Raw genomic sequence first — 144179 nt, 5'->3', positions numbered from 1 at the left:
ATGCTGGCCCTTGGCAACTCTCTTCATGGACTGTGATGCACTCTGCTACCTTGTCATATGTCTCCAATGGGGCTATGCTGGCCCTTGGCAAGTCTCTTCATGGACTGTGATGCACTCTGTTACCTTGTCATATGGCTCCAATGGGGCTATGCTGGCCCATGGCAACTCTCTTCATGGACTGTGATGCACTGTTACCTTGTCATATGTCTCCAATGGGGCTATGCTGGCCCTTGGCAAGTCTCTTCATGGACTGTGATGCACTCTGTTACCTTGTCATATGTCTACAATGGGGCTATGCTGGCCCTTGCCAAGTCTCTTCATGGATTGTGATGCACTCTGTTACCTTGTCATATGTCTCCAATGGGGCTATGCTGGCCCTTGGCAACTCTCTTCATGGACTGTGATGCACTGTTACCTTGTCATATGTCTCCAATGGGGCTATGCTGGCCCTTGGCAACTCTCTTCATGGACTGTGATGCACTGTTACCTTGTCATATGGCTCCAATGGGGCTATGCTGGCCCTTGGCAACTCTCTTCATGGACTGTGAGGCACTCTTTTACCTTGTCATATGTCTCCAATGGGGCTATGCTGGCCCTTGCCAAGTCTCTTCATGGACTGTGATGCACTCTGTTACCTTGTCATATGTCTCCAATGGGGCTATGCTGGCCCTTGGCAACTCTCTTCATGGACTGTGATGCACTGTTACCTTGTCATATGTCTCCAATGGGGCTATGCTGGCCCTTGGCAACTCTCTTCATGGACTGTGATGCACTCTGTTACCTTGTCATATGGCTCCAATTTTCCTGATCTTTACCAGATTATTTATAAACGTTGTTGATGTTTTCTGACATACTAATAAAAGACATGTCATTGCACGATTCTTTGTCCTCCTTATTCATGTCATTGCTTGAAATCTCTAGTTTATCTTGTTGATCCTTAAAGGGACCTACCAAAAATAATGGTGTTTCCTGAATCATATATGTAATACAATTGTAAATGACTTTAAGATTAACATCTCCAATGTAATTTTTATTTTTGTCTTTATATTTTTTTCTAAAAGCTTTATCATTGCATGATTATGATTAGCATAGTAATTATTTAATATATGTATATATAGATTGTTATATATGTATATTTCAAATTTCACATCCATGTGTGTATTTATAAACTCTGCATGAATTGATGCACCTTTAACAAATGATCTGAGGATTGATACAATGATATAATCCCTGTAAAGTGTTCATTTTATTGAAATAGTATTGTCTCTGTGTATCCTCTTTTTAAAAATAAAAATCATGTCCCTTTAAGTGATGGTGAGCACAATTGTTAATGAATGTATTTCCATTTCTAAAGCGTTTTTGTCCTTTTTACATGAACAAGGACATATAATCTTATTAATAAACAATCTTATTGTAATGTTGACAGCACATGTATTTCATTTTCTATTCTATCTTATTGTAAAAGTGTAACCAAATCAATCTCTGTGTGTAATGCGCATATTTTAGATGAGGAATATGTTTTTCAAAATATTGTTAAAAAATACTTCTCCTCCCATATATGGCTATAGGTAGTCTGACCATATTTCAACTTGAATAAATGACACGTTTGATCAATACATGTGTCATTATTGTTATTCCCAAACAATCTAAACATATCTTAAAACATCAATGGCATATGTATTTCTCATGTGTATATTTTAAATGTTAAAGATATACACCATAGCTATAGTTAAAGGGACAGTCAAGTCCGAAAAGATGATTCATGATTTTGTGACATTCCTAGATAGCAATCTAGACACATACTAGTTACAAAAATATAAATACGTTTCTAAGTGATATGCCAAGCTGTCAACTCAGTCCTTGTATTGGCTGCGTTTTTTCAGCGATCACGGATGCGCCATGTTGCTTAAGATGTCACCTGCCAGGCTGTCCAATGATTCCTTGTATTGACTGACGTTTTTACGTGATCAAGGATGCACCTTTTATTGGATGGCGTTTTTATGCGATCAAGGATGCGCCTTTTTTTTGTTTGCGTTCTTACGTGATCAAGAATGTGCCTTTTATTGGATTGCGTTCTTACGTGATCAAGGAAGCGCCATGTTAATTAAGACGTCACATGCAAAGGTAAAAAAACGTCTGATTGTATTACGTAGTCCCGCAATATTTGTTTGTGCACGTTAAACACGTTTGTGAATGAGAAGACAAGTTTAAAAACATTGCGAATATGGATTGTTTGCATCATGTTACATTGTTGACCCATAGCTGATAAAGACCACCACATTCTCTTTTGCTGGATGTCTGGTTGAATAAACGAACGAAAGCAAAATGTTTTCATGCATATGATATTTCGAGGCAAGTGCAAATCTTTATAGTCCATGTTGTTTAATATGTTTGTCAACAATATGTTCCTTTTTCTGAAAAATGACTGTTGTGTTTAATGTTAAAGATATCTAATTCATAAATATGCACTATTGTGTTAGAATAAAGTAATCAATATGCATTTATCTTTATCATATGCTAAATATATGATGCCGACTTCTTCTAAATGTAATTTCGTCGTATATTTTATTAAAGGTTCATTAGACATTCACATTATAAAATCAAAATATTTTATCTCTAGTTAGATAGTCCATTGTTTAACAAATACACATTTCATTTTGCTTCTGTTCAAATAAAATGTAAGTAATTTTCAGACTGCTCGCCAAGCCTCTAAGTTTCATGTGAGTACCATCTCCAGCTTTCTCCTGTTTGTGTAAAGGGTCTTTTCATATGTTAATGATGGGGTATTGTCTTGTTTTACGGTTGTAATGGGGGTTCATCTATATTTTCAAGAGAGCTAACCCGATTTTCTTTGAAAGTGTTTAAAGCTTTGTAATATTGATATCATTATATGTTAATCTTGTTGTTTCTAGTAGTGTCTATTACATACAGTTCTGTTAAAATATAGTATACTGTCCCTTTAATGCAAATGTTTATTTTTGTATCATGTATGAGTTCCACATTGGTTAATCTCCAAATATATGATTGTTAGCATATTTTCACCCCCCACTCCTAAAAGGACTTTAAACCATATTCATTGTTAAAACAAATGTCTTTATAAAAAAAAATTAACACAATAATGTCTCTTTAAGAAAATAGACTTTATTTAACACGTCAATGTAAATCTGTTTTCAATATTTATTGTTTGAACAAGTACATGTAGATATACCAACAATCTGCAAATATATGTTAGCATATGTAATTTTGTTAAAGGGACAGTTTAGAAAACAAATAATGTTTTGCATTATTATAAAAAGCAATTTTGTAATTTCAATGATATCAAAATTTTCTCACCAATTAATCATTTGTCTGTGTTTATTTTAATTTGCTAGCTAAACGTATGAGGTTCGTGTGCTCATTTCTTAGAGCTTGAAGAGTGCATGTAATCATTATGCAATTTGACCACTAGAGGGCATTTGGATAGCATTTGTATATCTAAAACCTTGTGCTCATACAGCATATTATTTACCATGTATTGATCATTGATGTCTAAAATGTTGTTATGTCAGAACAACAAATAAGTGGTCATTTTTCATAGGCATAGATACAAGGGTAAGCACATAAGTCACACGTATTTCTCCATGTTTTGTTGTTTCCAACTTGATAATGCGTAATACAGTGTTTTCTTTGTAATCAATAATTTTTGACTGTCCCTTTAAGCTGTGTTATTGGCATTCAAACAGTAATATGCCATCATGGATAATTGTAATGGTAATTTTGTTTGCGATTCGGGAAACAGTTTGGACATCACATCACAGAAACCAATCAATATCATGAACAAGGATAGGTATGTGATGTGGTTTTCACACACTTATAACCCACACTCTGCAAACAATCTGCCTCCATGGACCCGGTCCCATAGAAGTAGATTATATACAGAGTGTGGTCCACAAGTGTATGAAAACCACATCATTACATACCTATCCATTACACATTAAATAAAAATAACATTTTTCAACTGCCGACTCCGACGAGTTCTCCTTGGAGATGTTGTGGGAAGAGTGGAAGGAAGAGTACTGGGACGACCAAGGTGAGGAGGAGGAGATGGCCCGGCAGGAGGAGATGGCCCGGCAGGAGAAGATGGCCCGGCAGGAGAAGATGGCCCGGCAGGAGAAGATGGCCCGGCAGGAGAAGATGGCCCGGCAGGAGAAGATGGCCCGGCAGGAGAAGATGGCCCGGCAGGAGAAGATGGCCCAGCAGCAGGAGGCCCAGCAGCAGGAGGCGGACCAGGAGGCAGACCAGCATGCGCCTCCCGGAAAAAATTAAACATCTCTTGGTGTAGATTAAAGATTCTGTTTTGCCCTTATTCTATTCGAGTAAGTATGTTTATTATTTGGTTTTGGCCTTCAATTATTTTGTTTTGTCCTTCAAGAATTCTAGTTCGGCCTTCTATATTTTGTATCCGGGAGTTACGCATCTGGTCTATGTAGTCTAGTAGAACCTGCACCTCTGCTATTTCCTCTTGTTGTGCTTGGCGGGGTACCCGTGCACGGTGGGGTGCCCGTGCACGGCGGGGTGCGGGTCCTTGAGGGGCCTCTGGTTCCACGGCCTCCTCCTCTGCTTCCGGTGCCTCTTCATCTGCTTCTGTGCCCTCTTCGTCACGGGGGGCCTCTTCCCTCCGAGGTGGAAATTCCTCCCCACCACTCTCATCCCGGGGAGAAGGAGGAGGCTGTATTTGCTGTGCTGCCTCCTCCCCAGACTCTGTATATTTGAAAAATAAAGAAATGTATATATTAACATATTTCCAAATCAAGCTTTAAATGACTTAGCTTACGATACAATTACAAATGCAGAATCATTAATCCACTTTGAAATCTAACAATCAATACGATTTCCGCATTTTCTAAACCGTGTTTGTGATATGTCTATTCAATCTGAATGTTTTAGCGTTTGTTTTCAGTCTGTTTAAATGCACACCTAACCTATAGCCTAGATACTGATGTAACCGCAAAGTAATTGTGAATGCGTGTAAACAACGTTATAGCATTAATCTGATCCTTAAAGGGACATGAAACCCAATGTTTTATCTTTCATGATTTAGAAGCATACAATTATAATCAACTTTCTAATGTACTTTTCTTATCTAATTAGCTTCATTCTCTGGATATTCTTTGCTGAAAAGCATATCTAAATATGCTTAGAAGATGCTGATTGGTAGCTGAATATAGCTGCCTCCTGTGATTGGTTCACCGTGTGCATGGCTATTTCTTCATTAAAGTATATCTAAAGAATGAATCAAATTAGGTAATATAAGTAAATTGGAATGTTTTTGTAAATTGTATTCTCTACCTTAATCATGAAAGTAAAGGTTTGCGTATAGTGTCCCTTGAAATACATTCGTATGTGAATTTATTCTTAAATGAGCTTACCGTCAGATGAGAATGGCAGGTTCCTGGTATCAATTCCTCCGATACCGACTACATCCACCTCGGAGATGCTGGGACGCAACATTTCCTCCCATTGGCAGTACTCGATTTCCAGTGCAGGGCCGCCACCGGTTCCTGCGGCATGTCGGGCCTCCAGGCTTAACTTTTTCTTGAGATCCATCTTGCAGTCCCGGTATCGATGTTTTATAGAGTCCATATCTCTATTCCGTCCACCCACGGCATTGACTGCATTCCTTATCTCATGCCAGAGCTTCCTCTTCTCAGTCGGGGTGGTCTTCTGATGCTGCAGCCTCCTATACCTGGCCATATAGGCCTCTACGAGGGCCTCCTTCTCCTCCATCGAAAACCTCGCCTCCCTAGTCGCCTTGGCCTTCCCCTGTGACGATGCCCTCTGTTTCCCGGACTGTGAAGCCCTACTCTGTCCGCCACTGGGCCCAGCCACTTGTTCATCTTGAACCAAGTGGCTGGGTCCACCCACCGCTTCCACCCCCGCTTCCTGCCCCCCTTCCTGCCCTGTTCCTCTCCCCCTCCCTCTCCTCCCCCCTCTACCTCTCCCCTGCCTGCCCTCCATCTATTCCCTAAACTAAACCCCAACTAAGCAAACCAAAAGTGAGTGTGATCAAATGAAAGGGGGTCAAAATAAAGAACTAAAAAGACCAAAAAAAGTGCTGAAAGTGTGAAAGGGATATAAATAAAAGAGGGTAAGGAGTATTTAAATGAACAAAATGAAGAAGAAGACAAAAAGGAGGATATGTAAACTAAATTTAACTAGGGGATGGGTATGGTATGGGGTATGGGATAAGAGTAAATGGGATTACAGGGAATGGGACTACAGGGAATGGGGTATGGAGTGTAGTATGAGAGGGTATGGGGTATGGAGTGTATGTAGTGTTATTGATAAGTGTATGTATGTATTGAATGTGTTTGCATGTAAATGTGTTAAGTGTACAGAAAAAGCACTTGCTCGCTAACTCACACTACTACTAATTCTCACTAACTCACACTACTACTAATTCTCACTAACTCACACTACTACTAATTCTCACTAACTCACACTACTACTAATTCTCACTAACTCACACTACCACTAACTCTCACTAACTCCCACTAACTGACTCTATCACACTACCACTAACTCTCACTAACTCCCACTACCACTAACTGACTCTCTCCCACTACCACTAACTCCCACTCACTAACTCACGATAACACTAACAACTGACTCTGTCACACTAACACTAACTCACTCACAATAATGCACAAACTCTCTAATCTTAAACCTCCAATCTCCAAAGACCCACCAGCAACACAGTCAAAGAAGCCATGCTTATGTGGTGCTTATATACCCTGTGTAAATGTTTAATGATGTACCGATTTGTGTTGTAAATTGTGTTCATGTGTGCTTTATTAGCAATTAGTATTTGTGCAATGTGTATTAGGTGTGTGAATTTGCGCATGCTCATTTTGAGTTAGTATTTGTGGAATGTGTAGAATGCGATGATGTCATAGTGCTCGTTTTCTATAACATTGACCAATAGTATTATGTTTAAATGTGAATTTGCGATGGTGTGGTATTAGTGAAGTGTTGTATATGTATGTTTGTCCTAATATATAGTGATATTGAATGCGATTATTTTGCTAGTGTATGTATTTTTTTTATTTTTCTTGTTGTTATTTTGCGTATTTCCGCATCTTAAAGTATATGCGTATTCCCTGTATTTTATTTCAATAAAATTCCCCCCGCTTGTTAATGTGTAATGCTTCTGTGCTTTGTTTAGTGATTGTTGTTGTGATATTTGCGGCGTGTTATTGTTGTGCATGATGTGGTATGCATCATATGACCGAGCTGTGCGTATTTCTCGCGAGATCGAGTGTTAGATGAAAAAAGCGTGTTTGTTTGCATTTCCATTGATCTCTATGGGAGACTGTCTAATGCGGGCAGGATTCCGCGTGTGAAATACACGCGTTAGGAGTATCGTTAGAAGGTATTTTTTGAACTCTAAATACCGGAGTCAAACAATGCCGTGCATTAGACATAAACCACGCGTAGCGTTAACAACCCATCTACCGCCAAACTCCAAATCTAGCCGTTACTTTTCTTCATTATAATATCGTCTCTAATTTTGGTGATTTTCTTGTCGAGAGTCTCTTTTTTATCTGAAATTTCTTTCGTTTCAATTACCAGACCATCTGGTCCAATCAGGTCATCCTCGTTCTTTTTTAATTCAATATCTACTTGAAGGTGTATGGCTTCTCTATGCTCTATAATAGCTAGCATTAGAGATCTGGATGCATTAATCAATGTGTCAGACCATTTTTTAATGGTCGACTTTGGTAGAATGTTGAGTACTAGCTCTTATATATCACACCTATCCTCCATCTATTTTGGGTAGACATTACAGTTGGAAAAGTTTTTATCTTGGATAGTTTTTATCCTTAATTTATAACCCTGTTTTCTAAATTTGAACAATATTTGTAACATCAACCCCAAATTAGTCCACCTCTGTCTAAAAAATCTGGAACTTATCTATAAACGTACCCATGGGCCCCTAACCCTTATTTTAGACTGCCACATAATAGACCATCCTCTGGAGGATAATCTCTATCGTGAATATATATCAGTCTGAAATTTCTGGATCTTATATTTACAATTTTAAAGACAATCTATTTTAGAAAATTCATTGAATATGGTATCTTTATTTATGTAATGATTTACTATCTTTTTATTATGCCCCTATTTCATTATGTTCCCCCATTGTTGGAATGTTTAATAAATTTTCCCTTTTTAAATTTTATCACATCGGTAATATAATCCTCTATTGTAACATCTAATGCCACTTTTATGACTGTCAAAACAATTTTATCTTTTATTGTACCAATTAATGTAACCCAATATATTTTTTGAATATGTCTCCTATTTAATTCTGGTGGAGACATCCTGAACATGTGAGATGGTTATCCAAAATAACACACAGTTATTTTTCCCACTATATTAATGGGTAATACGCCAAACCGGAAGTTACCAAACAACTTCTGGTCTCACGGTATGATAGGACTTCCGGTTACGAGGAGAACCGAAAGTAAACAAAGCCTTGATCCAGTTGGTAATAGATATGTACACTCCCAACAAATGGTGGCTGTAGTGAACAGGAAGGACAAATAGGATCAAGTCTTGAACTTCATATAAGAAGGTAAATACGTCAAAAACCGGAGGTAGTTATTATAAGCGACTTCCGGTTTTGCAGCTAAAAAGAACTTCCGGTTTCGGGCGAAACCAAAACAAATATAAAGCCCCTTATATGGTTATAAGTTAGACACAATAACTAAATATAAGTGATCATACAAAATGTTAGTCCACATAAAAGGGACAAACAATTAATAACATCTGTCCCAAAAAAAAAGTAATATAGATGGATTTTAAAAAATAACAGAGCACATCCGGTTTCTAAACAATTCCGGGTGAAAGGTTAAATTTTGGCGCAATTTTCGGCCGTTTTTTGGCGCCAATAGCCCATTTATAAGAACACACCAAACATCACCATATTCAGTCTTGAGAAAGGCCCCACAAGTGGGCCGAAACACGTTGGCTTAAATGGTGAGATACTTTTCATTGTTTTAAACTTATCATATGCAATACTACTCTATGTTGTATATCTTTTTTTTCACAGGTTTTTAGGATATTACTATTATTTTTTAATTTTTATTGATTTTTATCGATTCCCTTCAAGGATTGTTTGATTACCCACAAGGTTTTGCACCATTTTAAAGTTTGGAAGCACTATACCACGATAGTGGATTTGTGACTACTTCACTTTTTTCAATATATATTTTTTAATTAACTTTTTGTAATTTTTTTGGAATTGTAATTTTTGGATTTGAACTTTTGATTTTTCCCCTCCAATTTTTCATAATTTTTCACAAATTTTTTCACAATTTTTTCACAATTTGAACTAGGATTTGCTTCACGTCTCACTGGATATCTACACCACTTTACTATTTGACTGTTTGTTTGGGACCAATATGGACTAACGGATATTGACATTATTCATACCCACACAGTACATTTGATTCAAATTTGTTTTGTATTCATTTAATTTGTTTTGAATTTTCTATTTTATTTTATTTTAAAATATTGCATTTGTATTTTTATTGTATCCATTGTTATATCTATTGTAATTTTTTGAGGAATCCCCGATAATCCACTAATTACTAGAAATCAGGACTTGGAGTGTTCTCATTTAACTCTACCTTGTATCTAAGAGTCCAAACCACTTTTAGTCAATATCAAGACATCTCTAGATAACTTTTAGTATTTTATTGTTATTTTTATGTGTACATGTTAATTTTATTGATATTTTTATATGTACTTGTTAACATGGATCCATGTCTTTTCTATCTATCATGTCTAATGTTAAATTTTTAATTCCTTATGTGATTTGAATCTAATATATGTGTAATAAATTTGTATAGACACAATTCTCAGGTAATCCTACCTGTTATTAGGTTTTCATCTACATTTAACTCCTTTAGAATATTCATTACTGGACCCTAGTAACGTTTGAGTCCAACTCAAACCTGACCCAGCCTCCCTTGGTGCTCCTACCATAACCAATTAATTTTAGCACTAACCCCCGACAATCCACTTACAGTTGTTGAAGTCCAGCTTGAAGGATCCATCCAGCTGGTGAAGTCCTCATCAATGCGGCAAGAAGTCTTCATCCAGATGGCCTCTTCTATCTTCTATCTTCATGCAGCTGGCGAAGTTCTCATCCATGCAGCAAGAATTCTTCATCCAGGTGGCCTCTTCGATCTTCATCAATCCGGCGTGGAGCGGTTCCATCCAGAAGACATCCAGCACGGAGCATCCTCTTCATATGGTCTCTGCCGTACACTGAATCTTGAAGAGGATGCTCCACGCCAGATGTCTTCAGGATGGACCTGCTCAGTGCCGGATGGATGAAGACTTCTTGCTGCATGGATGAGGATTTCATTGTTTGGATGAAGACTTCTTGCTGCATGAATGAGGACTTTGCCAGCTGGATGGATCCTTCAAGCAGGACTTCAACTATTGTAAGTGGATCATCAGGGGTTAGTGTTAGGTTTTTTAAGGTTTTTTGGGTGGGTTTTTTTTTAGTTTAGGGTCTGGGCAGTAAAAGAGCTAAATGGTTTTTTTTATTTGGGGGAGTTTGTTGGGTGGTGGGTTTTACTGTTGGGTGGGGGGTGTTTGTATTTTTTTTACAGGTAAAAGAGCTGATATCTTTGGGGCAATGCCCCACAAAAGGCCCTTTTAAGGGCCATTGGTAGTTTATTGTAGGCTAGATTTTTTTTGGGGTGGGCATTCTTATTTTGATTAGATTAGGGCTATTACATTAGGTGTAATTCTTTTTTTATTTTTGATGATTTGTTTGTTATGTTTTGTAATTTAGTGAGGTTTTTTTTGTAATTTAGTTAGTTTTTATTTTTGTAATTAGATACTTTTTGTAATATTCAGAGTAGTGTTATGTTTTTTTTTATTGGTAGTTTAGCTTCATTTATTTGGTAGTTAGTTTAATTTTGGTTTAATAATTATAATAGTTTAATTGTTAGTTTAAAATTATTTTTTTTAATTTGACAGTTTTAATTTAATTTAAGCTAGGGAAATTGTAATTTTAATATAAAGTTAGCTGGTCGTTAGGTTGAGGGGTTACCAGGTTAAATTAGTTTATTTCATTGTGGGGGGTTTTCGGTTTAGGGATTAATAGTTTATTTTAGTATATTTTGTTGTGGGGGGCTTGCGGTTTAGAGGTTAATAAGTTTATTATAGTGGCTGTGTGGGTGGACAGCAGATTAGGGGTTAATAATATTTAAATAGTGTTTTTGATGCAAGAGGGCAGTGGTTTAGGGGTTAATAACTTTAGTATAGTGGTGACGATGTCGGGGAGCGGTGGAATAGGGGTTAATACATTTTTTTAGTGGTGACGATGTCAGGAATGGCAGATTAGTGGTTAATAAATTTATTATAGTGTTTTTGATGTGGGAGGGCCTCGGTTTAGGGATTCATAGGTAGTTTATGGGTGTTAAGTGCACTTTGTAGCAGTTTAATTGTGATTTTTTTGTTACAGATTTGTAGTGTAAAACTCATAACTACTGACTTTAGATGGTGGTACGGATCTTGACGTTTTAGGCTGTTACGCTCACTTTTTAGCCTCACCGCAAAACTCGTAATACTGGCGCTATGGGAATCCCATGAAAAAATTTAAAAATCTAAAAGGTGTGCGGTACACCTATACCGACAACACTTGTAATAGCTGCGGTGCTGTTTTAACGCTGAAAAGGCCATATTTTCAGTGTTACAAGAAGCAAAGCAAAACTTGTAATCTAGCTGAATGTCTACATATTTAAAAAAAAAATGTATTTTGTGGAAATATTTAGTAGGCAACATATTAATAAGGGCTTATAAATAAGGGAATGCTGTCAATCTTAATTTAAAAACATCATATTGCATTTATTATGTTGTAACCTATAGATTTTTAATAGTCCACTTACACTGAAACATTATCTATAATGGCATCTCAACAATCAAACACTAACTTATGTAATTTCTGTACTCAATAGTAATGTTTTATTTGATATTCATTGTTACCGACAACAACCATCAGTAACAATGTATATAGGGTACATCTGAGGTAACATAAGTGGGGATGCTTGCTAGATGTGCAAATTGCATGTGCAATAATTCTATTGCTTATACTGTGTGTGTATATCTATCTATCTATATCTATATATATATATATATATATATATATATATATATATATATATATATATATACAGCAAAAGTAAAGCTCACGATTATTATTTACAGGCACAGATATAATGCATTTCCCATATGCTTATAATATATAGATAAAGTATTAAAAGATTTACTAGAATGCATCAGAGCATATTTTAATAAACAGGCAATTCTAAATAAGTTATGAGAAAAGTTAACCAAATATAAATGTTATTAATACAGAGCTTAGCATCTGCTGCAGTGTTGAGGAAACTCAATTTTCTTTAGTACCTCATGTCAACATATAACATCAGTCATTTAAATCACTGCAGAAGTGTTAACTACGTGTGACTGACAATGTCTTTCTGATAGACTATCTTTGATCCTCTCAGTCTATTTCTAATAAGCTCATTAGAAAGGTGCTGTTGAATGTACTTTTTAGGATACACCAATGAAGTAGAGCAAATTCAGTTCATGTCTGACCACTTAAACTTTTGAGAATCAATCTTTCTTCAATCAAAACTTTGTCAGGTTCCAGTGAATGCCTTTGATGAAGGTTACTGATTTTTCAATAAATGAATCCTGGGAAAAAACAGGTTTTGAAGCTACTAAATTTTACTCTTTTTTACTCTTTATGTAAGATGTTTTGATATTAAAAATATATGAAATAAATCATGTAATTTTAATATTACAGATTTTAAAGCTGTATAGTAACAGAGTGTCAAAACGTCAATTTTTTTTCCCATTTGTCTAGTTTTCCTTAACATATAATAGACTGTCATTTTTTCAATATTAAAAAATATTTCAGACAAATATATACAATAGCAATCTTTAGTAATCTAGAAATATTATAATTTGTTAAATGTCAAAATAAATAAATACCAATCAGACCTGAGTTTTGCTGGAGCCATACATAGAAAAGAGGTAATATTTATGAAGCTAAGTAAATGGGAATTAAGAACCTAACCTATGTGCCCCCCCAAGTCACTGCACAAGTGAAAGTACCTTATCATATTATTGTTCATTGTAGAACTTTTTTTTTTTTTCAATCAGTCCAAACTCAACAGTACTTGCAAACTTTATTTATACCGGACAGTAAAAAAAGGCAATATTTTAGGCAAATGTGCCCTTTCTATGTATTCATAAAAAAGGTACCTTGACATGAAATGCAATCTGTTTATATTGTAAGGTTTAATAGGGTTTAATTTAATTCAGTTCTGTAAAATTTGGACTGTGTATATTGTGTCCTTGTTCTATTGTGCACTGTTTTTCATAGTTAGTTAAAAAAAAAATCTTTTTTTATTTCCAAAAATACCAGTATTTGTTTTGTGATGCATTATGTTGTAACTAGTCAAGAGTAATCACACCAAGACAGTCTTCTATATAAGCATTGTAAACTATTTCTAAAGCTTAGGTAACTGTACATCTATTTATAAACTGATTTCAGAATAATTTCTAATATTTGACTTTTAATGAAAAAAGTATAAACTACCTTGAGAAAATCTCTGAACCTCATTACAGCAGACCAATGCTCTGTCTCTTGTTTTCTATATCTTGACTCTTCTGTAGAATATTCCATGTCATAATGATATTAAATAAAGAGTTAGACATTTGGTTATTCATATTTTAAAAATATTTATTTTTAAACACATTCCACACCAATCCAAAGCAAATGTGTATCATTTAAATCAGCGGTCGCCAACCAGTGGTCCACCAGAAGATGTTGGTGTTCCTTGATACCATCAAGCAGGAATTAATATCCTCTGATGGTGTCACCATTGTCGTGCCGCAACCCCCTACAGTGCCTGGCTGGACATCAGTGAAAACCAACGGAGGAGGAGTTAAATACAATCTCCCTACGCACGCTGTGTAGTGCTGCGCAGCTTGCATAGCTAGATTGTATTTTTAACTCCTCCCACCTGGCACTTGCTCAGAGAAAGATGCTTCCATTCTAAAACCAGCAGAGGTTGGTATAGTCTTAGCTTGAAAATGTGGAATTAAAGTATATAAAAAGAAAATCTTAAAAATAACAATTTCTCGTTTATTTCATTTATTTTCTTCCCTTTACCTATCTCTTTGTAGTAGTTTTCCTAATTCCTCCAGTTGGACTTACATTACTGTTTTTCTTCCTCTCCTCCATCTTCTTTTTTTTTAATTAAATATTAATTATTTTTCATTCTAATAATTGTCCCTTGCACAAAGCCATTCTTTCTGAATTCCAGTAATTGCCATCCAGCAGATCAGCCATATCCCACCAGTATTATAGTAATTGTTAGTAACATCAGTCTTGGTTATCTCACATCCATATTGAGAACTTTCTGATATAAACTTAATTTATTACTCCAATGTCTAACCACGATCATAAGTAGTTTTGAATAATTCCTAACTGGGGAGGTAACTTGGAAGTCTTGTGGTCCTTTTAAACATTCTTTATTTCCCACTTTCTGCCTCTCTGTTTCCAGCTCAAAAGTTGGCACTCTACCTTCATCTGTTATTTGGAAGTATTCTCTCAGCTCTGTCATTCAGTTAGTTAATTCCAAAAAATAATTATTTAAAATGTGTAAGTATATACATAATGTAAACTTTGCTATGGTTATACTAGTTATGTACAGTATGTGTGTGCTGGTGACCCCTGATTTAAATTACTGCATAAAACATTAAATAACATTAGGCAATTTGTATTACTAATAGATAATTGTACTAGTAGATTTTGAAAATGAGGCACAACGTAAAACAAAAAGAATACATGGTCAAAATAAAAGTAAGTCAAAATATTAGTCTGGAATGTATGGAATCTAATCATTCTGTTGTTTAAATTGTGTTACAATGTAATTATTTAATATTATTCAGTTGTTAAATGTTAAATGGATAGTCTAGTCAAAAATAAACTTTCATGATTCAGATAGAGCATACAATTTTAAGCAACTTCTAATTTACTCCTATTATCAATTTTTCTTCATTCTCTTGGTATCTTTATTTAAAAAAGCTGGAAAGTAAGTTTAGGAGCCAGCCCATTTTTGGTTTAGCACCTGGGTAGCGCTTGCTGATTGGATGGCTACATTTAGACACCAATCAGCAAGCGCTACCCAGGTGCTGAACAAAAAATGGGCCGGCTTTTAAGCTTACATTTTAGCTTTTTAAAATAAAGAGAACAAAGAAAAATTGATAAAAGGACTAAATTAGAAAGTTGCTTAAAATTGCATGCTCTTGGTTCCGGTGGAGGAGGAGCATAGTAAGTGCTGCTGAGCTCTAGCTCCTGCCCTACAGCTGCTGGTGGTTACCTTCGCGCCATACCCCAATTACTGGGATAGCTACCTGGTTAGCCTGAGACAACGTTACTGGAACCAATACAGCGTTCTTACATCTCGCTGTAATAGCAAGCCAAGTCAAGACAAGGGATAAGGGGGAAGTAAAAGGAAACTATTTTGCCTGAAAATTCTTTTTCATAATTCCACGTACCCTGTCTGCTAGTAATTGTAAAGTTTTATTTGGAAAACAATTTACTGCTCCGAGCAAACACCACTTATTTGCCGGCAAAGAGAGAAAGCTGGAGAACAGGATAAAATTCGCTCCTTTACCAAAGTAGGAATACCTCCCTGCTCCCCCCATAAGTAAGCAATAAGGTACTGAGAAACCAGGTCTCCGGTTTCCTTTACATCAGCTGCGGCTCCTTTTTTAGGCTCCCACCGGGAGGAACACGGAACTCACCTCTCAATGTTTGTGATGACATAACCATTACCTGCTCAAGATTCTCCTCCTCAGCCCAGATGGAACGGCCTCCTCTACCCCCTCCGGCTGACAGATGCTGTCAGGAGGTGGGGAACAGATCTGCTGACGCGACGGAGTAGAGGACTGCATCTACCAACAGAGGGAAATAGGCCCGCTTCTGGAGGGTCTCTAACTGCAACCGGCACTGCCTGGATGGATCGGGACCTCCCCCCGCTGGATAGCTTCAGAGTTTGCGTGACCCCGGTGTCTCCTGTGAGGTCACTTTGGCAAAGACAAAGGTACTTGCGTGGCCCCACCCTCTCCCACCGGTGCTGCGAGTGAGGGATTGGGGGGCTGTAGACACAAGAGCGGGAGGCACAAATTTTGGAGATCACATTTACAACAGGCAGCAGATTTTCCTCTCTCCCCTCTCTCACCGATGCTGCATGAGAGGAGGAGAGAATTTTAAGGGCTTCAACCAACTCTCCAAAGCACGAATAACTGCACACTTGTAAGAAGAGGTAACGCTCCCCGTAAATGGTTTGCGGCAGATCGCAGTTGAAGCTGAGGTGAGTTTGGATAACCTACAGTCCCTTAACAGAGACATTGTTAAAGTTGAAAAGCTAGTACATAGGGGGGAGCGGTGGTAATGAACACTCTCTCTACACTAAGCACAACACAGGAAAAAATACATTTCCCTCATAAAGGATAAAACAACCTCTTAGAAATATTGAAAAGCCTTGGAAGAATCACTCCCAACTCTCACTGTGAATATTTGCACAAAAATCAGCAACCCTATCTGTACAGGGTTAACAGAGCTCACAACACGAGTTTTCTCTTTCTCTATACATACAGGACTGAAAGGACACTAAAATAAACATTGTAGCTTGCTGGCTAAATTGTTTGATACTAATGCATGTTTTTGTAGAACGATTGTTTAGCTGCTAAGAGCTATAATCTCACTGTAATAGAAAGGGAAGGGGAGCCAGAGAGGGGAGAGGGGAGGGAAATAACTGAGAGGGAGGGTAAAACAAAGGTAAGGGAATTATTTACTTTTAAATAAGAAAATTAATCTACCTCTCATAGAAAAGAGAGAAATTATCTAAGTTGTGAGGGGTTTCTGTGTTTTTTTTTGTTTTGTTTTCTTGTTGTATATTTTGTGCCAAGGTTATAAGAGAACTGTACTGAAAATAGTTATTAAGCAAACTAAAGGGTTTAACTAAGCTTAGTTGGATTAAATAAGAGTTAAAGGTCAGCAGGCGATCACCAAGTGGAAAACCTAAAAAAAAAAAAATTGGACTCAATAAAATTAAAAGTCTGCTTCCCCTCATAGGATCAAAGGAGACAATACGCACATAACCACACAACCTTCACTCACATCTCAAAATCATTGTTCACCATCTTTTCACAATATTATTGAAACAACTGGGTGGTTAACACCCCATATAACACTTTTTTTTTCTTTCTTTTTTTCCCACTGACCCTCTTCCTCAAAATACACGAGATCACTTCACAAAACTTTCCCTCACTCCCTTCACTCTCCCCTTTTCCCCCTCTCTTTTTATTAAGTTCACGTAGCACTTTTTTTTTTTTTTTTTTAAATCAAACCGCACATGGACAAATATCTGCATGGTCATCCCAAAACACCTCCTTTAACTATGACAGGGAGGCAGAGAGAGAAGAAGAATAAACCTCTTCCTGAAACTCTAACAGAGTCACAATCATTAACGGTAAACCCCCCAACTACGTTGGAAACTTTTGATATTCAAACATTGGTTAACAGTATCTCGCTAGCCCTAACCCCTAAATTTGAGTTACTGAAAGATGAAATAAAACAGGATATTGCATCCCTGTCTAATGAAGTCAAACAATTTGCGCATAGAATTGATGAAGCAGAACAAAGAATCTCAGACCTTGAGGACCAGAATATATCTTATACAGGGAGTGCAGAATTATTAGGCAAATGAGTATTTTGACCACATCATCCTCTTTATGCATGTTGTCTTACTCCAAGCTGTATAGGCTCGAAAGCCTACTACCAATTAAGCATATTAGGTGATGTGCATCTCTGTAATGAGAAGGGGTGTGGTCTAATGACATCAACACCCTATATCAGGTGTGCATAATTATTAGGCAACTTCCTTTCCTTTGGCAAAATGGGTCAAAAGAAGGACTTGACAGGCTCAGAAAAGTAAAAAATAGTGAGATATCTTGCAGAGGGATGCAGCACTCTTAAAATTGCAAAGCTTCTGAAGCGTGATCATCGAACAATTAAGCGTTTCATTCAAAATAGTCAACAGGGTCGCAAGAAGCGTGTGGAAAAACCAAGGCGCAAAATAACTGCCCATGAACTGAAAAAAGTCAAGCGTGCAGCTGCAACATCAATGGAGTGCCCAAAAGCACAAGGTGTGCAATACTCAGAGACATGGCCAAGGTAAGAAAGGCTCAAAGACGACCTCCACTGAACAAGACACACAAGCTGAAGCGTCAAGACTGGGCCAAGAAATATCTCAAGACTGATTTTTCTAAGGTTTTATGGACTGATGAAATGAGAGTGAGTCTTGATGGGCCAGATGAATGGGCCCGTGGCTGGATTGGTAAAGGGCAGAGAGCTCCAGTCCGACTCAGACGCCAGCAAGGTGGAGGTGGAGTACTGGTTTGGGCTGGTATCATCAAAGATGAGCTTGCGGGGCCTTTTCGGGTTGAGGATGGAGTCAAGCTCAACTCCCAGTCCTACTGCCAGTTTCTGGAAGACACCTTCTTCAAGCAGTGGTACAGGAAGAAGTCTGCATCCTTCAAGAAAAACATGATTTTCATGCAGGACAATGCTCCATCACACGCGTCCAAGTACTCCACAGCGTGGCTGGCAAGAAAGGGTATAAAAGAAGAAAATCTAATGACATGGCCTCCTTGTTCACCTGATCTGAATCCCATTGAGAACCTGTGGTCCATCATCAAATGTGAGATTTACAAGGAGGGAAAACAGTACACCTCTCTGAACAGTGTCTGGGAAGCTGTGGTTGCAGCTGCACGCAATGTTGATGGTGAACAGATCAAAACACTGACAGAATCCATGTATGGCAGGCTTTTGAGTGTCCTTGCAAAGAAAGGTGGCTATATTGGTCACTGATTTGTTTTTGTTTTGTTTTTGAATGTCAGAAATGTATATTTGTGAATGTTGAGATGTTATATTGGTTTCACTGGTAAAAATAAATAATTGAAATGGGTATATATTTGTTTTTTGTTAAGTTGCCTAATAATTATGCACAGTAATAGTCACCTGCACACACAGATATCCCCCTAAAATAGCTATAACTAAAAACAAACTACAAAACTATTCAGCTTTGATATTAATGAGTTTTTTGGGTTCATTGAGAACATGGTTGTTGTTCAATAATAAAATTAATCCTCAAAAATACAACTTGCCTAATAATTCTGCACTCCCTGTAAATCTATCCTTGATTCTACAAATAGTTTAGTATTAACAATGCAGAGTAAAATCGAAGATTTAGAAGACAGATCAAGAATAAATAACTTAAGGGTTATTGGGGTCCCAGAGGGAAAAAAATATGAGGACTTAGAAAACTTTATGTCAAACATTTTACCCCGGGTACTCCAAATTCCTCAGATAATCTTTGAAAGGGCACATAGAATAGGATCATTTAATTCAAGCAGAATGAATACAAGACCCAGACCAATTATTGCAAAAATTTTAAACTTTCAGCACAAGGTCACACTGCTTCAAGCATACCGCAAACACCAACCCATATTGTTAGACAGTGCAAAAATTATGATATTTCAAGATTACTCTGCAGAAACAGCTGCTAAAAGGAAAGAACTTGCCCAACACTGCACAAAATTCATAAAACAAGGGGCATGGGCTACATTATTATATCCTGCGAAACTAAAAATTGTGATAGAAGGCTATACTCATATCTTTGAATCAGCGCAGGAAGCTGAAAATTTTTACGTTTAAACGTATCCCACAGTACCAAGTTAGAACAGTGGGAAGGATAGACAGGATTGTAAGATATATGTTTTCTTTTTTCGTCTTTTTTTTTTTCCTCTCACTCTCTTTTTTTTATCTTCTTTTCTCACTATTGGATCAATAAAGATGATAAAATTTATAGTGAGGGCTAAAGGAGAAAGGAAGGCAAAACTTCCTTTTACAACTTGCCTTACATGGGTTAACTGGGTAACTGATTTTAAATTTTTGTGTTTTTTTTTTTTTCTCTTCCTTCTTCTCCCTATCTGTCTTTTTCTCCTCCCCTCCTTAATGTTGTTTAGATGGACATAAAGAATACTTTTAAATTGATATCTTGGAATATAGGTGGCCTAACATCCCCTATTAAGCGAAAAACAGTATTATCCCACCTAAAGAAAAATAGTACAGATATTGCCTTTCTTCAAGAAACCCACCTAAAATCTGAAGAAGTGCTTAAACTCAAAACTACATGGGTTAAAGAAGTATTATTCTCATTCACAACTAAGAGGTAAAGTGGGGTAGCAATTCTCTTAGGGAAGAAGCTTGCAAACGAAGTCATATACACAGAGACAGACAGAGAGGGAAGGTACTTGATTGTAAAATTCAAAATAATGAAAACAATGTATACACTTTGCAATGTGTACGCTCCTAATGTTTTTAGTCTCCCGTTTTGGGAAAACTTACAAAACAAACTTATGTTACTCACAGAGGGATACCTGATTTTGGGGGGGGGGGTTATAACATGGCACCCAAATACCCACTCGATAGATTGAGACAGAATCCCACCTCTCGAAAAACGAAGAGAGATAATTTAGAATCAAAACTATTCATTAAACTAACTAATAATTTGAAGGTCTGTGACATTTGGAGGACACAAAATACGGAAGTAAGGGAGTATACATGCCATTCTCGTGCACACAAGACACTTTCTAGAATAGACCTTTTTCTAATTGATGAGAGATTATGTAAATTTAAAGTTATAGCTGGAATTCTTCCAATTACAACATCTGACCATGCCCCTATTTCTCTAGTATTTCAGTCTAACTATCCGGAGGGAGGGAAAATAGGGTTTAAATTTCCACAATATATAACCACTGACAATAAATTTCAAAACTGGCTGATAGAAAAATTTTGTGATTATGCCCAGCTCAACCAGGAACATATCTCACGACCAGCACTATTCTGGGAAACAGCAAAAGCTGTGTTAAGAGGGGAAATACTCACATACACTATAGCCAGGACTAAAAAATATACGAAGAGGGAAGGAGAGCTTCTTAGAGCAGTAACAAACGCATACAACAGGCACATTTACCAGCAAACTGCAGTAACATGGTCCAGATATATTTCTGCGCTAGCACACAGAGATTCTTTCTACCTTCATAAAACATCACAAAAGGACCTTAGATTACAGGCTACGTTATACCATTATGGTAATAAAACAGGCAAACTTCTGGCAAACTTGGTTAAACGTGAGAAAGCATCTCCTCTAATAGAAGTTATATTATCAGAAGGTAGGAAATTCAAAACACCAGTAGAACTTCTTTGAGTGTTTGAGGATTATTACAGAACTCTTTATAATGGTAAGATGTCAAATCTTGCACAGCGTGAAGAATTCTGGAAAAAAATTACGTACCCAGTGCTTTCGCATGAAATAACTGATCGCTTAAACTCTTCTATTACCGAGCAAGAAACTCTTACAGCAATCCATAAACTAGCTTATAATAAAGCTCCAGGACCTGATTCCCTCCCTAATGAATTTTACAAGATACTTTCACCTGAAATAACAAAGCACTTAACTTCTTTATTTAATGATCTTTATCTTAGAGGGAGTACGCCGTCACCAGATTTCGTTGCCTCTAACACAACTCTTATTTTAAAACCAGGGAAGGACCCAGCGAGGAAAGAATCTTATAGACCTATAGCACTTCTGAACACTGATTACAAACTGTTAGCAGCTATTTTGGCAACTAGGATGCAATCCTTTTTCCCCTCCATTATTCATAAAGATCAAGCAGGGTTTATATCGAAATGGAACTCCACAGCTAAAATTAGGGAATTATTCCTTACAATTGAATACTTCAAGATAATAGAGGAGATGCAGACTGGGAGGAGAAAGGAGACCCCTGATATGGCGATCATTTTTATTACGCCTCCACGAAAATCTTAGTAAATGGAGATCTCACTCAGGACATAAAACTAGAGCGGGGAACCAGGCAGGGGTGTCCTCTCTCTCCCCCCTACTATTTGACCTGGCGATCAAACCTCTGGCTATCTCAATTCGCCAACAACTGGAAGGAATTAAGGTAAAAAAAAAAGAGATGCATATGGCACTCTATGCTCATGATGTTCTAATATATTTATCAAACACGGTTATTAATATACCTAAGCTCTTCATGATAATAGGTCAGTTCAGGTCGTTCTCTGGTTATAAGGTAAACACAGCAAAATCAGAGTTACTTTGAATCAAACAGACAAAGGACTCAGCAACAGAAATCCCTTTCAGTATAGTACAAGACTCAGTTAAATACTTAGGTATATGGATATCATATAACCCTGATGACTGGTATTCTTTGAATATACTTCCAGTACTTAAGACTGTCAAAGAAGCCTTTAAAAACTGGCAGAAGCTCCCTCTCTCTATGTCAGGACATATTGCCTTATATAAAATGACTCTTCTGCCGAAAATACTCTATGTTCTTCAGAATACCCCATTGATCCTCAAAAGGAAAGATATTTTATCATTTAATATAGCTCTGCGCTCATTTATATGGCAGAGTAAGAAGCCTAGAATTTCACTAGCTAAATTAACACTACCTTTAAAACTAGGAGGTCTATCTCTTCTTGACTTAAGTAGTTATAATCAAGTATTCCTAGCTCGGATCATAGTAGACTGGTTAACTAACAGGGATTATATCACAAATCTTGAACTTGATGCAGATATTCTTTATCCAATTGAGTTGAGGGCTCCAATACATTGTAATAACAATCTTCATCCTCTTGAACTAAAAAAAATAAGTTTGATCTGTAACCCAATCCAAATGTGGAAGAGGACGTGTAAACAATTATCTATTGAATCTAAGGTATCAAGATATAACACGCTCTTAAACAACCCACAGTTTCCAGCAGGGATGCAATCAACTCTATTCGCACAATGGCAGATTCTAGGTCTAAGCCAGGTTCACCAGTTAATAGACCCCGTAACTAGATGTATCAGAACATTTAACTCTCTAAAAGAGGAATTTGGTATCCCCAATAAAAACTTCTTTGTGAGCATGGTTGGGATTGGTCACTCGGAAGTATTGATAACTGGATTCTTTTAGCAAAGAACGGGCTCACCTCAATTTCCTATATTTATCAAACATTAGTTTCACTTAAAGGCCCAGAGACACTGGAAAAAATTCGGCACAAATGGGCTGATATGTTAAGACAAGATTCTCTCACCCTTACTACACTTACTCATTCAATACAAGAGGTTTCTCGGGTAACCCTGTCCACAACTTGGAGGGAATCGCACATTAAGATCTTGCATATGTCACATTTTACACCAAAAAAAGGTGCTCAGTGTCAGGTCAGTTTTAATAAGTGCCCAAAATGCTCTCTCCCCTCAGCTAGCCTATTGCACATGTTATGGAATTGTCCAAAAACTCGAAATTTTTGGCTCAAGACACAGTACTGGTTAAATACCAGCTTAGGCCTTCCCTCTCTGTCTCTCTCTTCAACAAATGTAGTTTTTCTTGTTCATGATGAGGGTTTATCCCCTAAGGAAGTCAAAATTGTTAACTTGACTATTTTGGCTGGTAGACACAATTTTGAAGAAATGGAAAACAAAAACAATCCCGAGTATAAAGAAATTAAAAACTGTTTAAAGAAACAATCTATTATTGAGCAAGTGGATACTGATATACAAAACGACGAAGATATAAAGAGGTTTTTCTCAAAGTGGTCCATATTTATAAAATCTCTCCCTGACAGTGAAATTGAATATATAATCTACCCGTTTAGAGATTCAGAATTAATTCTACTAGGAATCTGGTAATTAGAGGTAATTGTCCCCCCTCCCCTTTCTTCTTCCCTTCCCCCTCCTTTTTTTTTTTTTTTTTTTTATTATTTTTTTTTTTCAAGGATGTAAGAACAGCTGGTAGCTTAAGACAGAGGGGATAATACTGTAACTATTTTTTTTTTTTTTTAAGTTAATCAATAAGGTGTTAAACTTATTCATTATAGCCTGGGGACTTGTGGATCATAATTGCCAAAATATGGTTTTGCATTAATCCCCAAGCATGTAAATTTAAAGAAATTGTCCCCCTCACCCTGTATCCAAAATAAAATATCAATAAAAAAATAAATAAAAAAAAATAAAAATTGCACGCTCTTTCTGAATCATGAAAGAAAAAATTGGGGTTACATGTCCCTTTAAATATAAAAGTGTGAAGGTTTACTTTCTATAAAGTAATTTAGTAAATTGAAAGTAATGGTAGGTGCAGTGTTTAAACTTAAAGGGACAGTCAAGTCAAAATTAAACTTTCATGATTCAGATAGAGCTCACAATTTTAAACATCTTTCTAATTCACTTCCATTATCTAAATGCACACAGTCTTTTTATATGCACACTTACCGAGGCACCAGCTCCTACTGAGCATGTGCAGCAACATTCCCTGGGTATACTTATATCCATTTTATGATTGGTTGATGGTTGTCACGTGATGCTTTAGGATTGAAAATGTATTTATTTATTTATTTTATTTTATTTATAAAATATTTTACCAGGAAGGATACATTGAGATTTCTCTCGTTTTCAAGTATGTCCTGGGTCCACAAGACATTGCATTGATAACATAGGGTACAATAAAATACAAAAAACAATAATAATACACAATATATGGAAAAAAAAAATTAACATAGAACAGGTATTTAATCAACCATGACAGATGCATTCTGTTTTGAGATATGTAGAGAGGGATCTCTTAAAGGATATTAGGCTTGGGGAAGGTTTGAAAGTGTGCGGGAGGTTGTTCCATAATTGTGGTGCTCTGTAGGAAAAGGAGGATCGAGCTGCTTTCTTTTTGTATTGAGGCAAGCTAAATAATGTGCTGGTATTGGATCGGAGGTTATAGGAGGTGGGAATAGCCGGGGAGAGCATTCTGCTCGGGTAGGGTGGGAGCTTCCCAGAAATGCTCTTAAACATAAGGCAAGAAAGATGGAGGGAGCGTCTGGATTCCAGCGACAGCCAGTTTAGTTCTTTTAGCATGTCACAATGGTGGGTCCTATAGTTACATTGTAGCACAAAGCGGCAGAACGAGTTATATAACGTATTTAGTTTATTAAGGTGAGTTTGCGGTGCAGGTGCATATACTACGTCCCCGTAATCCATGATAGGCATCAGAATTTGCTGTACAATCTTTTCCTTTACTGTAGGGCTGAGGCAAGATTTGTTTCTGTACAGGGCACCTAGTTTTGGATAGAGGCAAGTTTTTCTATGTGGAGGCCAAAAGATAGATTGGGGTCTAACAACATACCCAAGTATTTGAAAGAGTGGACTGCAGTCAGTGTGCAATTGGATTTTGTTTTGATGCGTAGATTGGAATTTTGTAATTTGTGTAATTTAGGCCCTGTTCCAAAGATCATTGTGACAGTTTTGTCAGTGTTTAGGAAGAGTTTGTTTTTTGATATCTACTTTTCTACCTCTGTGAATTGGTCTTGGAGCACTGCTTCAAGCTGCGGCAGATCAGAATTGTTTACATAGATTACCGTGTCGTCTGCGTACATGTGTACAGTTGAGGATTTGCAGACATTAGGCAGATCATTTATAAATAATGTGAATAGCAGGGGGCCGAGAATGGATCCTTGGGGAACACCACACGTGACCGGGAGAGGGAGGGAGTCACTGTCAGAAATGGAGACATATTGTGATCGATCCGATACATATGATCGAAACCAGGTTAGCGGACGATCACCAATACCTGAGTTTTTTAGTTTGAGCAGTAGTATATCGTGGTCTACTGTGTCAAAGGCCTTTGCAAAGTCAAGGAAAATAGCTCCAGTTAGGTCTCCTTGTTCCATGCCAGTTTGGATGTCATTGCAAACTTTTAGGAGGGCAGTTGTAGTGGAGTTATTCGGGCGAAAACCTGATTGATCAGGGGTCAGATAGTTAGATTGTTGGTAATACTCACAAAGTTGCGTATGGACGCATTTTTCTAAATTTTTTGACAATACTGGGAGCAAAGATATGGGACGATAATTAGAAACCAAGGTTAACTCCCCACTTTTATGGATAGGCACTACTCTTGCAGTTTTCCAAAGTTTGGGTATGTATCCAGACACCAAGGATTCGTTAATTAGGGTTGTGATGGGTTTAGCAATTGCCGGCGCATTGATCTTCAACAGCATTGCTGGGATTTGATCAGGTCCAGACTGGTTTTTCATTTTTAGATTATTAAGGTGTTTCTTAATTACATTGATGGGTACAGGTCTAAAATTGAACTTCTGTATATTGGGTCTTTGCTGATTTTGTGGGGCCTGATCCACATTTGTAGTTTCAGGATGCGCGTCATTTATTAGTTTGTCAATCAGGGTGGTGGAGCATCCGACAAAATAACTATTAAAGGCATTTGCTACTTCTAAGGGGAGTTGCAGGGTTTGGTTGTCCACATTGACAGTGCGGGGTTGGGAGTGGATTGGTGGATTTTGTAAGTTGTTTATGAGTTTCCAAAACTTTCTAGGGTTTGATATGTTATTGTTCAGATTTTCACAGAAATATTGGGCCTTGGCCAATTTTGTTTGTTTAGTGCATATATTTCGCCATTGTCTATATACACAGTGATCGTTCATAGAGCCTGTATGCTTGAACTTTGACCACAATGAATCCCGAAACTGGTACATTTGAATGAGGTCAGCTGTGATCCAATTTAAGTGTGCTCCTTTTACTCTCACCTTACACAGTGGGGCATGCATACAGACAGACTGGAAGAATTCTACTGCGGAATCTAGATCTGGGATTAGGTTTAATCTGTGCCAGGGGAGGTTCTTAATGTCATTTAGAAATGATTGAAGATTAAATTTTTTGAAGGACCTGGTGATTTTAACCTTGGGAGAGGATTTAGTTGCCTTTATTTTGCGCACGCAGTACACTAGGCAGTGGTCACTGAAATTGTTAGGGAGAACACCTGCCTCCTGGATTCGGTTGGGAGAAGTGGAGAGAATCCAGTCAAGCAGGGTGTGATTATGGCTTTTGATGTTTATGCGAGTTGGGGAGGAGATTAATTGCGTTAGCTGCAAAGATTTAAACAGTGAGCGACAACTATTATTTTTTAGATTCAGCCAATCAATATTAAAATCTCCAAAAACCAAAATTTCACTTTTTGGGTTTTGAGCTATGGTTTCACTAAGGAGATGTGCTATGTCAGAAAGGGAATGTACAGGGGAGCTAGGTGGGCGGTAGATCCCTGCAACAATTATTGATTTACTGCATGGGATTTCAATTTTGCCAGAAAGGAAATCAAAGGTGGCAGGAGAGTTAGATTTTTGTAAGGGGGTGAACTTTGTGGAATTGTCAACATAAATTACAATGCCGCCTCCTCTCTTTGCTCTATCATTTCTATGGCATGAATATCCATGTATTGCAATGGCAGAGTCAGGTATTTTTGCGGTTAGCCAAGATTCAGAGATCACAATGATTTTGGGTTTGTATTATAAACACCAAGCTTGCAGTGCATCAATTTTCGGCAGTAAGCTGCGGATATTACAATGCACAAAGGAGAGGCCTTTCTTAGCTGGAAGGCTAGGAATGGAATTTGTTAGGAACTTGTCAGAATATGTCAGAACTTATCTCAGCTGTGCCCCTGCTTTGCAAAAAGCCTGATTTTTAAACATATCTACCCAAGCCTTGCAAGAAAATACAGAACTTATCTCAGCTGTGCCCCTGCTTTGCAAAAAGCCTTATTTTTAAACATATCTACCCAAGCCTTGCAAGAAAATACAGAACTTATCTCAGCTGTGCCCCTGCTTTGCAAAAAGCCTGATTTTTAAACATATCTACCCAAGCCTTGCAAGAAAATACAGAACTTATCTCAGCTGTGCCCCTGCTTTGCAAAAAGGTAGATCCTGCAAGATAGTTATATCATTATATTTAACCTACCCTGTTATTTTCTGTCTTTTTTTGTACTTTAATGGTTTTATTCCCCTACATGAATACCTCTGTGTTATCTCTGTAATTTTAACTTTCCCTGTGTTTCTGCTTTTATGACCCTTAGCTCAAATGTTCATAGATATTCCCTCCCCCTTCCTCTAAATGTTTGCAGCCCAATCTGACGCTAATTTATCTCTCTCCTTTAGCCTGATTTTTAAACATATCTACCCAAGCCTTGCAAGAACTTATCTCAGCTGTGCCCCTGCTTTGCAAAAAGGTAGATCCTGCAAGATAGTTTCCCTCCCACCCTGCCCCTCACCCCACCCACCCCAGGCTCATTTCTTCCTTTATAGATAGTCTCCCACACTTCTTTCATTCTCCTTAAATGACAGCTGCAACCACTGATCAGCACATCCTTCCTTCTACTTAACCCTATAGAATAAATACCCTCTCTTCCTGCATATAGCTATATATCACACATCAATAGTGTATATACTTTTCTTTTCTATTTTTTATCTACACACCTCATACCACTAACATTAATCCAAATATATCCATACTGTTATTCATGATAACCCTTTTCTCACTCCAATTTGGTTCACATAATAACCGCCATAAGCACACACCTCAAACTGGAAAACAAATTATCATACATCATGGCCTGCTCTGTTGCTGTAACTTATCTGCTGAGTTCTGGTGGAGGGTTATAAAAAATAACCCTCCTACCCCAACCTCACAAAATTATAAAGTATCACATTTACTATATGGCCAATCAAAAATGATTTCCAAATTCCTATTCCTTATGTTACTTGCCCTTGCAAATGACGTAGAGTCTAACCCTGGTCCCCTAGGATTGAAAATGTAACTGAAATTTGTCAGGAAAAAATCTACTACTCATTTGAAATTCAAAATAAATTCTTTTACATTGTCTCTTTAAAAAAAAAATAAAAAAATTGCATGCTCTTTTTGAATCATGAAAGTTTAATTTCTTTCATGTAATTAGCAAGAGTCCATGAGCTAGTGACGTATGGGATATACATTCCTACCAGGAGGGGCAAAGTTTCCCAAACCTCAAAATGCCTATAAATACACCCCTCACCACACCCACAATTCAGTTTTACAAACTTTGCCTCCCATGGAGGTGGTGAAGTAAGTTTGTGCTAGATTCTACGTTGATATGCGCTTCGCAGCAGGCTGGAACCGCAGCAGGCTGGAAATTTGTCAGGAAAAAATCTACTACTCATTTGAAATTCAAAATAAATTCTTTTACATTGTCTCTTTAAAAAAAAAAATAAAAAAAAAAAAAAATTGCATGCTCTTTTTGAATCATGAAAGTTTAATTTCTTTCATGTAATTAGCAAGAGTCCATGAGCTAGTGACGTATGGGATATACATTCCTACCAGGAGGGGCAAAGTTTCCCAAACCTCAAAATGCCTATAAATACACCCCTCACCACACCCACAATTCAGTTTTACAAACTTTGCCTCCCATGGAGGTGGTGAAGTAAGTTTGTGCTAGATTCTACGTTGATATGCGCTTCGCAGCAGGCTGGAACCCGGTTTTCCTCTCAGAGTGCAGTGAATATCAGAGGGATGTGAAGAGAGTATTGCCTATTTGAATACAATGGTCTTCCTCTACGGGATCTATTTCATAGGTTCTCTGTTATCGGTCGTAGAGATTAATCTCTTACCTCCCTTTTTAGATCGACGATATACTCTTATATACCATTAACTCTACTGATTCTCGTTTCAGTACTGGTTTGGATGTCTACTATATGTAGATGAGTGTCTTAGGGTAAGTAAGTCTTATTTTATTATGACACTCTAAGCTATGGTTGGGCACTTTATATGTAAAGTTCTAAATATATGTCTTCAAACTTATATTTGCCATGATTCAGGATAATCAGTATTCCTTATTTTCAGACAGCCAGTTTCATTATTTGGGATAATGCATATGAAATATTTTTTTCTTACCTTAAAAGAATTTTTTCAATTGACTTTTTTCCCTGTGGGCTGTTAGACTCGCGGGGGCTGAAAATGCTTCAATTTATTGCGTCATTCTTGGCGCATACTTTTTTGACGCAAAAAAAATTGTCATTTCCGGCACTCTAATTGACGCCGGAAGTTTGTGCATGGTTGCGTCATTTATTACGTTCAGACGTTTTTTTGCGCCAAAATTGTGGGCGTCGTTTTTTTCGGCGTCACAGGATGTGGCGTCATACTTGGCGCCAAAAAATATGGGCGTTGTACTTGGCGCCAATAATGTGGGCGTCATTCTTGGCGCCAAAAAATGTGGGCGTCATTCTTGTCTCCACCTTTTTTTCACATTATTTCAGTCTCATTTTTCATTGCTTCTGGTTGCTAGAGGCTTGTTCATTTGGCATTTTTTCCCATTCCTGAAACTGTCATTTAAGGAATTTGATAATTTTGCTTCATATGTTGTTTTTTCTATTACATATTGCAAGATGTCTCAACATGACCCTGGATCAGAATCTACTTCTGGAAAGACGCTGCCTGATGCTGGTTCTACCAAAGTTAAGTGCATCTGTTGTAAACTTTTGGTAACTGTTCCTCCAGCTGTTATTTGTGATAACAGTCATGATAAACTTTTTTTTTTTTTTTTATATTTTATTTTTTCCAACCAACAGCATAACATAAATTTCTAATGACAGAGGAGAAAGGCCAAGTATGTTTACAATAACAATACCTATTCCCTTGTCCATATTACATCAATCAAAGGTTTGTACTACAACATCTTACAACCTTCCCCACCAGGCCGTGCTAAACCTTAACACAAGTCCTCAATCTGAATATTACTCTCTGAACCCAGTTAGTTGTCGGGTATTTGCCTAAATTATTTAACCATTCAATTTGCATCCACACCATTCACACAAAACAAAACACGAAGAAAAAAAAAAAAAAGGAAAATTATAACCCCTCTCCTTACTGCATCAAGCCTACCCATTCTCCCCTTAGATTTGCTTCCTGAATAAACATTGAGTTTTGGAAGGGGGCTATAATTAACTTCTGTATATTATTATCAAGTGATCTAATATATTTTTCCCATTTAGCAAAGAAATCCTCTATGTTAGCCTCCATTTTCATTTGTATTTTAGCCATTTCTAAAAATAACTGATGTAATACCCCATTCTTGAATTCTGAGAATCTAGGTTCTTTCTAAGATTGCCAATTTTTCAGGATTATTCTCCTACCTATGAGAATAGCTGTATTTAACAAAAGGGAGTTCCCCCCAGCGTCCTCATATGATGTTAAAAAGAAGACATTTGACCTAGTTAAATAGATATATGTCTTAAAGGTCTTTGTAGCCCAAAACGAAATTTTACCCCAAAATCTCTGGATCACTGGGCATAACCAAAACAAATGGACCAAGTCCACTAGATGAAATTTACATCTTCCACAAACTAACTTTTCCCCTTCTCTCCTCCAGTATGCACACAGCTTAGGGGCACTATAAAACTGATATAGAATCTTGAATTGCTGTTCTCTATAGTATTCCCCCCTCATAGCTTTAGCCGCCTTTCTAACGGAGCTTATCAGCACCTCAGATTCCATTTCCGGACTAAGAATATCTCCCCATTTTAAAGTGAGGTATCTAATATTGCTCTGCTCCTGACTACTTAATAATGCGGCATAGGTGGGAGAGATCGACAGTTTCCCTATTCTAAATAACGCTAATATTTGTTTTAAGACTTTGTTATGCCAGTCCACATTTTCTACTCTCAAGATCTGCTCAGCATAGTGGCGGAGTTGCAAATAAGCGAAAAACTGGGAGTTCCTAATCCCAAATTCAGTTTTGCAATCATCAAAAGTTTTAACCTTATTTCCCTCTGTGTTAATGACCTGAATCATATAGCTAACCCCTGCATCCGTCCAGCTCCCAAATCTTAAGGAGTCATATCCTTCCAAGAAATCAGGGTTCCCCCTTATAGTTAAATAGGGAGAAACCCTGAAATTAAAACCTATTCTTATACAAAATTTCCGCCAAGCTCTGATCGGCTGTTCTATTATTATTAATTGTCTTATTCCTTTAGGGATCTTAGATAACGGCATGTGAACCAAAGCTTTAAGGGAGAATGGGGCGACCATCCCCTCTTCAACATTATACAAAGAGAAATTGTCTGTTCCTAAGAACCAATCTAAAACATACTTCATATTGGCCGCAATATTGTATGCCTCTATATCTGGAATGGCTAACCCCATCCCCCTTCTACCGGCATACATGCGTTTGAAGGCTATTCTAGGCCTTCTTTTATTCCATACATATTGTCTTATATATTTATTGATTAACATACTATCTTTCTTTAATAACATTATTGGGATGGCTTGGAATGTGTATAAAAATGTAGGTAGTGAAATCATTTTAATTAACTGAATCCTACCTGACAAAGATAGGGGTAGGTTCATCCACCTCTCTATATCCTTCCCCAAAGCACAAATGAGCGGTGGAAAATTTAATTTATACCATTTTCTTGGATCTGATGCAAATTTTAACCCTAAGTATGTAATATACTCCTTTGCTTCTTTGAACGGTGTGACCGGTGAATTCTTATCCCTAACAAACCACAAAATCTCGGATTTATCCTTATTTATTCCAAAACCTGTAAATAACTGAAATCTATCCAAAGCATCAATGATCAAAGGCAGATTAACTTCTAGATTTTGAGTAAAGATGAGAAGATCATCTGCATATATTGCCTGCTGGACTTTAAAGCCGCCAATATCTATTCCCTCCAGATTATCTCGGAAGTATATAGCCAGTGATTCCAAAGACAAATTAAAAAGAAGGGGTGAAATAGGACACCCCTGTCTTGTTCCCCGCTGCAAAACAAATTTATCCGACACCATAGAGTTAACCACTAAAGCAGCTGTAGGTGCAGCATACAGTAGGGAGACAGTATTAGCAAACCTGCCTTGGATCCCAAACTTCCTTAAAGTGGTGAACATATGATCCCAGACCAGGGAATCAAAGGCCTTCTGTGTATCTATGGTTATCACCGCCGTGTCTTTCGCCTTGAAAGAACCCTCTCCAGCTGCCATATCGCAATAGTTTATCACTGCCTCCAATTTTCTAAAATTTTTCACCAATGTTCTTCCTTTCATAAATCCCGTTTGATCCACATGTATGATGGAACTAATAGCTCTTTGCAATCTATTCGCCATTATATATGTCAACATCTTATAGTCCACATTCAACAATGAGATAGGCCTATATGATTCCATCAGGCTCAAATCTTTCCATTGTTTTGGAAGCAAGACTACCCTTGATTCATTAAAATATTTAGAGGGGAACTTCCCCTCAATATGAAATGAATTATATACCCCATTTATTGTCGGAATTATTTTATCCTCCAAGATCTTATATAATTCTCCTGGGATATCATCCGGTCCGGGGGCCTTGTTAAGTTTAACATTTTTCATCGCCTTTTGAATTTCCTCATTAGTAATCCGGGCATTTAACCTTTCCAAATCTTCCTCCACTACCTGAGGCACTCTAATACTCTCCCAAAATATTTCCTTTTCCTGTTGATCTACCTCGCTCTCCCCGTATAGCTTCTTGAAATACTGCTGAAATTCCTGAATAATTTCTGACGGGTGACTAAGTATCCTATCCCTTGTTTTATTCGCTGTTATGGGTTTACTTCCCTTTTGAACCTTTATTAGACTGGCCAAATACTTCCCCGTTTTATTACCGTATGACATAAATTTGCTGTTTCGTTTAATTTCAGATTGTGTTTCCTTTGCTATACACCAGGCATTCCTCTGTTTCTTAGCATCTAAATATTGTTTCTAATTCTCATTACTATTATTTTGAAGGTACTTTTGATATCTATTAACTATTTGATTTGTAAGTTGCATCCATTGTTTGTTATTTACTTTCTTTATTTTAACCAGAAACGCCAAAATTTCGCCCCTAATCACTGCCTTAAAGGCCTGCCAGAATACCTCCTTATTCTCGACTGAGTCTTTATTATTGGCTACATACTCATCCCATTTACTACGCAGAAAGTTCTGAAATCTCAAATTTGTATACAAATATTTCGGAAAGAAGAACTTATTACTTGACGAGGCATTATGGTTAACTATTAAGTTTAACAATATTGGTGCATGATCAGACACTGTAATTGGGGTAATTGTTGTCTTTTGGACTAAGGAAAAAAGGTTTTTACTAATTAAAAACATATCGATGCGCGAGAGGGATTTGTGGGCATTAGACAAACAAGTGTATTCTTTGCTATCCGGAAAGTTATTTCTCCAAATATCTAATAAATCCAGCTCATAACAGAACTTTTTAAAGATTCTGGAGTCCCTATTTTCCAATTGCTTCCTCTCCCCAATTCTTTTCCTATCCAGCAGATCAGATGCCACCATATTTAAATCCCCCCCTACTACAATATTCTGTCCAGACCCAACCAATTTAGCTTGCAGTAAATTCCAAAGGGAGCTTTTCTTTTCGTTTGGACCATATATATTACACAATGTTATCCTTTTATTCCCAAGTTCCACCTCCAAAATAATGAACCTACCTTGAGGGTCTATTTCTTTTTTATGAATCTGATATTGTATGTTTTTCCTAAACAATATAGCCACTCCCTTCTTCCTATGATTACCCGGGGCATACACTACCTCCCCCACCCACCCCCATTTTAATTTCTGGCTCTCAAAACCACCCAAATGTGTTTCCTGTAGGAGACCAATATCTACCTTTAATCTATTCAAATGTTGTAAAACCGTCTTCCTTTTAATTGGTGAGGTAAAACCCCCCACATTCCACGAGCCTATATTATATTTCCCAGTCATTATTACTTATAAATGGCGATAGGGTAGGAAAGAAAAAAAAAAAAAACACACATTCATCACATACTAGGTCAAGCAGCCACACATCACCCCCAAGCCCCCATCCCCCTCTAAAAATTCCAGATTCTTGTTCTCTAACTGTACTAAACATCAATATATACCCTCTTGTCTTCTAGCCACCCCTACCCTTTGATTTCTTCCTGAAGAAACTTTTATACTTCTAGGGGGCTATCAAAAGTTTTAAACCCCTCCTGGGTTTTAATGCTAATTTTAGCTGGATATATAAGCCTAACTGATCTGCCTTCCTTTATTAAATGGGAACAAAGTGGCGCACAGTTTCCTCCTGTTGGAAGTCTCAAATGAAAAATCTTGGAAAATGAGAAATTTCTTATTTTGGTAAAGGGCATTCTTCTGAAGCCTGTAGGCTTTCAGAATATTTACCTTATCTTGGTAATTTAAATACTTAATAATTATGGGTCTGGGTCTATCCCTACCCTCCTCCTGATTTCTGAATCCCCCAATCATATGTGCCCGTTCAACTAAGATAGCCTGATTTGCCTCTGGTATTTGCAAGATTGTAGGTAACTGGACTGCAGCAAAATGTAACAACTCCTTCTCTAGCAGGGTTTCAGGTATTCCGATAACTCTCAGATTATTTCTCCTTGATCTATTTTCAAGGTCCTCCACTTTCTCACTTAAAAAATTAACTTGTTTTCGTATTCCTACCAGCTCTTTATCCTTCTCCATGTCCCTATCCTCTAGGTCTGAAATACGTTGTTCTACAAGGCCCAGCCTGGCCGATATTTGTTTTGTTTCCTGCGATATTACCTCCACGGTATTTTGTATCGCCTCAAATTTGGGCATAAAAAGTGCGCTCATTTGTTTCAACAATTCAGTATTCTTTATCAGATCTGGCCCCGCCTCCTGCGAGGTTTCTGCGCTTAATTCTGTACTCCGTCTAGGTTGCTTTTTCTCCTGTTGCCTCCTCCCTGCCATATCTATTGTTTTAATACCAGAGGTTGACAGGATAAATTTATCCATAAGAGGCATACTGCTAATAATTCTGCTTTCCCTAAGTGGACTTCTTATTTCCTTTACCCTAACCCTATCACCCTTCCCTCTTATCTCTTAATCTACAACCTAATTTGGCACCTCTACTATCCCCTCAACTTCAACCTCAGTGTTACTTTTATGTGTTAAATTTCAAAACCCATTATACAAAGTGAACTATCCCTCCGTCTTAAGCTATATACTCCAATTACTATATACCCAGAAAAAAAAAAAAAAATACAAAATACAAAATTAACATAGTGCAATACTCTAAACAAATATAGGGAGGAGACAGCAGAAATCAACACAGATAAATAAAAATTACAATATACGCAAATAAACACAAAATACAAATTCTGCAATCTGTGCACAAAAAGCTACTATTTAAGAAATGTGGTACTTGATTAACTCCAGTAGCCAACCCAGACTCAAATGTCCCAATGTTCCTATTCGTAAATGAGTGCTCTTTTTTTCATGGATCTTTATTCCAAGAATTCAGAAAGAATCATTCTCCATGTTCTAGGTGTTAGTCCTTTTCCGCTCCAGCACTTCTGTTGGGACACATAAGAAAGGGACGCCACATGTGTGTATCCATAAGAACAAACGTGTGAAAAACAAAACGTTGTGCAGGGTACTCACATGTTCCAGCGGCACCCAAGTGTGCCTATAGTTGCTGGCTGAACCTTTAGCAGCAGTTCAGCATGCTGACCCCTTCCAGAGATGGTAGCTTACCTCCGTTAATAGCAGTGGCGTGGGGGGGGAGGGAAAAGAGGGGAGAGGAAGAGGGAAAGAAAAAACAAGAAAACAAAACCCTGTGTGAATCCGCTTAAAGGTAATTGTAAAAGCATAAACAACCAACTGCAGGGTACTCACAAAGACAGCGGCACTCTGTTGTGCCGGATGTTGCAGGCTAGTCCTTTCACAGCAGTCTAGCACGCTGACCTCATACGCCGAAAATCCATGTTCCCCAAACGCAGCGACACTTCATTGTGCCTTCATAAGCAGGCTGAACCTTTTACAGCAGTCCAGCACGCTGATTTCTGTAGAGATTGCGTTTATATTCTTCCAAAAATGCCTTGCAATCTACAAGGTGCTAGTACTGCTTGGCTTTAAATTATTTACACTTAGTCCAGTTTAATAATCACTTAATAATTGTAATTTATGGGAAATGGGGGGGGGATATCCATTACGGTTCCACAGCCCTAAATTTGTGGGGCACCTGCAGCCATTGATATTCTATATGGCAGTGGTCCTATCAGGACACCCTATTGGTGGCTATCTCATGGCGCAGATTGTGTCTAGTGAGGAGAGAGACGGCTAAACAGACATATTACCCCCAGGAGATAAGCCGGTGAATCCTTGGGAGGAAACAACAGTTCACCACTGCTTATCAAAAAGCACAGGGGGGAAACACATTCACAATAAAGGTGCCCACAACCTTATTATACCTCTTAGCCGCCTCTCCTCACCATCACCTCCCGCCTAACGAGAGATCTGAGCTGCTTGCGGGGAACAGGGAATGAGACTGTCCGCTCGTCGGCTGTGGATTCCGACCTCCGCTTTCTGTCCCCTTAGGTCTGTTCACCCGTCCTTGCTCTCTTCCGCGGGTTCGGCTTGCAGCACACACCCGCGTATTCCTCTCCCTGGCGCACACTACGTGCGCCTACGTCAAGCACGCTACCATAGATCCTAGGACCGCCCCCCATGATAAACTTTCTAATGCAGATTGTGTTTCCATTAGTAATAATCCATTACCTGTTGTTGTTCCTTCAACATCTAATGTTCAGGATGTCCCTGTTAATGTAAAATAATTTGTTTCTAAATCTATTAGGAAGGCTCTGTCTGTTATTCCTCCTTCCAGTAAGCGTAAAAGGTCTTTTAAAACTTCTCATATTTCAGATGAATTTTTTTAAGTGACCGTCATCATTCTGACTTATCTGTTTCTGATGAGGATCTATCTGGTTCAGAAGATTCTGCCTCAGATATTGACACTGATAAATCTTCATATTTATTTAAGATGGAGTTTATTCGCTCTTTACTTAAAGAAGTGTTAATTGCATTAGATATGGAGGAGTCTAGTCCTCTTGATACTAAATCTACTAAGCGTTTAAATTCGGTTTTCAAACCTCATGTAGTTATTCCTGAAGTTTTTCCAGTTCCTGATGCTATTTCAGAAGTAATTTCTAGGGAATGGAATAGTCTGGGTACTTCATTTACTCCTTCTCAAAGGTTTAAGAAATTGTACCCTGTGCCATCTGATAGATTAGAATTTTGGGATAAAATCCCTAAAGTTGATGGGGCTATTTCTACTCTTGCTAAACGTACTACTATTCCTACGGCGGATAGTACTTCCTTTAAGGATCCTTTAGACAGGAAGATTGAATCCTTTCTAAGGAGAGCTTATTTATGTTCAGGTAATCTTCTTAGACCTGCTATTTCTTTGGCTAATGTAGCTGCAGCTTCAACTTTCTGGTTGGAGGCTTTAGCGCAACAAGTGTCAGACCATAATGCTTATAGCATTGTTAAACTTCTTCAACATGCTAATAACTTTATTTGTGATGCCATTTTTGATATCATTAGAATTGATGTCAGGTATATGTCTTTAGCTATTTTAGCTAGAAGAGCTTTATGGCTTAAATCTTGGAATGCAGATATGACTTCTAAGTCAACTTTGCTTTCTCTTTCTTTCCAAGGTAATAAATTATTTGGTTCACAGTTGGATTCTATTATTTCAACTGTTACTGGGGGGAAAGGAATCTTTTTGCCGCAGGACAAAAAAATCTAAAGGTAAATACAGGGCTGCTAATCATTTTCATTCCTTTCGTCAGAATAAAGAACAGAAGCCTGACCCTTTCCCTAAAGGAACGGTTTCTGTTTGGAAACCTTCTCCAGTCTGGAATAAATCCAAGCCTTTTAGAAAGTCAAAACCAGCTCCCAAATCTGCATGAAGGTGCGGCCCTCATTCCAGCACAGCTGGTAGGGGGCAGGTTACGATTTTTCAAAGATATTTGGATCAATTCGATTCACAGTCTTTGGATTCAGAACATTGTTTCTCAAGGATACAGAATAGATTTCAAGATAAGACCTCCTGTGAGAAGATTTTTTCTCTCTCGCATTCCAGTAAGCCCAGTGAAGGCTCAGGCATTTCTGAAATTTGTTTCAGATCTAGAGTTGGCTGGGGTAATTGTGCCAGTTCCAGTTCTGGAACGGGGTCTGGGGTTTTACTCAAATCTATTCATTGTACCAAAGAAGGAGAATTCCTTCAGACCAGTTCTGGATCTAAAAATATTGAATTGTTATATAAAAATACCAACATTCGGGGGATGCTTCCGGGCGGTGGCCATGATGGTCGCTTATTTCAGTAGCTGAAGAGTTGAGCATATATATCCACTGCATATCGCTTAACTATGGCTCCATCTAGGATTAAAATGCACTTATTCTAAAATAGTAACATATGCTAAACAGTTTGGTCTAAAATGCAACGCCACCTTCTACCCTGAAGTACTGGAATGGTGAGGTACGCAGTGGAGGCCTTGAAGCGGGCCTGGCCTATACCTAACCCCCCCCCCCCGGTTATCCGGGTATAGCAGCTTTGAAAGCTGTACTTTTCCTTCTCCACCTCGCAGCACATAATCTCTTGAGAATATACTCTCATACCTTCCATTATCTGCCTCACCAAAAGCAATATGGCACTTAAATGGCAGTGCCTTGAGGACACAATGACTAACCTACTGGACATACATTACCGGAACCTATCGGGTCTCATTACACACAGCTTTGGGGCACTATCACGGATGTGCACACCCGCTAGAGAGAACCAGACCCATGCAACAGCTCCATCGGAGCTAAAACCTACTGACCGGCCTTCAACGCATCTTATTCTAACAACCAGGCAGGATGACAAATCTCCCACAATCATAGCTAATATAGCGGGTGGAGACTGTTTGAAATCCCTGGCGCTGGACTCTGCAGCTGCAGAGAATAACGGAGCTAACATTGAGACTGAACAGAGTGATGGCACTGGGGTCCGGCGTCAGCCTGCGGTAGAGCGGCTTGTTTCTGGCGGAGCCTACAGACCTGGGAGGAAACGCAGTGTTCCATGGCTGGGACGGATGGACCTGGAGGTCCCTGGAGGAGCCGTGAGTAGGCAAAAAATAAAGCCGATGCAGTGCTTCACTCAGCCCTGCGACACACAGGATCGACACACATACCTGGCAGTTCATGTCTCTCCTGTGGTAGACTCTGGGCCTACTCGCTCGCAGCCTGGGTTTCTGGGATTACGCTCCTTGGTTGGTCCGGGACTTTACATCTACCAACCTCTCCACGGTATACTCTCAAGAGATGCACACTTCTCATTCCTGTTCAGGAATGGATCGGAACTCACAGCGAGAGAAAGGACTGGAGTGGGTTAAACTTTTCTCATTTAGAGGTGGGTTGTTGCCTTGAGACTTCGATTCTGTCACCATACTGCAGTCTTTGTAATAGACAGCCTGCCCTCCTACTATAAGGTTTTCTATCGGGACATTACACGTATATCCCGGAGTGAACTGGACTCTATGCTTTGGGGCCATCCCTATACTGGTTTGTAGGTCCTCACCACCCATTTGTTATCCCAGTGACTTTAGATATGAAGACAATGTCTGAAATTAGATAGTCACCTCTGTTTACTCAAGATGTCTTTCATTTTAAAATTGTTGTCTTCCGATAGTTTGCCACGCTGGCCATAATTTGTTTTGTTTAATCCACTAATTTAATTTTGTTCACAACACATAATAGAGTTTAAGAATTGACAGTAGATTGGTGACAGGAACATCATGTGTCTAGAGAGGCTGCTGCTCATCATCCACTAGCTACACTCTTCCCGTATATATCTTGAGGGCACATTTATGCCAGTGTAGTGATTTTCATGGATCTTAACATCTCCAATACTGCCTAATTCTTTGCTAGCACTATGCTAGCTCACTTAGGCTGGACGTATATACAGCAGTATTTAATCTCCACAAATCTGGTCTACAGCAGTTGTAGATTGTAAGCAAGCAGAGTATTATACTTGTGCCGTGTTAGTCATATTGAGAATACCCATAGAATATATAACAACTACACTAGCCATTATTCTCTTGATGATTTATATTGATATGTTTTATGCTTGGGCTTGCCTGTATTGATAGTCCATGATCATTTAATTGAGGTCTCCAGGTTATTTTTATCGTTGTATAAATACTCCAGTAGTAGGTTCTCATGGAACAAGTTTTCTCTATCAGCCTGTTAATGTACAATTGCTAAGGTTCTTGATTGTATTACTACTAAAATGGCAGTTTTTGTTTTAGATGGTGTATACCCCTACTCCCATAATACTTTTTGACTAATCCAGGTCTAGTATTAAGTCATGTTGCCTACGGCCGAGGCAACATAGAAGTAGTTTATATATAATATGCCAGAACAAAGATGACCTGATAGTACTGTAATAAGTAGGCATTCCCCTGTCCCAATAGGTTAACTTAAGAGTCATAAGATATACAATACCTTTTTGGTTGATCTAACTATGCCCAATCTGCTGTTTATATTGGTGAAACTACATTAAGATATCTAAATCATAACCTGCCAGTGGTACTGATTTTCAGCTCCCCTTTTTTCACCATTAAATAAGGTAAACTATAATCTAATTTGCTTATAAAGATGTATCCGCTTCTAACACCCTAATTAAACATTAAACAAAGACAATATTAGGGAGTTACTCTGTCAATAATAATGTGCTGCCAGAATTGTAGCTTTATTTTTACCAAGTCTTAACATTTTCTTATTTCAAAGGTCCAAGAGCGACCGCTTGTATCACTATCTTTCCTCCCCTGTGTCATTTAAACGTCATGGAGCCCATGAGTGGCTCTACGTAGACATGGAGGAAACTGCAGTTTATATAAACTGAGGTTTCATTAACATGCTCACTAAAATTAATTATTCTTGAGTACTCTGTTTTTCAGATGCGTCAGCAAATAGGTAATGAAAATAATCTTTATAGGTATTATGTTGCTATAATGTAATATTTCCAGTTGTGCCTTTACTCAATTATGATTTCTGTTTCTTTTTCATTCATTGTACTTGCTAAAAACCTCAATAAAAACTTTAAAAAAAAATAAATAAATAAAAAAAAAAAATACCAACATTCAAAATGGTGACTATAAGGACTATTCTGCCTTTTGTTCAGCAAGGGCATTATATGTCCACAATAGATTTACAGGATGCATATCTTCATATTCCAATTCATCCAGATCACTATCAGTTTCTGAGATTCTCTTTTCTAGACAAGCATTACCAGTTTGTTGCCCTTCCATTTGGCCTAGCAACAGCTCCAAGGACCTTTTCAAAGGTTCTTGGTGCCCGTCTCTCTGTAATCAGAGAACAGGGTATTGCGGTATTTCCTTATTTGGACGATATCTTGGTACTTGCTCAGTCTTTACATTCTGCAGAATCTCATACGAATCAACTTGTGTTGTTTCTTCAAAAACATGGTTGGAGGATCAATTTACCAAAGAGTTCTTTGATTCCTCAGACAAAGGTAACCTTTTTTTTGGCTTTCACATAGATTCAGTGTCCATGACTTTGTCTCTAACAGAAAAGAGATGTCTCAAGTTGGTTTCAGCTTGTCGAAACCTTCAGTCTCAGTCATTCCCTTCGGTAGCTTTTTGCATGTAAATTCTAGGTCTCATGACTGCTGCATCGGACGCGATCCCCTTTGCTCGTTTTCACATTAGACCTCTTCAGCTTTGTATGCTGAACCAGTGGTGCAGGGATTATACAAGGATATCACAAATAATATCCTTAAATCCCAATGTTCGATCTTCTCTGACTTGGTGGTTGGATCACCATCGTTTAATTCAAGGGGCCTCTTTTGTTCGTCCAACCTGGACTGTGATCTCAACAGATGCAAATCTTTCAGGTTCGGGAGCTGTATGGGGATCTCTGACAGCGCAGGGGGTTTGGGAATCTCAGGAGGCGAGATTACCAATCAACATTTTGGAACTCCGTGCAATTTTCAGAGCTCTCCAGTTCTGGCCTCTTCTGAAGAGAGAATCGTTTATTTGTTTTCAGACGGACAATGTCACAACCATGGCATATGTCAATCATCAAGGTGGGACTCACAGTCCTCAAGCTATGAAAGAAGTATCTCGGATACTTGTATGGGCGGAATCCAGCTCCTGTCTAATTTCTGCGGTTCACATTCCAGGTGTAGACAATTGGGAAGCGGATTATCTCAGTCGCCAGATGTTACATCCAGGCGAATGGTCTCTTCACCCAGAGGTATTTCTTCAGATTGTTCAAATCTGGGGACTTCCAGAAATAGATCTGATGGCCTCTCATCTAAACAAGAAACTTCCCAGGTATCTGTCCAGATCCAAGGATCCTCAGGCGGAAGCAGTGGACGCGTTGTTGCTTCCTTGGAATTATCATCCTGCCTATATCTTTCCGCCTCTAGTTCTTCTTCCAAGAGTGATTTCCAAAATTCTAATGGAACGTTCGTTTGTACTGCTGGTGGCTCCAGCATGGCCTCACAGGTTTTGGTATGCGGATCTCATTCGGATGGCCAGTTGCCAACCTTGGAAACTTCCGTTAAGACCAGACCTTCTATCTCAAGGCCCATTTTTCCATCAGGATCTCAAATCATTAAATTTGAAGGTATGGAAATTGAACGCTTGATTCTTAGTCATAGAGGTTTCTCGGACTCAGTAATTAATACTATGTTACAGGCTCGTAAATCTGTGTCTAGAAAGATTTATTATCGAGTCTGGGAGACTTACATTTCTTGGTGTTCTTCTCATAAGTTCTCCTGGCATTCTTTTAGAATTCCTAGAATTTTACAGTTTCTTCAGGATGGTTTGGATAAAGGTTTATCTGCAAGTTCTTTGAAAGAACAGATCTCTGCTCTTTCTGTTCTTTTTCACAGAAAGATTGCTAATCTTCCTGATATTCATTGTTTTGTACAGGCTTTGGTTCGTATCAAGCCTGTCATTAAGTCAATCTCTCCTCCTTGGAGTCTTAATTTGGTTCTGAGGGCTTTACAGGCTCCTCCGTTTGAACCTATGCATTCTCTGGATATTAAATTACTTTCTTGGAAAGTTTTGTTCCTTTTGGCCATCTCTTCTGCTAGAAGAGTTTCTGAGTTATCTGCTCTTTCTTGTGAATCTCCTTTTCTGATTTTTCATCAGGATAAGGCGGTGTTGCGGACTTCATTTCAATTTTTACCTAAGGTTGTGAATTCTAACAACATTAGTAGAGAAATTGTTGTCCCTTCATTGTGCCCTGATCCTAAGAGTTCAAAGGAGAGATCTTTACATTCTTTGGATGTAGTAAGAGCTTTGAAATATTATGTTGAAGCTACTAAAGATTTTAGAAAGACTTCTAGTCTATTTGTTATCTTTTCTGGTTCCATGAAAGGTCAGAAAGCTTCTGCCATTTCTTTGGCGTCTTGGTTAAAGTCTTTGATTCATCATGCTTATGTGGAGTTGGGTAAGTCCCCACCTCAAAGGATTACGGCTCATTCTACTAGGTCAGTTTCTACTTCCTGGGCTTTTAGGAATGAAGCTTCTGTTGATCAGATTTGCAAAGCAGCAACTTGGTCTTCTTTGCATACTTTTACTAAATTCTACCATTTTGATGTTTTCTCTTCTTCTGAAGCAGTTTTTGGTAGAAAAGTACTTCAGGCAGCTGTTTCAGTTTGATTCTTCTGCTTATGATTTCAGTTTTTTTCATTATTTAGATTAAAACTTTTGATTTGGGTTGTGGATTATTTTTTCAGCGGAATTGGCTGTCTTTATTTTATCCCTCCCTCTCTAGTGACTCTTGCGTGGAAGTTCCACATCTTGGGTATCTGCTATCCCATATGTCACTAGCTCATGGACTCTTGCTAATTACATGAAAGAAAACATAATTTATGTAAGAACTTACCTGATAAATTAATTTCATTCATATTAGCAAGAGTCCATGAGACCCACCCTTTTTGTGGTGGTTATGATTTTTTTGTATAAAGCACAATTCCAATTCCTTATTTTTGATGCTTTTGCTCCTTTCTTATCACCCCACTTCTTGGCTATTCATTAAACTGAATTGTGGGTGTGGTGAGGGGTGTATTTATAGGCATTTTGAGGTTTGGGAAACTTTGCCCCTCCTGGTAGGAATGTATATCCCATACGTCACTAGCTCATGGACTCTTGCTAATATGAATGAAATTAATTTATCAGGTAAGTTCTTACATAAATTATGTTTTTCACTATACTATCCCTTTAAACTTAATATATTTTTAGAGCAAAAAGAAAATAATTTTTTTTTTTTAATAATCAAATTTTAATATGTTATGCAGTAACTTTAGATATTTTGATATTGAGTAACAAATGTAACATTGTATTATTTTTAAATATTTAAATATGGGTCTTTATTAGTCTAATCATAAAGAAGGTATTTTATTAACTCCCCATCTATTATAATTAAAAATGGAAACAATTGTTTTGACAGATCAACAATAAACATGCCTCTGTTTTATTCAGTCATCTTGAATTTCATTAAATAAAAAGGTAATATATTCCAAGGATACTGTATGATATAATTAGCAGTGCATGTGAATAGACAGGTTTGGTCACCAAATGTGACCAACATTTCTTGTGGGCAAGTAACATTTTAAAGTTACCAGCCCAAACGGTGACCTGACATTTTAAGCAGGACATCAGCAATAATAAAAAAGAAAGGTTAAGGCAGTCAAACTTCCCTCCACATACTATATTATGTTATGTTATAGATCTGTGTGTATGTCACTTGGATGATAATTCTTGATCTACTACATTAACATAAACCTGTACATATCCATAATCAACTATCAGTTTTTCAATCAAATCTACAGGTAGCCCTCAGTTTATGCTGGGGTTAGGTTCCAGAAGGAATGGTTGTAAATCGAAACCGTTGTAAATTGAAACCCAGTTTATAATGTAAGTTAATGGGAAGTGAGGGAGATAGGTTCCAGGCCCCTCTCAAAATTGTCATAAGTAACACCTAATACATTATTTTTAAAGCTTTGAAATGAAGACTTTAAATGCTAAACAGCATTTAATAAAATAATCACACAATACAGACTTCACTTGCATTTTTCTGCAAACAGTTCTTTCTATGCATTCCAAACTGGACTGATTTATAGACAAGAAGATCTTGTTCCTTTGAAATCTGCTCGATAGCTCAGGTCTGGTTAAACTGATTAATTTCAGCTTGCTTGACTTTGCTGCGACACAAGCGGACAGCTCCACCTACTGGCTATTTTAATAAATGCACTGCTTCTCAATGCTTTTCAATAGCAGTCACATGACTGGAAAAAAAGGTTGTTATTCTGAAACGGTGTAAATTGAACCGTTGTAAAATGAGGGCCACCTGTATACATTATAATAGTAATTTTTGGTGTATGGTTAAACAATAAGGGCCAGATTACGAGTGGTGCGCAAAATGTTTTTTTATGCAACCGCAATATTTGAACTCCACTTAGTAATACCAGTGCATGCAAATGTGCGCTGGTATTACAAGTTAGGTGCAGTTGCACGGAAGCTTTGCTATCATGAGAGTGCGCTTCCATAGGCTCTAATGGGAGCCTCTTTCTCATGCCATTAAAACAGCATGAGATCCTAGTGCAGTGAAGGGGGTAAGTAGCGCAGCAAAAAATAAATATTTATGTATATGAATATATACATATATATGTATGTGTTGATTTCTGTATATACACATATTAACACATAAATATATTTGTAAATAAGCATATACATATATATTTATAGAGAACACACAGTTCCCCATAGACTGCAATGTAAAGGCACTTTTTAGTGCCGTTTTTTTTTTTTTTAACACCCCATATCCGCTCACATTCAGCCCTTTTTTATTTTTCTTATTATCTTATCTCAGTTGTCACATCAAATTAAATTATACAATAAAGAAGACTAATAGGAATAGAATAAAAGTAAAAAAGAAAAGAAGAAAAACTGTATAAGGCACAATACAATAAATAATGGAGGTACTGTTTCTACAGTGATAACAGGTATATACTGAAAATTATACAATGAAGAAAAGTAATAGGAAATAGAAGAAAAAAAAAGGAGAAAGACTGTATAAGGCATAATACAATAAGTAATGGAGGTACTGTTTCTACAGTGATAACAGGTATACAGAGAGTGCAGAATTATTAGGCAAATGAGTATTTTGACCACATCATCCTCTTTATGCATGTTGTCTTACTCCAAGCTGTATTGGCTCGAAAGCCTACTACCAATTAAGCATATTATGTGATGTGCATCTCTGTAATGAGAAGGGGTGTGGTCTAATGACATCAACACCCTATATCAGGTGTGCATAATTATTAGGCAACTTCCTTTCCTTTGGCAAAATGGGTCAAAAGAAGGACTTGACAGGCTCAGAAAAGTCAAAAATAGTGAGATATCTTGCAGAGGGATGCAGCACTCTTAAAATTGCAAAGCTTCTGAAGCGTGATCATCGAACAATCAAGCGTTTCATTCAAAATAGTCAACAGGGTCGCAAGAAGCGTGTGGAAAAACCAAGGCGCAAAATAACTGCCCATGAACTGAGAAAAGTCAAGCGTGCAGCTGCCAAGATGCCACTTGCCACCAGTTTGGCCATATTTCAGAGCTGCAACATCACTGGAGTGCCCAAAAGCACAAGGTGTGCAATACTCAGAGACATGGCCAAGGTAAGAAAGGCTGAAAGACGACCACCACAGAACAAGACACACAAGCTGAAACGTCAAGACTGGGCCAAGAAATATCTCAAGACTGATTTTTCTAAGGTTTTATGGACTGATGAAATGAGAGTGAGTCTTGATGGGCCAGATGGATGGGCCCGTGGCTGGATTGGTAAAGGGCAGAGAGCTCCAGTCCGACTCAGACGCCAGCAAGGTGGAGGTGGAGTACTGGTTTGGGCTGGTATCATCAAAGATGAGCTTGTGGGGCCTTTTCGGGTTGAGGATGGAGTCAAGCTCAACTCCCAGTCCTACTGCCAGTTTCTGGAAGACACCTTCTTCAAGCAGTGGTACAGGAAGAAGTCTGCATCCTTCAAGAAAAACATGATTTTCATGCAGGACAATGCTCCATCACACGCGTCCAAGCACTCCACAACGTGGCTGGCAAGAAAGGGTATAAAAGAAGAAAATCTAATGACATGGCCTCCTTGTTCACCTGATCTGAACCCCATTGAGAACCTGTGGTCCATCATCAAATGTGAGATTTACAAGGAGGGAAAACAGTACACATCTCTGAACAGTGTCTGGGAGGCTGTGGTTGCTGCTGCACGCAATGTTGATGGTGAACAGATCAAAACACTAACAGAATCCATGGATGGCAGGCTTTTGAGTGTCCTTGCAAAGAAAGGTGGCTATATTGGTCACTGATTTGTTTTTGTTTTGTTTTTGAATGTCAGAAATGTATATTTGTGAATGTTGAGATGTTATATTGGTTTCACTGGTAAAAATAAATAATTGAAATGGGTATATATTTGTTTTTTGTTAAGTTGCCTAATAATTATGCACAGTAATAGTCACCTGCACACACAAATATCCCCCTAAAATAGCTATAACTAAAAACAAACTAAAAACTACTTCCAAAACTATTCAGCTTTGATATTAATGAGTTTTTTGGGTTCATTGAGAACATGGTTGTTGTTCAATAAGAAAATTAATCCTCAAAAATACAACTTGCCTAATAATTCTGCACTCCCTGTATACTGAAAATATGAAAAATGCATAAGAAGATAAGGGAGAATAAATGGAGGGGGAAGATGGGAAAAAAAAAAAATGGGGGAGGAGGGGGAGGATAAAAAACCATAAGCAAAAATTAATTCTTATGCCGCCAACTTTAGGGAAATACATTTGAATCAATTTGTTGGATGAACCAGCTGCACGACTTAAAGGTAGAGACCACTTGTATTTGCACCTCTGGAGATAGAGAAAAAATTGTCTTTACCCATTTTGAAAAAAAAACAACTTATTTCTCATAAGAAAACTTCAGACTATATTGCTCTAATATCATTTGGTCATATACGTTCTTTGTGAACTCTTTACATTTGAGTTCCTTACTACTCTTCCACCTAATCAAAATCATGTTATGTACTATAAGGATTATTGTATTTATGAATCAGTTATTGAGACCTGTGTCAGAGTGTCCCAGTTGAATGAAAATATGTATAGATAAGAATCTGAAATGACCTTCAATTATTCTATGAAGCCAAAAATGAACTTTCTTCCAGAGTTGCAAAATTGTAGGACAACTCCAAAAGCAATGTATTTCATCTGCCAACTCTGAGCTACATTTTGAACATTTTTCTGTTCCCTTGTACCATTTGGTAAGTTTAAGAGGCGTTATATATAACATATTTATAAGTTTAAAATGAGATTCTCTCCAGTTTGTTGATACTCTAGTGTCATTAACTAGGAGCACACTTTGTGATATAGTTTCACTAGATATGTCTACCAGCACCTTTCTCCATTTAGTAACTATATTTCTAATATTTATTTTCCCATGTGTCTGGTTAAGAGTGTTGTATATATGTAAAATAGCATACTTCCCTTCTTGGTACATCTTAATTACCTTATCTAGCTTACCTAAAGTAAGGTAATTATCAGTCTCAGTTTTGAGCATTGAATTCCAGTGCCTAATCTGGCGGTAGGGAAAAAAGCGAACCTCAGCAAATCAAATTCTGTTCTTAACTCAAGGTATCGCTTAACTAATAAGGTGCCATCTCTGCAGACATCTTTATTCGCCCAAATGGAGAATACTCCTTGTGTTCGACCTGGTGGGAAGTCCGGGTTCCCTTGAATAGGTAGAAATATGGACCTACGAAAATTGTTTTTTATTTCAAGGCATATTTTTTGCCAGGCTAATATTATGTATTTAAATGTATGTAAACGAATGATATTCAGGGGCAACTTGGAAAAGGGAATGTGAATAATCGGCTTAAGAGCAAAGGGTGCAAATAAATAGGATTCCATTGAGAAAAAGGAAACTTGATCTTTCTCCGCAATCCAACCCAGAGCAAATTTAGCAAGTGTGGCATAATTATAAAATTGAATATTGGGGTACATTAGACCACCATTGACTTTAGGTAGTGAAAGCTTGTGAGAGGACAATTTTGCTTTCTTCCCTTGCAAGATAAAACCAGAGATTTTATTAAGGTCTCTAATATCTTTCCGTAGTATCATTAAAGGCATATTTTGTAGTAAGTAAAGCAACTTTGGAAACAAAATCACTTTAATAAGCATAATAGGTGTGGATACAGATAAAGGAAGATTATCCCAGGAACTTAATTTCTTCTTGAACCCCATAAAACATTTTGGGAAATTTAATTTATACCACAGAGTTGGGTTTCTACTGAGAAATATATTCAGATACTTGATCTGGTTAACTTCTCGAAATGGATGGGTATTTATTTCATTCCTTTTCAGTATCCAGAGAAGTTCAGATTGCCTAAGGTTGATTTTGTACCCTGAAAAGGAACTAAATATTTTGATAATTCGTAAAAGCTGAGGAATAGACTTGTCTGTATTACTAAGGAACAATAATATATCATCTATGTATAGCGATACCGTGATCTTTTTTTGCCCCCTAGCCTATTTCCTTCTAGCTCTTGCCTTAATAGTATTGCAAATGGTTCTAAAGATAGGTTGAACAATAGCGGTGATAAGGGGCAACCTTGTTGCGTACCTCTTTGGAGGTTGAATCTATCCGTTAGCTCGCCATTAACTATAATTGAAGAGAACGGGGATTTGTAAATCAAGCTAGCAAACTGCGGAAATCGGCCAGTTAAGCCAAAGCTTTCACGTGAACTGAACAGATGATCCCACACAATCGGATCAAATGCCTTTTAGGCGTCAATTGTTAATAGCGCCATATCAGTTTTCTTGTGAGATTTCTTTTCTTTTGGTTTATTCCAGAAATAATCCAACACCAGCATAGCTTTTCATATATTTCTGACCAAATCCAACTTGATCAGGATGAATTAGTGAGTTTAGGAAGCCTTTCAGTTTACGTGAGATAATGGAGGTTAGAATTTTATAGTTTTGATTCAAGATTGAGATTGGTCTATATGACGCACAGCATTCTGGATCTTTATCTTTTTTGAGGATCAGAGCCATGTTGGAATCCGTAAAATATAGAGAGTGCATTTTATTTTTAACAAAGTATTCATTAAACACAGAGGATAATGTAGGTATTAACTCGTCATGTAGTAATTTGTAGAATTTGTCCTGTAATGAAACAGGCCCAGCAGCTTTGTTTTATTTAGAGATCTTAATGGCATCCAAAATCTCAGACTCTAAAATAGGGTCATTCAAACTTTGCAGATCCTGAGCACATTCAGCCCTTAAAACTGCTTTGTGCAGTTGTTATTTAAAAAAAAAAAAGCTACATTTTTTTATTTAAAAAAACAACAACACTACACTGAAATTTGGGGACAATTGGGGGACATTTAGAAAATTAAACAGAGATCTGATCCCTGGCCATTTTTTCTGAGCACTAATTGCTACCACAAGTTTGCAGAAGCAATAATCAGCCACTTGTAATGGCTGGTAATTTATTGCATGCCCGTAAATGGTCAAATTTGCCCATTTGCAGGCCGTCAATAAATTAGTGCTCCACTTGTAATCTAGCCCTAAATGGGGTGGTGGGAGTGGGCTGTTCTGCCATACAATTACTGAGCCTATTTTTGGTCTCAGTTCGGCCCTGTGTAGATGCACTATTTTTTTGTGAGCACAATAACAGCTGATTTAAAAATAAAGAAATGCTGCTCAGTTTTGCATTTGATATGTAGATATGTGAGATTATATTATATTTTGCCTTTTTTAAATAAGATATATACACACTTACATGCAGAAGACATGCAAGGGTGATTAAAATTTCTTGCGGGCTGGTAAGTTTTGACATTTACTCACACGATGGGCTATTTGAGATATTATAGCTTATGTCACTAGCCACATCATAATTAATATAATTTGTGTTGACATTGAAAACAGCTATTATGGAAAAAAGGATGCTAAGCTGTGAAAATTTAAGTCACCTGCTAGAACCTTCTGCAGTTTACAATATATTAATATCATTAATATCTGGTAAGTTGATCCCTATTATTCCCCGTATAGTTAGATAGCAGGGGCGTAAGTACAGGAGTTGAGGGGTCACCTTTGCTACCAGTTCCATTGTTTTAAAGGGACATTCTGGTCAAAATTTAAATGCACATATATGAATAGCATCTTTCAATAAAAACATATTTGCAATATACATGTATTGGCAAAAATGCTTCTAGTAAAAGTTATCACCATCTTAGTGTTAACATTTTTTCATGCATGTGCATGTAAAGCATAGCTAGATATTCTCAGTGCACCAGCATTTTAAATAATCCAGCTGCTCAGAGTGCCAGTGGTGCTTGAATAATGTCAGCAATTAATAAATTGAGTAATTATCAGATAGTACAAGCACCTTAGGTTCTCTGAGCAAGTGCTGCGTTTAAAATACTGGTGCACGGTGCATACTTAAATACACTTTTGAAACAGGTATACCTGTTAATAGAAGCATTTTTGCTAATGATGTAACGATGTAGTGTAGCATGTCCTCTGCACATCAATAAATGCCGACAGCAAGCGGACAAGTAATGGAGCAGCGGTCTTTAGACCGCTGCTTCATAACTTCTGTTTCCGGCGAGCCAAGGGGCATCAAGCTCCATACAGAGCTTGATAAATCGGCCCCTAAATATGTTGTTTCCTTTAAATGTTTAAAATACTTTTGCATGCTGGAGAGCCGCGCTAACCCAGTCCTCTTCTTCAAAGAGCCACGGCCGCATTAAAGGGACAGTTCACCCCAAAATTTTCTCCCCTTTAAATTATTCCCAATGATCCTTTTAACCTGCTAGAGTATATTAAATTGGTTACAAGTAGCTCCTTTACTCCTATTTCAGCATTTGAAATAGCTGATTTAGCCTTTGGTATCGCCACCTATACTAAACAAATTATTACTGGAGTATAGGCTATTGAATAGCCTAAGTATACACAGCCAGCAGAAGAGATTACACTCTCAGTGGGAGGCAGGATAGTTAAGTAATAAAATTATAATTTTCCATTGTTCTCTCTAGGTATTGAGCTTTGGTGTTCCAGCCAAATAAAAGATAAGGAAGCAAGTCTGTTTACACAAAATTAGAACATAATGAGATCTGATATCACCTTTAAGTTCAACACATTGTAATAGGCTGTGGATTCAAAGCACAAAATCAGATACTTCATATACACAAATAAGCATGAAAATGGAATTTCTCAAATATTTTATACTCTGCAGTTGGTATAACAAGTCATTTAAAATACATTAACGGAAAAACAATTTTACAGTGTACTGTCCCTTTAATAGGAGGCTTTGTGCGATGGCTCCGAGGGCCTGCAACTAAAGCTTTTAAATATATACATTTGTTTAAGGAAAATTAATATAAAATTTCTAAGAATATTCAGTATTTATTTCAAATGAATTTTCCCCCGAACATTTGTTCTTAATATTTTGACTGAACCACATTTTTTACAGCTACATGTTTCTTTAAAATAATATAAACATAAATAAAAATACCCATATAGCTTAGTTGTACTTAATTTAATATTTTATATTATTTTAATCTGTTATGCAGGGTATGCTTTAAAGATTGGTAAACGTTTATGCTTAAATGTATAACTGCATTTATTTTAAATACAAATCTAGAAAGTTTGTTCAATATAGCCATGTATATAGATGTCTGTCACTCTTCACTTATGAAAAATTGCTGCCCCTTTCCCATCTGTAATGTACATGTTTTTAACAGATTTTATCCAACAGGGCATGAAAGCAGCTGTCTCCGCTTTAGAAACTTGTAGAATGTCAGCAGGGCATGCTTCTGCTTCAGTTGACTGGTTCTTTCCTTGCTTAGCACATCTTCTTTAGTATATCTCTCTTTTTTTAAAATACATGAAACCTTATTAACCTGAACATTGTTTTATAAGTAATTTTAAGGGAAGCCAATTGTGTTAGAATCAACCAAGCCTAAATATTAATTGTACAGGTGTAAAGCTGGCAAAGGTCTTGCCTATCCAAGCTGAAAGGGAATACATTTTATATATTTACAAGCTAATTATAAGCTAATTAAATATTGTCAGAGTTGTTTATCTTAACTTTGTAGATTGGAGATTAACTGGCAGACTGATAGATAGATAGATAGATAGATAGATAGATAGATAGATAGATAGATAGATAGAAATTTATATTTAAAGAGGTGGCCTTTTCATTTAGAGTTAGCTAAATCCTGCAAATCTTAAAAATTTCCTGATTATTTCACATACCACTTTGTACTGTTGATTGTAAGTTGTGATAAAATTAACTCCTTGTCTTTTATATTGTTTATAAACCAACAGTTGCTCCTATCAAGGTTTGTAGTCTACTCAGTTATTTGTTTAAGTATCTGCTTGATACTTTGAATATTTAACACCCTAAAGAAATCATGAGGAGTACTAAAATAGAGTAATACAGCATCAGTGGTTACAAATGCATACTGCTATTTCCATTCCACATTCACAATAATCTCAATAGATGTTTTTTTATCTCTCAAATATCCTGGCTTTTTATCACTCGTTGCAAAGTGGGCATCAGCCCATTCTGTGTTCGCTTCCATTGAGTCGTTAAAAATTGAGCCGTAAGTTACCAAAGTTGCCAACAGCTAAGAGTAATTTACAGGTCAATTTTAGTACCAGGTTTCATTTAAATATTTTGGGCATTGAGTGCAGTCGCTCTTTTTGTGTAGGTGTAATCTAACGTTGTGTTAACGCTTCCTACAAACATCGAATTCTTAAAAATCAATTAGTTGCTAGGGTAACCCAACCTTACACTATACATGTACATTTAACATCTGTGCTCCTTACCTGTGATCACCTCTATAAGCAAATACTAATTTTTTATTATAATTATATTTTCCACTTTATTTATATATGTTATATGTATTACTGCCCTAGGCATAGGGTAGGTCAGTTTGAATTCTGTAAATATGTGCTTGCATATATTTTTATATTCTTATACATGAGACAACAATAAATATTACATATTACAATTTGTTTCTACATTGAAACACTTGCATTATTTGCAAGTTTTAAAATTTCAATGGGAAATAGGTCTCAAAAAGCTAAATATTCCTCTTTTGCATCTAGTTGAGCTGGGTGTAATTTTTCCCAATATATCAACAGCCTCTGACAGTGTATTAACGGTTTGGCCTTACATTGGAAACCTGGTATAAGTTTTCGCCTAACAACTTCTAATACTTTCTATGGGACATGAAAACATTTTTGGCAGACGGACCACAACTGCCGATATAGAGGTTTAACATGCCATCGGAAGCAGGTGATAAACGAAATTGTTTCTGACAGCATATTTATCCTAGCACAAACCTAATTATGGCTCAATGGAAATGAGGCATCTCTCAACAGTTAACCTGTTGGTAAAATAACTGGCCTCCCTTGGGTCTCTCTAATTTTTTTTGTACTTTAGGCAAATATTTGAAACCTGGAACATTGGGGTATTGGACATATAGATAATCAAAATCATTCTTAGGAAAGATTTTCAATTCTAAACCTTAATCAGACTTCTCAAATACATAATTATAAACACACATATATACACCTTTGAACCCTTCCCAGTTAAACACCTTGACATATATCTTTTAAACACATTTCATACATTTATTTCAATAATAAATATACATTTTGGGCTAGATTACAAGTGGAGCAGTATGTAGCACTCCCACTTAAGTGTTAACTTTGCTAAAAGTAAGTTTTTACACACATCGGGTAGCGCTCATATCACAAGTTGAAAGTTAACTGATTTTGCTTGCGCGCTAACAGGCGAGCGTAAAAAGCCAAACTTGAAAAATTGCATGCACGATAACCTATTCCCCCATAGAAGTCGAACAAGCAAAAAAAAGATAGAAAAAAACCCAACAACCTGTGCGCAAACGCGATTGAATATTCTCAAATGTGCTAACCCAACATGAAAAAATGGATATTTCTCATGCCAATGTTCTTCACATAGAATAATATGTTCTATTTATTCATAAATACATATTTCCACATATATCTGATGGTATTTTGCACAAATATATATCTATTCCTATATATATCTATATATACACATACATACATGATTGTATATATATATATATATATATATATAGGTATGTAAAGTATATATAGGAATATCTGTTTAAAAGTACATATAAATTATTCTGCTATGTGCAGAACATTGAAATGGGAATTAATTACAGTAAATGCAGAGATAAACACTTTATTATAAATTAATATTGCATACATAAGAATGTGCATGATTTCATCTACTTAACTGCAAAGTGTTACAATGCATATATATATATATATATATATATATATACACACAGTGTATATATATATATATATATATATATATATATATATACACTGTGTGTATATATATATATATATATATATATGTGTGTGTGTGTGTGTATGTGTGTACATATGAATTAATGTGTTTAGGTGGCATTTTCATTGGTGCTAAGACTGCATTTACCTCATCAACTTTCATTTCATTTAGAGTTAGCTAAATCCTGCAAATCTTAACAATTTCCTGATTATTTCACATACCACTTTGTACTGTTGACTGTAAGTTGTGATAAAATGAATGCCTTGTCTTTGAACGTTACCCTTTTGTTTATAAACCAACAGTTGCTCCTATCAAGGTTTGTAGTCTACTCAGTTATTTGTTTAAGCATCTGCTTGATACTTTGGATAATTAACACCCTAAAGAGATCATGAGGAATACTAAAATAGATTAATACAACATCAATAAATGTTTTTTTTATCTCTCAAATATCCTGGCCCTCTTTTTATCACTGGTTAAAAAGTAGGCATCAGTCCATTCTGTGTTCGCTTCCATTAAGGCGTTAAAAATTGAGCTGTAAGTTACGGAAGTTGTCGACAGCTAAAAGTAATTTACGGCTCCATTTTAGTACCTGTTTCATTTAAATATTTTAGGCATTGTGTGCAGTCGCTCTTTTCATGTAGGTGAAATCTAATGTTGGGTTAACACTTCCATCCAACATCAGATTTCTTTAAAATCAATTAGTTGCTAGGGTAACCCGACCTTACACTATAAAATGTACATTTAACATCTGTGCTCCTTACCTGTGATCACCTCTATAAGCAAATACTATTTTTTTTATTATAATTATATTTTCCCCTTTATTTATATATGTTATTTGTATTACTGCCCTAGGCATAGGGTAGGTCAGTTTTAATTCTGTAGATATGTGCTTGCATATATTTTTATATTTGAATACGTACCGATATTTCCATAAGAACATAAGTGCAACTATTCCTATACATGAGACAACAATAAATATTACATATTACAATTTGTTTCTACATTGAAACACTTGTATTATTTGCACGTTTTAAAATTTCAATGGGAAGTAGGTCTCAAAAAGCTCAATTTTCCTCTTTTGCATCTATTTGAGCTGGGTGTAATTTTTCATCAATATATTGACAGCCTCTGACAGTGTATTAACGGTTTGGGCTTTCATTGGAAACCTGGTATAAGTTATCGCTTAATAGCTTTTAATACTTTCTATGGGACATGAACACATTTTTGGGAGCCGGACCCAAGCTGCTGATATAGAGGTATAACGCAAACCTAATTATGGCTCAATAGAAACGAGGCATCTCTCACACAGTTAACCTGTTGTTAAAATAATTGGCCTCCCTTGGGTCTCTCTAATTTTTTGTGTACTTTAGGCAGATGCTTGAAACCTGGAACATTGGGGTATTAGGCATTTGGATAATCAAAATCATTCTTAGTAAAGATTCTCAATTCTAAACCTTAATCAGACTTCTCAAATACATAATTATATACACACACATATATAGATCTTTGAGCCCTTCCCAGTTAAACACCTTGACATATATCTTTTAAACATGTTTCATACATTTATTTCAATAATACTTTGAGCCCTTCCTCGTTAAACACCTTGACATATATCTTTTAAACATGTTTCATACATTTATTTCAATAATACATATACATTTTGGGCCAGATTAAAAGTGGAGCAGTATGTAACACTCCCGCTTGAGTGTTAACTTTGCTAAAAGTAATCTTTTTGCGCGCATCGGGTAGCGCTCATATTACAAGTTGAAAGTAGCCAAACTTATTTACCAAAATATTTCATACGCGATAACCTTTTCCCCCATAGAAGTCGAACAACATTTCCCAGTGGCAAGGGGTACACTGTCAATCTACCCAGCAGCATGAGTTTCTATATAACTACCTATGAATTATTTTGAAATTTCGAAATAATTGTACACACATATAACATTGTATGTATAGCATGTTATTTATTGTAATCTTTAGTAATCATAATTGGGATATCAATAAAAAGAGCAGTTCTGTTCTTTCAGGATATTAGCACTGGTGATCTCTTCTTGTATTGTTTAATATATATATATATATATATATATATATATATACACACACATACATACAAGATTATATATATGTATTTATATACATAGTGTATATATATATATATATATATACACATACTTACATATATATATATATATATATATATATATATATACATACATATATATACACATACATACATGATTATACAGGGAGTGCAGAATTATTAGGCAAGTTGTATTTTTGAGGATTAATTTTATTATTGAACAACAACCATGTTCTCAATGAACCCAAAAAACTCATTAATATCAAAGCTGAATAGTTTTGGAAGTAGTTTTTAGTTTGTTTTTAGTTATAGCTATTTTAGGGGGATATCTGTGTGTGCAGGTGACTATTACTGTGCATAATTATTAGGCAACTTAACAAAAAACAAATATATACCCATTTCAATTATTTATTTTTACCAGTGAAACCAATATAACATCTCAACATTCACAAATATACATTTCTGACATTCAAAAACAAAACAAAAACAAATCAGTGACAATATAGCCACCTTTCTTTGCAAGGACACTCAAAAGCCTGCCATCCATGGATTCTGTCAGTGTTTTGATCTGTTCACCATCAACATTGCGTGCAGCAGCAACCACAGCCTCCCAGACACTGTTCAGAGAGGTGTACTGTTTTCCCTCCTTGTAAATCTCACATTTGATGATGGACCACAGGTTCTCAATGGGGTTCAGATCAGGTGAACAAGGAGGCCATGTCATTAGATTTTCTTCTTTTATACCCTTTCTTGCCAGCCACGCTGTGGAGTACTTGGACGCGTGTGATGGAGCATTGTCCTGCATGAAAATCATGTTTTTCTTGAAGGATGCAGACTTCCTGTACCACTGCTTGAAGAAGGTGTCTTCCAGAAACCGGCAGTAGGACTGGGAGTTGAGCTTGACTCCATCCTCAACCTGAAAAGGCCCCACAAGCTCATCTTTGATGATACCAACCCAAACCAGTACTCCACCTCCACCTTGCTGGCATCTGAGTCGGACTGGAGCTCTCTGCCCTTTACCAATCCAGCCACGGGCCCATCCATCTGGCCCATCAAGACTCACTCTCATTTCATCAGTCCATAAAACCTTAGAAAAATCAGTCTTGAGATATTTCTTGGCCCAGTCTTGACGTTTCAGCTTGTGTGTCTTGTTCAGTGGTGGTCGTCTTTCAGCCTTTCTTACCTTGGCCATGTCTCTGAGTATTGCACACCTTGTGCTTTTGGGCACTCCAGTGATGTTGCAGCTCTGAAATATGGCCAAACTGGTGGCAAGTGGCATCTTGGCAGCTGCACGCTTGACTTTTCTCAGTTCATGGGCAGTTATTTTGCGCCTTGGTTTTTCCACACGCTTCTTGCGACCCTGTTGACTATTTTGAATGAAACGCTTGATTGTTCAATGATCACGCTTCAGAAGCTTTGCAATTTTAAGAGTGCTGCATCCCTCTGCAAGATATCTCACTATTTTTGACTTTTCTGAGCCTGTCAAGTCCTTCTTTTGACCCATTTTGCCAAAGGAAAGGAAGTTGCCTAATAATTATGCACACCTGATATAGGGTGTTGATGTCATTAGACCACCCCCCTTCTCATTACAGAGATGCACATCACCTAATATGCTTAATTGGTAGCAGGCTTTCGAGCCTATACAGCTTGGAGTAAGACAACATGCATAAAGAGGATGATGTGGTCAAAATACTCATTTGCCTAATAATTCTGCACACAGTGTATTTTTATGTAGAGTATAAATAGGAATATCTGTTTAAAAATTCATACAACATATTCTGCTATGTGCAATGGGAATTAATTACAGTAAATGCACAGTTAAACTCTTCATTAAAAATAAATATTGCATAAATATGAATTCACATGTTTTCATCTACTTAGCAAAGGGCTCCAATGCACACACACACACACACACACACACACAAATACATATATATATATATATATATATATATATATATATGCGTGTGTACATATCTATTGATGTGTTTATATCTGTACATATGTCTTTAAATTCATAACACATATAAATACATCAATACATATGTACACGCATATAAAGGTATAATTATATACATATATAAATTATATAAATATACATACGTATACATATTTAGACAAGTATATGTATGTACCTCATATATTTGAGCACTTATAACTATTTTGTGCAATATTTTTTTGTAATGATTTTTATTAGATTTTGTTATTATGAGTATAAGTGTATTTTTATTTTTTATTTTTAAACAATTAACCAGAACTCTGAGGTTGAGCTTACCCAAAGCATTTTAACTGCAATTGCGCTCAAGCAATCACGTGTAGATTCAACTATACAAGTAATACAAGCAAAAAAACCTGATGAGCTCAAAAATCTGCATTAAACCCCTTTTTGCTTAACTGTTAGTGCTCCACTCATAATCTAGCCCTTTATATAAATACAAATATATATATATATATATATATGTGTGTGTGTAATACTTTATGTTATTATGTTTTACTTATATTTTGTTATACTTTTATTGTAGCCCTAACAGTTTACTCCAGGTCCCAAGTTGTGCTAACTTCTTTAGTGCTATTGAGCTCACATAACTTTCAACTTTTAATATTAGCAATGTCTAGAGTGGCGACAATATCCATTAAAATTATTCTCTTAATTAACGGGTCCCCCTGTACTGAGGCTGCGGACATCAATCCAACCACTCTCATACGATCTGGGCTGATTGACACCCCCTGCTGGAGGCAGATTGGCCGCTAATCTGCAGGGGGCAGCCAGGTATAATTCTAAAAGAAGAGAACGCCGTTCTTTCAGAGTTATACCTGGCTGGGAGCACTAGGAGCCCTAATATATCAGTCTATCAACATTCATTTGGTTGTTCTACACATGAGACGCCCCTCTGTTTTCTTCATCTTTTTGTGGATATACTAATATTTTTTGTGTACAGTGCTTCACATTGACCTCATATTGGGACTATAATGCTATTGTATGTATATGATATATTGGTATAAGCTTTGTGTATAAGTTAAGCCTTTATTGCCTTTATAGTACCATTTATATATTTAGTACACACACCCCTCAGTTCTTAGACCATTTTTATTTCAGATGCAGGTGGACACTTAATAACACTTGCAAAATGCTTTTTTAATGTCAGTTTATGTGCAACCTTATTAAGGCCTAGATTTGGAGTTTGGCGTTAGCCGTGAAAACCAGCATTAGAGGCTCCTAACGCTGGTTTTAGGCTAACTCCGGTATTTGGAGTCACTCAAAAAAGGGTCTAACGCTCACTTTTCAGCTGCGACTTTTCCATACCGCAGATCCCCTTACGTAAATTGCGTATCCTATCTTTTCAATGGGTTTTTTCTAACTCCGGTATTTAGAGTCGTGTCTGAAGTGAGCGTTAGAATTCTAACGACAAAACTCCAGCCGCAGAAAAAAGTCAGTAGTTAAGAGCTTTCTGGGCTAACGCCGGTTCATAAAGCTCTTAACTACTGTGCTCTAAAGTGCACTAACACCCATAAACTACCTATGTACCCCTAAACAGAGGTCCCCCCACATCGCAGACACTCAATTAAATTTTTTTAACCCCTAATCTGCCGACCACCACCTACGTTATACTTATGTACCCCTAATCTGCTGCCCCTAACACCGCCGACCCCTGTATTATATTTATTAACCCCTAATCTGCCCTCCCTAACATCGCCGACACCTAACTTCAATTATTAACCCCTAATCTGCCGACCGGAGCTCACCGCTATTCTAATAAATGTATTAACCCCTAAAGCTAAGTCTAACCCTAACACTAACACCCCCCTAAATTAAATATAATTTTAATCTAACGAAATTAATTAACTCTTATTAAATAAATTATTCCTATTTAAAGCTAAATACTTACCTGTAAAATAAATCCTAATATAGCTACAATATAAATTATAATTACATTGTAGCTATTTTAGGATTAATATTTATTTTACAGGTAACATTGTATTTATTTTAACCAGGTACAATAGCTATTAAATAGTTAAGAACTATTTAATAGTTACCTAGTTAAAATAAAAAAATTACCTGTAAAATAAATCCTAACCTAAGTTACAATTAAACCTAACACTACACTATCACTAAATTAATTAAATAAAATACCTACAATTACCTACAATTAAACCTAACACTACACTATCAATACATTAATTAAATACAATATCTACAAATAACTACAATTAAATAAACTAACTAAAGTACAAAAAATAAAAAAGAACTAAGTTACAAAAAATAAAAAAATATTTACAAACATTAGAAAAATATTACAACAATTTTAAACTAATTACACCTACTCTAAGCCCCCTAATAAAATACCAAAGCCCCCCAAAATAAAAAATCCCCTACCCTATTCTAAATTACTAAAGTTAAAAGCTCTTTTCCCTTACCAGCCCTGAACAGGGCCCTTTGCGGGGCATGCCCCAAGAAGTTCAGCTCTTTTGCCTGTAAAAAAAACATACAATACCCCCCCCAAACATTACAACCCACCACCCACATACCCCTAATCTAACCCAAACCCCCCTTAAATAAACCTAATACTAAGCCCCTGAAGATCTTCCTACCTTGTCTTCACCATACCAGGTTCACAGATCAGTCCAGAAGAGCTCCTCCGATGTCCTGATCCAAGCCCAAGCGGGGGGCTGAAGATGTCCATGATCCGGTAGAAGTCTTCATCCAAGCGGGGCAGAAGAGGTCTTCCATCCGATTGAAGTCTTCATCCAAGCGGGGCAGAAGAGGTCTTCCATCCGATTGAAGTCTTCATCCAGGCGGCATCTTCTATCGACATCCATCTGGAGCGGAGCGTCAGCATCCTGAAGACCTCCGACGCGGAACATCCATCCTGGCCGACGACTCAACGACGAATGACGGTTCCTTTAAATGACGTCATCCAAGATGGCGTCCCTCGAATTCCGATTGGCTGATAGGATTCTATCAGCCAATCGGAATTAAGGTAGGAATATTCTGATTGGCTGATCGGATCAGCCAATCGGATTGAACTTGATTCTGATTGGCTGATTCCATCAGCCAATCAGAATATTCCTACCTTAATTCCGATTGGCTGATAGAATCCTATCAGCCAATCGGAATTCGAGGGACGCCATCTTGGATGACGTCATTTAAAGGAACCATCATTCGTCGTTCAGTCGTCGGCCAGGATGGATGTTCCGCGTCGGAGGTCTTCAGGATGCTGCCGCTACGCTCCAGATGGATGTCGATAGAAGATGCCGCCTGGATGAAGACTTCAATCGGATGGAAGACCTCTTCTGCCCCGCTTGGATGAAGACTTCTACCGGATCATGGACATCTTCAGCCCCCCGCTTGGGCTTGGATCAGGACATCGGAGGAGCTCTTCTGGACCGATCGGTGAACCTGGTATGGTGAATACAAGGTAGGAAGATCTTCAGGGGCTTAGTATTGGGTTTATTTAAGGGGGGTTTGGGTTAGATTAGGGGTATGTGGGTGGTGGGTTGTAATGTTAGGGGGGGGGTATTGTATGTTTTTTTTTACAGGCAAAAGAGCTGAACTTCTTGGGGCATGCCCCGCAAAGGGCCCTGTTCAGGGCTGGTAAGGTAAAAGAGCTTTTAACTTTAGTAATTTAGAATAGGGTAGGGCATTTTTTATTTTGGGGGGCTTTGTTATTTTATTAGGGGGCTTAGAGTAGGTGTAATTAGTTTAAAATTGTTGTAATATTTTTCTTATGTTTGTAAAAAAAAAAATATTTTTTGTAACTTAGTTCTTTTTTATTTTTTGTACTTTAGTTAGTTTATTTCATTGTAGTTATTTGTAGATATTGTATTTAATTAATGTATTGATAGTGTAGTGTTAGGTTTAATTGTAGGTAATTGTAGGTATTTTATTTAATTAATTTAATGATAGTATAGTGTTAGGTTTAATTGTAACTTAGGTTAGGATTTATTTTACAGGTAATTTTGTTATTATTTTAACTAGGTAACTATTAAATAGTTCTTAACTATTTAATAGCTATTGTACCTGGTTAAAATAATTACAAAGTTGCCTGTAAAATAAATATTAATCCTAAAATAGCTACAATATAATTATTAGTTATATTGTAGCTGTATTAGGGTTTATTTTACAAGTAAGTATTTAGCTTTAAATAGGAATAATTTATTTAATAAGAGTTAATTTATTTCGTTAGATTAAAATTATATTTAACTTAGGGGGGTGTTAGTGTTAGGGTTAGACTTAGCTTTAGGGGTTAATACATTTATTAGAATAGCGGTGAGCTCCGGTCGGCAGATTAGGGGTTAATAAGTGTAGGCAGGTGGAGGCGACGTTGTGGGAGGCAGATTAGGGGTTAATAAATATAATACAGGGGTCGGCGGTGTTAGGGGCAGCAGATTAGGGGTACATAAGGATCATGTAAGTAGCGGCGGTTTACGGAGCGGCAGATTAGGGGTTAAAAATAATATGCAGGTGTCAGCGATAGCGGGGGCGGCAGATTAGGGGTTAATAAGTGTAAGGTTAGGGGTGTTTAGACTCGGGGTACATGTTAGGGTGTTAGGTGCAGACGTAGAAAGTGGTTCCCCATAGGATACAATGGGCTGCGTTAGGAGCTGAACGCGGCTTTTTTGCAGGTGTTAGGTTTTTTTTCAGCTCAAACAGCCCCATTGTTTCCTATGGGGGAATCGTGCACGAGCACGTTTTTGAGGCTGGCCGCGTCCGTAAGCACCACTGGTATCGAGAGTTAAAGCTGCGTTAAAAATGCTCTACGCTCCTTTTTTGGAGCCTAACGCAGCCTTTATGTGGACTCTCAATACCAGAGTTATTTTTATGGTGCGGCCAGAAAAAAGCCAGCGTTAGCTACGCGGGTCGTTACCGACAAAACTCTAAATCTAGCCGTATGTATGTTATCAAGTTGAAGCTCATCAAGGAAATACTGATGCTAATAGCCAAACTCTGAATTCAGTAAAAATCTAAAAAAAAATGTGGACCACATAAAAATAATTGGAACCAAAAGTAAGGGTATATTACTTGACTCAAAATGATATAAAAACACAATTTTAAAGTTCATATTATTATTATTATTAATATTATCATTCTTCTTATTATTATTATTAATAAAGTTTTTTTTTTTTATAAAAACAATAAAACATATATTAAAAAAAGTTATATATCAGCACTGCTTCCCACATGCAGTTTATGCCTAACATTATCCTTATGACTTCTTAAAGGGACAATATAGTAAAAAATAAACTTTTATGATTCAGATAGGGCATGTCATTTTAAACAACTTTCCAATGTACTTTTATCATCAATTTTGTTTTGTTCTTTGGTATTCTTAGTTGAAATCTAAACCTAGGAGGCTCAAATGCTAATTTCTCAGCCCTTGAAGGCCGACTCTTATCTAAATGCAATTTGACATTTTTTCACAACTACAGGGTGGTAGTTCATTTGTGCTATATAGATAACATTGTGCTCATGCCCCTGGAGTTACCTGGCAGTCAGCACTGATTGGCTAAAATGCAAGTCTGTCAAAAAGAGCTAAAATAAGGGGGCAGTCTGCAGAGGATTAGATACAAGTTAATCACAGAGGTAAAAAGTATATTAATATAACTGTGTTGGTTATGCAAAATTGGGGAATGGATAATAAAGAGATTATCTATATTTTTAAACAATAAAAAGTCTGGTGTAGAATGGCCCTTTAAGTTAAAGTTGGTTAACCAATGTACCAGCTATCTTTGACCATAACTATTTATTGTAGTATGTATAGTCTCACTGGCACTTCCTCTTTGCCTACTGTTAAAGTTTGTTATAGAACTTCACCTCTCATCTATTACCTTTAAGTGTTTTATAATTCTGCACACCCACTTATGTCATTTAAAGCCTCAGAAGTCTAACAGTTAATTTTCCTCTACCAAACAATGGTTCAATGTTCCTGTTATTGCAGTTATTTAAAGGGACACTAAACCCAATTTTTTTTCTTTTGTGATTCAGATAGAACATGACATTTTAAGCAACTTTCTAATTTACTCCTATTATCAAATTTTCTTCATTCTCTTGGTATCTTTATTTGAAATGGAAGAATGTAAGTTTAGATGCCGGCCCATTTTTGGTGAACAACCTGGGTTGTCCTTGCTGATTGGTGATAAATTCATCCACCAATAAAAAAGTGCTGTCCAGAGTACTGAACCCAAAAAAAGCTTATATGCCTTCTTTTTTCAAATAAAGATAGCAAGAGAATGAAGAAAAATTGATAATAGGAGTAAATTAGAAAGTTTCTTAAAATTGCATGCTCTATCTGAATCACGAAAGAAAAAAATTGGGTTCAGTGTCCCTTTAAGTAATTTGATTACTCAATTATGGGGTTCATTATAATCTGTACAATTGTATACATTAGAAAAGTAAGAACAATTTTTTTTTTTATTTAATAAAAAAAATGTAAATTCTAAAACAATTATAATTAAATCATATAAAAATTAAATAAAAAAATCACACTATATAAAACACAATGCACAGCCCCCATTTTAGAAGCAGACAGATGCTGGAAAGACTGGAATGGCAGGAGAGCAGGCAAATAGTGATGTCGCGAATAGTTCACCGGTGAATAGTTCCCGGCGAACATAGAATGTTTGCGTTCGCCTCGGATGGCGAACATATGCGATGTTCGATCCGCCCCCTATTCGTCATCATTGAGTAAACTTTGACCCTGTACCTCAGTCAGAAGACACATTACAGCCAATCAGAAGCAGACCCTCCCTCCCAGACCCTCCCACCTCCTGGACAGCATCCATTTTAGATTCATTTGGAAGCTGCATTCTTAGTGAGAGGAGGGACAGTGTAGCTGCTGCTGACTTAATAGGGAAATCGATAGCTAGGCTAGTGTATTCAGTGTCCACTACAGTCCTGAATGACTCATCTGATCTCTGCTGTAAGGACAGCACCCCAAAAAGCCCTTTTTATGGCTAGAACATCAGTCTGCTTTTTTTTCCCTGTGTAATCTAATTGCAGTTGCCTGCCTGCCAGCATGTGTGTCAGGTTCAGAGCGTATACTGTGCCCACTTGCCCAGTGCCACAACTCATATCTGGTGTAACAGTAGTGTACATTTAAAAAAACAACACTTTTTTGACTGTGAAATAATAGCAGACAGCTGCCAGTACCCAAGATGGCCGCCAATAAGGCAGATGGGGAGGGTTAGAGAGCTGTTTTGGGGGGGGATCAGGGAGGTTGGAGGCTAAGGGGGGATGCTACACCACAGCATATGTAAATATGCTAAAAAAATAAAAAATAAATAAAAACCTTTTATTTTAGTACTGGCAGACGTTCTGCCAGTACTTAAGATGGTGGGAACAATTGTGGGGTGGGGGAGGGAAGGGAGCTGTTTGGGAGGGATCAGAGGTCTGATGTGTCAGGTGGGAGGCTGATCTCTACACTAAAGCTAAAATTAACCCTGCAAGCTCCCTACAAACTACCTAATTAACCCCTTCACTGCTAGCCATAATACACGTGTGATGCGCAGCAGCATTTAGCGGCCTTCTAATTACCAGAAAGCAATGCCAAAGTCATATATGTCTGCTATTTCTGAACAAAGGGGATCCCAGAGAAGCATTTACAACCATTTGTGCCATAATTGCACAAGCTGTTCTTAAATAATTTCAGTGAGAAACCTAAAATTGCGAAAAAATTAGTTTTTTTTTAAAATTTGATCGCATTTGGCGGTGAAATGGTGGCATTAAATATACCAAAATGGGCCTAGATCAATACTTTGGTTTGTCTACTACACTACACTTAAGCTAAAATTATCTCTACAAGCTCCCTACATGCTCCCTAATTAACCCCTTCACTGCTGGGCGTAAAACACGTGTGGTTCGCAGTGACATTTAGCAGCCTTCTAATTACCAAAAAGCAATGCCAAAGCCATATAAGTCTGTTATAATGGCATGTCTGGCACACAGTGTTGGGGCAAGGGTCCATCTGACCACTGATACCTGGTCTGCAAAGCATGGTTAGGGCAGGTATATCACCTACACTGCGCACTGTGAAGCGGGCGTAACCCTTACACTACCTGATCGATACAACATCATACCTGATGTTTTTTTTTTTTTTTTTTTTATTATTTATAGACCAAAACAAAATACAAAAATCAATTATCGTACATTTGTTATCTTTGTACAGAAAACAGAGATAAGAACAAAACTACAAGGCCTATAAAACACAATATGTCACGCTGGCCTTGCTAAATTTAGACAGTATTATATTAATTTTACTTATCATACATATTTGAAGCTATATTAATTACACTTCATAGTATTGGTACATCTTATACATTTATCCTTAAAGGTATCTTGAACCAAAACATAGGCCTAGATTTAGAGTTGGGCGTTAGCCGTAAAAACCAGCGTTAGAGGATCCTAACGCTTGTTTTTTACGGACTCCGGTATTTAGAGTTTAGTTACCGACACTCAAAAATCTCCCAACGCTCAAATCTCTACCGACAGCTCAAACCCAGTAGTTAACATATACCGACAAAATAAACATCCACGAATCACAAAACAAATATTACACAAAGTACACTTACACTCATACAAACACTACACTATATTTATTTTTATGATTTAATAATTTTTCATCAAAATACAAAGGATCAAAGTTGCGAGATCTTGGGTGTTAGAAAAAAAACAACACAAATCCATTTTGCCATTGACTTACATTGACACACGGGAAAAGACCCTCATATAGCTACATCTAACTAATAAGATTATCACAAACATACACTCATCGATGCATACAAACAATATACACCACATTACATACACAAAAAAGTTATTACAAAATGAACACGATTTAGCTACTTTTTCACAAAAGTTCATGACGTCACTCACTTTACGAGGAAAACCAGTCTTTGAAAAAAAAAATAACAAAATTTAGAGCCTCCATTGACTTCTATGGGGAAGACGTGCTCGTGCACGCGAAACACAGATTTCCATAACGCACGCAAATAGCGTAGACCTAAAAACTCCAAATACCAGCGCTAGAAATAGGAAAAAAAAACATGCTTTTCTGCGTTAGACCCAGCTATGATAAATAGATCAAGAAATGACTATTTCCCTATGGTGGACTTATGGATTGTACTTATTGAATATTCACAACAGCATTAAATTGTTTCATACTTTTACATTACATCAACTAAAAATCAACATCACTAGTAACAAATTTTTTATAAAAAAAAAAAAATCACATTTAAACGGACAAAAAAATCATTAAAACATTTCAGGATTCACAAACAGTACACAATGGGAAACGCCTCTCATTTACCTTTATTATTGCATTTCATTTATTCAACTCATATGCTTGCAGCAACTGCATATCTACATAGGCTTAACACATGATCAGTCATGGATGCACATACATTACTTTTACCATACACTCATACATGTGCATTCAAATTATGGGGGAAAAACACATTACATTCTCTCTAGGAATCACAAAACAGAACATATGGATTTTACTGTACTTTTAACATCATGATTCCATCACAATAAACCATTAGAAATTACGTACAAGAAGAACATCATTACACCAGATTACAGATGTCACTTTATGGGAAGGAACAACAATGCCAGACCGCTATATAGAAGTCAGCATATGTGGGACACCATCACAATATATACGTAGATGTACATAACACGCATCACCCATCACGCAACCACAAAGCACACATTTATATTTTATTCAGCACACAATAACAATGTAGCGCAATACAACAACACAATGAGGATTTCAGAACTACATAGGCAGCTTAATAATATGATGACATCATTAGAAGATTCAACCATACACATTACAGATTCACGACTGTACCGCCCCTTTCTGAACTTTAACACTCAATACTACAATACAACATATACGTAAATAACAGTTTGGAACAGCATTATTAGGGAGATTTGAATGGGACAATTAATAAATATTGTCAGCTCACAAATGACTTATATATACACAATACTAGAGATGACAGCTGGAAGTTATTCAGTATTAGTGCCATTTTAATGGGACGCATACAATATTGACAGCTCGGCAATCACTTATATATACAATACTACAGATGACAGCAGGAAGTTATTCAGTATTAGTGCGATTTTAATGGGACACATACAATATTGACAGCTCGGCAATCACTTATATATATAATACTACAGATGGCAGACGGGAAGTTCTGAATTATTATTGCGATTTGAAAGGGACGCCTACAATATTGACAGCTCGGCAATCACTTATATATACTATACTACAGATGGCAGATTTTACTTTATCGTTTTCAAACAATGTTGCAGCAACATTGATCGATCACATTCGATGCACATTATACACAACTATGCACTTTCATTCATGTTAGCCTGGACTTGTGCTTGTTACTATAAGATCGCGTTTAATAAATATTGATTACGCATATGATCAAACATTACAAACATGCACTGTATGTGTGATATTTGACACTTTCACATTGAGATTCATTGGGGGAAAACAACATTTCAGCAAACAAAAAAAAAACGCCCACTGTGAAAGCATTCGCGCCGCTCACATACAAACAAGTGAATACAATCAGCAATCATTACAAACTCACTACCATTGGACCAATTGTACTATAAATCCCCCAAACAACATGGCCAATGCATCACTTGTGATCCACATCAGATCAAGTGCATACCTTGTTACGCTGTTTTGAAAGATGGATGACGATGACATGGTAGACGCTGCTGGTGCTGTTATTGGCGAACTAGCTGTTGATCGAATCAGGCAGCCTCGGCGGCTCAGACTGAGATGAAGGGGTCGTCTGGTTCGAGGTCCTCGTGTCTACAGGGTGAGACCCACCTTGGAAAACATGAGCGACTTTGAGGTTTATGATAAGTATCGGCTCAATCGCGAACAGCTCATTGGCCTTTACGATCTTCTTAAACCTCATTTGGAGCCACGTATAAGAATAAGGACTGCTGTTCCCGGCATGAGTAAGATGCTAAGTTGTCTTTACGTCCTGGCCTCCGGGAGTTTTCAATCCGGAGAAATGTACATGCATGGCCTGGCTCAAGGTACATTCTCTGTGGTGTTTGATAACTTTCTGGACGCCATGGTACGGATCAGTAAGCATTACATAGGATTCCCACAAAATGATGGTGATTGGAGGCGCCTGAAGCGGGAATTCTTTGATATTGCTCAATTGCCCAATGTCTTGGGAGCCATAGATTGTACCCACATTGCGCTGCATGCTCCAATTGATGACTTGCCCTTCAGAAATCGCAAACATTTTCATAGCCTCAACGTGCAGTATGTTTGTGACGCACAAATGAGGATTATGCATGTGTGTGCGAATTTTGCAGGAGCTTGTCATGATGCCCGCATCCTCGCTCAGTCGTCCCTGTGGAGACCGTTTGAGGAAAGACAAATGCCCCCTGGTTATCTCGTTGGTGAGTATTTGTGCACAACATGGTTAATTAGTTAGACAATTGCCACTGTAGTTTTAAAATGTTAGCGTAATGTTCAGCTATAGGATGCAATTTAACCATGTCATTGTCTCTTTCCACTAATGTCTAGTTTTAGTTCAATGCAGATATGTAGCATGTCTTACCTTAAATGCTCAGATCGAGAATGCAATGTAACCATTTCGTTTCCATTTTACACAAGGTCTGGTTTAGGAGAAATACGCATATGTAGCATGTCTTAGCTGAAATGGGAAGATATTAGCTAATGCAATTTAACCATGTCATTGTCTCTTTCCGCTAATGTCTAGTTTTAGTTCAATGCAGATATGTAGCATGTCTTACCTTAAATGCTCAGATCAAGAATGCAATGTAACCATTTCGTTTCCATTTTACACAAGGTCTGGTTTAGGAGAAATACGCATATGTAGCATGTCTTAGCTGAAATGGGAAGATATTAGCTAATGAAATTTAACCATGTCATTGTCTCTTTCCGCTAATGTCTAGTTTTAGTTCAATGCAGATATGTAGCATGTCTTACCTTAAATGCTCAGATAGAGAATGCAATGTAACCATTTCGTTTCCATTTTACACAAGGTCTGGTTTAGGAGAAATACGCATATGTAGCATGTCTTAGCTGAAATGGGAAGATATTAGCTAATGAAATTTAACCATGTTATTGTCTCTTTCCGCTAATGTCTAGTGTTAGTTCAATGCAGATATGTAGCATGTCTTACCTTAAATGCTCAGATAGAGACTGCAATGTAACTATTTTGTTTCCATTTTACACTAGGTCTGGTTTAGGAGAAATATGCATATGTAGCATGTCTTAGCTGAAATGGGAAGATATTAGCTAATGAAATTTAACCATGTCATTGTCTCTTTCCGCTAATGTCTAGTGTTAGTTCAATGCAGATATGTAGCATGTCTTACCTTAAATGCTCAGATAGAGAATGCAAAGTAACCATTTCGTTTCCATTTTACACAAGGTCTGGTTTAGGAGAAATACGCATATGTAGCATGTCTTAGCTGAAATGGGAAGATATTAGCAAATGCAATTTAACCATGTCATTGTCTTTTTCCGCTAATGTCTACTTTTAGTTCAATGCAGATATGTAGCATGTATTACCTTAAATGTTCAGATAGAGAATGCTATGTAACCATTTAGTTGGTATTTTACACAAGGTCTGGTTTAGGCGAAATACGCATATGTAGCATGTCTTAGCTGAAATGGGAAGATAGAGAATAATATTGAACTAGATTATTCTTTTAAAAAATAAACATTTGTTAGTGGATTATCGTGTACACAAACTTTTTTTAGAATCGAAAAACAATTTTGAGGATTCAGTTTGATTATGTTCTGTTCTTAATTTATAGGTGATTCTGGGTACATGAGCCAGCCTTGGCTTATTACCCCCTTGCGTAGCCCGACTGATGTGTCTGAGGAGCGCTACAATAGGGCTCATAAGAGAACCAGGGCGGTGGTTGAACGGATGTTCGGGCTCCTGAAGATGAGGTTCAGGTGCCTGGACAGGTCGGTAGGAGCCCTCCAGTACAACCCAAAGAAGGTTGCTAAGATTGTTATAGCCTGTAGTGTCCTGCATAATATTGCACAGCGGGCTGGGATGCTGCAGGGCGTCCAGGTGCACCGAAACCTCCTCAGAGATGAGGAGGATGATCCTGTTCTAGAGGGGCCATTCCGGGACGAGGGGCTCGATGTCAGAGCAGACATCATCAACCGCCACTTTAGACGGTAAATAATAGAAGTTAGATTGGAGTATTGTCAATAGATGTGAACTCTAGGGAAATGACAAGTAGAGAATTGTGCAAATATGTTAGGATTGTTCATCAAATGCTAAAAATGTGTTTCATTTATTAATATAGGTGATACTCTGTGCATTGGGTCCTGTAGCGAGTCTTTGCCACCTGGTTTTTAAAGAGGACATCAGCTGGTAAGTATAAATGTATGGACTGTTGCTGGCATGAATTGTACACAAATACATCATATGGCATACATTTTCTAAACTAGTATTTAGTTTACACATTACTTAAAATGTAAATACTCAGAAAGGGATCCTCTAGCATAACTATCCTCTAGCATGACTATGTTTCAATGTCACACATTAGAGGTTCGTTCTGCTCAATATGACTCATCTTCACACTTGATAGAACATAACACAAGATGCTACACACGCTTAGTAAGCTAGTGACAGAAATTGATTCAGAAATGGGGGGGGGGGGAAGAGTGCTACAGAACTGATTCACACACTTGTAGTAGTAGTTTTCTTTAAAAAATTTATGCCATTAGGGAGATGACTTCATGTAAAGACTGAAAGGGAAGAATTCGAAGAATGACAGTGAAGAATTCCCAGACTGACAGTGGAAAAATACAAGATTGAAATTGAAGAATACCAATGGGATCATGTCTGGCATTATCTTTCAAATCTGCTGACCTTGAAAACCATACAAAGACATGTTCACATGGTAAGTGCCAACTATTTGATAGAATAAGGCTGTGGAGGTATCCTATTGGAGACACTTAGATTATTTTCTAATTTTTAGATGGTATTTCACAGTCCCCTATTTTTGAAATGATGAATAAGACACCTATTGAAGATCAACTGTTTACCCCTGAATTGACTTTCAAAGACCATGCATTATCCAGGTTGGTTTACCAATGCATGCTAGTTAAGAATCACAGCAAGAATGTTGAATCTTAGTAGCTTACATACATTAGTCATAATTAGATATTTAGGGATCACAATCAGACACTTAGATTATTTTCTAATTTTTAGATGGTATTTCACAGTCCTCTATTTTTGAAATGATGAATAAGACACCTATTGAAGATCAACTGTTTACCCCTGAATTGACTTTCAAAGACCATGCATTATCCAGGTTGGTTTACCAATGCATGCTAGTTAAGAATCACAGCAAGAATGTCGAATATTATTAGCTTACATACATTAGTCATACTTAGTTCATAATTAGATATTTAGGGATCACAATCAGAAAAAGGAATACATATTATAGTTGATATAGAGGTATTTGAATGGACATGAAATATTACATTTATGTTCAGCATACATATATATTTATTATTGAAATTTGATATACATTATTATGTATAATTAGAAAATATGATATTTAAATTTAATTTTTATTACACAATATAATGGTGTATGGTTTGTTTGGTTTTTAATAAAAAAATTCAAATCATAAATATCTTTATCAAATTATGCACAAAGTTAGAGCATAGACACAAGATGATTGTAAATGTATTTTATGAATATTTTAAAACGTGTGTATTAACTTATTTAAATTGTGTTTTTTCATTTCAGATTGTCATCTGATGACTTCACAGAATATATATATTTTTTTTTTTTTGATAAAAAATTAAATTATTTTTAAATGGTAATAATCCACATTTGATTATTAAATACCCTCTTTTAAACAGATTATAATAAATATCCATATAATCTGTCAATAAAAAAACAATTTGACTCCCATGACTGGTAGTTGTCTATTTGACAAGCACATGCATAAGATCAAATTAGGCATTCATTTTAGCAAATCCACTGATTCAGAGAATATTAAATTAAACTATCTTTTTTTAAAAAAATTGGGGAGTGAGATCCATCAATGCTTTTCTTGTGAAATTCTTCGATGTTAAAATAATTTCGGATATGTAGTCAGAATTTGACAAAAATGTTTTTGGCTTTCACTTTAGAAGGGAAGTGGTTCACTTACATTAAAGTGACAGTGTTGATTGAATGTAAAATTAAGATCTTGTATCTTCCTTAGGTATCTAAAAACATTATTTAATTAAATATATAATTTTAAATTAAAAAAATGGGTAGGTCATTTAACTTCATATTTTGCCCACAGCTAGTTATTGGATGCCATGTTAATAGATTTTATTTTCTAGTGGAGTCATTAAAGGGACATTTTAATTATAGTTATTAATATTATGTATTTATTAAAATCTTACCTCTTGGGTTAGACATCACATATCTATAAAATAAGAAAAAACAGTTCACAGAGAGAAACAGAAAGACTAGGGGGAGCTGTTACCATGGCGCACACTGGCAGGGGAGTGTATGAGAAATAAACACTGTACATTCAGGATTTCAAACTACCAAGCCAAAATAAAATAAAACCGTTATGTCCCACACAATAATAATGGCACACCTGGTCCTAATACGTAAAACTCTGAAGTAAGGATGATATTGCAAGTCACAATGAAGACACAACATGCATGAAAGTGATAATAGCCACACTTCAGTGACTTATATGATTGCATGTATCCCGCTTTAAATATCCAGCTGTATCAGCTAAAATTGCTGCATGACGTATCCAAAGTCAGCTGTCAGCAAAAAGCACAGTCTGCAGGTAATTCACAGCCTTAACAACAATGTTTGTCAATAATTCAAAAGAATGCATGAGAAATTGCTGTGTTAAACGTTACCATATGATTTCAGTGCCTCTTCTCTTGTGTGGGTGTAGTCCCCAGGTCTGTAAGCAGTTCTTAATTGGCTGGAGTCACAACAATTTATTCATATAACTCACTCTGCGCGGCTCCTCACTCACAGTCCAATGCCTGCCCAAGCAAGTAGTGACGTGTCAGGCATCCTGAGCTCCCAAACAATCCTGTAGTGCTAGGAAAGGAAGGAATCCCTGATTTCCCTTATGTAATGAAACAAGAAAAAAAAAAAAAAAAAAAACCCCAGCACATAGAAGGTGGTGATCCAAATGATGAATAAAAGTTCCAGTGAAAAAAAGGATAATAAAACGATAGCCTTTATTCAAGTCAGTAAGACTTATACATAAAACCTGCAAAAACCAAATCTGACCGGTTTTCGGCGTGGATAGCCGTAATTCCTAGATGTACAATTAGTCACACCTGAGCACATTCTTTATGCACAGGAGTACCTCCCTTTGGGAGTGGGTTAAAATACAGCAGAAACAGAAGCATGTGTAAAAATTTTAATATGCATACATTATAGCCAGAATAATTGTGTAGCCAATGAGTACAGTTGCAAAAACAGTTAAACCCTTAATACTATTTGGCTGACTAAACTATGTATGTATAAACTTTGAAACAGATCTAGATAAACCATGAATGAAAAAATATATATTTAAACAAAACTATGAACAGCTATACTTCTTATTAATTAAAGCTGAGCAATGGATTCAATAAATATATAAATATGAATATAAAGTGAGCAAATTAATGGCAGGCTAGGAGTAATGCATAGCAGACTGAGGGTATATATACATATTCTCAAAAGTTGGCTGCTAAAAAGATGTCTAGATAGTAGTGAATACAAATAATGCAAATTTAAGTTAAACACACTAGTAGGTTCATATCAAAAGGAGCCACAAAAATGAAACTACCATGGAGGCAATAACTATATATGATTACATGTTAACAATATAGCGATCTTATTCAATGCATACACACAATAGAAAAATATGTTTGTGTTAAACACATGGTAGGATCATAACAAAGGAGCCACATGTTAAATGAAACTACCATGGAGGCAATAACTATATATGATTACATGTTAACAATATAACGGTCTTATTAAAAACTTATTCAAAAATTCAATTTTTGTTAAACACATGGTAGGATCATAACACAGGAGCCACATGTTAAATGAAACTACCATGAAGGCAATAACTATATATGATTACATGTTAACAATATAACAATCTTGATTCAGTGCATACAATTAAAGAGATAATAATTGCGTTAAAAAAATACAAATAAATTATTTTTGTTAAACACATAGTAGGTTCATAACAAAGGAGCACATGTTAAATGAAACTACCATGAAAGCGCAATGACATATATATATTTACATGTTAACAGGAATATCGATCTTTTTCATTGTATACCTAAAAAGAGATTATAAAGCGCATAGTAAAAAAAGATATATGGGAGCCAAAATGTATTAAGGTCCCAATACATCTATTACATAATAAAAATAAAATCAGGACTATATGAGGGGACTTAGGTGTGAAATGTATATTGGTATGAAATATATATATTGAATGATCATAAGTTCATCTATGCCAGTAATTGATTATATCGAACTCTGAGTTGAAACCCCCAGGTAGCAGGCTACCGAGCTTGTGTATCCAATATATTTCTTGTCTTTGGAGTATTTGTGACTTATATCACCACCACGACGTGGTGTGATAATTTGCTCGATAGCCTGCCACCTGGAGGTGTCAACTCTTCCCCTCATGAACTTCAAAGAAAATGTCCTGGGCTAATGCCGATACTGCTCTGTCTTGAGATAATAGGACAGCATGTTTCTAATACGTTTTTCCTACTTTACGTGAGGGTCCCTGACCAACATACTGTCTAAGCATTGTGTGCACTCAATTAGATAAACAACATATTTACTGCCGCATTTGATACAGCCTCTTGTTTCAAAATTTTTCCTGTATGGTAGCTGAAATTAAATGTTTTTGACACTTGAATATGGTCACATGATGCACAACATCTTTTGCCACATCTGTAGGTACCCCTTGACAGTAGCCAAGAACTGCCACTTTTCTGATTTGGGCAACAAGCTTGGTGAAAGCATGTTGCCTAATGAAAGATTGCGTTTGTATACAAAGTTACAACCATCCTCTAAAGTCTTACGTAAGACTGTGTCTCCACTTAGGAACGGAAGGTTTCTTTTAACTATTTGACAAACTTGATCGATATTGGTTTGAATAGGCCGTGATAAGAGTGGGCCTGGACCTGTCCAATGTTTGTAACTTGGCATTCGGGTGTTTTAGGTTCAAGTATTTTTTTTCTGTCACTTTGGTTTACTTCCCAAAGGCCCTATTAATGAAAGTTTTTGAAAAGCCTCTGGCATGGAGTCTTTTCTTTAAGTCATTACTCTCTGATTGGAAGTCCCTATACTGAGGAACAATTTCGCTTATTCACAAGAACTGGCTTTTGGCTATACCCCTAAAGACATGTCCGCGGTGACTACTCCGGGCATGCCAATAGTGTAATTGCCAGAAATTGGCTTCCTGTATAGGGATGAAGAAACACTACAAGAGAGATTGTCTGCAGACAGAGTGATGTCCAAATTAGTTTTACACTATCCTGGTTCCACTCAAAAGTGAACTTTAAACCTACATTGTTATCATTGAGATACTTCACCAATTCATTGGCTTCCTGATAACCAGCTGACCATACAACCCAGCAGATCATCTATGTATCTCATATATTTAACCAAAATGCTTGGCAAAACAATTTCTACCTCCCAAAGACGTGGAAGCGCTCCCACCAACCATGAATAAATTTGCGTATGATGGGGCCAAATTTTGCTCCCATGGCGGGTTCCACGTCTCTGGAGGTAGGAAAGTGTCAGAAAACATGAAAACAGTTGTGATTGAGAAGAAAATCAACAACTCTGATGACAAACTTTCTGCGTTCCTCTGACAAATCCGTATATGTTTCGAGATAGATAGGACGACTGCCTGCAGGCCACAATTTGAGGGGTATACAAGAGTCTAAACCACTCACATCAATGGTAATCCAGCTGTAACTAGGCTCCCAGACTTTGCCCTCCAATTTGGACAATACGTGTGAGGTATCTCTCACATAACTGGGTAGGGATTGTACAGTGGTTGTAGGAACTGGTCCACCCCACTTGGACAAAAGGTTCCAAGAGTGAACCAATGCCTTGCCACTATCGGTCTATCCTGTACTTCTACCGATACTTTTTGTGGGTCTTTGGAAAATGGTGAAAAATGGGCAGTATCGGGTTATCAACCATAAGACAGTCGAGGGGGATTTTCAGGATTTTATTTCCTTAACTGGACACCACTGACTGAATACCAGCTTTTCTTTTCATGTGCACATAGCTGTACCATAGATCTTGTTTTAGGAATTCCTTTGTATTTTATTTATTTTTTGTATAACTCACATTGTCAAGATTTTAAACTCTAAATGTCATATTAAATGCTATAATTTTATCTAGCAAGTATTTAGGAGTGTCTGATCTTCGTATTATAATTTTCAAATTTCCATATTGTAATATATATGTATTCGGACCCTTCGGTTATCTTCATTATTATTTTTATTTTTATATACTATTTTTTATATATTTATTACTCTTCTAGGGCATTGTAGCGCTAGTACTCACTAAGCACTTTATTCTAGATATGATAGACCACCCTACATCTCCAAATCCATTCTAAAGAATGCCGATAACTCCAGCAGATCATAATGAGTGAAACACTCTTACTGTGGTAGAGAACTTCCTGATCCTGTCCCTCATTCGGGGGGACAAGCAGGTGAAACTATATATGTCTCAAAAGTCTATTTGTATCTACTAACTACTATAAGAGTGACTCTTAAATTAAAGGTGAATGTGATAATAGTAATGCACAACAGCTTAGTAATGTTAAACATTGTTTACCTTCATCCACTGTTTACTGTTTTACCTCCGTGCCATTCACATTATTTTGTATATACCTTGACCCTCCTTTTCTTTATAAATATAAGGTTATTGAAATACCTTATTCAATCGACACAAATGATTCACCAAACATAACATATGTGAATACCTCACCCCTCATTACTTAGGACTTCTTGAGCCCCTTAATAAGATATTAGTATCACCCCCTCTAAACTATCATCCTGGAGGGCCCTGATATCCTGTTACCCCAGTACCCCCTCCCAGCCCTTTTGCTCAGAACCCCGCTCAAGCCCATCACAACACACTAGCGAACATTTGTGACTCTGCCCCCCTCAACAACGGGTTCTTTACCCCACCTTTTCAAATGTAAGCGGCTCTTGTCCGCTGTATTCTTTAATTTCCTTGTTTACTCTAATTATCTACAGTTCCACTAATACTACAGGTTAATACTACAGGTTACTACATTGCAGAAAGAAAAACATTCAGATCTTATAACTACCCAAATACAGAGGCAAGATCCCCTCGAACCCCCCCCCCCCCCCCCACCTCATCTTGCGTCACTTAGTTCATATCTAGATCAATAAAACTGGAAAAACCTCCATATCCTATCCCTCAACACACAAGGCCTGATACTCACCAACGAAATGTAGTCTACTTTTTAATTATCTCCAGAAGAATAAAGTAAGCATAGCCCTACTTCAGGAAACTCATTGGACACCCACCACCACATATCCCTCGCACAACTAGGAGATTTCCTGTAGTACTAGAAGCGTTGTTGGAAACTTCCTGGAAGGAGAGCTTGACAGAGCACGTAAAAGCAGCGTGCTACCTGCAGGAGCTCAATGGAGATCTAATACCGGTCCCAAGGTCCGTTGCTGGAGTAAGCGATACACCTCCCTAGGACACTGCCCTATATCAAGTAAAGCTTGACCTGGAAGTTTCCCGTTAGCCAACTGAGGCTCATTCACTAGAGTCGCTGCCAAGCCCACTAACTAATACTAAAACAGAGAGCAGCTTATACCTAAGAGCGATGACTGAAGAGCGATAAACTGAATCTAATGAGCATGGAAAAAAATGGAATAACGCCGAATCCAGTACAAGTGTTGTTTTCCTACCTTTTAAACGGAGGTGTGATTAAGTCCTCACCCTAAATTTAATGGGTTACGGAGCTGAATGTTAAGGATGAAACCCTGACTGTCCTGGCTTTTTTCTCACCTGGTGAGATCTGGCGCGGAGCGGAGGTTGATTCTGCCCTTATAGACTGACCCCTGCTGCAGACCGTTCGGAACCTACCTGTGGGGCTGGAACTCGGGGATTTCCCTCTCGCGAGGAGTGAGGTGGCAGCAGAGGCTGATCAAAGGATAGGATCAATAGACTGGTGTGATCGCTGCTGCTGTGGGAAAAGTATTGAAGACCTGTGATAGTTGAAATTGTCAGGGCAAGTAACCCCAAATTATAAACGGAGCAAGGTCCTGGAGCTTCCACCCTTCAGTTAAACGCCGGGCTGCAGATTTAGCTGCTGTCATAGAGATTTCTCCAGCTTAAGGATTGTCTCCCAAGATAACAGATGTTCACAGTCGGCTAAATTATTGGACAATATCTAAGCCCATCCAGAGCAAGGAAATCTTACCTAAAGTCTTCAGCACGCAAGTAATTTTTTTTATTTAAGACTTTATTTAAGGCCATATTATGCGGCCCGCAGCTACACAAATGCAGCGTTAACCTTTTGTGCCTTTAAATTCCTTTTGTAAGAACAAACCTAGGTAAAGGAGACATTGAGAGTATACATAGTTGCCTACGTATCGTAACAATGTGTTTCCCTATAATATGAAGTGTAACAGTGAGAGTGGGAACTAAGCCAACTGTGTATACACTGTGACAATACAAACTCAAGCCCACAGAAACGGCCGCTTGAGTTCTGCATATTTTTTTTGTTTAAATGTGCAAATGTATATATATCAGCTTTTCCATTTATTTGATTTGTTCATAGTCTTCTATAAGATATTTGGGGTCTGAAAGTGGATCTATACTGGGAAGCTGATTAGATGTTTTAAAGATATTCTTGGAAATGCTATGATAGGCTGTATATTTTGTTTTGAATTGAGAGTTTTATATTCTGATATAGACATCAGGAGACATTAGAAATCAAGCCAGGTCTGCTGTTAGACTACCTGCTTCAATTGTCTTTTTATAAACCCTATGTTAAACTGTCAGTTGTAAATAAGGATCACAGACATTAAACCTATATATCATTGGCAGCTGACAATACGAGATAAGTGCAGCATTGCCTGGCCTAATTTCAGGAAACTGGGTTAAGCTGATACTGTGCTGCTCTTTTTCTGTTAAAGTCCTAAATTTCAAATTAAGGCCACATCTTCAATATAGATCTCAGAACTGGTGTAATATATTTAGCATATAGAAATAGCATTATACGTGATCACGGTCTTCTCCCGTGCAACATAAGGAGCTTAAGGGGGAACCTATTATAATTAAAGATTCATGGTGTTTACACGCCTCATGCCCTCCTTACAGGTGCCTTTCCACCTTAGCACATAGAACAGTTAGGGGAATATTGTGTTTGTTAAGCTTTTTTTTTCTTATATATTTCTAAACAGATAACATATGAAAATAGAACCCTGCGTAGGTCCAATACAAGAAATTTACTTCAGGTAGTTAGTATTAGATTCTGTGCTAAAATATTAACTGAAACCTAAGGTTATATATCTAATTAAAGGCTATTAAATACTCAGAGTAAAATACAACATGAGGAAAGGATAGCCTTGCTTGCTGTATTAAAAGAATGTGCTGCTTGGATTAGTGAATTAGCTTAGCATTTCATTAAACCTGATGATTAGAAGCTATACTTATTTGTTATATTATAACTGATATTTTGTAACATAGGCTATTTGTTTATCCTACATAAGCAACTGGGTGAGATCTATGTATAGTAACCAGCTTTATATGTACATATAATCAAAAGTTGAATATTTTTGGTATTTTCTTTTTTTTGCTTTTTCTATTTTTATTTCTTTATTTGATTATTCTTTTTTTTTTTTTTTTCCTTTTTTCTTAGTTATTACTGGCTGATAAATGTGATGCTGGATCTATGTTTATAGGTCTAGAGAAGTAATTGATCTATCTTCCTATTAAGTAGTCTGTACTATAATCACAGGTGTTTACTAGGGAAAGGCCGGGGTAGATTGGATTTAAAGGAGACAGTTATATAGTATTTAATTTCTCTGTCTTGGACCCAGAAGGGAATTCCAAATAATTAAAGGAATTAGTGTGGATATAGGTGGAACTAGACATTAGAAATAAACAGTTCGAAGCAGGCATAATAATATCACACATCTTACACGTAATCCACACTTAATATAATATTCCTCACTAGTAGGACGTAAGACTGGGATTTATATTATCTCAGTTGCTCCCTCCCCTTTTTTTTTTTTTTTTCTCTCCCTCTTTTTTCTTTCTTCTCTTTTCCTCGCCACGTTGTTATCACTTCACAATCCTTTGTCATCTTTTCTTGCCCTTTTTTATGCACCTTCACTAATGGAAAAATTTGTCACTCAATGAAACATCACTCCCCCTGCTATGCCTGCAAAATCCAAAAATAAAAAATCTAGGGCCACTGATATTAGGCACTGATTCAGTGGAAGTATCCACACTCCCTTTTGACACACAAAACTTAGTATTACAGCTAAGTAATCTCTTTTCCCCACATTTGATATTATTAGGAGAGAACTGGGCAGTATACTCTCGGATCTAACTACATTAAACTCTGAAGTTAAACAGTTCTCCAATAGAATGATAGAAGTGGAAAGTAGAGTGTCTAACCTAGAGGATCTACACTAATACCCAAGAATCACTTCTGACTGCCCCAAATCTCTAAAATTCAGAATTTGCAAGTGCGGCTGAGGAGATGGAAGATCGCTCCAGATGCAACAATATAAGAAAGTTGGGCTCCCAGAAACCTCTGATTATTTTAAACTTGATAGAATTTACCAGTAAGGCTCTACCATTAGCCTTAGGATTTCCTGCTCATCTTTTGCTCCTCCCAATTGAAAGAGCACACAGAATTGGAGTTAGGAGCCCTAATGAAGAAAATATATCTAGACCCAGGATCTGTATATGTAAATTGCTAAGACACCAAGATAAACTAGAATTATTAAGATTATATAGGAAAATTGAAAGGTTTTTCTATAGGAGGTAAAAAGATCTTATTTTTTCAAGACTTTCTCTCTAGAGACATCTCAGAAAAGAAAGGCTATGGCACCTCTATGCACATCTTTGATAAAAAATGGCCTCCAAGCACGTATGCTGTACCCAGCTAAGATTATAGTTGAGGAAGGTGGAAAGAGACATAAACTCAATAATTTAGCTGAAACAAAAGAATTTATAAAGGCTAAACAAATATTAATAAATGTAGCCCCAAATGCACAAGTAGTAACAAGAGATTGTTCGGCTATAGTAGATCCTCAGAATGCTTAAAGCTAACCTGAAAGTTAAAATTAAAAGTTTATTGAAATATATTGAGTTTAAAGATATGATGTTTATCATGCATGATGTTTTATATTTTAGAGAGATCTTCTCTCCTGGGTTGCTTTTTCTGTTGTTTTTTTTTTGTTTTTTGTTTTTTTCTCTTTTCTTTTTTCTCTTTTCTTTCCCCTCCCCTGTCTCCCCTTCTTAAGACCCCTAATTTTGTTGAAGGGGAAAGAAAGAGTTCACAAAACCCAAAACTAAGCATATATTATGGTAAATGAATTGAATGTTCTTTCATGGAACATAGGCGGTATCACCTCGCCGATTAAACGCAAACTTATTATTAAAGAACTAGGTAAGTTAAAACCGAGTATTGTCATCTTACAGGAGACTCATTTAAAAGGAAATTGAAATCTCGAAATTGAAATCAAAGTGGGTCGGCGAGGTGATAGCCACACTGTGCATGAATAGAAAATTAGGGGTAGCAATCCTTATAAATAAAAATCTAACATATGAAATCATCAAAATAGAATTAGATAAAGATGCTAGATATATGATTGTCCAGATTCGGGTCAATACAGTTAATTTTGTACTTTGTAATATCTATGCTCCAAACAAGTTTATTAAAGAATTCTGGGAAAAAATTTAAGATCAAAATTATTTCCATTTATATCTGATAACCTGGTCGTAGGAGGTGATTTTAATATGTCCTTAGTCCCTGAAATGGAAAGATCCTAAAAAAAAAATATGAAAGAATATAATAAACAAGCAAAATTTTTTAAAAGTTTCTCTCACAAGCTTAAATTAATAGACATATGGCGCATTAAAAACCCAAATCTTCAAACTTATACATGTGAATCAAAGTCACATAAGTCTTTCTCTAGGATTAATTTTATCTTTGTTTCTGAGGCACTTTCAATAATGAAAATTGAACCACAGATAAATGATATATTAATATTAGATCATGCAATTATTATACTCTCCTTCCAGCTAGATAACAGCGCTAGAAATAATACTCAAACTATTCCCTTCCCGCGTTATTTATACTATAATTCTAGATTCTCTTATTGGCTAAAACAAAAATGGAGGGACTACTGTACAAATAATATCTCATATTTGAATAAAATAGAAACTTTTTGGGAGGCATCAAAAGCAGTATTAAGGGGCGAAATTAAGTCATTTATTTATGATAGGAAAAAAAAAAGTATTAGCTAGGGAAATACAATTAGCGAATCAAGTAAAAAATGCTTACAGGAAGGTTCTTAATAATCCCTTGAATACAAACTGGGCAAAATATATAGCAGTAAGACGAGAAAGGGACATAGCATTAAAGCAGAAATCGCAGAAAGAAGAGCAAAAAATCAGTACTAAGTTTAGAGGATTTTATGGTTGCACGGCCAAGTATTTGGCCAATTTAGTTAAGAATATAACGAAAAAAAACTTTATTCTAGCAATTAAAAAAGATGGCCAGAGGAGTACAGAGACTAAAGAAATTAGCAAATTATTTTTTTAATATTATCAGCAATTATATTCAAACATTCAGAGTGACAATGTAAACCAATAATATTTTTGGTCACAAATTATGTTACCTAGAATCTCTAAAGAACAACTAGCAGCATTTAATCTCCCAATTACGTTACAGGAGATTATATTAGCAATAAAAAAAGCTAAATTGAATAAGGCAGTTAGACCCAGATTGCTTACTAGCGGAATACCTGAAAATATTAGTAGAAGAAATTACCCCTGTACTAGAAAAACTCTTTAACAGTTATTTTATGTTTAATAATCCAATTTCAGTTCATTTTTCATCAGCAAATGTTACATTAATACCGAAAAAAGGTAAGGATTTAGAAGATTTAGGGTCATACAGACCAATATCAGTTTTAAATGCAGATTATAAAATACTAACATCAATTGTGGCTGCTAGATTAATGGGTTGTTTGGATGGAATCATTCATTCGGATCAAACGGGTTTCATGGCATCAAGAAAATCATCGAAGAATATTCAAAAAGTCACTACACTCTTAGACTATATGTGGAACATAGAGGACATTAAAGGGAAACAATTAAAGTATGACTCAGCGATTCTAACACTTGATGCCGAGAAGGCCTTTGATTCGATTGAGTGGGAATATCTATTTAAAGCCTTGGAAAAATTTGGTTTTAAAAGTCAGATTGCACAGTTTATTCATAATTTGTATAGAAAACCAATATCTTTTCTATTGGTCAATGGCTCTTTAACACAGGCAATATCTTTAAAAAAAGGTACTAGACAGGGGTGTCCACTCTCCCCCTTACTGTTTAATATTGCTCTGGAAACCCTTGGCCATATGGTTAAGACAATTATGCGTAGGGATTCCCATAGCTGCATCAAGACTAAAAATTCTCCTATAGCTGACGATTTGCTGATTTTCTTATATAATACCTCCAAGCAATACCATTAATCCTAACTTGTTTAAATCTTTTTAGTACCTTCTCGGGATATAAAATAAATTATACTAAAAGTGAGTTTATGTGGGTGAAAAAGGCTTTATCTAGTATACGCGATCTTCCTTTTAAAGTTGTCGACACATTTACATACCTGGGTATACACCTACATAAAAATCAGAATAATTGGTATAATCTGAATTTCCAAACACTCTTACAAAAGATAAACTTAATTTAGAGATTTGGACAGCGTTTCAGCTGTCTATTTCAGCCAGAATTAGTCTCATTAAGACATTTGTCTTCCCGCAATTGTTGTATCCACTACAGAATCTTCCTCTCCTCCTTAAAAATCGGATATAAATAAAATAAATGTTATGTTTGCTAAATTAATTTGGCATGGTAGGAAGGCGCGTATCTCCATTGATAAGCTTACTCAAAAACGTAATATAGCTGGGCTTGCCCTACCTAATATTCATTTTTATAATTTGGCAGCTTTAGTTAAAATTGCAATCGACTGGCTAGCAGAAACTAACTGGTTCTCTTCAAATTAAATGAAAGTCCTATGGTCTATCCTTTCTCGTTTAAAAACTATCTTACATAATCCATCGAGCAAAATTCCTGGTATTGTTACTAGTTTAATGACCATCAATAAACATAGTGATAGCCTGGCGTAAATTCTGTGCCCTGATTGGGTTAAATCACACCTTCTCTGAATATCTACCTATAATAGGCAATGCAGAATTTGTCCCTGGAAACACTCAGAAAATATTCAAGATATGGGAAGAAAAGGGTTTGAAATACTTATATCAATTGTCTTCAGGTACAGGGCAGATATTGGCTTTTGAACATCTTATAAAGCAATTTGATCTCCCGAGAAATAGTTTGTTTGCCTAGTTTCAAGTACGCCACTTTATTGATTGTAGGGGCTTGAGTCTGGACAATGGTGGCTCATGGTCAGATATTAGAATATGTATTCAAAAATCTGTGGGGGGGACCTCATCCATATCATTGATATATAACATTATGCTGGCTAAACAGAGTCAAATTTTTTGGACAAAATTTGTAATACATGGTTACCTTATTTTACTGATATGAACCATGAGAAGATTAAGACAAGTTTTTCAGTTCTGGGTAAATGTAGGGTTTCAATAAATTGGAAAGAATCCCACAGGAAATTACTTAACAATTATTATTTCACTCCCGCCAGATTGAAAAGAATGTGTGTAGTACAATCATTCTTATGTCCACGCTGTTCATACGTAAATGCAGACATTTCACATATGTTTGGTTCTTGTCCAAAAATTTACCAATTTTGGAATAAGGTCTCCTACTGGTTTAACAAAAACTATGGGACTAATGTCTCTATTGGGTTTGAAGAGATTATATTTCTTAAGGCTCAAATAGATAATCAAAATTCTTACAGAAACATATTAAACACAGTAATTTTATTGTCCAGGCATTTAATTTTGAAAGCTTGGAAAAGTACAACAGCTCCTAGCTTTTCGCTTTTTATTAGAGAAATACAGAACCAACTTATTTTTTAATCATTTCATACACAGTTATTAGGGGAACAAAAATTAAAAAAATTCTTAGTAGGATGGCCTCCCTATAATTAAAACCTACCCCTCCTCAAATCCAAAAACTGAACCCTTTTTTGAGTTCCAATAGTTTTGCTGAATTAGTGTTATTAAATGAATTCCCTGCATCTTGGATTTCGTTATATAGAGAAATATATCAGTGGTCATAAGTCTAGTAAATTAATTTTTCATTTTTGAGTAATAAGATACAATTGGGAGTTAATATCAAGGGAGACAGAGGGGGGGGTATTTTTTTTTTCGCCTTTCTCCGTTTTTAAGAAAGTGATACCAGGAATTGTAATTGTAATTATGTAATTCAGGTTATTCTGATGCTTAGAAACTATATTGTATAGAATAATGACAAAGTTAAGATAATGGCTACCCAGCTAGGTAGATTGTTATAACTTTTTTATTTTCTTTTTTCCTTCTTTTTCTTTTCCTTTATTATTATTTCCGCTGAGGTGGAGCTGCGTCTCCATGGAAGTTACAATATGATTAGGAGCTGCGTCTCCATAATATATTATTTTTTTTGTTTTGTGGATTGACTTGTTTTATTTTTTATGAAATTTTGAAAAAACTGATAAATAAATATTGAAAAAAAATAAAAAATAGAAGCGTTGTTCACCTCAAAAGCCAGAGGAGTAGCTATCCTTTTCAGTAAAGACATGAAAGTTGAGCCCATATACACCAAAACTGACCCCCAAGCTAGGTATATCATAGCTGTCTGCAGGTTAAACGCCCAGCTAGTTACTATTGCAAACCTATATGCTCCAAATGTTCGACAACTGCGCTTTCTTAATAAGGTGTTACACAAGTTAACAGAAATAAAACAAGGAACTTTGATTTTAGGATGCAATTTTAATCTCTTGTGGGATCATAAACATAGACAGAATGGGCCCCAGGATATTCACATTAGACAGATCTATGCACTTTTTATCCAGAGCATTCAGATCACTAATTAGCCAATACAACATCTATGATGTATGGAGATCTCTTCATCCACAAGAAAGAGATTTTACCTTTTATTGCATTTTAGGATGCAATTTTAATCTCTTGTGGGATCATAACATAGACAGAATGGGCCCCAGGATATTCACATTAGACAGATCTATGCACTTTTTATCCAGAGCATTCAGATCACTAATTAGCCAATACAACATCTATGATGTATGGAGATCTCTTCATCCACAAGAAAGAGATTTTACCTTTTATTCCTCCCCACATAAATCTCACTCCAGAATAGACTACTTTTTTTGTCCCTGCTAAACTATTAGATAAAATATCACATGTTAAGAATTACCACCGATTTCTTGGTCAGATCATGATGCTTTACATATGTCCTTCAGTGACCAAGTATCTCACTTGCCAAGTTTCCAGTGGCGACTAGGAGACTACATACTCACTGACATGCTCACCAAGATAAGTAAACAAGAGAAAATCACCAGTTTTTTAGAGATAAATGATAACCATCAGACCACTACCTGAGATCCTGTGGGCTACACTCAAAGCGGTACTCAGAGGGTAACTTAATAGCTTTGCATAAAATTCAATATACCCCCCGAGACTCCAGTTTGAGACCTTTTGTGTCAGCTCTTGGTTGCGTTCCTGGGGCTACCCAAAGAGGGCCCTTAGGGCTCCTTCGTTATGGGAACTTACATGGAACAAAGCACACACTGTTAAACACTCTCTGTCACTACACTAAACCTTCTGTCTAATTCCTAAACCATTCCATAAGATCTTGCAACACAGTGCTTGGGAGAAGGAGATTGGATTCATAGTAGACAGCAGCGTATGGAATAGTAGGATTCAGATAACTAGAAAACTACTCTATTGTGCCACCCTATGGGAGCTATACTATAAAATTACGGTCAGATGGCACTTGGTTCCTATTACCTTGCATAAAACATACAATTCTCAAACCCTTCTCTGTTGGAGACTGTGTGGACAACCGGGCACACACATTCACATTTGGTGGTCCTGCCCAAAAATTCAATCTCTCTGGAAGACATTGTATAGAACCTTAAGTTATCTTAATATCAACCCCCCCCCCGACTGATCAGAGATTGCCCTCCTACACATGCCAATACCTACTCTAAACAACTACACAGACAAACTCACAATTTATCTTTTTATGGCCACCAAACTTGCTATAGCCAGAGAGTGGAGGAATAAAACCCCACCTTTCATTCACACAAGTATTATCCATAAGCAGGCATATCAGGTAGATGGAGCAATACTCCTTCAGAGTACTAGATAAGGTTGACCAACACTTTCAGATATGGCACCCGTGGCTGACTCTTTTTCCTGATTAGATTACATTTAACTAAAATATTGTAGAATCTTGATTATCAGAGAATCCCACTGCCTCCTTTTCCCTTCTTTCTCATTCTTTTTCCCCCTTGCCTCTGGATATATTGATACTTTCATATATTCATATATTCAAAAATACAAATCTATATAAATGTATGAATGTTTATATACATATTGATATTCTATTCATGTTTATATTACTGCTTATATTTCTGAACAGCTATACGCCTTTGTACAAACCTGTTGATGCTAAACTTCCTGAGAGCTGTATATTGTATTGTATTGTATAAATTCTATTTATTATTTCCTTCAATACTGTAAAATAGAGACACGACACCTATGAGCAGGTAACATTACTTTGCTGTAGTCAATGAATACATGGTCCCACCTACGAATATGTTAAATGCTTACAGTTTTGTGTAACCGCAATAATGTGGGATTGTACTGTAGTGGGGATTTGTGCTTGTTCTCCTGTTGTTTATTTCTTTGATTGTCTCAATAAAAAGATTTAAAAAAAATAAAAAATAAAAAATAAATTGATTTTTAAACGTAATTCATACTTGTTCGCGTAGAGTACCTGCCTCCATTTGGTTAGGCGCCTGGGCACACACACTGTCTATGGTAGTGAGACAGCCTTGATGAATTCATTGCATCTATGAATACAAATGAAAAAAATCTGAAGTTCACATGTGAAAAAAGTAAATCTACTATACAGTTTTTAGATCTGGAAATATTTATAATGGATAATAAGTTACATTCAAAAACCCATCGTAAACAAGTAGATGCGAATAATACATCAGTTAAGCTGTCATCATGCCAGTGGAAAAACAACATTCTAAAAGGGCAATTTATATGAATAAGAAAAAATTGCAGCACTCTGCCAGACTATGACAATCAGTCAAATGTTCTAAAGGAGAAATTTATAAATAGGGGTTATGCTACAGACAACCTAAAAATAACAATAGAGAACGTACGTAAACTTGATCGAGATAAAATTTTGAGAGAGAGTAGAATTAGAAATAATAAAAAACATATGGCCCCCTTTTATCCAATTGTCCCCAAGTTGTCTATAGCAAGGCTAGAAATTTAAAGATGAGACTTGCCCCTTCGGATTTAAAAAGAAAACAAGATAAAAAGAATACAGATCTATGGGGAAAGCACCCAAAAGGTTTCTACCCATGTCATAAATGTAAATCATGCCAACATGGAATGAAAAATAAATAAAATCTAACTCTACAGGTGAAGTCTTTAAACTCTTTGCTGTGAACTTCTTGGGCTTCCGTAGTCCTGTTATTCTGACAGTGTAGGAATTCACTGAACTCGATCCGATTCACTGCAATCCCTTCATGAGAGCTTATGAGGTGCCGTACAGACTAACATCATCCGGAGAGATCAACTATCGGCAACCGGTGTAAGTATTAGGAAACACCTTGCCATTTGAACCATATCTCTGTTTTAAAGGATTTCTCTATCCTTCTTCTCATCCACACTCTGCAGTTTTGTAGCTCTGCAGCTTCAAAAGCCAAGTATTAACAACGACTAATCAAGACAACTTTATGCTTGAAAAATACGCTTTCTTTGCTTACTAAAAAAACTCTTTGCTCATACTTATATGACTTTGCTTGTCCAAAAAGACTTTTTAACCAACCAATATTTGCCACTATCTTGAGCTGCATTATGGTTGCCATCATCTATTTGTATGTTATGAATTGATAGACTGAATGTGTTTATGCTATATAATTTCTCCCTTGGTGCAATTCACATTTTTATATTTTTATTTTTATTTTCTTTGATGCAATTGTTTTTTAATATTGTGCTGAATTTGTTGTGCTTTTATTATTTTTTATTTATTTATTAAAAGTTGATTTATTCATATATTTATATAGTGAACCATCACCCATTGGGAATTGCTTATTAGCCTATATACTACACACATTTAGTTGTCTTTGTGACAGTGCAGCTGTACACTATTACTTGCCTGCAGTTCACTGCAGTCAGTGTAATTATTTTCCCCAATTTTAGTTCATCAAGGAGTAAGGAATTCCTTGTTTACCTACATCTACTTTCAGTGGAGGCTCCTCTATAGGAGCACCTGAGCATGTGAACCCCCTGGGAAACCCCCTGGAAACCCCTGACCCCTGATTAAAAAAAAAAAAGTGAGAAATAAAAAAAACAATATACATTTTTTAACTTTTTTTGCTGATAAAAAATAAAAAAAATCTCCCAGGCTCCACTGCATATTTTACTAGAAACATTAAATTTTCAGTTTTTAATTATTAAGGCTGAAAGTGGAAAGGGCTGTTTGCCTATACTTCTATCTATAGCACATGCTGTGCAGTGCGATAGATAGAAGTATAGGCAAAATCCATTTCCACTTTAAAACTGGATTGACTGCAGTGCCACCTACAGGCCAGCCCATAGCCTTCTTAATCACACAACTCTTAGTTTGCGGGAGCCAGCTGTCACATGACACTCGCACACTAAGAGCTGTGTGTCACAGACAGGTGCTGTGCTGTCTCTATATATTTTGAGAGCCAATACTACAGTCCCCATGATGCTTTGCATTGCGCATGAGCAGACACTGTTTATCTTGCAGCCCAAACATGCTCCATTGGACTGGAGCATGTTTCCCGATTGCCCTTCCCTATTGCCCTTTGCTTTCAGACCATTTCTCTTCTGCGGGCAGTAAGCTGTCATGATCATCAGCACTTTTTTTTATTTTTTAAATTATTATTTTTTATTTTTTTTTGCCAGCTCAACCGGCATGATTCTCTACAATGTCTTTTTGGTAGTGTAATCAATGTATTGTACATAAATTAATTTAATCAACTTTATTTCTAGAAGTTTTGTGCAACTGGGCCCCCAGGAGGTCCCTCATCAGGGGGACCCCAGCTTCTGCACATTTTTTCATTTTTTTCAAACTTTTTTTTTCAAACTTTTTTTTTTTACATAATTTATCCCCCTCCCGTATGTTTTCTTTCATGATTTAGAAAGAGCATGCAATTTTAAATAACTTTCCAATTTACATCTAATATCTGATTTTCTTCATTCTTTTGATATCCTTTGTTTGAAAATCATATCTAAATATGCTCAGTAGCTACGTCACAAGATATGTCATTGTCATCAGAATGAAAGTAAATGAATATATGTATAGAGAATATATGTTTTCAGTCAGATCCCTATTGCTGACCTTTTCCCTTTCATTGGGAACTCTATGGATTCCCCCAGCCCTTTACTGAATTAAGCCCCCCTCCCTGCTTAACTTGTGAATAGAGTTACTAATCTATGAGTGAGGTCTGTCTACCTTTATTGGGGAAATGATGAACTTCTGAAAAGACTTAAAAAAGCTGAGCCCAGACTGCTCTCTCTTTTCTTTTTTCTTTTTGTAAGAACCGCAAACAGAATTATTAGTGTTTAAAGGGGCAGCTCTCTACAACTGTCACATTACACAGTTTTGTGTAATGACTGATTAAAGCTACATTTATTCAGGCAAAATCTTTTAAGTTATGGTGGCATAAAACAACTTTAGATTGTAATATAAAATATTTAACTGGACATGGAACCCAAATGTTTCCTTTCATGATTCAGATAGAACAATTTTAAACAACTTTCCAATTTACTTCTGTTATCTAATATGCTTTGTTCTCTTGATATCTGTTGTAAAAAAAGGATACCTAGGTAGGCTCAAAAGCAGCAATGCACTACTGGGAATTAACTGATGTTTAGTGCCTGCACATATATGCCTCATGTCATTGGCTCACCCAATATGTTCAACTAGCTCTCAGTGAGATATTGATGCTCTTTCAATAAAGGATACAAAGAGAATGAAGCAAAATTGATAATATAAGTTATATATATAGATATATATACATACACACACACGCACACATTAAAATGGGCGGAGCCATCTGAGGGGCGGGGCTAGTGCTCCCCCATCCTCAAAAGTCACCAGCCGCCACTGTCTGCTTTGTGTGTTCAATCTCAACGCTGGGGCTTGTATACACATTTTGTGTTTAGTACTCACGCATTGCCCACGTAGATCCGCTGGAAGACCTTATTAAGTGTTGAGAGGACAGACTGTTGAAGTATTCCTGGTGTCTGTGGGGTGGCTGACTGGTGCTACCCGGGATCCGGGGATGGTGCATGGAGGGGAACAACCCCAGGGGGCGGAGCCCTGTGTTGACACTCTACCTGATCGACCCACCTGATGACAGCTCCTCTTTGCTGCCGCTGAAGGTCAAGTTCTCTTTGGAGCTGCAGTCTGGAGTGTAACCCCCCCCCAAGTCTAGTTCAAAACTCTGTGGAAAGAGGTAATTGCGTGGCCAGGCACTATTTAGATGCCAACAATACCTGTTGTCACTGAGGTTATTAAGCATGGGGAAATTTATTTTTGCCCAGTTAAAATTGTAACCCCCTGGATACATATTAAAGGAGTACACTAATTTATATTTTTTAAGATTTTGGTATTAAATCATTTGAAAATGATTATTTAGAAGTCTCAGAGCTGTGTGCTTTATTAGCTATTAAAAAACATACACACACAAAAAAGTTTTTAGGAATGGGAAAGCAGTTGCCCTTGGAAAATGACTCCCTGAAACCAAATGGATATAAATTTTTGATGATGGCAAGTTGTTGTCATAGGGGGAGGGGATATTTCCTGCAGTGTTTGCACTTCCAATCCCTATAGGCTATATTTATCTATAATTTATTAAAGGTCAGGATGCTGAATAAGCACTGATTTGCACTTTTTTGCAGCTAGGACACACCACTCCACTAAATAAGGACTGAATGCACTAACCTGATACCGTTGCTGACTCATGCTTCTGTGTATCAACTTGTTCCCATGAGGCTACTATGCTGCTCTACACATGACACGTCTGCCCATTCATCAGCCCGCGGGTGGGTATAGTAATAAACACGCTACTTCTGACATGCCCCAACTGGTATGATCAACCCTGTATCGCTTGCAAGCAACAGTTAGCTTGCACTCAAATTCTAGCCCTATATTTGAATAACTTGTAATAATATATATAGGCATAGATTAAAAGTGGAGCACAATTGTTACTGTGAGAAGTACAAACACTATGGTAAGGTTACAATATTTTTATCCCCGCAACCCATATTGCAATTCGCCTATTAACAACTATCACAAATTCATGGTAACTAAAGCTTCCTATACTTTCAATAAAGATTTTGAAAAGGAAAAAGTCTATGGTTAATCTATGTACTTCAGCGATAATCAGATTAACGCTGGAAATATTAATCAAAGGGAAAAGCTTTAGTAAAGCCATTTTGACTATTCATACGGGTTTTCAGAAACCACCAAACTAGGGTGCAATTATATAAGCGGCATCGCCCACAACAGCCCAGCGTCACCGGTTTTTAGTCGGGTATTGCTATCACATATACTGTGCTTTTATAAATGCAGCGCATATATTCCACCTGTCGTCAGCTTATTTTACTCCCATAAACTAACATAGAACAGCGCCGCAAGTTGGTATCCCATATTCAGTGCAAGGACTTACACGGCGAAAATGGTGACATTTTACTCCATTTTCACCTTTCCACACATAGGCAGGCGCAGCAAGCCTTGTGCTGAATATATGAGCACCGTAACTTCCTGTAAGTTCTAACTAACGCCTAACGCATATGCAATATCTACCTGTCAACCGTCATCCCCCCACCACAATAACTAATAAAATATATTAACCCCTAATCCGCCAACCCACACATCGCAAACTACCTTATAAATGTATTAACCCCTAATACGCCATCCCTCCACATCACAAAGTAACTAATTAACCTATTAACCCCTAAACCGCCATCCCCCCACAACACATTAAATCTAATTACACTATTATCCCCAAAATCGCAAACCCCCCACATTGCAATAAACCTACAGCTAGATTACAAGTTATGGTGTAATGGCTGTTCACAAATAGCGTGTGCTTTATTTTCATTGCTCACTTTTCATAACGTTGGGATTACAAGTCTGAAAAGAACCTTGTTGTGTATCACGGTAATACGAGTACCACGTTTATTTCCAAAGCGTAATCATGGACGCATAATGGATGCTCCCATAGAGATCAATGCAAACTGAAGAATACACTTTTTTTCTTTTAACACTCGATATCGCGAGAACTACACACTGCTCTGTCATATTACGCATACAACATAATGGACATAAACAAAAATCAGATCAAATGTACAAACAACAATCGCTCACACAATATAGCACATATGCATTCAACATTCACAATCCTTTACAACTAATACTACATAACATTTACACTAAACGAGGAATCGGAAAATACGTTGCGATCTGCATCACGGAACAAAGCAACATGAAAAAAGAATTGCACACTGATACACAAACAAAATATTCGCATTCCAGATTAGAAAACATTATAAAAAAATAAACATTTACAATACTTAACAAATACGATACCATCAGAAATCAGCATTTAGATTTTGGAATACTAAATTAGGAGAATGTTATGCAAAACGATCACTATGAAATCATCGCATTATACACATTCCATAAATACATAAGTGCATTTACAAACTCGATATGATCATGCGCAAATTAAAACAACTACTCCACATTGCACACATACAAATCATCACTAAAGCACACCTGGACCTTGTTTACTTTGCAAACCGGTACATCATTAACTATTTACATAGGGTAAATAAGCACGCTCTAAACATGGCTTCTTCGACTGTATTGCTTTTTCGAGATAGGTGCAGGTCTAGGCGTTGGAGGTTTCTGGGAGTTAGTGAGTGAGAGTGAGTTAGTGAGAGAGAGTGAGTGAGAGTTAGTTAGTTAGTTAGTTAGTGAGAGAGAGTGAGAGTTAGTTAGTGAGTGAGAGTTAGTGAGAGAGAGTGAGAGTTAGTTAGTGAGAGAGAGAGAGTGAGAGTTTGTCTAAGTGAGTGTGCGAGTGCTGTTTTTTTGTATATTACATATACACATTTACACGCAAACACATTCAATACATACATACCCATATCAGAAGCACTACATACACACACATATACTCCATACCACATTCCCTTTAATCCCATACTCATAGTAAGAATTTGTTTGATTTACACCAAATTATTGTTTACATACCCTCATTTACTCCTTTTTTTTATATGTTTGTCTGTTAATAAATACCCCTTACCCTATTGTTTTCATACCATTCACAGTTTGAGCACTTTTTACTTTTACTTCATTATTTTGACCCCCCTTTCATTTGGGCACTTTCACATTTGGAACGAGTATGGCGGGAAGGAGGGCTAGGGGAGAGCTGAGCCAGAAGATGAGCGCGGAGCTCTTACAGCTTATTACACAGCAGGTTACTAAGCAGGTTAGGGAGTAGGTTATGAAGGAGGTTAGGGAGCAGGTTATGCAGGAAAGAGGGACAGGGAGGGGGAGAGGAAGGGGGAGAGGAACTAGAGAGGAAGGGGTGGGTGGCTGCCACATTGTTGAAGATGAACAAGTGGCTGGGCCCAGTGGTTTAGGGCAGGAGCACAGGCAGGGCACATTACAGTCCAGACAACAGATGCTCACATCACAGGGGAAGCCCAGGCAGAGGGAGGAGAGGTATAACACGGAGGAGAAGGAGGTCCTTTTAGCAGCCTATATGGAGAGGGCTAGGAGGCTGCAGGCACCGAAGGCCACCCCTTCAGAGAAAAAAAAGTTGTGGCTAGAGATCACGGATGCTGTCAATGCAGTGGGGGACTTCAATAGGGATGTCAAATCAATACAGCACCGCTACCGGGACTGCAGAAGTGAACTCATGAAGAAGATGTCAAGAGAGAATGCATACCATGCAGGGATCGGTGGCGGGCCGGAATAAACATTTGAATACAGCCTCTGGGAAGAAATGCTGCATCCCAACATCTCCAAGGTGACCATAGTCGGTATCAGAGGAGGAATTGATACCGGGAACCTGCCCCTCTCATCTGCTGGTAAACTCATTTACTAATCTCTTTACATCCACCTCATAACCCATTCACACGCAAATGAAATTAGGGATCTGACTAATGCAATTACACTTTTTTCAACATTATTACGGAAACACATTCAGAATTACCTTGAGAAAGTTGGATTGGAAGAAAAGCCATCAAATTTGTGGAATCCATAAATGACACGATTTTGAGCATTTACATTAAGAAGAAATATCAGGACATAGCATGATAACGGTGAATGCATATTGACAAAAAAATTTGAATACAAATGCGCATGTTTAGGAATTTTCAATGTAGAAAATTAAACATAACACATTAATTATTTTTTAATGTGAAAATATTGTTGACAAACATATGAAACAAGATGGAGTATATTCTTTGCTGTAATCCTAACCAATGATGGATTTTACACATTTGCATGTGACGTCTTATGCAACATGGCACATCCGAGATAGCGGAAAAACGTAATCCTAACCAATGACGGATTTTACACCTTTGCATGTGACGTCTTACGCAACATGGCGCATCCAAGATTGCGGAAAAATGTAATCCTAACCAATGACTGATTTTACACCTTTGCAAATCAATAACAAACGTATATCGCTGGATAATTAAATATATTCAAAAATAATAGAAAGAGATTAATCATCTAAAATGTGTGCATTACACAGAGTGATTTCTTTTGTTATACTACTACAATAAGATGTAAGGAAAATTGTAACTTATGTGCTACCAACATCTAGATAATAGTCTGTTTTAAATATATTATATGTGTATGTTGATGTCAAAAGAAATAATAATAAAAAGCACATTATGAATGCATATCCATAAATTAAGAATTGTGGTCAGCATCACTTAAGGATTATCAACATAAAATATATTTTATTAGAAATTACATTAATAAATAATAGAAGAAAAAAAAAAAACATTTTAATGACATTCTTTTTTATTATGATAAATATGATTTATGAATGTCATAAAACTTAAATAAATAAAATAACTTTAAAAATAAGTCAGAATGAGAAAACTTTGGAGCCATCTGACAAGGTGACATAGTGCATCACAGTCCTTGGAGGGAGTTGACAAGGAGAAACAAAGGTCAACTCAGCCCCTTTGGAGCCATCTGATAAGGTGACATAGTGCATCACAGTCCTTTCAGGGAGTTGACAAGGAGAAACAAAGGTCAACTCAGCCCCTTTGGAGCCATCTGACAAGGTGACATAGCACATAACAGTCCTTGGAGGGAGTTGACAAGGGCAAACAAAGGCCAACACAGCCCCTTTGGAGCCATCTGACAAGGTAACATAGTGCATCACAGTCCTTTCAGGGAGTTTACAAGGGCAAACAAAGGCCAACAAAGCCCATAGTATAAATCTGACAAGGTGAAATAATGCAACAGGCACAACAAGAACTTCAAAATAGGCTAAATAGCAACAAATATAAATAACATAACAACATGCGGATGGAGGAGTTATTTCTGCTCCCTCTGGCCAGCTCCGGATCCTCTACTTACTGGGGCATCATCGTCCTGAGCCCCTCCAGCTGCAGTTTCATGCATTGCCTCTAACCGCACTATTCGGGTTAGAGTCATGTGATGAAGCCGCAGCTGGAAAAGCATGGCGTCATGCATCCTTCCCAGCAACTGATTGGAACTCAGCATGGTTTGCTCAATCCGTGCTAGAGCCTCTAGTGTTAACCATCACAACCTATACAAAAATAAATATTACAAATTAATAATAATTACAGAACATAATATAAATAGAGCAAAGAGACATTGTACTAATTAAAATACAAATGGGGAGGGATGGGGCAAGGTGGGGATAAGGTTCCTGCTCCGGTGGAGCGTGCACAGCTGGGGAGTCAGGGGCCGGGTGATTTGGTGGCTGTGCAGGTGGGGTAGAAGCAGGATCGGCAAAACGGGGAAAGTGGCAAGGGAGGGCAGGGATTTGTTTTTGGGAAGGGGCAAGAAAGGGGTCAGGACGGGAAGGGCCGGGAGAAGGGTCAGGATGGGAAGGGCCGGGAGAGTGGTCAGGATGGAGAAGGGCTGGGAGAGGTGTCAGGATGGGAAGGGCCGGGAGAGAGGTCAGGATGGGAAGGGGCAGGAGACTGATGCCCAGAAGTGGAAGTTCCATCTGAAATATATAATACAATTTTATAAATGCATATATTATATGAAAATATATTATTATCTTGAGAGAAATCAATATTCACCATAATTTAAATTCTCTATTCTTGTTCTCATAACATATTTATACAAAGTCACAATAATGACTATGTTTAAAGTTATTGATTGATTTGAATCAAGTATAATTAATAATAATATTTAATTAATCCTTGAAACTCTGATTGTTCACTGGTAGTTTTCATGGAACGTTTGATCAATACATTAAAAGCCATATTTTTCAAAGTCAACATTATGTGCTAATCTTTATGATTTTATAATATGATATTTCTCTTTTTAATAATATATCAGTATGCATGTATGCATTTGAGATTGAAACACCATAGAGTACTTTTAGACACTTGCCCGTGGATTGACTTTGGAGACTCCAACAAATGGATAATAAGGGAGTATGTAATATGATCAAATCTAAATGGCCACTCCACATAGCCTTTGAAACAAGGTAATTACTAATTACCATATAGATTAAGATGATTTCCTTTGTAATCTTAAATAGAAATATTTTTTAGGGACACTGAACCCAAATTTTTCCTTTCGTGATTCAGATTGCAATTTTAAGCAGCTTTCAAATTTACTCCTATTATTCATTTTTCTTGGTTCTCTTGCTATCTTTATTTGAAAAAGAAGGCATCTAAGCAATTTATTTGGTTCAGGACTCTGGACAGCATTTGTTTATTGGTGGGTGAATTTATCCACCAATCAGCAAGAACAACCCAGGTTGTTCACCAAAAATGGTCCAGCATCTAAATTTACATTCTTGCATTTCAAATAAAGATACCAAGAGAATGAAGACAATTTGATAATAGGAGTAAATTAAAAATTTGCTTAAAATTGCATGCTCTATTTGAATCACAAAAGAAAAAAATTGGGTTCAGTGTCCCTTTAAGCTTGATGGTTCAGAATCTATACATGGTAGATACTACCGTTCATATTAAATATTAAGAATAGAATGGTATCTATCTGACATTACTTTTACAGAGTATGTTTTGTGACTATCTCTTTTACATTAGGATTAAATGTATGTCATCCAAATATTAATAGACACATTCAGAATTTCATTTTTTAGGTTAGAGGAATATTAATGTCTGTTTGAGTGAAATGGACAGTCTACATATAAATCATTTTTCAAATCCCTTTACATATCATACATCATGAAATTATATCAATGAATTTCAATACGATTATGTTCTATGTATACTTAGAAGTGGCTGAGAAGCTCAGATCAATGATGACATAATGAGATGGTCTGCATCTAGGCACTCAGATGAATAGCAATGACTGTACAATCATAATATGATTATTGGGTGTTTGGATGTAAAATGCATGTGACATCATAATGTCATTCCTGACAATTCATACATAAATAGGAAAATAAATAAAAGCATGTGTTCATGCTGCATGATATAGAAAGGGGGGCAGTAGTGTATTAGAAAAATAATGGAATAATATATTTTTAAGGGACAAAGCTGTAGACTTTAGTTCTCTTCAATAGTATGATTTTGAAACATAACACGTTATATACATGTTATATATATATATATATATATATATATATATATATGACGTACCATCCAAGGGAGCCACTTCCTCCTCCATCGCACATTTTGTTACATCAATATCTGTAAAACATAATACAGGGAGTGCAGAATTATTAGGCAAATGAGTATTTTGACCACATCATCCTCTTTATGCATGTTGTCTTACTCCAAGCTGTATAGGCTCGAAAGCCTACTACCAATTAAGCATATTAGGTGATGTGCATCTCTGTAATGAGAAGGGGTGTGGTCTAATGACATCAACACCCTATATCAGGTGTGCATAATTATTAGGCAACTTCCTTTCCTTTGAAAAAATGGGTCAAAAGAAGGACTTGACAGGCTCAGAAAAGTCAAAAATAGTGAGATATCTTGCAGAGGGATGCAGCACTCTTAAAATTGCAAAGCTTCTGAAGCGTGATCATCGAACAATCAGCGTTTCATTCAAAATAGTCAACAGGGTCGCAAGAAGCGTGTGGAAAAACCAAGGTGCAAAATACCTGCCCATGAACTGAGAAAAGTCAAGCGTGCAGCTGCCAAGATGCCACTTGCCAGCAGTTTGGCCATATTTCAGAGCTGCAACATCACTGGAGTGCCCAAAAGCACAAGGTGTGCAATACTCAGAGACATGGCCAAGGTAAGAAAGGCTGAAAGACGACCACCACTGAACAAGACACACAAGCTGAAACGTCAAGACTGGGCCAAGAAATATCTCAAGACTGATTTTTCTAAGGTTTTATGGACTGATGAAATGAGAGTGAGTCTTGATGTGCCAGATGGATGGGCCCGTGGCTGGATTGGTAAAGGGCAGAGAGCTCCAGTCCGACTCAGGCTCCAGTCCGACTCAGACGCCAGCAAGGTGGAGGTGGAGTACTGGTTTGGGCTGGTATCATCAAAGATGAGCTTGTGGGGCCTTTTCGGGTTGAGGATGGAGTCAAGCTCAACTTCCAGTCCTACTGCCAGTTTCTGGAAGACACCTTCTTCAAGCAGTGGTACAGGAAGAAGTCTGCATCCTTCAAGAAAAACATGATTTTCATGCAGGACAATGCTCCATCACACGCGTCCAAGTACTCCACAGCGTGGCTGGCAAGAAAGGGTATAAAAGAAGAAAATCTAATAACATGGCCTCCTTGTTCACCTGATCTGAACCCCATTGAGAACCTGTGGTCCATTATCAAATGTGAGATTTACAAGGAGGGAAAACAGTACACCTCTCTGAACAGTGTCTGGGAGGCTGTGGTTGCTGCTGCACGCAATGTTGATGGTGAACAGATCAAAACACTGACAGAATCCATGGATGGCAGGCTTTTGAGTGTCCTTGCAAAGAAAGGTGGCTATATTGGTCACTGATTTGTTTTTGAATGTCAGAAATGTATATTTGTGAATGTTGAGATGTTATATTGGTTTCACTGGTAAAAATAAATAATTGAAATGGGTATATATTTGTTTTTTGTTAAGTTGCCTAATAATTATGCACAGTAATAGTCACCTGCACACACAAATATCCCCCTAAAATAGCTATAACTAAAAACAAACTAAAAACTACTTCCAAAACTATTCAGCTTTGATATTAATGAGTTTTTTGGGTTCATTGAGAACATGGTTGTTGTTCAATAATAAAATGAATCCTCAAAAATACAACTTGCCTAATAATTCTGCACTCCCTGTATGTTGTATACATGTTAAAATGAATTATAACATGTGTTACTGGTGCATTAAAGAGATACTGAACCAAAGTTTGGAATTTCTTAATTTGGATGGAGCATGCAATTGAAATAAAATATATAATTATTGATGATTAATAATTAAATGTGATTGTATGTATTTTGAAAATCCCCCAAAAAAGCATAGTACATTGAACATTTAATAGTGTGCATTGCTTAATGATTGTTGTCTACATTTATACAAAATATCAACATGTGCTAGCCATGTTCTGAAGCACAAAGGTGTAGACTAAGAAGCTTTGAGATCTTAATATGAAACTAATAAAATAAAAATATATATAATTAGAGAAGTACATTATAAGTATTATTCAAATGGAATAATCATAATCATGATGAGAATATTTCTGATAAAGACACCTTTAATGACGTACGAAAAAGTCAATGATTAGAGATGGATCCCTCCAAGCTTGTCACAACTAGATCTATTAATGATATAAATAACTATTATGTAACACACTTTGTACATCAGCTTTAACCCCTTAATGTCCAAGGACGTGCCAGGCAAATCCTCCAAAAAAATACACTTAAGGACCAAGGACGTGCCTGGCAGTGATAGCTCGATATTCAGGCATCACTGCAATACCCTTTTTACCCCACTGATGCAGAGAGAGCCACTCTTTGCATCGGCCATTGATGGGGCCGATCGTTGGTGGGTGGGAGCTGCAGTAGGGAGACAGGTGAGTGGCCCCTCGATGTACACATCCGGCTGTGCTTACTTGGATCTGATAGATAAGTGCCGTGGTCATTTTGGGGGGGGGGGGCGTGGTGGCGTGCACGCCATATTTACCCATCTATAAATTCAAAGCAATGGGAAGGAGGGAGAGGGAGGGTGGGATAAAATGTGCTGGGGAAGGGATCTGGGAGGGGAAGGGTGGGCAGGGTATTGAGGGGGGGCAGCTACACTACAGAAAATATAAATAAAAAAACACATTTTTGGGGGGCAATTTGGGTACTGGCAGACAGCTGTCAGTACCCAAGATGGCGGCAAATAGGTGGAGGGGGATGGTTAGAGAGCTGTATGGGGGTATCAGGGAGGTTGGGGGCTAAGGGGGATCCAACACTGCAGAAGCAATATAAAAAAAAATGTTTTTTATTTTAGTACTGGCAGACTTTCTGCCAGTACTTAAGATGGCGGTGACAATTGTGAGGTGGGGAAGAGAGCTGCTTGAGGGGGGTCAGCAAAGGATCAGTGGGTGGGATGTGTCAGGTGGGAGAGTGATCTCTACACTAAAGCTAAAAATTAACCCTACAAGCTACATAATTAACCCCTTAACTGCTGGGCATAATACAAGTGTGGTGCGTAGCAGCATTTAGCGGCCTTCTAATTACCAAACAGCAACGCCAAAGCCATATATGTCTGCTATTTCTGAACAAAGGGGATCACAGAGAAGCATTTACAACCATTTTTGCCATAATTGCACAAGCTGTAAAAAATGTCAGTAAGAATCCTAAAATTGTGAAAAAATTAACTTTTTTTTTTATTTGATTGCATTTGGCAGTGAAATGGTTGCATGAAATATACCAAAATGGGCCTAGATAAATACTTTGGGTTGTTTACTACACTACACTAAAGCTAAAGTTAACCCTACAAGCTCCCTACAAGCTACCTAATTAACCCCTTAAATGCTGGGTATAATGCAAGTGTGGTGCGCAGCGGCATTTAGTGGCCTTCTAATTGCCAAAAAGTAATTTGTGCTATAATTGCACACACTGTTTGTAAATAATCTCAGTGAGAAACCTAAAGTTTGTGAAAAAGTTTGTGAAAAAGTGAACGATTTTGTTTTATTTGATTGCATTTGACGGTGAAATGGTGGCATGAGATATACCAAAATGGGTCTAGATCAATACTTTTGGTTGTCTACTAAATAAAAATATATACATGTCAAGGGTTATTCAGGAATTCCTGACAGATATCAGTGTTCCAATGTAACTATCGCTAATTTTGAAAAAAAATGGTTTGGAAATAGCAAAGTGCTACTTGTACTTATTGTTCTATAACTTGCAAAAAAGCAAGGAACATGTAAACATTGGGTATTTCTAAACTCAGGACAAAATTTATAAACTATTTAGCATGGGTGTTCTTTGGTGGTTGTAGATGTGTAACAGATTTTGGGGGTCAAATTTAAAAAAAGTGTGTTTTTTTTCTATTTTATCATCATATCTTATCATTTGTTTTATGGAAAATTATAAGATATGAATAATGGTATCTTTAGAAAGTCCATTTAATGGCGAGAAAAACAGTATATAATATGTGTGGGTACAGTAAATGAGTAAGAGGGAAATTACAGCTAAACACAAACACCACAGAAATGTAAAAATATCCTTGGTCCCAAACGGTTAACAAAAGGAAAAGTGCTCTGGTCACTAAGGGGTTAAATATATATATTTGGTATTCAAAAATAACATTATTCTAAAATATTTAAAATAATATCTTTTGAAATGTGATGACTAGACCACTAATATGAAAAATAAATTAATTATTTCATCAAGGTGAGAGGAAAGAAAATTATGTCTTTCACATATGTCCAATTTCTTAAAATATTAGACAGACAATTCTTATCATATTAATCTATGGCATATCTACAAATAACTATTGGTCCCTGTTTTTAAAATAATCCAGACAGACAACACTTTGAATAACAACTGGTGACAAATAGAGCATAATACACGTGGCGATGTACAGTAGAGCATAAATTTGTGTGATGTACAGTAAGCTGGTTTCTGACACAACACATATTAATCACAATGCAAGACATAAGATATATATTTTTTTTTCAAATAATTTTTTTTATTGAGACATGTACAAATACATCATATCAAGACCACTAAGAACATATGGTAAACATAAACAATATACATACATTATTAAGGGGGCTATGTGAAGGATGTTTCATGGTCAGTTCGGGAGCGAATATCTGCGTCAAATCGACTTCAAGGGTTCAGGTTAGTGTTCTAGAGGATAAGTCTAAAAAGTCTCTTTTTCAAGGGGGATATAGAATATGTAAGATTAATGGGTAGTTATATCTGTCATTTGTGTGAGTATGGGTAGTTTTGGTGACAGACCCGTAAAGTTAACAGAAGAGCACAGCGAGACATGACCCAGGAAGGGAGAAAAAAAAAAAGGAGGGTGGGAGGAAGGGTGTAAGATGGAGGAAGGGAAGGGAGAGTGCACAGTAATAGTGGAGAGGTCTAAATGGGGGGTTAGTGTTGGAAGTCATTTCCCATCTTGGGAATTCTGAGAGCCAGGGAGACCAGATCTCATAAAAGGAGTCAACTTTATCTAGGACCCTGAGTATTGTTCCATTTGTCCTATATACACTACCTGTCCCCTTGACCCTATCCCCTCACAGCTACTCCCCTCCCTCTCTGCTACCCTTGCCCCTATACTAACACACATTTTCAACCTCTCCCTCAGCACTGGTATATTTCCCTCATCGACGATGAAACATGCACTGGTCACACCTATCCTCAAAAAACCTTCCCTTGATCCTACCTCCCCATCCAACTACTGCCCTATTTCTCTCCTCCCTCTTGCTTCAAAGCTTCTCGAAAAACTAGTATATGCATGCCTATCCCATTTCCTTACGTTAAACTCCCTTCTTGACCCACTGCAATCTGGATTTTGTCCCTATCACTCCACAGAGACAGCGATTGTTAAGGTCACCAATGACCTACTTACAGTAAAATCAAAAGGCCACTTCTCTTTTCTTATCCTCCTTGATCTGTCCGCAGCCTTTGACACTGTCGACCACCCTATTTTGCTCCAAACCCTCCAATCCTTCGGCATCTGTGACACAGCCCATTTGTGGCTCTCTTCCTACCTATCAAACCGTACCTTCAGTGTAGCCTTCTCTGGGGCCTCCTCTGCCCCGTCACCACTTTCTGTCGGAGTACCACAAGGCTCTGTCCTCGGTCCCCTTCTCTTCTCAATCTATACGTCATCACTAGGTTCCCTATTTAAGTCCCACGGTTTCCAATATCATTAGTATGCCGATGATACCCAAATCTACTTCTGTGCACCACACCTATCTCCTTCCTTGCTAACCCGTGTCACTAATGACTTTCTCACATCTCTTCCTGGATGTCCTCTCACTACCTCAAGCTAAATCTCTCCAAAACTGAGCTCCTCATTTCCCCCCCTCCTTCCAAAATCTCCACCCCCAATATCTCTATAACTGTCGACAACTCCATCATTACCCCTACCCCACATGGCCGATGTCTCGGGGTCACATTTGACTCAGATCTTTCCTTCACTCCTCACATTCAGTCCTTGGCTAAAGCCTGCCGCTTCCACCTTAAAAACATCTCCAAAATTAGACACTTCCTTACACAAGACACAACTAATATTTTAATCCACTCTCTCATTCTTTCCCGCCTTGATTACTGCAACTCTGTCCTCTCTGGTCTCCCCACCTGCCACCTAGCTCCCTTACAATCCATAATGAATGCCTCTGCCAGACTCATCTTCCTTACACGTCGCTCTTCATCTGCTGCTCCTCTCTGCCAATCCCTTCACTGGCTTCCTCTTGCCTCTAGGATCAAACACAAAATTCTCACTCTGACATACAAAGCCCTCAACTGCACTGCTACTCCCTATATCTCAGACCTTGTCTCCAGATACTCTCCCTCCCGTTCCCTTTGCTCTGCTCATGACCTCCTACTCTCCTCCTCTCTGGTTACCTCATCGCACTCCCGTTTACAGGACTTCTCCAGACTAGCTCCCATTTTGTGGAACTCTCTGCCTCACCCCACAAGACTCTCCCCTAGTTTTAACAGCTTGAAGCGCTCCCTAAAGACTCTACTGTTCAGGGATGCATACAACCTACGCTTACCCTACTTTATACCAGTTCCACTCCTCCATTTCTATCCCCTGAACCCCCTTGTAGATCACCTTCTTAAGAGCTAATTACAACAGTGCAACACTTGGCAGGGCCCTCTAACCATCTGATCCCTTTAATTGTTTTGTTGTACTACCCTCTGTTTACAGCGCTGCGGAATCTGTTGGTGCTCTACAAATAACCGATAATAATAATAATAAAAATATATACTGAGCAATGGATAGTACTTAAGAGATGGGTGGCGGTCTCTTTTTCTTCCAAGATTTTGTGATGGCCAACTTTATGGCCATGAGAATGTAGTTTGTGAGAGCTTCATTCGAAGGGTTGAGGTTGGACATCTTCATGTGAAGTAAAGATACCTCTGGAATGAACTGTGGGGTGATTCCAAGAGTGTGTAGGAGTGCATAGACTTTCCCCCAGAGCGGTTGGATGACCGGACAGGACCACCAAATGTGTAGTATCGTCCTTTTGATTCTGCATTTTCTACAGCATTCAGGTGAGTGTGTGTTGTAAATCTTGTGTAATGTGATCGGTACTAGGTGCCATCGGACTAGGATTTTATAGTGTAGTTCCCACAAGGTGGCGCAGTGTAGTAATTTTTTGGTTACCATAATACAGGCATGCCAAGTGTCAGTGTCAGCGGCGAAACCCATTTCTCTCTCCCATTTCTGCTGTGAAATTTTATCAGGGGCGTGTGAGTTAATGAGAAAGTTGTAGTGAAAGGAGAGGTAGTGTGTGATATTGTGATAGACACCCAGAGGGCTCATTTGATCACCACACTCGTCGACCTCGTCCGAATCCCAAACAGCTGAGGATAAAACTCCTCAACCGCGTGGACCAGTGCAGTACTCGGGTGAACCTAGGAGACATCCTGGCTAGTGGGTATAAATCTGATATGAATATACCAGCAGGCATTAGAGAACTGACAAAAATGTCAACATGTAATGGACTTTTATATGGGGAAGTAAACATGGGAAACACCATGGGGCAAGTTATCTGTACATCTGATTGGATAAAAAACTGTAATTTTGTTAGCATGTCTGTGAGGCCATACTGACTCAAGTCATGTTTGTGTGATGAACTCTGATTGGCCGTTACTTAATGGTTCATGGATTCATATCTTTGTAACTTCCATACACATACGACCTTGTGGTGCTGTTACTGCATTTGGCATGTAGACTTATTTAGACTTTATGAGAATGGTATGCGTATATATGTGACAGAATCCATTAAATATTAATATATTTTGTTGACATTTAAACTAGATTGTATTTTTACTCACAATTTACTACATTTTTTAGATTCAAAAAAGTAAACTTTGTATGTATTGATTGTTTATTAAATAAATATTGTGACTCATTGTGAAGTATTGACAGTGCTCTATTAAATGTATTTACAATCCCAACAATGCACTTCAATTGTGTGCTAGTGCATTAAATTATATTTGACTTTTCATAGATGAGAATCTTGTGTTGAAAGATACGTTTACCACACTATCGCCTAGATTATGAGTCTTGCGTTAACCTTAAAAAGCAGTGTTGAGAGGTCCCAATGCTGCTTTTTAACGCCCTCTGGTATTACGAGTCTGGCAGGTAGAGGTGTACTTTTTTTCCGCGACTCGAGCATACCGCAAATCCACTTACGTAAATTGCGGATCCTATCTTTTCAATGGGACTTGCATAGCGCCGGTATTACGAGTCTTGGAAAAAGTGAGCGGTACACCCTCTCCTGTCAAGATTCCTACCGCATTTAAAAGTCAGTAGTTAAGAGTTTTATGGGCTAACGCCATAATATAAAACTCTTGACTAAAGTGCTAAAAAGTACACTAGCACCCATAAACTACCTATTAACCCCTAAACCGAGGCCCCCCACAACACTTAAATACATTTTTTAACACCTAATCTGCCGACCGGACATCGCCTCCATTTCAATAAATATATTAACCCCTAAACTGCCGCACTCCCGCCTTGCAAACATTAGTTAAATTTTATCAACCCCTAATCTGCCGTCCCTAACATTGCCGACACCTACCTACATTTATTAACCCCTAATCTGCCGCCCCATCGTCACCACAACTATATTAAAGTTATTAACCCCTAAACCTAAGTCTAACCCTAACCCCCCCTATCTTAAATATAATTTAAAATAATCTAAATAAAATAACTACAATTAACTAAATTATTCCTATTTAAAACTAAATACCTATAAAATAAACCCTAAGATAGCTACAATATAACTAATAGTTACATTTGTATCTAGCTTAGGGTTTATATTTATTTTATAGGCAACTTTGTATTTATTTTAACTAGGTACAATAGTTATTAAATAGTTATTATCTATTTAATAACTTCCTAGATAAATAAATACAAATATAATTGTAAAATAAAACCTAACTTAAGTTACAATTACACCTAACACTACACTATCATTAATAAATTAACTAAATTAACTACAATTAATTACAATTAAATTAAATAAACTAAAGTACGAAAAAAACAAACACTTAATTACAGAAAATAATAAAATAATTACAAGTTTTTAAAACTAATTACACCTAATCTAATCCCCCTAATAAAATAAAAAAGCCTCCCAAAATAAAAAAAATCCCTACCCTATACTAAATTACAAATAGCCCTTAAAAAGGCCTTTTGCGGGGCATTGCCCCAAAGTAATCAGCTCTTTTACCTGTAAAAAAAAATACAATACCCCCCCAACATTAAAACCCACCACCCACACACCCAACCCTACCCTAAACCCACCCAATCCCTCCTTAATAAAACCTAACACTAACCCCTTGAAGATCACCCTACCTCGAGACATCTTCACCCAACCGGGCAGAAGTGGTCCTCCAGACGGTCCGAAGTCTTCATCCCATCCGGGCAGAAGAGGTCCTTCAGACGGGCAGAAGTCTTCATCCAGGCAGCATCTTCTATCTTCATCCATCCGGCGTGGAGCAGGTCCATCTTCAAGACATCCGACGCGGAGCATCCTCTTTTTTCCGATGACTAACACTAAATGACGATACCTTTAAGTGACATCATCCAAGATGGCGTCCCTTCAATTCCGATTGGCTGATAGAATTCTATCAGCCAATCAGAATTAAGGTAGAAAAAATCCTATTGGCTGATCCAATCAGCCAATAGGATTGAGCTCGCATTCTATTGGCTGATTGGATTTTTTCTATCTTAATTCCGATTTGTTGATTCTTTCAGCCAATCAGAATTGAAGGGATGCCATCTTGGATGACGTCACTTAAAGGTACCGTCATTTAGTGTTAGTTTTCGGGAAGAAGAGGATGCTCCGCGTCGGATGTCTTGAAGATGGACCCGCTCCGGATGAATGAAGATAGAAGATGTCGCCTGGATGAAGACTTCTGCCCATCTGGAGGACCTCTTCTGCCCGGATAGGATGAAGACTTCGGCATCTGGAGGACCACTTCTGCCCGGCTTGGATGAAGACTTCTGCCCGTCTGGAGGACCACTTCTGCTCGGTTGGATGAAGACGTCTCCTGGTAGGTCAATCTTCAAGGGGTTAGTGTTAGGTTTTATTAAGGGGGGATTGGGTTGGTTTTAGAGTAGGGTTGGGTGTGTGGGTAGTGGGTTTTAATGTTGGGGGGTATTGTATTTTTTTTACAGGTAAAAGAGCTGATTACTTTGGGGCAATGACCCGCAAAAGGCCCGTTTAAGGACTATTTGTAATTTAGAATAATGTAGGGATTTTTTTTGGGGGGGGGGCTTCTTTATTTTATTAGGGGGATTAGATTAGGTTTAATTATTTTAAAAAACTTGTAATTATTTTATTTTTTTCTGTAATTTAGTGTTTTTTTTCGTACTTTAGTTTAATTTAATTGTAATTAATTGTAGTTAATTTAGCTAATTTATTTAATGATAGTGTAGTGTTAGGTGTAATTGTAACTTAGGTTAGGTTTTATTTTACAGGTATATTTGTATTTATTTTAACTAGGAAGTTATTAAATAGTAAATAACTATTTAATAACTATTGTACCTAGTTAAATTAAATACAAAGTTGCCTGTAAAATAAAAATAAACCCTATGCTAGCTACAATGTAACTATTAGTTATATTGTAGCTAGCTTAGGGTTAATTTTATAGGTAAGTATTTAGTTTTAAATAGGAATAATTTAGTTAATTGTAGTAATTTTATTTAGATTATTTAAAATTATATTTAAATTAGGGGGGTGTTAGAGTTAGGGTTAGACTTAGGTTTAGGGGTTAATATATTTATTATAGTGGCGGCGACATTGTGGGCGGCAGATTAGGGGTTAATAAATGTAGTTAGGTTGCGGCGACATTGGGGGCGGCAGATTTGGGGTTAATAAATATAATGTAGGGTTCGGCGATGTTGGGGGCATCAGATTAGGGGTTCATATGTAAAATGTAGGTGGCGGCAGTGTCCGGAGTGGCAGATTAGGGGTTAATAATATTATGCAGGTGTCGGCGATGTCAGGGGCGGAAGATTAGGGGTTAATAAGTGTAATATTATGGGTGTTTAGACTCGGGGTTCAAGTTAGGGTGTTAGGTGTAGACATAACTTTTATTTCCTCATAGGAATCAATGGGGCTGCGTTAGGAGCAGGTGTTAGACTTTTTTTCAGCCGAATCTGCCCCATTGATTCCTATGGGGAAACCGCAACCCTGTTACCGCAAAACTTGTAATCTAGGTGTATATTTCCAAAATGGTGAAATGCGTAATTTGTATTTATAATGGACGTTACTTTAGAGAAAAATAAAAGGGAATATTTTAAAATGGAAATTCAACATTTCTGTTTCTTAAAGGGACAGTCTAGTCAAAATTAAACTTTAATGATTCAGATAGGGCATGCGATTTTAAACAACTTTCCAATTGACTTTTATCAATAAATTTGCTTTGTTCCCTTGGTGGTATTTTTGAAAAGCTAAACCTAGGTAGCCTCAAACTGATTTCTAAACCTTTGAAAACCACCTCCTAGCTCAGAGCATTTTGAAAGTGTTCACAGTTAGAAAGTACCAGTTCATGTGTATCATATAGATAACTTTGTGCTCACTCCCGTGGAGTTATTTAGGAGTCTGTACTGGTTGGCTAAACTGTATGTCTGTCAAAAGCACTGAGTTAAGGGGACAGTCTGCAGAGGCTTAGATACAAGCTAATCAAAGAGGTAAAACATATTAATATAACAGTGCTGGTTATGCAAAACTGGGGGATTGGTAATAAAGGGATTATCAATATTTTTAAACAATACAAATTCTGGTGTAGACTGTCCCTTTAATTCTATAAATCAAATAGAGCATGTATTTGTCTGAAATGTTCACATATATTTTCCTTTTTCAAGGTGTCTTTATTGTTAAGGAACAGATATGCAATAGTGTGAAGTATCTAAAGACATCTGGCTAACCATTGCAACTATACATCTTTGTTCACCCACACACAAGTAGATATCTCCCAGTAATGCTTTGCTGCTCATAAGCCTATGCATTAAAGGCTAGATTTAGAGTTTGGCTTTAGCTGTCAAAACCAGCTAACGCTGGTTTTGGGCTACCGCTGGTATTTAGAGTGAGTCAGGAAAGGGTCTAACGCTCACTTTGCAGCCGCGACTTTTCCATACCGCAGATCCCCTTACGTCAATTGCATATCCTATCTTTTCAATGGGATCTTTCTAACACCGGTATTTAGAGTAGTGAAGTGAGCATTAGAAATCTAACGACAAAACTCCAGCCGCAGCAAAAAGCCAGGAGTTAAGAGCTTTCTGGGCTAACGCCGGTTCATAAAGCTCTTAACTACTGTGCTCTAAAGTACACTAACACCCATAAACTACCTATGTACCCCTAAACCGAGGTCCCCCCACATCGCCGCCACTCTATTAAAAATTTTTAACCCCTAATCTGCCGACAGCACACCGCCGCCACCTACGTTATACCTATGTACCCCTAATCTGCTGCCCCTAACACTGCCGACCCCTATATTTATTAACCCCTAATCTGCCACCCCAAACGTCGCCGCCACCTACCTACACTTATTAACCCCGAATCTGCCGACCGGACCTCACCGCTACTATAATAAAGTTATTAACCTCTAATCCGCCTCACTCCCGCCTCAAAAACCCTATAATAAATAGTATTAACCCCTAATCTGCCCTCCCTAACATCACTGACACCTAACTTCAAGTATTAACCCCTAATCTGCCGACCGGACCTCTCCAAGACTATAATAAATGTATTAACCCCTAAAGCTAAGTCTAACCCTAACACTAACACCCCCCTAAATTAAATATAATTTAAATCTAACAAAATAAATTAACTCTTATTAAATAAATTATTCCTATTTAAAGCTAAATACTTACCTGTAAAATAAATCCTAATATAGCTACAATATAAATTATAATTATATTGTAGCTATTTTAGGATTAATATTTATTTTACAGGCAACTTTGTATTTATTTTAACCAGGTACAATAGCTATTAAATAGTTAATAACTATTTAATAGTTACCTAGTTAAAATAATTACAAAATTACCTGTAAAATAAATCCTAACCTAAGTTACAATTAAACCTAACACTACACTATCAATAAATTAATGAAATAAAATACCTACAATTATCTACAATTAAACCTAACACTACACTATCAATAAATTAATTACATACAAATACCTACAAATAAATACAATTACATAAACTAACTAAAGTACAAAAAATAAAAAAAGAACTAAGTTACAAAAAATAAAAAATTATTTACAAACATTATAAAAAACTATTACAACAATTTTAAGCTAATTACAACTACTCTAAGCCCCCTAATAAAATAACAAAGCCCCCCAAAATAAAAAAATGCCCTACCCTATTCTAAAATACAAATAGAAAAGCTCTTTTACCTTACCAGCCCTTAAAAGGGCCTTTTGCGGGGCATGCCCCAAAGAATTCTGCTCTTTTGCCTGTAAAAAAAAAACATACAATACCCCCCCCAACATTACAACCCACCACCCACATACCCCTAATCTAACCCAAACCCCCCTTAAATAAACCTAACACTAAGCCCCTGAAGATCTTCCTACCTTATCTTCACCACGCCGGGTATCACCGATCGGTCCAGGCTCCAAAGTATTCATCCAAGCCCAAGCGGGGGCTGAAGATGTCCATGATCCAGCTGAAGTCTTGGCCCAAGCGGCGGCTGAAGAGGTCCATCATCGGGCAGAAGTCTTCATCCTATCCGGGCAGAAGAGGAGATCTGGACCAGTAGACATCTTCATCCAAGCGGCATCTTCTATCTTCTTCCATCCGAAGACGAGCGGCTCCATCTTCAAGACCTCCGGCGCGGATCCATCCTCTTCTTCCGACGTCCTAACACAGAATGAAGGTTCCTTTAAGGGACGTCATCCAAGATGGCGTCACTCGAATTCCGATTGGCTGATAGGATTCTATCAGCTAATCGGAATTAAGGTAGGAAAATTCTGATCCAATCAGCCAATCAGATTGAGCTCGCATTCTATTGGCTGTTCCGATCAGCCAATAGAATGCAAGCTCAATCTGATTGGCTGATCCAATCAGCCAATCGGATTGAACTTGAATCTGATTGGCTGATTCAATTAGCCAATCAGAATTTTCCTACCTTAATTCTGATTGGCTGATAGAATCCAATCAGCCAATCGGAATTCAAGGGACGCCATCTTGGATGACGTCCCTTAAAGGAACCTTTATTCTGTGTTAGGATGTCGGAAGAAGAGGATGGATCCGCCCCGGAGGTCTTGAAGATGGAGCCGCACGTCGTCGGATGGAAGAAGATAGAAGATGCCACTTGGATGAAGATGTCTACCGGTCCGGATCTCCTCTTCTGCCTGGATAGGATGAAGACTTCTGTCCGATGATGGACCTCTTCAGCCGCCACTTGGGCCAAGACTTCAGCCGGATCATGGACATCTTCAGCCCCCGCTTGGGCTTGGATGAAGACTTCGGAGCCTGGACCGATTGGTGATACCCAGCGTGGTGAAGATAAGGTAGGAAGATCTTCAGGGGCTTAGTGTTAGGTTTATTTAAGGGGGTTTGGGTTAGATTAGGGGTATGTGGGTGGTGGGTTGTAATGTTGGGGGGGATTGTATGTTTTTTTTACAGGCAAAAGAGCTGAATTATTTGGGGCATGCCCCGCAAAAGGCCCTTTTAAGGGCTGGTAAGGTAAAAGAGCTTTTCTATTTGTATTTTAGAATAGGGTAGGGCATTTTTTTATTTTGGGGGGCATTGTTATTTTATTAGGGGGCTTAGGGTAGGTGTAATTAGCTTAAAATTGTTGTAATATTTTTATAATGTTTGTAAATATTTTTTATTTTTTGTAACTTAGTTCTTTTTTTATTTTTTGTACTTTAGTTAGTTTATTTAATTGTATTTATTTGTAGGTATTTGTATATAATTAATTTATTGATAGTGTAGTGTTAGGTTTAATTGTAGATAATTGTAGGTAGTTTAGTTAATTAATTTATTGATAGTGTAGTGTTAGGTGTATTTGTAACTTAGGTTAGGATTTATTTTACAGGTAATTTTGTAATTATTTTAACTAGGTAGCTATTAAATAATTATTAACTATTTAATAGCTATTGTACCTAGTTAAAATAAATACAAAGTTGCCTGTAAAATAAATATAAATCCTAAAATAGCTACAATATAATTATTATTTATATTGTAACTATATTAGGGTTTATTTTACAGGTAAGTATTTAGCTTTAAATAGGATTAATTTATTTAATAAGAGTTAATTTAGGGGGTGTTAGGGTTAGGGTTAGACTTACCTTTAGGGGTTATAAACTTTATTAGAGTAGCGAGCGGTGAGGTCCGGTTGGCAGATTAGGGGTTATTAATTGTAGGTAGGTAGAGGCGACGTTGGGGGGGGGCAGATTAGGGGCTAACAAATATAATATAGGGGTAGGCGGTGTTAGGAGCAGCAGATTAGGGGTACATAGGGATAACGTAGGTTGCGGTGGTGTACGGAGCGGCAGATTAGGGGTTAAAAAAAATATGCAGTTGTCAGCGATAGCGGGGGCGGCAGATTAGGGGTTAATAAGTGTAAGGTTAGGGGTGTTTAGACTCAGGGTTTATGTTAGGGTGTTAGGTGCAGACTTAGAAACTGTTTCCCCATAGGAAACAATGGGGCTGCGTTAGGAGCTGAACGCTGCTGTTTTGCAGGTGTTAGATTTTTTTCAGCTCAAACTGCCCCATTGTTTCCTATGGGGGAATCGTGCACGAGCACGTTTTTGAAGCTGTCCGCGTCCGTAAGCACCGCTGGTATTAAGAGTTGCAGTGGCGGTAAATTATGCTCTACGCTCCTTTTTTGGAGCCTAACGCAGCCATTCTGTGAACTCTCAATACCAGCGGCATTTAAAAGGTGCGGGGGAAAAAAAGCCAGCATTAGCTACGCGGGTCATTACCGACAAAACTCTATAAATATAGCCGATAGTTTGTGCAAATTTAGGATAACATGAGAATGAACCATATTTGATTATTAAAGTCCATTTTTATTTTAGATTCAAATCTGCTCTGAATCATGGAAGATTAATTTATGGTTGCATTTCCCTTTCATTACAAATGAAATAGCCATCACAAGCTAAAATAAATAGTTGACATAATAGCCAATATTCTAATAGTAAATATGCAATGGGAAATTGTGTAAATACATATGCAGTCATGTCTAAATATGATAATATATTTATTGTCTATCCTGTGAAAGGTTTTATACATTTAAAGGGACAGTAAACAAAAAATAGATATTTACTTTAAAGAGACAAGAAACCCAAAATGTATATTTCGTGTTTCAGATAGAGAATACAATTTTTAACAACTTTCCATTTTACTTCTATTATTTAATTTGCTTCCTACTCTTGTTATCCTTTGATGAAAGGTTTATGTAAGCAAACTCAGGAGCAACAGAGAACCTAGGTTCTAGCTGTTGATTGGTGGTTACATATATATCGATTGTGATTGGCTCACCCATGTGTTCAGTTAGAAATCATTAAGGCTTTGCTGCTCCTTCAACAAATGATACCAAGAGAATGAAACAGATTAGATAGTAGAAGTAAATTAGAAAGTGGTTTAAAATTGTATCCTCTATCTGAATCATGAACGAGAAATTTTGAGTTTCATATATCTTTAATACACATTACACATTTTGGCATACTCGATCCTGTTATATGAGTATACATTTGACCTGTGTGAGGACGTTGTATGTAAACTGTCCACTTATCTCCCTCCTTTGATGGAGCTTTGTGTTGATTCAGTACAGACTCTTAAAGGGACAGTATACTATAATATTTCTCACCTCAATACAAGCGCTGCTTACGTTAGCGGTGAGCTGGCTGAACGTGCTCGTGCACGATTTCCCCATAGGAATCAATGGGGGAGAGCGAGTTTAAAAAAAAACTAACACCTGCAAAAAAGCAGCGTTTAGCTCCTAACACAGCCCCATTGATTCCTTTGGGGAAAATACATTTATGTCTACACCTAACACCCTAACATGAACCCCGAGTCTAAACACCCCTAATCTTACACTTATTAACCCCTAATCTGCCACCGCCGCCGACATCGCAGACACCTACATTATATTATTAACCCCTAATCTGCTGCTCAGGACACCACTGCCACCTATATTATACTTATGAACCCCTAATCTTCTGCCCTCAACATCGCCAACACCTACATTATATTTATTAACCCTTAATCTGCCGCCCCCAATGTCGCCGCAACCTACCTACACTTCTTAACCCCTAATCTGCCACCCCCAATGTCGCCTCCACTATTTTAAAGTTATTAACCCCTAAACGCTAACACCTCCTAACTTAAATATAATATAAATAAATCTAAATAAAAATAACTATCATTAACTAAATTATTCCTATTTAAAACTAAATACTTACCTATAAAATAAACCCTAAGCTAGCTGCAATATAACTAATAATTACATTGTAGCTATCTTAGGGTTTATTTTTATTTTACAGGCAAGTTTGTATTTATTTTAACTAGGTAGAATAGTTATTAAATAGTTATTAACTATTTAATAACTACCTAGCTAAACTAAAGACAAAAGTACCTGTAAAATAAAACCAAACCTAAGTTACAATTACACCTAACACTACCACTATAATTAAATTAATTCCCTAAATTAAATAAAATTATCTAAAGTACAAAAAAACAAACACTAAATTACAGAGAATAAAAAAAATTACAAGATTTTTAAACTAATTACACCTAATCTAATCCCCCTAACAAAATAAAAAAGTCCCTCCAAAATAAAAAAAGCCCTACCCTACACTATATTACAAATAGCCCTTAAAAGGGTCTTTTGCCCCAAAGTAATCAGCTCTTTTACCTGTAAAAAAAATTACAAACCCCCCCCAACATTAAAACCCACCACCAACACAACCAACCCTACTCTAAAACCCACCCAATCCCCCCTTAAAAAAACCTAACACTAACCCCTTGAAGATTGACCTACTGGGAGACGTCTTCATCCAACCAGGCAGAAGTGGTCCTCCAGATGGGCAGAAGTCTTCATCCAAGCCGGGCAGAAGAGGACCTCCAGACAGACAGATGCGGAGCATCCTCTTCTTCCGACGGCTATGACTGAATGAAGGTACCTTTAAGTGACGTCATCCAATATGGCGTCCCTTCAATTCCGATTGGCTGATAGAATTCTATCAGCCAATCGGAATTAAGGTAGAAAAAACCCTATTGGCTGATTGGATCAGCCAATAGGATTGAAGTCCAATACTATTGGCTGATAAAATCAGCCAATAGGATTGAACTGGCATTCTATTGGCTGTTTCAATCAGCCAATAGAATGCGAGCTCAATCCTATTGGCTGAATGCATCAGCCAATAGGATTTTTTCTACCTTAATTCCGATTGGCTGATAGAATTCTATCAGCCAATCGGAATTGAAGGGACGCCATCTTGGATGAGGTCATTTAAAGGAACCTTTATTCAGTCATAGCCGTTGGAAGAAGAGGATGCTCCACATCGGATGTCTTGAAGATGGACCCGCTCCGCGCCAGATGGATGAAGATAGAAGATGCCGTCTGGATGAAGACTTCCGCCCATCTGGAGGACCACTTCTGCCCAGATTGGATGAAGACCTGCTCGTCTGGAGGACCACTTCTGCTTGGTTGGATGAAGACGTCTCCCGGTAGGTCGATCTTCAGGGGGTTAGTGTTAGGTTTTTTTTAAGGGGGGATTGGGTGGGTTTTAGAGTAGGGTTGGTTGTGTGGGTGGTGGGTTTTAATGTTGGGGGGATTTGTAATTTTTTTTACAGGTAAAAGAGCTGATTACTTTGGGGCAATGCCCCACAAAATGCCCTTTAAAGAGTTATTTGTAATTTAGTGTAGGGTATGGCTTTTTTTTTGGGGGGGGGGGGCTTTTAATTTTGTTAGGGGGATTAGATTAGGTGTAATTAGTTTAAAAATCTTGTAATTTGTTTTTTATTTTCTGTAATTTAGTGTTTTTTGTTTTTTTTTTTACTTTAGATATTTTTATTTAATTTAGGGAATTAATTTAATTATAGTGGTAGTGTTAGGTGTAATTGTAATGTAGGTTAGGTTTTATTTTACAGGTACTTTTTTCTTTATTTTAGCTAGGTAGTTATTAAATAGTTAATAACTATTTAATAACTATTCTTCCTAGTTAAAATAAATACAAACTTGTAAAATAAAATAAACCCTAAGCTAGTTACAATGTAACTATTAGTTATATTGTAGCTATCTTAGGGTTTATTTTATAGGTAAGTATTTAGTTTTAAATAGGAATAATTTAGTTAATGATAGTTATTTTATTTATATTTATTCAAATTATATTTAAGTTGGGGGGGTTAGGGTTAGACTTAGATTTAGGGGTTAATAACTTTAATATAGTGGCGGCAACGTTGGGGGCGGCAGATTAGGGGTTAATAAATGTAGGTAGGTGTCGGTGATGTTAGGGACAGCAGATTAGAGGTTAATAAAATTTAACTAGTGTTTGCGAGGCGGGAGTGCGGCGGTTTAGGGGTTAATATATTTATTATAGTGGTGGCGATGTCCGGTTCGGGAGATTAGGGGATACATTTTTGTAAGTGTTTGCGATGTGGGGGGCCTCGGTTTAGGGGGTTAATAGGTAGTTTATGGCTGTTAGTGTACTTTTTAGCACTTTAGTTAAAGGGACACTCAGGTTTTATTAAATTTTCATGATTCAGATACAGCATGTAATTTTAAACAACTTTCCAATTTACTTCCATTAAAAAAAATGTGCACAGTCTTTTATATTTACACTTTTTTTGAGTCACCAGCTCCTACTGAGCATGTGCAAGAACTCAGACTATACGTATATGCATTTGTGATTGGCTGATTGCTATCACATGGTACAGGGGGAGTGGAAATATACATAACTTTGAAATGTGTTAAAAAAGAATCTACTACTCATTTTAAATTCAGAGTAAATGCTATTGTATTGTCTTGTTATCTTGCATTTGTTGATTATGCAAATCTGCTGTGTTTACTGGTCCTTTAAGAGTTTTATGCTACGGCGTTAGCCCATAAAACTCTTAACTACTGACTTTTATAAGCGGTAGAAGTCTTCATAGGAGAGGGTCTACCGCTCCCTTTTTGTCAGACTCGTAATACTGGCGCTATGCAGGTCCCATTGAAAAAAGAGGATACGCAATTGACGTTAGTGGATTTGCGGTATTTCCGAGTCTGGCCAAAAAATAAGCGGTACACCTGTACCTGCAAGACTCGTAATACCAGCGGGCATTAAAAAGCAGCGTTGGGACCGGCCAACGCTGCTTTTTAAGCCTAACACCAAACTCGTAATTTAGCCGCTTATTATTTTATTAGCAGCAGAGTATAATTATATGTTGAAATATCTATGAGTTAACTGTCCCTTCAAATGACTCCACTAGAGTGAAAAGTCATCAATATGGCATACAATAACTAGCTCTGTCAAAATGTGAAAATAAACTTAGCTATCATGTTTTTATAAAGATAATTTAATCTACCTAGGTTACCTTGCAAATCATGATACCATAATAACTAAGCTATATTTATTTTAAGAATATGTTAAACTTTTAAAAATAAATGATATTAGAATGTGAATATAAAATTAAACTACACTGTCACTTTAATCTAACAAGTTCACCCTACACATTTCTTAAAAGTGACATGACCAAAGTTGTTATGTAGACTTTATACTGCATAGCCTCATCATTAACATTTTAGGATTTGTACATCTCTAAATCACACAACCAAAAATTAGATGGCTGTATCTAACACTTATTATCTGCTCGAACTGTGTTGATATTTAATTTTTAGAATTTTTTTCAACTATATCATATTTAATATCAGGCATGTGCTTGTAAAATAAATACTTTAACAAACAGTCATGGGACTAATATTTTGTTTACATGTCCCAATGTTAGAAGGATGTATTTCTTATTATCTTACTTGGATAGAGAAAAAATAATATATATATATATATATATATATAATATATATATATATATATATATATATATATATATATATATATATATATATATTTATATATATATATATATATATATATATATATAAATAAATAAATAAATAAATAAATAAATAAATAAAAATGGTATGTACAGATATTTATTAGAAAAAAAAAAGATTCTAACAATAATTCTATATTCGTTTTGGAATATAATAAATGTAAATTAATTTTCTGTCTATGCTCTAACATGTATTGTTTGTTTTAATATTAAAGCCAGGGTCAGACTGGAGATCTAGATCTATATCTATCTATATTATATATATATATATATATATATATATATATATATATATACATAATTTAAAATTAATAACATTAAATTGTCTAATTAAGAGTTGACTTACATATTAACATTTAAAATTAGACAAAATAATGCCTAATATCCAATTTTGTTCAAAGATTCCATAATTGAATGTAATATTTCATGTCCCTTCAAAAACTAATATACCTAAATGTCAACTATGAAATTTATCCATTTATCTGTATGATTGATCACAATCTGAGTCCTCTCTAGCACAAAGACAGGGGGAATGTATATTAAATAGAACATGGTGAAAATTGTCAGACACATTCAATATATTATGAACTATTTTCACATTATTCCTCAAATGATTCTTAATAGCATGCATTGTGCAAACCAACCTGGATGTATGGTCTTTAAAAGTCGATTCTATTCAAAATATCAGTTTATCTTTATTATGTGTCAAATTCATCACTTTCAAAATAGAGGTTTGTGAACATAGTAACATAGTAACATAGTAGATAAGGTTGAAAAAAGACTGAAGTCCATTGAGTTCAACCTATACAAATCTAAAATACTTACAAAAAGTTCCAGTTAAGCTTAAATAACCCCATTAACATGTGACCCATTTAATACTAGCAATCATATCCATGAATTTTGTTTATATACAGAAATTTATCCAGACTATTTTTAAATGTATCTATGGTATTGGCATTCACTACCTCCTTTGGTAATGAGTTCCACAATTTCATTGCTCTTACAGTGAAAAAACGTTTCCGTTGCAGGAGATCAAATCTCCTTTCCTCCTACCTTAAATTATGACCTCTTGTCAGAAACAATTTTATTGGAATAAACAGAGCTTCTGCCATCTCTGTATATGGGCCTTGAATATATTTATATAAAGTAATCATGTCACCTCTCAAGCGCCTTTTTTCTAAAGAAAACAGACCCAGTTTGGCTAGCCTCTCCTCATAAGTTAATTTCTCCAATCCCCTTATTAGCTTTGTGGCCCTTCTCTGAACTTTTTCTAGTTCTGCAATATCTTTTTTAGCAATTGGTCCCCAGAACTGCACTCCAAACTCAAGGTGAGATCTTACCAGGGCTTTATATAATGACAGAATTATGCTTTCCTCCCTTGAATCAATGCCTCTTTTAATACATGCTAGTATCTTATTAGCCTTTGAAGCCGCTGCCCTGCATTGTGCACCCATCTTTAGCTTGTTATCTATTACTACTCCCAAATCCCTTTCCTCCTGTGTTTGGCTAAGTCTTGTCCCATTTAAAAAATACGTAGCCTGCTTATTTTTACTTCCAAAATGTAGAACCTTGCATTTTTCCGTATTAAATCTCATTTTACCATCTAAAAGAAAAAAAGGAAACATAAGTGTTTCCCATAGGATGTATCCTGCATCCCCAGTCTTGTTCTATAGAATTGTGTACACTTACCAAGTGAACGTGTGTTTGTATGTTTTTCAAAGTCAGCACAGTTGAAAGACAATGCCACAGACACAATCACATTGGTATTTTTCACTTCCAGTTAGGTATTATTCACTTTCAGCTTGGAATTCTTCACTTTCATTCTGTAAATGAAGTCAATCTCCCTAATGGAAAATAAAATGTGAATCAAATCTCTAATAAAATGGTACATAGTTCTGCATCCCTCCCCTTACACTACCTATTTCCTAAAATGTTTATAGCAATAGCTTACTATGCATATGTAGCCTCTTGTGTTATGTTATAACAATACATTGTAAATCTGATTCACATACATTGTCCATACATAAAGGGACATTAAACCCAAAATATGTCTTTCATTATTCAGATAGAGAATACAAATGTAAAAAAAGTTTCCAATTTACTTCTATTATCTAATTTGCTTCCTTCTCATGTTATTCTTTGCTGAAGAGATACGTAGGTAGCATGCACGTGGCTGAAGCACTACATGACAGGAAATAGTACTGCCATTAAGTGCTCATGCTAACGTATATCATTGTTGCAAAATTGCTGACATATAGTGCTGCAGACACATGCACACTTCTAAGATTATATGCTTGCTTTTCAACAAAGGATAACAAGAAAAATAAGCACATTTGATTACAGAAGTAAATTGGAAAGTGGTTTAAAATTATGTACTCTATCTAAATTATGAACAAAAAATTTGGTGCTTTAGGTCCCTTTAACCTCTGATGTATGACTTTGTCAATTCTAATGTGCTTCAGAGTATCCCTTTATCTGCTGTGGCATTAATCCTTTCAGAATATCTAAAATCTAATAATTTCAAAATTAAATACATGTAAACTAATTGTATGCCATATGATGGATCAATGGGCAACCCCCCGCAGTCTCGGTCCATACATTGTATACACTAACCATGTCTTTGTATGTTTTTGAAGTAAGTACAGTTGAAAGACAAGGCCACAGACAGGATCACATAGGTATTTTTCACTTTCAGTCTGGTATTCTTCACTTTCAGTCTGGTATTCTTTATTGACCCCCTCGTCCTGGAATGGCCCCTCTAGAACTGGGTCATCCTCCTCATCTTGGAGGAGATCTCGGGGCACCTGGATGTCCTGCAGCATCCCAGCCAGCTGAGAAATGTTATGAAGGATGCTGCAGGCTATAACTATCTTCGCCATTTTACCAGGGCTGTATTGGTGGGCTCCTCCATACCTGTCCAAGCATGGTAAATGCATTTTGAGGAGCCCAAACATCCGCTCCACTACAGCCCTGGTCCACTTGTGTGCAAGATTGTAGCACGTATAAACAGAAATTTGTGTATCCAAAAGGTCTCACGTTGTCTAAGTTTGATTAATCGATAATAATCAGTAGATTTCCAAACTAAGATTGACATTTTGTCTTTGGTTATAATATTGTTACAGATTATGTATCAACTCTTATAAATTGGTCCTCGCAATGTCCAATCACATCAAATGTATACTTTTTTAAGCCCCATGGTGGGCACATTTTGTATCTAACCTGAAGAAATGCCCAAGAGCTTATGGCCGAGAAACACGTTGTATAGCTCAATAAAATTCTGTTTTTATTATACTCAGTTGTTTTTTATCTTCTCCTGAAGTCAAACGCTACCACATCAGAAAACTAGTCTGTGGGTATTTTTATACCGCTAGCCTCTGCACCTGAGATGACATATGGAGGTTTCACTTAGTCCTTCTGTCTTAAGCTCCCTGCAGCCGACACGATATCCGGAGGTTCTACCTTGATCCCTGTGGAGGTCATTCATCTTATCTTACACAGATAAGAGGACATTGCTTTTATTGTGGACATTCAATCTGTCTCATTCTGCTACCATCAAGATATCGCCCTTCCATCGTACTGACTGCTGTTAAAGGTCAGCCTGCTCGTTTGCACCTTTTTTACAAAGAGTGCCATCACACTTGTGAGTACCTGTTCACCATATGATGTATATGCTTCACATCTAGTTGAAAATATTACACCATGAGGCGCTTTCCTTCTGTTTATATTTTTTTAGATTCACTGATTCATCATCGGCATCAAGAAACAGCTGCCTCCACATGAACTTTTTTATATATTTGAACTCTTTCACTTATGAACTTGTAATATATTTTTTATTTCCTTTTTTTAGTATTTTTTTCTGTTATTTGACATTGATTGCATCCACTGTTTTTTCACTTTTTGTGTGAAACATTTTATTTTCACTTCTTTTCTGCAAGATTTTTATTGTCTTGCTATCATATATTTTTTATTCATTGTTTGTCTTTGCAAATTTGCATTTTTGCTTATCCCAACATTTATTGTTCACTAGAATATTTACTATTTTTCTCACCCTACCTTTTATGCTTTTTAGTATAATTTTCAAGATTGTAGCACACCTGGGCCTCGTCTGTGGGGTTACGGAATGGCGTAATGAGCCAAGGCCGGCTCATATATCCCGAATCACCTATAAATAATGAACATGACAAAAATGTCAATATTACAAATATCTTAAAAATTATGATATGAAAATACATTTAAATAAATAAAATGATACAATATATTTGTGTATACGAAAATCGCCAACACTAGACATTTGCAGAAAGAGACAAATAAATGGTTAAATTGCATCCTATATCTGCACATTTAAGCTATGACCTGTTACATATGCATTTTTCGCTAAAACTAGACATTTGCTAAAAGATACGAATAAAAGGTTAAAGAGCATCCTATATTTGCACATTTAAGCTATGACCTGCTACATATCTGTTTAGAGCTAAAACTAGACATTTGCTGAAAGAGAGAAATAAATGGTAAAATTGCATCCTATATCTGCACATTAAAGCTATGACCTGCTACATATCCGTTTGGAGCTAAAACTAGACATTTGCTGAAAGAGACAAATAAATGGTTAAATTGCATCCTATATCTGCACACTTAAGCTATGACCTGCTACATATCTGGTTTTCGCTAAAACTAGACATTTGCTGATGGAGACAAATAAATGGTTAAATCACATTCTATATCTGCACATTTAAGCTATGACCTGCTACATATGCGTTTTTCGCTCAAACTAGATATTTGCTGAAAGAGACAAATAAATGGTTATATCACATCCTATATCTGCACAATTAATCTATGACCTGCTACATATCTGGTTTTCGCTAAAACTAGACATTTGCGGAAAGAGACAAATAAATGGTTAAAGCACATCCTATATCTGCACATTTAAGCTATGACCTGCTACATATCTGTTTGGAGCTAAAACTAGACATTTGCGGTAAGAGACAAATAAATGGTTATATCACATCCTATATCTGCACAATTAATCTATGACCTGCTACATATCTGGTTTTCGCTAAAACTAGACATTAGCGGAAAGAGACAACTAAATGGTTATATCACATCCTATATCTGCACAATTAATCTATGACCTGCTACATATCTGGTTTTTGCTAAAACTAGACATTTGCGGAAAGAGACAAATAAATGGTTAAAGCACATCCTATATCTGCACATTTAAGCTATGACCTGCTACATATCTGTTTGGAGCTAAAACTAGACATTTGCTGAAAAAGACAAATAAATGGATAAAGTGCATCCTATATCTGCATATTTAAGCTATGACCTGCTACATATCTGTTTGGAGATAAAACTAGACATTTGTGGAAAGAGACAAATAAATGGTTAAATGGGACACGTAAAATATTGAGATCTCGCCAATCACTCATATATATATAATATTATAGAGGTCAGCCGTTACTTTATCGTTTTGCAACAATATTGCAGCAACATTGATCAATCAGATTCTATGCCATGTCTATGCACACATTATACACAAGTATGCACTTTCAATCATTTTAGCGTGGACGTGTGGTTTTCACTATACCATTGCGTATTTGTTACACATATGAACAAACATTAAGAAGATTCACTGTATATGTTAAATTTTACACTTTTACACTTTCACATTTCGATTTATTAGGAAAAAACTAAATTTCACCAAACACAAATAAAAACGTCCACTTTGAATGCACTTGAGCCGCTCACATACAATCAATTGTATACAATCAGCAATCATTATGAACACGCTACCATTGGACATTTTGCACTATAAATCCCCCAAACACCATGGCCAAAGTGTCCCTGGTGATAGACATTGTATCAAATCACTTTTGTGTTTTTGCATACCTTGTTACTCCTTGTTTGTTTGCACTGCTATTTGGCTTTGTGCTGCTTAGCTTTGCAAATATGGATGATCCTCAGTTAGATTGTGTAGGTGTTGTTGGACAAGTCTTTTTGTATTATTAGTTGCAATATGGGGTGATGGCGGATATAGGGGTTTTGATGTGTCAGGTTTATTTTGGGAGGCGGGTTAGACATTTACGGGAGATTTTTTTTTTCTCTTATGCGCCGGCAATTTCTAAACTGCCGTAAGTCACTGGCGACTCCAGAAATGTGTATTTACTCACATTTCTGGACATCGCTAGTTTATCTGACTTATTGCTGTTTATGAACTGCCGGCGGGGTTTATGTGCTTCCCCGATGTGCAAGGGGAAATTACGGGCGACGCAGGATTCAGCAGTTATGCAGAAGCTTGCACCACATATGTAATCTCGCCCCTGGTCTCTTATGTTTTATTTGAACAGTTTCAAAACCTTTAAAATAAAAATATTGCTTTTTATGCATAGAAAAAACACACTAATTTTAGATGTACTTAAAGTGATAGTGTACTGTAAATGTGTTTACAATGACATGTTATACCAACTGCAAAGTTTAAAATAGCTAATTTAAGTATATTTTGTACATAAAATAGTTGGATCTGTTAATTAAAACCCCAGCCTATTCATATAGGCTGAGCTTGCAGGGAGAGTATATATCATTAGCTTATTTCCATATTTATACAAAATCCTCCTTATGTTTTCTCTCATTGCATAGACAGTGAGTCCAGTATTTTGAGATAACATAGGGTAAAGGTATATTAAATAAAAAATGTAAAATTTCTATGTAAATTACACAGGAATAAATCATATTAAATATGCACAGTTTAAATCTTAATTTAAATATGCTGAGCACCAATTATAAGTGGAGCACAATATATTGCTTTTGCTGAAGCAAAATTTGCGCTCCAATTTGTAATACCAGTGCACAAGAGGTTAGTTAGTTACAAGTTAGGTTAGTTATGGCTAGATTTAGAGTTTTGTCGGTAAGGACCCGCGTAGCTAACGCTAGCTTTTTTCTGGCCGCACCATAAAAATAACTCTGGTATTGAGAGTCCACATAAAGGCTGCGTTAGGCTCCAAAAAAGGAGCGTAGAGCATATTTAACGCAGCTTCAACTCTCGATACCAGAGTTGCTTACGGACGCGGCCAGCCTCAAAAACGTGCTCGTGCACGATTCCCCCATAGGAAACAATGGGGCTGTTTGAGCTGAAAAAAAAACCTAACACCTGCAAAAAAGCCGCGTTCAGCTCCTAACGCAGCCCCATTGTTTGCTATGGGGAAACACTTCCTACGTCTGCACCTAACACTCTAACATGTACCCCGAGTCTAAACACCCCTAGCCTTACACTTATTAACCCCTAATCTGCCGCCCCCGCTATCGCTGACCCCTGCATATTATTTTTAACCCCTAATCTGCCGCTCCGTAAACCGCCGCTACTTACATTATCCTTATGTACCCCTAATCTGCTGCCCCTAACACCGCCGACCCCTATATTATATTTATTAACCCCTAATCTGCCCCCCACAACGTCGCCTCCACCTGCCTACACTTATTAACCCCTAATCTGCCGAGCGGACCGCACCGCTATCATAATAAAGCTATTAACCCCTAATCCGCCTCACTAACCCTATAATAAATATTATTAACCCCTAATCTGCCCTCCCTAACATCGCCGACACCTAACTTCAATTATTAACCCCTAATCTGCCGACCGGAGCTCACCGCTATTCTAATAAATGTATTAACCCCTAAAACTAAGTCTAACCCTAACACCCCCCTAACTTAAATATAATTTAAATCTAACACAATTAATTAACTCTTATTAAATAAATTATTCCTATTTAAAGCTAAATACTTACCTGTAAAATAAATCCTAATATAGCTACAATATAAATTATAATTATATTATAGCTATTTTAGGATTAATATTTATTTTACAGGTAACTTTGTATTTATTTTAACCAGGTACAATAGCTATTAAATAGTTAAGAACTATTTAATAGCTAAAATAGTTAAAATAATTACAAAATTACCTGTAAAATAAATCCTAACCTAAGTTACAATTAAACCTAACACTATACTATCATTAAATTAATTAAATAAAATACCTACAATTACCTACAATTAAACCTAACACTACACTATCAATACATTAATTAAATACAATACCTACAAATAACTACAATGAAATAAACTAACTAAAGTACAAAAAATAAAAAAGAAATAAGTTACAAAAAATAAAAAAATATTTACAAACATAAGAAAAATATTACAACAATTTTAAACTAATTACACCTACTCTAAGCCCCCTAATAAAATAATAAAGACCCCCAAAATAAAAAATGCCCTACCCTATTCTAAATTACTAAAGTTCAAAGCTCGTTTACCTTACCAGCCCTGAACAGGGCCATTTGCTGGGCATGCCCCGAGAAGTTCAGCTCTTTTGCATGTAAAAAAAAACCATACAATACCCCACCCCCCCCAACATTACAACCCACCACCCACATACCCCTAATCTAACCCAAACCCCCCTTAAATAAACCTAACACTAAGCCCCTGAAGATCATCCTACCTTGTCTATCAGCCAATCGGAATTAAGGTAGGAATATGCTGATCGGAACAGCCAATAGAATGCGAGCACAATCTGATTGGCTGATTGGATCAGCCAATCGGATTGAACTTGATTCTGATTGGCTGATTCCATCAGCCAATCAGAATATTGCTATCTTAATTCTGATTGGCTGATAGAATCCTATCAGCCAATCGGAATTCGAGGGACACCATCTTGGATGACGTCCCTTAAAGGAACCGTCATTCTTCAGTTGGACGTCGCCGGATGAAGATGGGTCCGCGGTGGAGGTCTTCAGGATGGAGCCGGTCCTCATCGGATGAAGATAGAAGATGCCGCTTTGAAGATGATGGTTGCCGGTCCGGATCTACTCTTCTTCCCGGATAGGATGAAGACTTTGGAGCCTCTTCTGGACCTCTTCAGCCACCGGATGATGGATCGCCAGCCCCCGCTTGGGTTGGATGAATATTTTGGAACCAGGCCGATCGGTGATACCCGGTGAGGTGAAGACAAGGTAGGATGATCTTCAGGGGCTTAGTGTTAGGTTTATTTAAGGGGGGTTTGGGTTAGATTAGGGGTATGTGGGTGGTGGGTTGTAATGTTTGGGGGGGTATTGTATGTTTTTTTTTACAGGCAAAAGAGCTGAACTTCTTGGGGCTGGTAAGGTAAAAGAGCTTTGAACTTTAGTAATTTAGAATAGGGTAGGGCATTTTTTATTTTGGGGGTCTTTGTTATTTTATTAGGGGGCTTAGAGTAGGTGTAATTAGTTTAAAATTGTTGTAATATTTTTCTTATGTTTGTAAATATTTTTTTATTTTTTGTAACTTAGTTCTTTTTTATTTTTTGTACTTTAGTTAGTTTATTTCATTGTAGTTATTTGTAGGTATTGTATTTAATTAATGTATTGATAGTGTAGTGTTAGGTTTAATTGTAGGTAATTGTAGGTATTTTATTTAATTAATTTAATGATAGTATAGTGTTAGGTTTAATTGTAACTTAGGTTAGGATTTATTTTACAGGTAATTTTGTAATTATTTTAACTATTTTAGCTATTAAATAGTTCTTAACTATTTAATAGCTATTGTACCTGGTTAAAATAAATACAAAGTTACCTGTAAAATAAATATTAATCCTAAAATAGCTATAATATAATTATAATTTATATTGTAGCTATATTAGGATTTATTTTACAGGTAAGTATTTAGCTTTAAATAGGAATAATTTATTTAATAAGAGTTAATTAATTTCGTTAGATTTAAATTATATTTAACTTAGGGGGGTGTTAGGGTTAGAATTAGCTTTAGGGGTTAATACATTTATTAGAATAGCGGTGAGCTCCGGTTGGCAGATTAGGGGTTAATAATTGAAGTTAGGTGTCGGCGATGTTAGGGAGGGCAGATTAGGGGTTAATACTATTTATTATAGGGTTAGTGAGGCGGATTAGGGGTTAATAACTTTATTATAGTAGCGGTGCGGTCCGCTCGGCAGATTAGGGGTTAATAAGTGTAGGCAGGTGGAGGCGACGTTGAGGGGGGCAGATTAGGGGTTAATAAATATAATATAGGGGTTGGCGGTGTTAGGGGCAGCAGATTAGGGGTACATAAGGATAACTTAAGTAGCAGTGCTTTGCAGTCGGCAGATTAGGGGTTAAATATTGTAGGTAGCTGGCTGCGACGTTGTGGGGGGCAGGTTAGGGGTTAATAAATATAATATAGGGGTCGGCGGTGTTAGGGGCGGCAGATTAGGGGTACATAAGGATAACGTAGGTGGCGGTCGGCAGATTAGGGGTTAAAAATTTAATCGAGTGGCGGCAATGTGGGGGGGCCTCGGTTTAGGGGTACATAGGTAGTTTATGGGTGTTAGTGTACTTTAGAGTACAGTAGTTAAGGGCTTTATGAACCGGCGTTAGCCCAGAAAGCTCTTAACTACTGACTTTTTTCTGCGGCTGGAGTTTTGTCGTTAGATTTCTAACGCTCACTTCAGACACAACTCTAAATACCGGAGTTAGAAAAATCCCATTGAAAAGATAGGATACGCAATTGACGTAAGGGGATCTGCGGTATGGAAAAGTCGCGGCTGAAAAGTGAGCGTTAGACCCTTTTTTGAGTGACTCCAAATACCGGAGGTAGCCTAAAACCAGCGTTAGGAGCCTCCAACGCTGGTTTTCACGGCTACCGCCAAACTCCAAATCCAGGCCTTAGTTAGTTAGTTACAAGTTAGGTTCAAGGTGAACATGACCTCTTGTTCACATTGCACGGAAGCATTGCGCTCAAGAGAGCGCTCTTCCATTGTCTCCAAAGGGAGCCTCGTACTGATGCTGTCGGAGACGGCATGAGAATATTGCGCAATGAAGGGGTAAGTAGCACAGCGAAGGACAGCATATTTATAAATATACAGTATATGTATATGACTATATACATATATATTTATGTGTTAATATGTGTATATATATTTACAGGGAACACACAGTCCCATAAACTGCAATGTAAAGGCACTTTTTTGTGTCTAACATCCCACTCCCACCAACTTTAGACCCCAAAAACTGCCTAGTGCAGTTGTTTTTTATTTAAAAAAATGCTACTTTTTTTTTAAAAAAAAAAACTATAATGCCATCTATTTTGAGGGCATTTTCGGGCACTTTTAGAAAATTATCCAGAGATCGGATCTCTGGTTAATTTTCGGAGTGCTAATTGCTACCACGAGCTTGCGGTAATAATAACCAGCCACTCCACTTGTAATCTAGCCCTCAATGAGCAAATAAAAACATAAAACTTTTTAGTTGTAAGTACAAAATACAAGGCCTAATTGTTGTTTTTTTTTTAAAAAAAAATGGGCATGAACTTGGAATTCCATGGGTGTTTATAAAACTGTGTCTCAAATCCCAGCATAATTCTATAAAGATTTTCACACTGCAGATGTCAGTTTTTCTCGCCATTAAGAAAGTGGCAAGCTTTTCTCAAAATACTCAAAATACTTAATACCCAAAGAGAAAAACTCATGCATATGAACATAGAAGTAATTGTAAAATGCTATATGCAGAATGCAGCGTAATGTGATTTATATTGGCTGCAGGATTTAAGTTTTTAAATGCACCCCCCTGCTCCCTGATAACTTTGCTCTATGGAGCGAAGTGTCTCTTTCCATCAAGCTCCATTAATTTATGTAGGAGTCACCTCACCATGAACAGGGACTGCCCCCTTTTTTACAATAATTCCACCACGGCAGCCTCTGAGATGGTCAGCGTTGAAAACCACATCTTATCTGGCGAGATTTAGAGAATTGGCCCCTTAATTACTGCTCCTACATGCAAAATCTTCCTATACCAAAGCAGAAACCCTTAAATGGACACTCAAGTGAAAATTAAACTTTCATGATTCAGATAAAGCATGCAATTTTAATAAACCTTCCAATTTACTTCCATTAACAACATGTATACAGTGTTTTTATATTTAAATGAACATGTGCACAAATTCACAGAATATACATATATGAATTTTTGTTTGGCTAATGGCTGTCACATGATACATGAGGAAGGAAAATAGACAGAAATTTTAAATTTGTCCTAAAAAAATCTACTGCTCATTTGAATTTCAGATTAAGTACTATTGCATTGTCTTTTTAGCATACATGTGTTAATTATGCAAATCTACTGTATTTACTGGTCCTTTTAAAGTTTTTTGCACATCTCCACCTTACAATATTTTATTCAAAGGTACCAACTCAATAAACAGACATCCTACAGCCACCATTACCTATCATAAAATCAACGAAACCTATAACCAAAAGTTGCTTCTTAGATTAACCCCTTAATGACCGGACCCTTTTTCAATTTTCTTACCCTTAATGACAATGGCTATTTTTACATTTCTGCAGTGTTTGTGTTTAGCTGTAATTTTCCTCTTACTCATTTACTGTACCCACACATATTATATACCGTTTTTCTCGCCATTAAATGGACTTTCTAAAGATACCATTATTTTCATCATGACTTATAATTTACTACAAAATAAATAATAAAATATGAGGAAAAAATGGAAAAAAACCACACTTTTTCTAACTTTGACCCCCACAATCTGTTACACATCTACAATCACCAAAAAACACCCATGCTAAATAGTTTCTAAATTTTGTCCTGAGTTTAGAAATACCCAATGTTTACATGTTCTTAGCTTTTTTTGCAAGTTATAGGGCCATAAATACAAGTAGCACTTCGCTATTTCCAAACCACTTTTTTTCAAAATTAGCGCTAGTTACATTGGAACCCTGATATCTGTCAGGAATACCTGAATATCCCTTGACATGTATATATTTTTTGTTAGAAGACAACCCAAAGTATTGATCTAGGCACATATTTTATGCCACCATTTCACCGCCAAATGCGAGCAAATAAAAAAAAAACTTTACATTTTTCACAATTTTAGGTTTCTCACTGAAATTATTTACAAACAGCTTGTGCTATTATGGCACAAATTGTTGTAAAAGCTTCTTTGGGATCCCCTTTGTTCAGAAATAGCAGACTTATATGGCTTTGGCATTGCTTTTTGGTAATCAGAAGGCCGCTAAATGCTGCTGCGCACCACACGTAAATTATGCCCAGCAGTGAAGGGGTTAATTAGGTAGGTTGTAGGGAGCTTGCAGGTTTAATTTTAGCTTTAGGGTAGATATCAGCCTCCCACCTGACACATCCCACCCCCTGATCCCTCCCAAACAGCTCTCTTCCCTCCCCCACTCCACAAATGTCCCCGCCATCTTAAGTACTGGCAGAAAGTCTGCCAGTACTAAATAAAAGGAGTTTTTTTTTTTTTTATAAAAAAAATAAAATATTTTAGCTGTGATGGACTCCTGCCTTAGCCCCAACCTCCATGATCCCCCCCCCCTAGCTCTCTAACCCTCTCCCCTATCTAATTGCAGCCATCTTAGGTACCCAATTTGCCCCAAAAGCAAAAGTATTTTTTCCTCTTTTGGAATTTTTTATGTTTTCTGTAGTGTAGCAGCCCCCCACAATACCCCTATCCCCCTCCCAGATCCTTTTATATTATTTTTTTAAAAAATCTTTTTCCCCCCCCTCTTCCCTCCTCATTGGTGTCAGTGGGCAGCTAATGCGCGCACACGCGCAAACATGCACGCGCACGCGCGCCCCCGCACGCTCCCGGCACCCGGCGTGCACATTGCACTTCTAGGAACCGGATGCCGGGTAGCGATGGGCCGCCCACCCGCCTCCCTGTTACGCTCCCACCCACCAACGAACCGGCACCATCGCTACTGGTGCAGAGAGGGCCACAGAGTGGCTCTCTCTGCATCGGAGTCTTCTAAAAAGGTATTGCAGGATGCCTCCATATGGAGGCATCACTGCAATACCCTGAGAGCTGCTGGAAGCGATTGCGATCGCTTCCAGCACTCTGTTAGACAACTGACGTACCAGGTACATCCATTGTCATTAACTGCTTGTTAATGCATGACGTACCTGGTACGTCAGTTGTCATTAAGGGGTTAAACTTCACCTCTAAATGACAGTGTGGGAAGATTATTTTTAATTTCTAGTTTTTTGTTAAATAACTTTCTGGTTAAGCAGTCAACCAATTATGGTCAAATAAATGTTGAATGCTAATATTACTTTCTCTCCACTTTTCACCAGATGTAAAAATTGCATTCTACATAAATACCTACCACATATTATCAGGTTGTATTTATTGAAAACAGATAAGCGCAGAAAATGGACTCGATTTATAAATGATAGTTGGCCAAGGAGCCTTGTTGTTAACCTTTTAACGCCATTGCAGCATTCTATTCCATCCTAACCGCACCGGGCTTTAGCGCTGTTAGTACGGAATAGAATGTCCAAGCCGTTTGGTTGTCCTGACTCCTGAAGTCAACGGCACTTCCTGGATGGGATCGCGGTCTGAAGGGCGTGCCTAGCTTCATAGGGACACCCCCCTGACCTGATCCCATCATTGAAATCTCGCAATTACATGCACAATCGTGTGATTTCAATTTGTCTACATCAGAACGTTGTTCCGATGTAGACAAAAATGACCCTGTTGTGAAAGGGTTAATACAAGATCATGTACTAAATTAATTGAGCATTAATTTATCTATATTCTTCACAGTTCCCTGACATTAAAAGCTACATATGTGTGAGATGCCCATTACATGACATCTCTCACATCAAACGATAACCACTAGAAACATAGAAAAGCAATAATAACAACCAGAACAATTTGGAAACATGCTTGCACAATGGTTTATGTAAATATTTGTAATTGTAAAGTAGCATCAATTAATAGAGCGATTGGTTTAGGCGAGATCACAGCTGATCAGCTCTTGAGAAAGGTCCTGTTCAGGACTGAAACGCGTAGACAAACATACGCTGATATAACGGCTCAGGTTCATCTTTACTGGTAAGCATATTACTTTCTATTCATGAGATTAGTAGCAATATTGCACTATTTGTTTTATTTTTTATAGGAGATCGTCATGTAGAGTTTAGAAGACCCACTATTACATATTTGAGGATCAACACTAAAACAAAGCTTTTTAGGATAATCACACTCAGGTTAACCACATTTTTTTAGGACAATCACAATAAGACTTTATCAATTCATATATTTTTTCTACACCGAGTTTGGATATCTACATATATTTTTTTAGATTTTTCACATTTTTCATATTTTTATTTTTTTTCGGACCATTTTTTCACATAGTAAACATTTTTAAAAACATTTTTGAATTTCCTAGGCGTACACCTGTTTTGTGATTTTTTGATTTTTTGTTTTTCATTATCACTTGGATTACCACTTGGATTTCACAATTGGACACTTCTTTCTTTGGACATCTGTTATGAACTTTGCATTTTGACCTTTAATCACTTTCAATAATTTTTACTTGCATTATCATTCACTCTAACTCAGTGATCACATTGGTCTCATAAGGATCTTGTGCTACCTCTATCCCCTTAAGGGATCATCATAGGTTAAATATCTTATACAGATCATATATCCTAAAACAGGGTATATAGCTTTAGCTTGGATAGATCTGGTACAATTTATTGTTAGAAAATTGTTCAATATATTGTATCTCCACTCTGTCTTTGTAATTCCCATATGTGTTTATATATATAATTTTAAACTTTTGTTAAATAAACATTTGTTCAACCATATTAAATCCCCCATTTCAGCTTATTAGCTCCTTATTAAGGAGCTATCACTAGCGCTCTTCCATTGCATATTACTTGGTTTAATTTTTTGGGATCTGGTTGAGAGATCTTGCACTTGGGAAGAGCTTGTGGGGTCACATTTGGCGCTGTAGATATCTTTTTGTCTACAGAGTTCCACGAAAAGCAACCTTCTAAAAGCTAAAACTTAAAAAGCTGGAGTCAGGTAGGGTGAGTTGGAGGGGATTCCTGTTGAACAGTTTTTTTTACCTTTTATTCTCCAAATTGATGGCTTGCTATTAACCCCATTGTCTGGAATTATCTCATACTTCAAGTGCTTTCATGAAAAGTGAAGGTAACATTAATTAATTCAATATAGGAGCACTCATTAATAATAATAATAGCTGCCTCTCATTAAAAAATTATATTATATCTAAAAAAAGTTTCATGTAATTTTAATATTACAGCTAGATTACAAGTTATGTTTGCTATAAGGACATTAACAAACGCAACAAAAGTTGAGTTATTTAACCCCCTATAGAGCAGCCATTACAAGTTTTCAAACAGCTGGCAATATGGCTGCATTGAGCTCCATACTGCACACAATACAAGTGCTGTTTTGACATGCTCCTGCCTGCTTTCCCCATAGACATCAATGGGCAGAAGGTGTCAGAAAAAAGCCTAACACCTGCGATCTCGGAATGAAAAGCTCCGTAACGAAACCCTATTGATGTCTATGGGAAAAAATAAAGTTATATTTAAATATAACACCCTAACATAAACCCAGAGTCTTAACAGCTATTTTGCTACAAAACAAAACAAACACCCCTAACAGTATACAAACCCCCGACCCCCAAACCCACAAAATAGAAATAAAGAAATAAAGTAAAGAAATAAAGTAAAACCTTATTTACCCATTGCCCTGAAAAGGGCATTTGTATGGGCATTGCCCTTAAAAGGGCATTGAGCTCTTTTTTGTGACCTTAAAAGGGCAATCAGCTCTTTTATGAAATACCAAAGCCCTAATCTAAAAATAAAAACACACCCCAAAAAGAAAAAAAGACATTACACAAAATAACAAACAAATTATCAAAAATTATAAAAAATATTACTATTCTAATACTTATTTTAAAAAAATACACCGCAAAAAAAATAAATCATCTTGAATAAACTCCCAATTGCCCTTAAAAGGGCCTTTGTAGGGCATTGCCCTAAGTTAAACAGCTCTTTTACCTGAAAACAAAAATACAAACACCCACTAACATTACAAACCCCCACCCCTAAAACCACAAAATAAAATAATATATCTTAAAAACTTAAGCTAACCATTGCCCTGAAAGGTCATTTGTATGGGCATTGCCCTTAAAAGGGCTTTTAGCTCTTTTGCTTTGCCCTGAAAAGGGAATTTAGCTCTTTTACCAAAAGCAAAAACCCTAAACTAAAAAATAAACCCACCCCCCAAAAAAATTAAAAAACCTATCACTAACCCCCGAAGATCCACTTACAGTTTATGAAGTCCCGCTTGAACGATCTTCATCTAGGCGGCGAAGTCCTCATCCAGGCGGCAAAAAGTCTTCATCCAAGCGGCATCTTCGATCTTCATCCTGGCGGTGCAGAGCGGGTCCATCCTAAAGACATCTGGCGTGGAGCATCCTCTTCATACGGTCGCTGCCATACACTGAATCTTCAATGCAAGGTATGTGTTTCAAGATGGCATCCCTTGGATTCCTATTGATAGCCAATAGGATGAGAGCTTCTGAAATTCTATTGGCTGTTCAAATCAGCCAATAGAATTTCAGTAGCTTTCATCCTATTGGCTGATTTGAACAGCCAATAGGATTTCAGTAGCTCTCCTCCTATCGGCTGATTTGAATTTCCCAAATCAAATCAGCCAATAGGAATGCAAGGGACGTAATTTTGAATTGCGTACCTTGCATTGAAGATTCAGGTTATAGTGGCCACCGTATGAAGAGGATGCTCTTTGCCGGATGTCTTTAGGATGGACCCTCTCCGTGCTACCGGGATGAAGATAGAAGATGCCATCTGGATGAAGATAGAAGAGGCCGCCCGGATGAAGACTTCTCACAGCCTGGATGAAGACTTCGCCACCAGGATGAAGATAGAAGAAGCCACTTGGATGAAGACTTCTAACCGCCTGGATGAGGACTTTACTGCCTAGATTAAGATCGTTCAAGCGGGACTTCAAAAACTGTAAGTGGATCTTCGGGGGTTAGTGATAGGTTTTTTAAGGCTTTTCTTGGGTGTTTTTTTTTTAGTTTAGGGTTTGAGCTTTTGGTAAAAGAGCTAAATGCCCTTTTCAGGGCAAAGCAAAAGAGCTTAATGCCCTTTTAAGGGCAATGCCTATACAAATGCCCTTTTCAGGGCAATGGGTATGTTAGGTTTTTGTTAGTTAGGTTTTTTATTTTGGGGGGTTGGTTGGGTTGCGGGTTTTACTGTTGGGGGGGTCTCTATATTTTTTTTTACAGGTAAAAGAGCTGTTTAACTTAGGACAATGCCCTACAAAAGGCCATTTTAAGGGCTATTGGTAGTTTAATGTAGGCTAGGGTTTTTTTTATTTTGGGTGGGCTTTTTTATTTTTATAGGGCTATTAGATTAGGTGAAATTCTTTTTTATTTTGGATAATTTAATTTGTTATTTTTCGTAATTTAGTGTTTGTTATTTCTTGTAATTTAGTATTTGTTTGTAATTAGATAGTTTGTAATTTTTAGAGTAGTGTTAAGATTTTTTTTAGTGTGTATTTTAGTTTAATTTAATTGGTAGTTAGTTTATTTTTAGTTTAATACTTATTTTTTTTTAATTTGACAGGTAAGTTTTAATTTAATTTAAGATAGGGAAATTGTAATTTTAATATAACATTAGGGGGGGCGTTAGGTTTAAGGGTTACTAGTTTAAATTAGTTTATTGCGATGTGGGGGCTTTCGGTTTATAGTTAAATTTAGTATATTTCACTGTGGGGGACTTGCGGTTTAGGGGTTAATAGGTTTATTATAGAGGCAGCGGTGTAGGGCTTAATAACTTTAGTATAATGAGGGCGATGTGGGCGGATGGTTTAGGGGTACAAAACTTTATTATAGTGATGACGATGTTGGGGAGCGGAGGAATAGGAGGTAATACATTTTATTAATGGTGGCGATGTCGGGAGCAGCAGATTAGGGGTTAATAACTTAAAAATAGTATTTGCGATGTGGGAGGGCCTCATTTCAGGGGTTAATAGGTAGTTTATGGGTGTTTAGTGTATTTTGTAACACTTCAGTTATGAGTTTTATGTAACAGTTTTGTAGCGTAAAACTCATAACTACTGCTCTCAGATTGTGAAACGGATCTGGAATGCAAGGTTTTTAGCCTCACCACAAAACTTGTAATGGCTGTGCTATGGAAGTCCCATGAATAAACGTAATAACGCGGGACTGATGTTACGTTACAGGCTAAAAGACTTGCGGTATAGCTATACAGACAAGACTTGTAATGGCTGTGTTGATGTTTTAACGCTGTAATGACAATTTTTTCAGCGTTAAAAACCGAACACAAAATTTGTAATCTAGGTGTATGTGTTTTATGATCCTTTTTTCCAAATTGACATATTTTTTCCAATTTAACGTATCATAATTTGTAAAATTGTTACACCACAGATAGCATAAACATGTTGTTATTTGAAGCAATTAAAAAATGACATTGACATGTTGTTACATTTGTTCACCATCTTCTGCTGCAAATTATGTTAATGTCCATGTTTATAAACACTTCAAATTAATGTCATAATATTTATACACAATGCAGTACTGTCTGGGTATGTTTTGCCATATCTTAATTACTTCTATTAATAATGTCATGGAGAGAAGAAAGTAAAACTATAATTTAAGTTTAAATAATAATTCATGCCAAATGCTGTTATTTTGTCAATTTTTTTTTGGCTTGGTTTAAATTGCCTAAACAATTTGCCTCAATCTGGCCACTGTAAACTGTAAAAGATAAAAAGAACATAAATAAAACAATTTCAGCATTTTTCAAGTTACTTATATGTGAACAAATATGAGAACACTCATACCTGCAGTGAAATGAAAAATATGGGAATAAGGAATACTATGGGCTAATGTCAGGGTGCCAGGAATCAGACTGAGATGAGAAGTGCAAAAATAATCACACCTTTATTAATAGCAAAAAATAATAAAAAGTCCACAAGTCAAATAACAAGCCAGGAGTCAAAACCAGAGCTGGTAGTCAGACGAGCAAGCCAGGAACAAGCCAGGGATCAGGAACCAGGAAGGACGTCAGGCAGCCAGGTAATACACAGGAACTCTCACAAACAGGTCTGAGACAACGCAAAGGCAAAGCATACCGAACAGAGGCCCTTTAAATAATAAGTGATGACATCACAATTCTGAGACTTCATCCTGTCTCACATGGATGATACACACCAGTCTGGCCATAAAAGGAAGCATAGGAAATGAGCAGCATCCCCCACAATGCACCATAGTCAGGAAGAGAGGTGCCAGCATCACATGGCAAACAAAACAGGGAAAAATCCTGACAGTACCCTCCCCTCAACGACCCCTCCCCCGCGGGAGGACAAAAGGCTTACTGGGGAAACAGGCATGGAAGGCACGGAGGAGGGCGGGAGCATGAACATCAGAGGAGGGAACCCAAGAATGCTCCTCTGGACCGTAGC

This window comes from Bombina bombina, chromosome 5, assembly GCF_027579735.1.
Source record: "Bombina bombina isolate aBomBom1 chromosome 5, aBomBom1.pri, whole genome shotgun sequence".
Lineage (NCBI taxonomy): Eukaryota > Metazoa > Chordata > Amphibia > Anura > Bombinatoridae > Bombina > Bombina bombina.
Note: the sequence above shows the minus strand (reverse complement) of the source record.